This window comes from Sminthopsis crassicaudata, chromosome 1 (assembly GCF_048593235.1).
Source record: "Sminthopsis crassicaudata isolate SCR6 chromosome 1, ASM4859323v1, whole genome shotgun sequence".
In the NCBI taxonomy this organism is placed as follows: domain Eukaryota; kingdom Metazoa; phylum Chordata; class Mammalia; order Dasyuromorphia; family Dasyuridae; genus Sminthopsis; species Sminthopsis crassicaudata.
The window spans coordinates 109,872,007-110,016,185 of NC_133617.1; the positions used below are offsets into that span (position 1 = coordinate 109,872,007).

Sequence of the window (144,179 nt, forward strand, 5' to 3'; positions counted from 1 at the left end):
TTGAGTTTCTTCTCATGTGGTTACTATCTCCTTCAAAAACTGTCTATTCATATGACTTGACCACATAAATCAATTGTTTCTGAAGGAAGAGAACAGCTGATGAGACAAAAGTATATTAGGCAAAGTCACCATCATCACAACCTTAAGTATTCATTAAAATTAGGTACATGAAAAACCAAATTAGAAAAAAACTGAGAGAATGTGCAGGGTGATTTGATGTCATTTGATGTCAAGATGATTTGAAATCATATTGTTGTGTTATGTTTCTGTTACTAAGGGTTTGGAAGCTTAATAATTCAGCTGTTCTATCAGCTGTGAGCTACTCACATTTCATAATTTTCCTTGTTAGTAACAGTACATTAAACATAGTTACTTTCCAGAAATACATATGATAGGAGTTATGGTACCTTAACAGCCCAGAAGTGTCCCCTACTCAGAGCAAGCTTCAGCTGATTTTTCAGAAAGGAAAATGCCTTCCTTTGTAACTTGGAGAAGATTCAGGAAGATAAACAGGCCTCTATTCATGTCATAGGGGCTCTGTTGGCTGTCATCCCTCCCAAGGTGACTGATTCATGAAGTTCATTACATGCCATGAATTTGCATAGCTTAAAAGAGATTAAGTTTAGGAAAATCTGCAGGAAATGCCATGGGACAACAAATTTACAGAACTTCTGGTAACCATTAGTCAATAAACATTTATTAAGCACTTATTTTGTGCCAGGCACTATGCTAAGCACTGAGTATATTTAAAAAAAAAAAAAAAAGGCAATCCCTAATATCAAAGAGTTTACAATCTAATGGAGGACAACAAAATACAATAAGAAACTAACATCTCATGTTGAATCTTAAGTTCTAAATCTGGAAAGAGGAGTTGGGGGACCTTGAGTCTAACTCCCTCAGACTTGGAAATCAAGATCAGAGAACCAAGTTTATTTGATTCACTTACAAGTGGCTAATGTTGTTGTTTAGTAGTCATTTCATCTGCCTGACTCTACATGATCCCATTCGGACTTTTTCTTGGCAGAGATACTGGAATGGTTTGCCATTTCCTTTTCCAGTTCATTTTACAGATGAGGGAACTGAGGCAAACAGGGGTTAAATAACTTGCCCATGGCAATACAGCTAGTTAAGTGTCTGAGACTAGATTTGAACTCCTCTCTTCATGATTTCAGGCCCATCACTCTATCCTCACCTAGCCGTCCTGTAACTGGCTAAGTTGTAGTTCAATACAGATCCTCTGATTCTAAAAACAGTACATTCTCCACTGTGCCACATGACTAAAAGTAAGTGATTAGAATGTAAATATGAGACTCAGCTGACTTGGAATCAAAAAACTGGATTCAGAAGATATTTATGCTCCTATTTCCTATCTGTGTGACCTAGGACTAAGTGGTTTAATCTCTCTCAGTGTTTAATCTCACACATTTGTTTGTGTGTTTGTTTTTTAATGGATATCATGAACTCAAGTCTGTTCTGACATTTGCCACATATCTCTATGACTTGAATGCTCTTCCTCCTGACTTCCTTCAAGACTCAATTCAAATCCCACTTTCTGTGGGAGGCTTTCCCTGGTTCCTTTTTTCCTCCACCCATAATACCTTCTCTCTGAGATCACCTTGCATTTACACTATATATATTTTGTATATATCTAGCTATTACCTGCTGTCTCCTCCATGTAAGTATAATCTCCCTAAAAGCAAGAATAGTGTTTTTGCAACTATATTCACACAATGCCTAACATATATATTAATTTATTAATATTGTCCATAGATTACTTAATTTCCACCAAATCATAGCTTGCTTCCAAAAAAAAGAAAATACTCTAGAAATATAGCCTAGCTTGTTACTGTAATGATTTCTTAGGTTCCTGTGTACCACTATCATGGTGTTTTGTGAAGTGGATACTGAGTAGATCTCTCCCAGCTAAAATATAATTTCCATATTTTTAATAGAACCTCAAAAGACATTTCAATGCAATGCAATCTAGTTTAATTCAGTAAACACTCACTGAATAAATAACATATTGTGTTGAATGTGATGATATATATTTGAAAAACAAAGTAATCTCTGCCCTCCAAGAATTTATGGGTTAATAATAGAGGAATGGTTACACAGATGTATATCCTTCTTTTGCTCTTATAACTTTCTGTCTTGCATCATAAGGATATGTGTATATCTTTTGCTGTTCTTCCAGTATTAGCCCATAAGCTCTCTAGAGAATAATGACCAATTTATACTTTTGTACTTTTTATATGCAGTACCAGGCATAGTACTTTCCTTATGCTGAATTGAATTAAATTGTATAGTGCTGAAATGTCTTTTCAGGTCTTCTTCAAAAATTTAAAAATAAAGATGTTCTCTGCTTAATGGTTATATAAGCCTTATGTTATTTTTTAAAAACTTTTCTGGTGTTTATGTCTTATCTTTCTAGCTAGAGGTAAGATGCTATCACAAGAGTAGGAAGATTGCAATCTCATAAGATTTTAGAGCTCTCCAAGCCTGTAGAAATTTAGTCAGTCATTTTCAATTGAGTCTGACTCTTTGTGACCCCATTTGGCAAAGATACTGGAATGATTTGCCATTTCCTTCTCCAGTTCATTTTATAAATAAGCAACAAAGGCAAACAGATTAAGTGACTTGCCCAGAGTCACATAGCCAAGAAATGTCTGAAGCCAGATATGAACTCGGGAAGATGGATCATCAGTCCAGGAGTTCTACTTACTGGACTATCTACCTGCCTTTTGGAAATTATCTACATTATCCTTTTATTGTACATATCTGTGTAGAACAGTAAACTAGGAGGTAGGAGACCTGGATTCAATTCACAACTCTATCACCATTTTACAATGTGGCCTGGGCAAATATTTAACTCTCTGGTTTCCTCTTTTCTCCATTGGAAAAATGGAAAAAATAATACTTCTGCAACATATCTAGTATGATGATCAAATAAAAAAAATTATAGAATAGTAATAAGTTATATTAATGAATTTAATAATGATGATGTAGATGGTGGTGGTGGTACTGGTGTAGTGATAGTAGTAATGGTGGTGATGGCAGCTAGGTAGAACAGTAAACAAAATATGGGGACTAGAGTCAGGAAGTCCTGTGTTCAAATCCAGCCTCTAATACTTGCCTAGGTAAGGCATCTGACCTCAGTCTGCCTCAGTTTCCTCATCTGTAAAATGAAGGTAATAAAGCACCAAAGTTGTTGTGAGGATCAAATAAGACACTAATTATACAATATTTAGCTCAGCCTTTGGCAAATAGTAAGCTTCATATAAATGTTAGTTATTATTATTATTGTTACTATATATGGCTTGCCTTACCAAGAGTGAAGCCGGCCTTGGAAATAGCACATTCAAATCTTTCCTCTGACACCTTCTGGCTCAATGACCTCAGTTAGGTCATAATTTCTCAATGTACTAGGACAATCTCTCATACTACAAGTTATAGAATAAGTGCCAACCTTAATTAAGAGAAATGGTTCCTCACCAGGCACTCTGTCTGCCAATAAAATCACAGTTCCATCCCCCATCATTATCCCTGCATTAGAGTCATTCTTTCTGTCATTCTAGGGGTATGGATCCAGAAGTGGAATGTGTAAGAAATGAATATTTCTCTTAGACATAATAACTAATTATTATATTGGGAACAAGGCTTTTCCCCTTTTTACTTCCTCATCCAGAAACCAACTAGTGTGGAAAATCTCTCTTCGAGATTTATCCAGGCCAAGATCTAATCTGACAGCAAAAATAATTTTAAGTTTGGGCATGTTCTTGCTCAATGTGTTTGCTTAGGCAGATGTGAGATAATGTTGATTTTTCTTATTTTCAAAGCAGATAACATGGAAATTAATGCTTCCTCGACCAAGATTTGAGTGACCTAAGTCACATACTCCAACACGGTCCATCTCTCACTGTGTTAACCAATGAGAGTTGAGTAGATACTTGGATATAAACTGTGAGCCCACCACCATGAGGAAACTTTGGTCTGACAGAGACAGCCAAATGACCATCCTTTTATTAAAAATATGCTGGCCTTGTTAATAAAATGACTAAATTACCCAGAAACTATGTCTCTTGAATGTTTTAATTGTCACAGTTGACTAGGTCAAAGGTAATAACTTTTCTCAGATAATTCCAAATGACTTTTCAGAATAAATGGACTAATTCACAACTCCACCAAGAGTGGACTCATTTGTCTTCCCTTAGTCCCACCAACATTAATTGTTTCAATTTTTTTAGTGTGTAGAAAACCTTAGATTGTGTTGATTTCCATCCAACTGTTGTATTTTTTTATTAATTTTATAATTATACATTTTTGACAGTATATATGCATGAGTAATTTTTTTATAACATTATCCCTTGTATTCATTTTTCCAGATTTTCCCCTCCCTCCCTCTACTCTCTCCCCTAGATGACAGGCAATCCCATACATTTTACATGTGTTACAGTATAACCTAGATATAATATATGTGTGTAAATTCAATTTTCTTGTTGCATGTTAAGTATTGAATTCCAAAGGTATAAGTAACCTGGGCAGATAGACAATAGTGCTAATATTTTACATTCAATTCCCAGTGTTCCTTCTCTGGGTATAGTTGTTTCTGACCATCATTGATCAGCTGGAAGTGAGTTGGATACCAACTGTTGTATTTTTTCAATGGGGAGACTAGAAACACAGAGAAAGTAGTGACAACCCCAAATGAAAGGTTTACAAAGTGAGAGCTGGAACCCAAGTTCCCTGAATACATATTCTGTGTTATCTGTTCAGACACCACAAGTTATAGAATTTCCACTTTTAGAAAACCCTGGTATTTATACCATGTCATTTATATCAGTAAGAGATAAAATAAAGAAGAATGGCCCCTGTAACGAAGTTTAAATATCTACAAACAGCCCTCAGCATTCCCCCACCTAATTCTTTTGTGTTCTGAATTCATTTCCCCTGGGCTAAGAATCAAGCTCTGCTCTGGATGAAAAAGACACTTTTAGAAATACAGCCTGAAACTAAGATCCTATCTTTAGGGAAAGTGGCTAAAGAACTTAAAAAGGTTTAGGCAAGATAAGTGTTAGCCATCTGTCCTCTCCCCAGGAAGACTACAGGTCCTGAAAGGAACCTGAGCTTTCCATCCCCCACTTCTGGAACTGATTCCCATCCCATTGCCCAATTCAGATGCCTTCTCCTCCAAGAAGCCTTCCCTGACCTCGAAAATGATCCCTCCCTCCTCAAATTTCTTGGAGTGCTTTGCTGGCCCTCCTTTGCCTCCATTAAATCCTATCTTGTGTCATACTCACTTATATTCAAGTTACACCCTTCCTCATATGCAATACTTTGCATATGACTTGCACATAATAAAATAAAATTTATTTACTGCATTATATTTACTGAATTATTTTTTGCCTTCATTTACTGCATTATTTACTGAATTAAACTGCAGTTAATTGGCAAGACACCCAACTACTTCAGAAAAATCTCATAAGGAAACTAGGAAATTTATTTGCTCAATTTTGGTTGGGGCAGAATTGGAAGAGAAACATCAATCTAATCATTGTGTTAAAAGATGAATAGGTATCTGCTAGTAAATGTTTAACAACTATCTTTTCCCAAAAAATGTACTGATATATCTGCTTTGTTAAAATTCTCATCACTTGTCCATCAGTTGGAGAATGGTTGGGTAAATTGTGGTATATGAAGGTTATGGAATATTATTGCTCGGTAAGAAATGACCAGCAGGAGGAATATAGAGAGGCCTGGAGAGACTTAAATCAACTGATGCTGAGTGAAATGAGCAGAACCAGAAGATCACTGTACACTTCAACAACAATACTGTATGAGGATGTATTCTGATGGAAGTGGAAATCTTCAACATAAAGAAGATCCAACTCACTTCCAGTTGATCAATGATGGACAGAGGTAGCTACACCCAGAGAAGAAACACTGGGAGGGGAATGAAAATTGTTAGCACTAATATCTGTCTGCCCAGGTTGCATGTACCTTCGGATTCTAATGTTTATTGTGCAACAAGAAAATGATATTCGCACACATGTATTGTACCTAGACTATATTGTAACACATGTAAAATGTATGGTATTGCCTGTCGTCCGGGGGAGGGAATAGAGGGAGGGGGGGCAATTTGGAAAAATGAATACAAGGGATAATATTATAAAATATATATATATATGTAATAAAAAAAATAAAAAAAATTCTCATCACTTTCATTACAGTATATCTAGTCTCTCTTTGTAGCACTTGTGGATTTTCAAAGTACAATCATGCTCATACTGAAATTTCAACTATTATCTCTAATTTAAGCTGGCTCCATCATATCCTTGTTTGAGTAGCAACATGATACAATGGAAAGAGAACTTTTGTTCTGTGTTTGAAGGATAGATTCATTCCCACCTTCGATGTGTTTGAGTTTGGGGAATTTTTTTAGACCTCAGTTTTCTCATGTGTAAACTAAGGAGTTTGGATTAGATCCGGACTTCTTAAACTCTTTCCATTCACAACCCCTTTTTGCCTGAGAAAATTTTCCATGACCTCAAGTATATAGGTTTATAAAATAGATATATACATATATAGATATATAAATATAAAATAGGTATATAAATCAAACTTTTACTGATAATTAATAATTTCACAACCCCCAAATTCAGTTGTGAAACCCCATATAAAGTCATGACTCATAGGGTTTTTTTTTTGTTTGTTTTGTTTTCTTTTGTTTTGTTTTTACATTTTCTTTTTTTTTAACTTTTATAATTATAACATTTTCTTTGGTAGTACATATGCATAGGTAATTTTTTTTTACAACATTATCCCTTGTACTCCCTTCTGTTCCAAGTTTTTCCCCTCCTTCCCTCCACCCCCTCTCCTGGATGGTGGACATTCCCATACATATTAAATATCTTATAGTATATCCTAGGTACAATATATATGTGCAGAACCGAATTTTGTTGTTGTTGTTGTTGCAAAGGAAGGATTGTATTCACAAGGTAAAAATAATCTGGGAAGAGAAACAAAACAAAACAAAACAAAACAAAAAAAACCAATGCTCACAGTTTACACTCATTTCCCAGTATTCCTTTTCTGGATGTAGCTGATTCTGTCCATCATTGATCAATTGGAATTGGATTAGCTCTTCTCCATGTTGAAGATATCCACTTCCATCAGAATACATCCTCATACAGTATCATTGTTGAAGTGTATAATGATCCCCTAGTTCTGCTCGTTTCACTTAGCATCAGTTGATGTACGTCTCTCCAAGCCTCTCTGTATTCCTCCTACTGGTCATTTCTTACAGAACAATAATATTCCATAACATTCATATACCATAATTTACCCAACTATTCTCCAATGGATGGACATCCATTCATTTTCCAGCTTCTAGCCACTATGAAAAGGGCTGCCACAAACATTTTGGCACATACAGGCATGACTCACAGTTTAAGAAACTAGGGGTTAGGAGGCCTCTAAAGGTCTATTCTAGCATTAAATCTATGATACTGTTTATTCCAAAATACTGTTTTTGCCCAACTTCTTCTTTTCCTCTCTTCTTTCCCTTCCTTTCATTTCTGGTTCTGGGCCAAGTGGTGGTGGTAGTGGTGATCAAGATTCATATCTGGGCAAAGTGAATGAAGTTAGGAAAAGAAAATCAGAGTAAATGGAAAATAGGAAAATTTTCACATACACATATCTTTTCAAAGATGGTTTGGAAAAACAGTGTGATGGATGCATTAGAAAAGGGATAGATTAGGGGCAGCTAGGTGGTGCAATGGATAGAGCACCAGCTCTGAAATCAGGAAGTGAGTTCAAATTTGACCTCAGACACTTAACACTTCCTAGTTGTGTGATCCTGGGCAAGTCACTTAACCCCAATTGCCTCAGCAAGAAAAAAAGAAAGAAACAAAAGAGATAGATTAGAAGCAGGAAGACTGGCTGGGAGGTTAATAGTAGGCATATCTTCTCCTTCGGAAAGAGATCTGGATTAGATTCTCACCTCTCACCCTTAATAGTTGAGTGGCTATGAGCAAATCATTCAATATTTCTGAAACTGTTTCTTATTCTGCAAAATTTATAGAGCCTGTAGAATCTACCTCATAAAGCTGTCATGAGATTCAAATAAGATATAAGTGTTTTACAAACCTTAAACATGCATTCTTTATTAAGTATTTACCATGTGCCAAGCACTGCTGGTCTCTGGAAGTACAAAGACCAAAAATATTAAATAGTTCCTGTCTTCAATGGGTGTACAATCTAAAAAGAAAAAAAAATGTATCCAGACAAGTAAATATCAAATATATTAAAAATAATATTAAAGATGGAGACAATATAGTTGTAATAAAATTACCATAAAATATTTCATTAGAACTAAAAAAAAATAATAAAATTCATCTGGAAGAACAAAAGATCAAGAATATCAAGAGAATCTATGAAAAAAATGTGAAGAAAGTTGGCTTAGCAATACCAGATTTCAAACTATATTAAGAAGCATTAATCATCAAGCATTTCTAAAAGCACCTACTGTGTTCTGGACACTGCAAAGCACTGAGAATACAAAGAAAAGCAAAAAATAATCCCAGTTCAAAAGGAATTCACAGTCTGATAAAAGAGACAATATGCAAACACTTACAGAGAAGTTATGTAAGGGATAAACTGGGGGTAGTAACAGAGGCACCAAAATTAGGGAGAACTAAGAAGACTGACTGGGAAAGGTGGTACTTTAACTGAGACTTGAAGGAAGTCAAAGATTTCAAAATGTAGAGGTTAGAAGGAGTACATTCCAGGCATGGAAGATAGTTTGTTCTAAGTAAGATATACATTGTGTATACAGAATATTAATAAATTGGAACATTGTACATACAGGGTATTCAAGTTTGGCTCAAAAGTCAAGTGGGTGAAGGGAAAAAATTTCTAATTAGCCTGGAAAGGTAATCAAAAGAGGAATTTTTATTTTAACCTTTGGGTTTTTTTCTTTTTCCTTAATTCCAGGACTAAAATTTTAGCTGAGACAAGGGATTGTTCTTGTAGAATCAAACTGTCGCTGGCTATAACCTCTTAGAACAGGAAAGAAAGGCTGGTTTATCCAGAGAGCTGTGTAGGTTATATTAAGGCAGGCAATGTCAAGGTCTTTCTCAGCTGTCCTTTATCTGTAACATTCAATTCAGAGAATCACAGCTACGCTCCTTGGGGATTGAAGCACTTAATTTTTGCCTGTCAGGCAACCCCAATGTACTCAAGAGATTTTAGAACTAGAAGAAATCTTAGTCATCTTTTTTTAAATTCCTTTTTTTATGCATGATTTCTGGGAACATGTAAAATGAGTGAATGGGAATGCAAATTGGACCAATGGGGGAAAAAGTTGTATTTAGAATTAGGGGATCTGGTTTGAAATCCCAATTCTTTATTTGCTACTCATGAGTCGTTAGGCAAGTCACTTAGAATTGTGAGCCTCAGTTTCCTTATCTACAAAATGAAAAGGATGGATTTGATCATCTTAAATCCCTTCCAGGTTTAAATGTATTATTTGAAAAATGGTATGAAGTAAGGCTGAACAGATAGATTGAATGAAGATTTGGGAGGGCCTTGAATTGACAGGATTCAGAGTTTTTGCTAAAGATTTTTAAATCAAGGAATGATATGCTAAAAGCAATGTATTAGGAAGATAATTTAAAAAGATAAAATAGAAATGTACTAGAGGCTGGGAAGTCAGTGAGGACTGAGATAGTCTAGGAAAGAAAGAAGCAAGTATTTATTAAGTACTTACTATATACCAGACTACAGACTCTTAATACAGGGGGGAAAAAAAGGCTGATTTATCCAAAAAACTATGTAGGCTAAATTAAGTCAGTCAAATCTTAGTTTTTTACAAATATCATCTCATTTTATCTTTACCACAACCACAGGAGGTAATTACAATTATAATCCTCATTTTACAAATAAGAAAATTGGGACAAATAAGTTAAGTGACTTGAACCTGGGCATATATCTAGTAAGTCTCTGAGGCAGAATTTGAACTCAGGTCAACCTGATTTCAGGTCCAATGCTCTATTTACCATGTTAGCCAACAAAGAAGAGATGAAGGCCTGAAATAAGGTCATTGAAATAAGATTGGAGAAGAAGAGCCAATGGAATGCTACAGACATTGAAGTTTCTTTGTCTCCCTGTTCAATATTGTTTATCTTTTAAGATATCCTTTAGAAGGGCAGCATTAAGTCCTTTTCATACCTTGCTGTGGACTGATTTGCTTCAAGCTGAGCGGAATAGTCACCTCACCATCTCTTTAATATTTTGTTTCCTAATTGGTAAAAGGAATAGACGAAATAATGACCTCTAAAGGTCCAAACCATTCCTCGGTTTGGGGTTGGAATTTTGAACTGGATTTATTTATTTGATCCTTAGAATGGGATAATGGGCCTGGACCATTTTTCTCCCAATTCTCAGATTCCGTGTGGAAAAAGACAGCATGGTATTGTGGAAAGAATCCTGGCTTTGCTATCCGAGGAACTAGGGTCAAAGGCTGGTTCTGCTGTAGATTAACATCAATTTTTGAGTTATAGAAGCCCTCGGAAGACCACTCAACCAAAATGAACCTGAATTAATAGTTTTCCTGAACTATCTACCGAAGAATCTTCCAGCCTTTACTTGGAGACTTCCCATACTAGGGGAACTCACTACTTCCCAAGGGAGCCCTTTCTACTCTTAGATAATTCTAATTCTTAGAGCATTGTTATTAATAATCAAATCTAAATCTCTTTCTCCGGAACTCACCTATACTGCCTCTCATTCTTTCTTCTATAGCCAAGCAGAAGCAATCTAGCCTCTGTTCTACAATGACAGTTCTTCAAATACTTGAAGATAATTTTCATGTTTCTCCCAAGATTTCACTTCATCAGACTAAATATTCTTAGTTCCCAATATAGCAGTCAATAAATAAAATATAGCATTTCTGGCATAATGTAGGGTACAAGCTTCCCACCATCCCAATCCCTAGAAGAGAACATTGGACTAGAGAATCCCTAAACTTCCTTATAGCTCCATATTGTATGGTGTAGTACGTTTGGAGGAGGGAGAGAGGACCTGGCTCCTCACTGACTTAAAAGGGTAGACAAGGTGAAATTGCATATAATGGGATAACACTGGCATCCAGGGAGATGAGAGAGAAAGCATCAGAGAGAGAAGGATCCAGCACTGGTGGGGGGAAGAGGGTTAGTAAAGGGAAGAGAGAATTCCTCAGCCAATTTCACAATTTTGCCCAGAGCCATGGAGCTGCAGGCTACTTTTTTTTCAGGACCTCCAAATACTTCTTCCAAAGGGAAGATTTCCAAAGACCACTGCTGCTCTCCTAGGCTGGCCTTTTGCCAGGAGCCTGGGGGCAGCTTCCTAAAAACTATGGAAAGTGCCAACAACTCTTGAGCAAGCTTAATTTTATGTTGTCTCCCCAAACAGCACCTCGTCCTCCCCCTTTCCTTCTCTACAAAGGACCCACGTAAGGAAGGTGACATTTCTCAGCGTCTCTTTGCTTACAGAGTCATGGAAAGGAACCTCTTAAAAGCAAAGATCCTGGTCCATAAATATGTCATAAATTCATAATCAAGTTCTCTGCGTTCTTTGTATTTTTATGTGGTGCATCAAATATTGCCCTGACCATTCCTTTGAATTCAAATGTTCTTAGTACACGATTATAGAAGAAGGGGTTGTTCGCCATGGGGATTTATGACTTTTGCTTTTATGGGAATGGGGGGGCAGGGCTGCTGTAAGAGAAAGGAGTGTGGAAGTCAAAGCTGGACTTTTCTATAGTGTCTTCCCTCCCACCCCCACCTAAACATTTATTTCCTGGTCCATTCAAATGTGACACGTCAGGTTGTTTCCTTCTGCTCCAGAGCCCTGCTGTGCTTCTGATAACAAATTGCCAGTCCTCATCTCCTGACTGCCAGATTGACTTAACAGCTTGACTGCGGTGGCCTGTGTGTGGGAACAGTTATCTCCTTCTCTCTGAATGAATGTGCTCAAGACAAAAGCCACCTGATGCCTGGCAGGTCTTGCCTCTAAATACACATACAAGATAAAAAGAGAACAGGGAAAAAAATAATACATCAACCCAAACTTAACGAATCTCCAATTAACCAGAAATCAACCTCACACTTGACTATTAAGGGAAAATGGAAATGAGCATGAAGCCAGTTGACACCAAGGGCAGCCCTCTGCGGTAGTTCAGTCATTTGTCATTTGTGTCCAACTTTTCATGACACTATTGAGGGTTTTCTTGGCAAAGACAGAGGAGTAATTGGCCACTTCCTTCTCCAGCTCATTTTGCAGCTAAGGAAACTGAGGCAAACAGGGTTAAGTGACTTATCCAGATCATACAATTAGTAAATGACAGGCCAGATTTGAACTAGGGAAAATAAGTCTTCTTGACTACAGGTCGGGCATTATATCTACTACACTACCCAACTGCCCAGAAAACAAAATCTTTTCTGTACTTTCTCGCACTATAGCTTCAGAGGAGCAAGAGTATTTTTTTAAGGGAGACTACTGTTTTAAGAAAAAGCAAAAAAACACTTAGCACAATGGCTGGCCCATAGTAGGCTCTATATAAATGCTTATTCCTTTCTTTTCAGAAGTACAACATGGCAGCTCTCTTAAGGGCTAATATGATCTGAGGCCACATTTTATCACTGTATCCCAACCTGATCAGATTGCATATCCAGAGATTCATTATTATATATATCCAGTATTTATTATTTCTGAGTGCCAACTTATAGGAAAAGCATTGACCAGCTAGAGAATGATCAGAGGAAGACAACCACCCAGTGATGATGAAACCATGCTCTTCAAGGATCTATAGGCTTGAAGAAGAGGAGATTTTTGACTACAGCCTCCAGATAATTTTTTGGCTAAAGTAATTGAGGTTGAGTGACTTGTCCAGGGTCACACAACTAGGAAGTGTTAAATATCTGAGACCAGATTTGAACTCAGGTCCTCCTGACTTTAGGGCTCGTGCTCTATCCACTTCACCCTAGTTGCCCCTAACTTCCAAATATTTTAAGGTTTGCCATATGGAAAAGGAATTAAGTGTGGTGGCTTGTTCCCATAGGTCACAACGGACATGAGTGGCTAAAAGTTCTGGTGAAGTAGATTTAAGCTCAATATAAGAAAAAGCTTCTTGTCGGTCAGGGTGGTCCAGAAGTTCTCCCTCTATGGAGGTTTTTCTAGCAGAAGGATAATCATTAATGACAGAGAAGAGGGATAATAGATTATGCACTAGACCTGGAATCAGGAAAATGAATGTAACACCTGCTTCAGACATTTGTTAGCTAAATAACTGTGGGTAAGTCATTTCACTCCTTTCAGCCTCAGTTCCCTCATCTATAAAATGGGAATAATAATAGCACCCTCCTTACAAGACTAGCATAAGAATCAAATGTAAAGTGTTTTGCAAATCTTAAAGTACTACTACATCATTATTATTAAATATTATTAATTATGTTATTATAGTTTGAACTTATAGTATTAATATATGATGTCTGATATATTATATGTTCTATATATATAGTAGATTACATGATATGGTATGCAATAGTTAAAATTATAATAGGCATATCTTAAAGTACTATATCATTATTTAAAAATATTACTAATTATATTATTTTAGTTTAAACTTATAGTATTAGATAGTATATCTGATATATGTTCTATAGTATATTACATTATATATAGTATATGATAGTTTAAATTATATTATATTATTAAAGTACAATATAGTCTTATTGTATAATAGAAGTATATTTTAGTATGATATTGTCATATATAATATATCATATAATCACAGTATATTATCATTGTATATTATTATATATTATAAAGGATAGAATATTATGGGATAGTATAATATATCTATATTATAATCATATATTGTATATTATTGCATGAGCATATTATAAAATAGCATACTCATAATTTTACCACACTAAATAATTAACTGTACTAATTAATAGTATTAGTTAATATTCATTTCAGATGATGTCATGCTTCAGGAAAGAATTGGGCTAGAAAACTTCTAAGGCCCCACCTTAACTCAAGGATCCTGATGAGGGAAAGTACTTTATTACTTTCCAAAGATCTCTTCTACACATAGATCTTTTTTATGAGCACCTAAGAAAACAGACTGGTTGCATCAGAAGAATGCTCATACTGAATTAGGCACTGTTTGATTAGATCAGTATAAAAATGTACCCACTCACCTTAGCCTTTGGGCATAGGGGTAATTAAGTTGCAAAATTATCTACAACTAATGAAGACCAACCTTCCTACTATATTTAAGCCAACAGGAGAAGGAAATTCCAAAACACTGGGCATCCATTGAGTCAGAGGGTGTTTGAGCTAGAAGAGCTCTAGGGCAATTAGCTCTTCAGTTGTTTCAGCTGGTCCAGACTACAGATGTATTCTCCTTGACCTATACCCATATCCTTCCTCCTTCCCTTCAGCATCTGTGCTTCTAGATCACAGCTTTTTTCTTTCTTTTTTTTTTTTTTTTTTTTGAGATCATCTACACTAGAGGCTCTTAACCATTTTTGCATTTTTAGTCTGATATTTTAGTGAAGGCCATCTAAAAATAAGGTTAAAATACATAAATTAAATATATAGGAATATAAAAGTATAAATACAAAGAAAAAAAATTAATTTGAAAGAGGGAATAGAAAGGTATAAGTATTTGTTAATGCTACGTGCCAGAGACTATGCTAAGTACATTACAAATATCTCATTTGAACCACTCTGGGAGGTAAGATATACTCTGTGTGTGTGTGTGTGTGTTTATATGTGTCTATATGTTTATATACATACAGTATATATGTTCACATATACACACATAGAATGCATAGTAATATGTTAGTATATATAGTCATTGTATATATTATATATGTATTATATATAATATACTGAAGTATGTTTTATATATAGTATACATATACATATAATATATATTGTGATATGTATTAGTATGTATATGATATATAATCTATTTTATATGCTATATTGTATATATGCATGTATATGTGTTTGTATAATATACAATATATAATCTATAATATATCTATAATATTAATATATTAATATTAATATGTAATATGTTAGTGTTTATGCTGTATAGTATATTATATATGTATGTGTTTGTGTATATATAGTCTATATATATATTTATATGCACATATATGATATATATTAGTTTATATGTGGAATAGTATATATAATATATGGCAGATATTATGTGTGTGTGTGTGTGTGTGTGTGTGTGTGTGTGTGTGTGTGTGTACTACAATCCCCATTTTGCAGTCAAGAAAACTAAGGCAGACAAAAGTCAAGGAATTAGCCCAGAGTAGTGAATGTCAGAGGAAATATTTAGTCTTTCTGACCCCTGCTCTCTCTGATGCCATCTAACTGCCTTGTGTTCAGCTTAATATACTGATGATTTCTTTTCACATATGATTCACAGATCACAGGAAATCGGTCCACAGACTCCAGGTAAAGAACCCTGGATCTAATTAAGTCCACTCATCTTATAGCAGAGAAAACTGAGGACTCAAGAGGTATGATAGCCAGCTCAGAGCTGCAGAGTGGACACAAAGCTGTGAGGTAACCCAAGGTTCTCTGCCTCCAATTCCAGCAGTCTCTCCATAGCCCCATTGTAGGAAGAGCCGGGTGCTAAATCCCAGGTCTCCTGACTCTCAGAGCCTTTTTTTCCAATCCAGCATACCACCCCCTAAGAAAACTCCCTGCTTTTGGCTTTCCTGCCAAGTTCCAAACCTGAGACTCATCAATGTCAGTGAAAAGCCTGCTGGAGTTCTTCAGGGCAGCACGCCTCTGTTTCTCATAAGCTATCTTACTGTTTAGTAACACAAGTACAATAAATACTGGTTAATGCTAACTGTTCCTTCTCAATCCACATAAAACTTATAAACAGGTATTTTAATAGTTTCTTGATTTCATCTAGGTAAACTATGCTAATATAAAATATCCGTTAGGGTCCGTTGTCTCATCTGATGACCTGAAAAGGGTTCTTCTTCCTCCAGCCTTTTTTTTCCCCAATTGGCAATTAGAATAGTAGGAGAACTTCATAGCATTTAGAGCTGGAATAGACTTCAAACATCATCTAAATCAACTCCCTCATTTTATAGGATAATGAAAATGAGGTCCAGATTGATTAAGACCTAGATGTAACTTCTGTAACATCCAATTAATGGAGAGTCAGGGGAGGAACTTGTGCTTCAGAATAAGAAATAAAGTGCTGCCTTTGGAGTTTCAAAGGTATGTCTACTCACCTAGACACTTATTCTTGCAAGAATGTAAAACAAATCTTTTCCTACATTAAAAAAAATCAAAAAAAAATCTAGGACAAAAAAGGGATTTAAACAGCTAGTTTAATTTTTTTTTCATGTTACAGTTAAGGAATGAAGGCTCATAGTACCTAATTATGTTCTCAAAAGTCCTTAGGACAAAATTTCAATCATATACTTCAAGGCTCCAAATCAAATGATTTTTCCATGAAATGTCATTGCAACTAATCACCCAGCTAGAAATGGAACCAGGCTCCCAATTCCTTTCACAGAGTATCACACAGTTGTCAGAGTTGGAAAGAATTTCCATGACTAACAAACCCCATGATCAAGCCATAGTTGAACAAAAAAACTGGCTTTGCAGTATACCATCCAAGTGACTGTCCAGTTTTTACTTCACTAAGAGGGAGTGCACTACTTTCACACTTTTGCTGTTCAATTATTTCAGCTGTATCTTCTGGTGTTTTCTTGGAGTGGTTTCCCATTTCCTTTTCCAACTCATTGTTCAGATGAGGAAACTGAGGTAAACATGGTTAAGTGACTTGCCCAGGGTCACACAACTAGGAAGTGTTAAGTATCTGAGATCAGATTTGAACTCAGATCCTCCCAACTTCAGGGCTGGTGCTCTATCCACTGAACACCTAACTGCTCCCATCCACTTTTGAATAATTCCAAAAATTTTTGTTGATATCTTTTGTTTGTATATCATATACCTTTCCTACCCATCCCCCCAGAACAAACCTTTAAAATTAAGAATAAAAAAGGGGAAAAACAGTTCAGCAAAATGCACCAACCCATTAAAAAAAGTCTGATATTACATGCTGTGGTCCACAATTATAGTCCCACACCTCTCCAAAAAAGCAGAGGAGCTGTTTTCTCATATTTTTTCTTTGGGGCCAGGCTTTGTCATTATAATTTTACAGCAAACAATTTTGGTTATAGATTGTTCTTTCCATTTTCATTCATTCCATTATAGGCATTGTTTTCCTGGTTCTTCATTTGACATCAAGTCATAGAAATCCTTCTAGTCTTATCTGTTTCTAAATATTCATTATCTTCAAAACAGACAAAACTAGAAATATTTATTAGTACATTTAAATACCATTTTATTTGTGTTCTATAACCTGTTTAGCCATTTCCCCAATTGTTGAACATCTATTTTTTTTCCTCCCTCAGGAGAGCTTTAATTGATAGGAAATTTTTGTTACATTAAATCCAAATGCTCCTCTTTGCAACTACTGTTCCTAATGCTTCCCTATGAGGCCAAACAAAACGAGCCTATACCCTCTATTCACATAATCTTCACATATTTAAACACACTCATCCTACCTTTTCCCAAAATCTTCTATTCTTTGGTTAAACATTCCAAGTTGCTTCAATTAATCAATTCAATGATAGAAGAACTATGTAACATTAACAGTCTGATAAAGTCTATGAAACCCATAACAAAATCATTTTAATTCCTAAATTAAAATATAAGATTTCTACTGAAATAGGTATCAAAATACATTTTGTAAACCCAAATTCATAGACCTCAGGTTGAAAACCCATACTCTAGAATTTATCAGCATTCTTCTAAAAATGTGGCACCTATAACCAAGCACAATACTTCAAATATGGCAAGACCAGGGCAGAATACAATAGCAAGAGCTGGGTTCAGATATCAACTGTCTGATCTGGGAAAAATCACTTCACCAATCTCAGTTTCCCCATCTGTAAAATGAGGGAGCTGGACAAAATGACCTAAAGGTTCCAAGATTGTGATGCTATGACTGTCTTCCCAGAAACTCTCCTACCAGTGCCAGGATCTAGCATTCTGAAAAGCACAGGAATAAAATGATCAAGTAAGGCAAGGCAAGTCTCACAAATCACAGAATTTGAAAAATCAGAAAAGTCCTTCAAACTTATAGAAGTCACTTCTTTTGCCTATTGCAAGTTTTCTCAAACTTTTTCCACATGTGACCCCTTTTTTCCAAGAAATTTTTACACAACTCCAGATATATAGGTATGTAAAAGAGGTGTACAATTCAAATATCTACTGATAATAAATTATAAGAAATTTATTTTAAAATGATTCCCTAGTATGCATATAATCATACTATTTATTAAAGACAAAAGCAAATTTGCACATTAATGAGATTGGTATGCTTGTTTATTTTTATTTAAAGAATTAAAACTTGGCCATATATTTTATGTCTTTTACTGTTGCCAAATTTTTTGGGACCCTCACATTCAATTATGTGATCCTATAAGGGGTCAGGATACACTGTTTAATAAGCTTTGGGCTATTGGATCTCTTACAAAAGAAAAACACAAAAACAAATTCATTCCAATAAATATTTGTTAAGTGCTGTTGCACTGAAGGATTTTAACATCTAATACATTATTACTTGAGAAGGGCAATGATAAATAAGATGATGATAGTTAATATTTATATAGCCCTTTAAGATTTGCAAAGTGCTTTATATATGTTATTTCACATCAACCCTGGGAGGTACAGATGAGGAAACTGAAAGGGCTTGCTTAAGTTTATACAACTAATAAGTGTTTGAGGCCAGATTTGAAATTAAGCTATGATTCCACAAACTTTTTGCAGGAAAAGGATTTTGTGGGACATAACAGAGATAAAGCTCTCTCTTCACCCTGCTTTCTAGCTGCCCTGTATTGTCTTCCTGTATTAGAATACAGTTCCCTGCAGGCAGAACTGTTTTGCTTGCTACCTGTCACATAGTATTTATTTATGAAATACTTTCTCTTTCTATCCACTATTTATCTCTGTGTCTATCTGAATTGATCTGTACATAATATGAACATGAATATTCTATCAGGCATCATTTCCTATCTTCTAATTTCTACAGCATTCTACATTCAATTTACATGAAAAATGCTTGTAACTCAGCTTTGTCCTTTAAAAGTCTAATGTCAGATTTCTGAAAAACCCAGGAAGACTTACATGAACTGATGCTGAGTGAAGTGAACAGAACCAGGAGAACATTGTATACAGTTATAGTCACATTTTGCAATAATCTGCTATGACTGACTTAATCCTTTTCATCAATAAAATGATATAAGTCCAAAAGTCTCATTATGGAAAAGGCTATCCACCTCCAAAGAAAGAAATGAAAGCGTTTCAATGCAGATCAAAACATACTACTTTCACTTTCTTTATTTTTTTTCATAATTTGTTCTTTTTTTGCTTCTTTCACAAAATATGTTTTACATGATTTCACATATATAACCTACATGAAATTGCTAAATGTCTTGGGAAGAAGGAAGAGCAAGGAGAAAGGAAGGGGAAGAAATTGGAACTCAAAATCTTGTATAAGAAATAAATGAATGAAATAAAATGGTGATAACTACAGGAAACATGGCAGCCCCAACATTCCTCAAAGATAAGGGGGGGAAATAATAAATATAGGCAGATACTTGTTTCTATAATTCCCAAAGTATTGGACATATCAACACACTCTGGAAAATGTCCCAATACTAGGGGAGCGTGAACATGCCTAGAAATAAATTTTAATCCTGGCTCTGTTACTGCCTACCTATGTGATTTTGGTCAATTGCTTAATCTCTTTAACTGAATTTCACCCATAAATTGAGGAGACTAGATGAAATTATCTCTAAATTAACTTTTAGCTTCAAGACTCTATGGTGACTTGTTCTTACAAGTTCCTATTAATAATTATAACCCCCAAAAACAGTCTTCAATGACAGGGAAGGAGAGAAAAGGCAGTTAATGTTAAAGTCTTATGTAAAAGTCAGTGACATAAAATTTAACTATACATCTCTAAAAATAAATCTTATCTTAAAAATGAAAATGGTGCAGGTTCCAAATAACAGCTAAAATTAAATTCAAATCTGTATAATCCTAAGCAAGTAGCTAATCTCTCTTTCAGTTTCTTCATCTGTAAAATGGGGATAGTCATCACCCCTACTTCCCAGGGTTGATGTGAAATAACATGTAAAGTATTTTACAAATCTTAAAGGCCTAAATAAATATTAACTATCATTATCCTATTTATCATTACCCTCCTCAAGTAATCATGTATAGTTGTCTTTTTAGCTGTTAAAATTCTTCAATGGAAAATCATAACCTTCTTTAAGGATTATTTTACAGTGCGTAGCACATAGTAGGCTCTTAACAAATATTTATTCGACTGAATTTGGTTTATTTTTGAAGTCAGTTTCTTTTTGCAGGAGAACCAATAGATTAAAGCTTCTTACTCATATGGAATCACATAATTGAAAGTGAGAGTCGCAAAAAAATTGACAGCAATAAAAGGATGTGGATAAACAGATGAGCTTGGAGTCAAGTCCAGCTTCAGATATTACTAGTTTTGTGACTTTGGGCAAGACATTATACCTCTATCATACTCAGTTTCCTTACCTGTAAAATGGGGATAATAGCACCTACATCTCAGTGTTGTTGTAAGGATAAAATGAGAATATTTGTACAGCAATTTGTAAATGTCAAAGTATAAATGCCAGCTATCATTATTATTATTATTTATTGACCTTGCTATACAAAAAAAAATGCACCTACAAAACAACTACATTTTAGTTCACAGATTTGCAGATTTAAACCCACAAAGACTCTTAGAAACCACCTGGTTCAACCCTCTTGTTTTACAGAGAAGGGAATTGAGGCAATTTTCCTGAGGTCACACAGGTAATAAATACCAGAGCCTAATTTAAACTCATGCCTTTATGACTCCAAATTCAGTATTCTTTCCATGCTGCCTCTTGGGTAATGTGATTAATATGGTAACCTAAAATTAAAAGTGGCCACAATCCAGGTCATCAAGACTAAGTCTTCCAATTCTGTCATCAGCTCCTGAGGTTAATGTGCTCTCCAAGACTTCTCCCCACTCTTCCCCAAAAACCAACTCTATGCCCCCTTCTTAACCCCCACCAAAAAAGGACCTTGAGTATTAATGTCAAGATATTTTAAAAAATCCTGAGCTCTGCCAAGCCAAGTTAGGGAGACAGCCAAATCAAGAACCAAAAGCATTTCACTCAGGATTCACTTAGTTCATATGTACATGGGACATTCATTTCACAAGACACTGTAACTACTTGACCTTGTGCAAATCATTTAACTGAATTTCTATACCTTCATCTGTAAAAGTAAGATAATAATATTTGTACTACCTATCTCACAAGGTTATTGGAAAGGTCAAATAAGATAATAATAATGCATGTAATACATAGTATAACATGAATAAATTGCTGATGTCACCTATGTAATTATTGTTGTATTACTATTTTTTTAATCTTATTAATTTCCTTGTGTAATTTTTATCAGGAAAATAAAGTACTTATATAATATTATATCAGATTAATAAAGCTCATAAATCATTCATCTCTGAAGTATTCCCAGCTCTATTTTAAAATGACTTCTCGTCCCTATTCAGAGCTACCTGGTACAAAACAAGGGATCATCCATTCGTTCATTCATTTCATTCACTAAATAATAAATATAAAACAGCAAAAAAAAGTTGAGAGTGGGGGTGGAGAGAAGAATGCAGATAATGAATTCAAGTCTTTTACCCCTATATCACAATCTAGTAGAGGCAATGGGAGGAGGGGGAAATCAATTTGTAACATTACTCAATCAATATCAATCAATTAATCAATAAAGATTTATGAAGCACTTACTATGTTCCAGACATTGTGCTAAGCAATAATCTGTTTAGGAAGCTGCTTTCCCCCCATCACCACCACCACCTTAATAAGGCAGAACTGTTCTGCCATTTATAATCCTAAAGTTTTGTGTGGAGGATTGAAAGGTTAACTGATTGGTTCAGGGGCATCCAACCAGTGTTTGTCAGTGAGCCCTTTCCATTATCTACTATACTAAGATGTTTCTCAAAAAAAAGAGCTGTAATATTATATTTAATATTTTACTACAATGCAACATAGACTATGACTTCTTTTTCAGTCATTTTTCAATAGGGTCTGACTCTTTGTGACCCATTTTGGGATTTTCTTAGCAAAGATACTGGAGTGGTTTGCCATTTCTTCTCTATCACATTTTACAGATGGGGAAACTGAGGCAAATAGGGTTAAGTGACTTGCTCAGAGTCACACAGTTAGTCCGTGTCCGAGGTTAAATTTGAATTCAGGAAGATGAGTCCTCCAGACTCTGGGCACAGTGCCTCATAGTTGTCTCTAAACTATGGTAGGAATATTTAAAAGGTATAAAAATCCTATGTAATAGTCAAAGAGGGAAAGATAATTTCCAACTGGTCGGGGTGAGGGGGAATCAAGGAAGTTGTCATGGAGTTGTCAAAGAACTATGGAGACAAGAGCAAGCCAAAAACACACCCTTGAAATTTAAAAATCCAGGATTTACACTCTTCTTTTCTAGAAAGAATGTCAAGTAGAAAGCATCCCGGGTTTACAAGAAATAGCCACAGGGAGTCCTTGTGAAATAATGGAAATAACACTGGGCTTGATGTCAGAAGACCCAGTTCAACCCTTATTAATTGTGTGACCCCACTCTAAGGTTTAGTTTCCTTTTATTTAAAATGGGCATTATAATATATGTATGTATGTGTGTATATATATATATATATATATATATACACAAATAACATGTATGTTTATATGTATATATATTACCTCCATAGGATTATTGGGAGGAAAAGTAATTTGTTATATATAAACATACTTAAATGCATATATATATATATATATATATACATACATATATATGTGTGTGTGTGTGTGTGCACGTGTGTGTACATATATATATATGAGTTGTTACTTTTATGTGTTCAAGCCTATAGCTGCCATTGCTATTAGTTGAACATGGAACCATAAAGAGAGATTGTCTGGGACTGATTCTTTGTAGGAAGCAAATACCCATTGTTCCATGCACAGCAGTGGAGAATCTCTGACCCTAAACTCAAAACATATTTTTCTGCCTTATATATGAGTTCTGGTTGTCCCTTTCCATTGGCTTGTGAGTTGTTCATTTACTGCAAAGTAAAATTTCCCTGAATTCTCAACAGGATCTTGTATGGTTGGGTCCTCAAGAAATACTGGTTTCTATACAGCAAGAAGAAAGGAACTGTTCCTTATTGGTTCATAAGCACAATTCCCAAATTTCAAGAGGTTCATTTTTTTATGATGGCCCTCATCTATTCTTTTGAACAACTTTGGGCAACTCTGACCCACTCCCAGATAACACCTTGGACAGCTATATTGAAACAATCTACTCTTTGAAAGAATTAAGTACTTTTTTTGAATGTGTGAATTAGATTAGATAATTTCTAAGATCCTTTTTAGTCTTTATATTCTGTGTTCTATGCTCTAAGCTGTCTTCTAAGACTAGAAAGTCATGAAAGGCCTTTCCAGTTCTTATGTTCTATGTTCTCAGATTACTTTCAGATTATACAATTTTTAAAGTTCCTTCCAATTCTTATATTCTATGTTCTATGTTCAAAGGTGTCTCCCAGCTCTGCTATTCATTATTCAGGGTTCCCTAAATTCTTCTAGCTCATTTTTTAAAATAATTCTATGATTTTGGAGAGAAAAGCATAATAAACAACACTACAGTGTTGTCTTTTCAAAACTTCAAAACTTCTCACATAAATGATATATTGTGCCTCGTGGCACAATAGGATACTAACTGGAATAAATTTTAGCAATAGAATGATCTTTGTTGCATATTTATTCTAAAAGTCTTTTATAAGGATCCTTCCTATAAGCACACTTTTAGAGTATCTGTGAATTGATCTAACCATTCAGGAAAACAATTTAGAATTATACAAAGAAAAAAAATGTCATCAATCTGTTCATACCCTTAATTCCACAGATTCCATGGCTATTCTTGTACTCCAAGGAAATTTTAAAAAAAGAATGTTCCAATACATACAAGGTTCAATTACTGAAGGCAGGATATATATAGAAATGACATAATACAAAAACAAAAGACAATAATTAAATTTATTTAACAAAAAAAAGTTCTTCAAGTTGTACCATGAAATAGGATTACATCAATTTCATAGTTAAAGAAGTTGAGACTGGAGTGGGGATACAGGGTAGTCTTCTGGTTGCACTTCTACTGTTGAGGAAGAAATTTTTCTTCATTGTGGGTGTCAATTCCCCATCCTATCCAGCCACCCTGCCATCATACCCACACCATCTTCTAACTGATTATCCCTCCAAGGCACCACAATTTCAGAAATTAAAATATTTGCCTCTTTTCTTTCATAGGCTGTTAGAACTAGATGGGGCCTTGCAGACTATTTATTCATTTTAAAATAGTATTTACCCTTTGTAGACCTCTGTACTAGATTCTAAGGACAATAGAAAACATAGATAAGAATTTTCTGACCTCATGGACCTTACAATCTAGTAGGAACTAATATCTATAATATAGGCAGCAGTACATCGTAATGGACAGAGAGCAGGTCTCAGAGTCAAGGAGACCCAGGTAAGTCTCATTTCTACACATAGTGGCTGTGTAATCTGAGACAACTCTCTTTACACCTTCTTGTCCCAAGCAACTCTCTAAGACCATATAGTTGCTTAAAAATAGTTATCTACCTGCATTACTACATTACCCTCCAACTGGTAGATAAGTCACTCACTGTGTCACATCTCAGACCTGGATCTCCTCCTTTAAAGCAAAATAAAGCTATGATATCCAATCTTTCATAGTAGGTATATGGGGAAAATTCTTTCTGATACCCTGTTCTTTGATCCAAGGGGGAAAAAACAGAAAAGGCTTTATGAAAAAGTAATATTTAATATGAGTTTTAAAGTTCAGGATAAAACTCAAGGAAGAGATGGAAGAAAAAGACATTCCAAACATAAGCTAATACTCCCTGCCCCCATTTTATAAAAAGGAAATTGAAGGGACAAAAACTCAAGTTATGTTAGTTATGGCAAAGGCAGGACTCGAACTCAGGTTTTTAAGACTCTAGCCTAATGTTCTTTCCATCCCACTTCATTGCCTCCCACTCATTTTCACCTTAGAGTAAATTTAGAAAAATTTTAACCAGATAAAAATTGTCTAAGTTCAAACTGACCATCTCTCTACACGTGCCACCGATTTGTAGAAAAGACCTATGTTTCAAACCATATTAATTACATCATCCTTCATCCTAGAAGAAGCTGACAATTTGACAGTACCCCAGCATTTGAATTCAATCTTCATTCTTGCTTTCTTTTCTAGTGTTCCAACATCTGTCACTTTTGCACAAACTTAAAATCCCATTTCTAGGCTGGAGTCCAGTTGGTTCAGAAGATGATTTTTCTTTAGGGGACGGAGGACTGGAAGGGAGGAGGAACAAGCCTTAATAGTTACAAATCATCCTAACAGATCTAATTCCATAGCTGGCTACCCACCAAAGACTTTCTTTTTCTTTTTCTGGAGTCACGAAGCCACTCTTATACATAAAACTTCAGTGGCCTCCTTGTCAGCAATTGTTAGAACTGGAAGGGACATTAGAGGTCAGCTAGTCTAATCCTCTTATTTATGGAAAGAAAAGAAAGACTCAGATGTGAAGTTAGATGACCAATATCAGGCAACTAATAAGAGGCAGGATTTGGAGCCTTGCCTTCTAATATAGTTATACCACAGTTCTAACTAGCAAGAAATGATCAAAACCTACCAAGTCATGTAAAAAAATAACATACCCACAAAATCATACCCTGATTATTCTAGAAAAGCTGGCAAAGCAGTAAATAAAGTAGCTCCGTTGGGAGACAGGGCACAAGACAGAAGACGCTAAGGTGAAAAGCAACCATTTAAATATCTTCGAATATGATTGAACCATGACCACAGTATACACTCAGAGCCTATAGATACATAGAGTCTCTCCCATTTATTTGGTTTATTCAGAAATCAAAGATGAAAACATTAATTATATCCCCATACAATATTTAAAAAAAAACAGAAAAGCCATCACCAGTCTAGCTTTCTCCAAAATAAGTTGGGTTCTTACTTTTCTAGCAATACAAATAGGAATAGAAGGGTCCTAAGTCATATAATTTTCTCCCTTCTGTCCAAAAACTTCTGCCCTAAGATCTTCCCTAGAAAACCAACCATCATCTCCTTAAAATGTCTACCTAAGATCAATTTTAGTGGCATATTTCAAAATTTCACAACCTTCTGATATACAAATAATTCTTCCTACGATCTGACCTAAATCCCTCTCCCATAAGAGATCACATAAGAGATTCGCTACCTCCTTATATGTCCTCATTTCAGACTGAATGAATAGAAAATTAATAAATGGGAAAAAAACACTTAAGTGCTTACTAAACACTGCAGATCAATCAGCAAACACTCAATAAGTAACTACTATGTACTAGATTCTGTGGTAAATGCTAAGAATACAGAGAGAAAAGTGAATCTGCCTTTGCCCTCAAAAAGCATCCATTCTAATGGAGGAGACAATATGGACATGTATGGGTAGATTCAGAATATAGAAACAGAAAGAATACAAAGTAGTCTGAGGAGAGAGGACTTTTTGTGTTTTCCTTTCGTACTCAAAGAAAACTGAAATGGCATCACGATATTGGGGTCAATGGATGTGGTGTCTGACTATGGCTGATCATACCAGTATTAGCTAGGAAGATCCTACCAAATAGTTGAATAGTAAAATAATAAAATTGTAAAAGTATTGAATAGTAAAATAATGAAATAGTAAAATGTTATGAGTTATCCTTTTTGACTTGTGCATAAATTGAATTTAAGTGAGATAGAATTATTCAAAGTCATCAGCTTCACTCTTTCTTCCACAGTCATTGGAGCCCAGTGGTAAGGCACTGGTAAGATGGTGGTAAGCCCAGTGGTAAGATGACTAGTAATGGCCCTGGATGTAGTGGATGATATGGCATCTTCAAGGTCTTACCAACCTCCAAGCACTCCAAAGTACCTGCTTCTGCCTCTCTCTTGGCTCATTGAAACAAAATGTTCTCATCTACCTATTCAGCCAGGGAAGTTTTTACATGCTTGGGATAAATACCCTCCCTTGGGGGGAAGGAAAAAGATAATGTAATCACAACCTATCCAAGCCATACATCTTGGGCTTCTTGCTCTTTCCTACCAAAAAAAAAGGTGAGGGAGATTCAGGGTGCTTACTCAACTTACTTATTGCCAATACGGAGGCCACTGCTATGATGATGGGGGGACAGAAAGGGAATTTAAGGAACAGCAGAGTAGGGGAAATTTTCAAGGAAGTTGAATAGTTCCATTGCAAATAAGACTACAAGGTAGATTTGACCCACCTTAAATCCTCAGACTGGCTGATCACATAGCCTTTGGAGTGAAAATCAGGAAGATCAAACACCAAGATGGCACCCTCAAGCTCATTCCACAGATGACACTTTGGATACCACTGTGGAAGGGAGGTGACAAATCCAGACTCTAGGAAAATCACTTCAATAACTACGTGAAGGAAAGATTGGAATGGGGAGAGATTTAAAGCAGAGAAAATAATCAGGAAACTGTTACAATGGTCTAGAGAGAGGTAAGGTGAACCTGGTGATAGCTGCAAGAAAAGATACACAAGGTTGAATGTGAAAGATTTTGTGGAAGTTATGTATTCCAACCCCTGCTTGAGGAGGAATTAAATCCCCTTCACTGCATCTCCAGCATATGAGTATCTAACATGTGCTTGAAGACTTCATGTGATGGAGAATTCACTACCTTTAAAGACAGCCCATTCTACAATGGGAAAGCCTTAGTTGTTAGGAAGATTTTTTTTCTAACAAGCAGAAATCTACTTCTCTATGACTCAGCTTATCGTGTCGTGGTTGTTCAGGCATTTTCAGCTGGGTCCAATCTTTATGACTGCATTTTCTTGGCAAAGATACTAATTTGTCATTTCTTTCTCCAGCTCATTTAACAGATGCAGGAACTGAGGCAAACAGGGTTAAGTGACTTGTCCAAGGTAGTCCATCTGGTAAGTATGTCAAATCTTCACTTCACTTAAGATAATGTGGGGACTTTCTACTATTACTTCCTCTTAACCATCCAGTTCTTTGTCAGAAGTAAGAACAAAATTCAGCTCCCCTTATGTACCCTGAACTGTACCCAAAATAAGCCAGAAAGTTATATAAAAAACCTCTGCTTTTAACAATCTGAGAATTCGAGAAAATATCTAAATAGCAAAAAATATTTCCCCCTGTTTCCATGCCATTCATACTGACTTTGTTTGGGGTTCAGATCCATTCTAGACTTTGACTGTCATGGATTATACTGTGCTTATTAAAGCTAGCCCAGTTTGAGGAAGTAGAACAATGACACAACTGGGAAGTCCCTGAGCATATAAGAGCCTGAAATGTCATGTGAGCAAACTACCACCACAATAACCACCTTCATTTTTCTCCACAGCAACAGCTGCCTTGAAATAGTAATAGACACCATCATGGCTTTTTGAATAGGACTAGAAAAATGTGAGCAACATCCACTTCAACCAGGATGCAAAGGCCTACCCAACAAGGAATCTGAAAGCTTGCAGCATAACCAAGAGGTTCTGAGCAAGAAACATTTGATGCAAGCTTTCAGTGCTCTGTTTGGCATAATATTTTCAAAGCATTCTAATCTCACCCTGTCAATATACTGGGAATTACAATACCTTCTACTTAATCAATAACCCAATAATTAAATATTATTACTAGTGACAACTAAAATTTATTATAATATGTAAATATACATATATAACACCAAGGTTTACAAACTACTTTACATATACTATCTTACTTGATATAATAACACTAATGATGATGATAACATTTATGTAGTACTTACTATGTTCCAAGCACTGTGCTAAGCACTTTACAACTATTTCATTTGATTCTCAAAATAATCCTTAGAGTAAGTGCTATCATTATCTCCATTTTACAGATGAAGAAACTGAGCCAAACAGAGATTTGCTCAGGATCACAACAGATTCATGAGCAGGCTTTCAATCAAATGCCAACTAGTAACAACAATAATTATTAGTATTAAGAGCTAGAAGGGGACATTAGAGATCAAGCATAACCTCCTCATTCTGGTGATAAGGAAACTGAGGCAAAAAGGCATGAAAGGACTTAGACCTAACATAGTCAGTAGTCAAACCAAGGTCTTCTGGTGCTAAACCTAGCATTCTTTAAGCTATATCCCACTGCCTCTGGTACGAACCCAGGACTCAAACTAAAATACCATTTTAAAAAGGTTTTTTGTTGTTGTTGTTGTTGTTCCTTAATCACATGGGGGGGAAATCCAAAATGTGGGGTTTTTATAAAGTACTTTATTTGAAGGTGTTTGGCAAAGGCTTTTTATAGAACAGCATTTCCAGTGGAACAGATGTTTAAAAGACCAAAGTATTCCTTAAATTACGATCAACAATAAAGCCTGGTTGAAAAATAATATGTCCCTCAAGGGGCTAAGTTTCTTATTCTGTACTTGATGGAATGGGAAGGAAGACGAACATTCTGTACTTCTTTGCAAAATTAGTTTCTTCCTACTGAATTGACTGAATTGTTTTGTTTTTGCTGGAAAGGCCTTAAGCGTGGCACTGCATGTTATTCATGGAGAAGACTGACAAAAATCCAGCTCTGGTGTAAAAACTGATGAACCACAATGACCTGGTGGGGAAATCAAGAGAGGCACAGTCACTTGAACCACCTAACCACCTGGAGCCCTCTACACTTCTTCCTCCCCCAGTTGTTAGTGCCTTCCCTTCTGAAGTTACCTTCCATCTACTTTTTCTCCAGCTTGTATATATCTAAAGTATATCTCCTTTATTTATACTGTGAGCTCCTTGAGAACAAAGGCTGTTTTTTTGCCCTTTTTGTATCCCCAGTGTTTAACACTATCCCTAGAATATCCATAGTAGATACTTGATACCTGACTATTGACTTTTGACTTTTTTGTTGGTATTAAGATTTCTTCCACAAAGCTGTCTATAATGTACAGGCTTAAAACACTACGTGACACTCACAAAATGTTAAATGATTGCTGTTGATCGCTCAAGTCTCCTTGATTTCAGGCACTAGCAGTTTAGGGAGATAAGGAAAGGCTTTAAGTAGAAAGTTCCATGAGAGTTGAATTTTGAAAAAAAACTAAGGGCAGCTATGCAGTTCAGTGGGTTGATTTTGGGGCCTAGAGTCAGAAAAATTCACCTGAGTTCAAATCTGGCCTAAGATATTTACAAGCTGTGTGATTCTGAGCAAGTCACTTCACCCTATTTGCCTCAGTTATCTCATGTGTAAAATGAGTTGGAAAAGGAAATGGCAAACCATTCCAATATCTTTGCCAAGAAAATCTCAAATGGAGTCACAGAGTCAGGCATAACTGATAGAACTAACAACAAGGAGTATTCTAAAAAATAGAGATAAGGAAGGAGAGTATATCAGGCAAGAGGGACAGATAGACAAAGATATAAAAACCAGAGCTGGTATGTCATGTGTGTGCAGTTCTTCCAAACATATTTCCATATTCTCATGCTGTGTGAATAAAAAGAAGGAGAAAGATGCAAAATAAGATTGACAAGTTTTGGCAATAAATTGGATGTGTGAGGTGAGTGACAGTTAGGAATCAATGATGATACCAAGATTGGGAAACTGGATGAGAGACCTTGACTGAAATAGAGATGTTTACTGTGTTTGAGCAAAAAGATAGTAAGTTTTGTTTGTATTTGTTGAATTTAATAAGGCCATATGCTAGAAATCCAGTTTAAAGTATCCAATAGACAATAGGTGATTCTGGGAGAGGGGCTTGGGAGATAGATTAGGCTGGAGATTGAGACATGGAAGCCACCAAGAGAAATTATAATTAAACCAATGATAATTAATGAGGTTGGTAAGAAAGTGTATAGAGAAAGGAAAAAAGGCCAAGAGTCCTGGAGTGTTTTCACAATTAGGAGGAATGATATAGGTGATTATTCAGTAACGGAATCTAAGAAGGAGAATTCAAACAGATAGGAAAATATCCAAAAGAGAACAAAAACCTTGAAAAGAGAGAATCCAGAGGAGGTGAGATGATAAACAGTATCAATATCTATAAAGATATTTAAGAAGGATGAGACATAAGAAAAGAGCATCATATTTGGAAATTATGAAATCACTACTTATTTTGAAGGAAGTAATTTTAACTGGGTGATAAGAACAAAAGCCAAATTGTAAAAGGTGAAGAAATAAGTGGGGAAATAGAAGTGGAATACAATGAGTGTAGACAATTTTTTCTAGGGAGTTGCCTTAGAAAAGGATGAGAGATATAGAATAATATCTTGAGGGAAAGGTAGGGTCTAATGAGCATTTCTTAGAGATTGAGAAGAACAGGGTATGTTTGTGAGAAACAGGGAATGTAGATAGTAAGAGAATGAAGATTAGAGATAATAAGGTGATGGTGAAGGCAATTTTCTAGAGAAGGCTGGAGAAGATAAAATCAATAGTATCTGAAGAGGGATTGTATACATGCCAAGAGAAAGACAAGCCATGTCTTCATCAAAGACTGTAGTAAGAAGAAGAAAATGAGGGATGATATCAAAGGGTTTTGAGATGGAGAAAAGAGAAAATGAGAACCTCATGGCAAATAGCCTCTATTTTCTCAGAACGGTATGAGGCAAGGACCTCAACAAAGAAGAGGGCAAGAAGAAAGGGTTGTGTGTGAAAGACTTGAGCAGAGAAGAGAAGATCTGACAACAGTTGAGATCGATAAGAAGGATTAAAAGGGTTAGCTAAGCACTGGCTGAGACAACATAAATCTGTTGTGAACAGGGTCAGCCCAGTTAGGAGACTCTTCCAAGCCTGTTGAGTAACATCTACTGAAAAGTAAAGAAAGATAACAAAAGTAATCAAGGGCTAGAATTTGGCAAGGTATGAGTGACAATAGGACTAAATAACAAAGTATTTAAGAAGAGAGAACAGTGTCGAATTTTATTGGTTTCTCCTTTTATTTCTTCTGGATATTTTATGCTGAATTTTCCATTGAGTTCTGGTCTTTTTTCTACAAATACTTGAAAGTCCTTCAGTTCGTCAAATGTTATTTTTTTTTGGGGGGGGGGGAATAAAGCAGGAGCAAGGGTGACAAAAAGGGAAAGAGCTTGGGGAGAGGAGAGAAGTAGATAAGGAATGTAGAAGGGAAGGAAAGAAAGTAATGATAGAATTAGTGAGAAAGAATAGTTTTAGGAGGAGTAAGGTATAGGAGGAGTTGGAATGATAGGTTATAATGTGTAGAGAAATTCAAAATTTGTGGTTGAAGTGAACATGTATGAGACATGGAAGATCAAGGGAATGTCTTCCCAGACTGCAGCTGGAGTGGAGTAGAGGAGGGGTAGATCGTGGAAGATGAGGAGACTAACAAAAATGAGACGTCAGGAGATTTGAGAAAACAGTAAACAATCACCACCAGGATCTGAAATAGGTGACAAATTTAGCTAGAACAAGCAAACCTCAAAAGAGAAAAGATTTCTGAGTGATGATGGCAGAGGAAATGTATGGAGGTGGTATGGGAAGCAAGAAGTATTCTGACTCCCCTTATCCCACCTATAAATTTGTGATCTGAGGTATAAAAAACCATAAATAGTCCTAAAAAGGATGGCTAGCGATGCAGTATCTTGTGAAAGCCCAGACTGAATGCCAAAGAAGAATCAAGAAAAGAAGTGGTCTAGTGTAACCCCAATCCCAAAGCTCATTGGTACAAAACTCTCACTATTGGTAGAGATGAAAGCCCTTGTGAGGGGCAAGACACACTTAATGAGGGGCAGGAGCTCCAACCTTTGCCAGTCCCCTTTGAAACTCTATAAACCCCCAGTCAAGTGGCTTTGGCATTTATCCGACTTCCAACTTGGAGAGAGAAGAAGAAAGAGGCCAGCTTCACCTCAGGTTGCTGAAGGAAAAGATTATGAAAAGATGAGAGGAGTTAGAAGTCTCCAGTTTATCCCTGTGCCCAGCTTCCTACTCCAGAGACTTTGGGGAGTTTCCTCTTGGGTGAGACGCAGAACACTCTGTCAGTTGAACTGAGTTCTCTCCGTCCCAGTGAGGAAGTTCCTCTACTCAGCATTGTCCATTATATATTCTCTGATTTCTGTTTTACTGTGACTTGGATAAATGGATTTCTTTGATGTTCTCTATGTCTATTCATCATGGAACCAGTGTTTGTTGGGGAAAGCATTAATTAATCTTGGGTCCTTCTTCCCTTTCCAAAAATGACAAATCAGAAGTTAGAGTGAACCCAATCACATCACATAGAGACATGTTTTGCTTCCCTTTGTGCCACAAAATGACATTTTTCAGCACAGATGGATCCCTTTACACATGGAATCTCTTTCCCTACACATAGGGGCTCATCCAGGAACCAGAATGAAACAAAATGTCTTAGCTATACAGTGGGAGGTTGAAAAGACACAGGGCAAAGGGTGGGCAGTTCTACAACGGTTTATTTGGGGGGCAATGGCTGAAGCAGATGAGAATGTGAAATACATCTGGGATTGGAGGTAAGGGGGTGTCTTTTGGCAATTGAAAGGTCAATATCACTGGAATGGAGAAAATAAGACAAGAACTCAGCCTGAGAAATGGAGCGTAGATGTACACATCTCCACTGATGATAGCAGAAGTGTAGAGCACTTACTATCTCTTTCTTGCCTTGGGAAATGCCCTCCCAGAATTTTCTGAGGTCCTTCCTGGTGCTAAATACTGTCTTGTGTGTATCAAGTTTAGATAAATCATAATCCTTCACTTATGAAGGGAGGATATATCAGCTGGCATTACCATAGAAACTTAAAAGTTTGCAAAGCACTTTATATGCAAGAGCCCATTTGAGCCTCATAGCGAATGTGTGTGAGATGGGTACTGGAGGTTTTAATTATCCCAGTTTATAGATGAAGCAAAAAAGCTAAAGAGATCTCAGGCTTCATGAAGAGAAGAACAACTTTCAAGAAGAGGGAGGGGGTAGCTCCAATGTATTCTGTCCTCCTCAGACCTCATCTGATGCATTCAGTGCTAGTACCACAGTTTACAAAGCATGTCAATAAACTTACAGTAGTAAGCACATTAGTAGCTATTTGGCATGGTGGATAGATCACGGGGAATGGAATCAGGAAGATCTGAGTTCAAATGTGGTCTCAGACACTCAATAGCTGTGAGATCCTGAGAAAACCATTTAACCTCTCTTTCTCTAATCCACTGGAGAAGGAAATGGTAAGCCACTCCGGTGTCTTTATCAAGAAAACCCCGCATGGGGTCACAAAGAGTCAGACATGAGTGAACAACAATGCTGGCAGATCATTGGCTCAGGAAGACCTGAATTCAAATCTAAGCTCAGATATTTGCCCTGGGCATGAAGGGAAGGGAAGTGTGATCTTGCAAATGTATTTCACTTCTGTTTGCCTCGATTTCTTCATCTGTAAAATAGGAACAAAAATGATATCTACCTCCCAGAGTTATTGTGAGAATAAAATGAAACAATATTTGTAAAGTACTTTGAAAACCTAAAGTGTTATATAAAGAGAGCTTATTGTCATTAGTTTTATTAGTTATTTTGAGCTGAAAAGCATCAGAAAGAGTAAAACCAAGAGGGTAAAGGACTGAGTCCATGTCATATGAGGATTAGTTGAAAGTACTAGAAATGGAAAGCTTGTATGAGAGAAGTAGAGGAGAATAATATCTGTATTCAACTATTTGAACTTCTTCTGAACCTTAACCAGGAACAATAAGCACAAGTTTCAGAGTCAAATTTAGGCTGGATATCACAAAAAAACATCATAAAAACTGTCAATGTCATTGTCATGTAGAACTTTAGGTGTCTGTATGACTTTTGTGACCGTATTTGGGGTTTTCTTAGGCAAAGATGCTGGAGTGATTTGCCGTATCCTTCTTCAGCTCATTTTACTGATGAGGAAACTGAGGCAAACAATGAAATGGCTTGCCCAGAGTCACATAGCTTATAAGTGTCTGAGGCCAGACTTGTACTCAGGAAAGTGAGTCTTCCTGACTCCTATTAACTCCTGCTTACTGAGCTATCTAACTACCACTGGAGATAATGGAATAAGAAAAAAAAATGGGCCAAAAGTCTTATAAGTGGGAAGATTCTGAGATGAGAGCGACAGAGACAAGAGACAGAGAGAGATAATGGGTAGGCAGATATGATAGATACCTAAATTATAGAATGATAGAAACCTGCATGGAGAAATAGACTTAAACATTTCTAAAGCATTTATAAAACACATATGAGGCACCAAGTACTATGCTAAGTTCTAGGGATACAAATAAAGCTGGTAAGAGCATCCCTGACCTCAAGAGCTTATATTCTCAAGGCAGAAGACAACACATAAAGAGGAGCTACCAAGCAAGGGGAAGGGTACAGAAGGAAGAGGTGGGAGGAGGGAGGAGGGAGACAAGGAATTTGCATTTGAGTCTAGGAGGGATTGAGGCAAAAGTATGTCTGGGCTGCTTCCTAAAACTGGAGAGAAGGTGGTGATAGTCCAGTTTAGCTGGAATGTAGAATAGATGAGAGAGGGACTAGTGTAAGATAAAGTATCAGGATCCCATGACCTCTGACCCAGGACCTGGGAAGTGTTGTCCCAGACAACAGGGACTCAGCTGTCACTGTGTGACATAGTCATAGCCCAACCATTCAGTATTGTTCACACCCAAAATGTGGGGAGGAAGGTCACAGTGTACTACACTGGACTTTACCTGGAACACATAACACAGGAGAATACAGAGAGAAAAGGCAAAGTAACCCAGAAATACCAGCCCCCTCCCCTTATCCCACTGCCCTGTCTCATTTGTTTTGCTGCTTTCTGGTTTATAGCATCTCCAACTTTGGTGAATAATGTGTCAACCTACAATAGACACTAGCACAAAGCTTCTCTCTCTCCAGCTTTTATCTGGGTCCTATAGCCATCCTCAGAGTAGGAGAGAAGCTATGAGTAATAGTCCGTGCCTTTCTGCCACCACAACTGCTCTGTTTCCATGATTCTGGTCATGTAAGGCTTAAAAAGGGAGATAGTTTCAGATAAGAAATGGCATCAAATGTCACTCTGAGAAGTCTGAAGCATTGATAATGCTATAGGGAGTCACTGAGGGATTTGAGGCAAGGGGTAAGAGGGGACAGATGGGGTGGAGGGAGGAGGGGAAAGGGGAGGAAAGGAAAAAGAAGGGAGAGGGAGAAGGGGAAGAACAGGGAGGAGAGAGAGGGAGGGAAAGGGAAAGGGATAGGGAGAGGGACAAAGATAGAGAGAGGGAAAGGGAAAGGAATAGGGAGAGGGACAAAGATAGAGAAAGAGGGAGGGAAAGGGAAAGGGATAGGGAGAGTGGGAGGGAGAAGGAGGGGGGAGTGGAAGTGAGAGAGACAGACAGACAGAGAGAAAAGAGAAAGGGGAGGGAGGAAAGGGAGAGGCAGGCAGAGAGAGAGAGAGAGAGAGAGAGAGAGAGAGAGAGAGAGAGAGAGAGAGAGAGAGAGAGAGAGAGAGAGAGAGAGAGAGAGAGAGAGCTTAAAGTCAATCACTATGAAGATGTAGAGAGAAGATTGGAAACAATACAAAATTGGAGAGGAAAAGAGGGAAAGATTGATTAACAGGCTCGATCAACAATCCACTGTCTATATTTAGATAGTGACACATAGCTGGCACATAGTAGGCATTTGATAAATGTTAATTGAATGAATGAATAGGGAGGAATAAGAGTTTGATCTGAAGAAAAAAAGGCGGCTTAATTTGTGCCTGACATTTCAAATTTATTATTCTAACTTTATTTTTAAAGAAAAATTTCTACAGAAACTCAACGTCTATAGACAGCAGCATTGTTCATATCTTTTCTTTACATCCTTCTTTGCTCTATTCAATTCCATGATTATATACCTGTGCATTAGAAACGGCCCTGAACTGCAAATCAGGAGACCTAACTCTGTGTGAACAAGACATATCTATCACATAACCTCTAAAGACAGAACCTCAGTTTCCCCATTTATAATAGAAAAGGGTTAGATTCTAGGATTTTTAAGATCCCCTCAACCTCTGAAATTCCATGAATAGGCCAAATTTCAAATCCAGATTTATAGAGAAATTAGAATTTTAACATTTTTCATTGAAGTTACAATTACTTCGATCGGATTAATCTTATCTGAATAATGAATGATCCAATTAATAGAGCTATGCCACACTTTTAACAATACCATGTAAACATTTGGATTTGCATAAAAATAAATTGGTGAATAATTTTGCAAAAGGATTTTTCCCACATGCTTTCTCCCTTTAAATAATATAAGCTCCCTAGGGATGGGAAATGTTTTAATTTTATTCTTGTATCCTCTAAAATTAGCACAGGGCCTGACACATAGTAGGCCTTAATAAATGCTTGTTGATTGTCAAAAGGGTGCACAATAGAATGCTTTAAATAGCTCTATCAGACGGCTTTGCAAGGGTCAATATTGAAAAATTACCCATGCATATGTTTTGTACATAAAAAGCTTTAATAAAATAAATAAATAAATAGCTCTCTTAGTGTTCTTTAAATGTGATTTGAGTTACAAGATTTTAAGAACATGTAGGTCAAGGAATTTTAATCTAGGGCCTCAACCCATGAACTTGGGCTTTTTAAAAAATATTTGAATAATTATATTTTAATTTTAAAAAGTTGTTGTTTTGCAATCCCATATATTTTATTTCATCCATTTAAAAATTATTTTAAGGAGGAGTCCATAAGCTTCACCAGACTGTCAAAGGAGTGTCCTGGCTACACACAAAATGGTAAAAACAATTACTGCCATAAATCATACAGTAGTTTTTATATATGGAAGGGAACTTCCTATACTCAGATGAGGAAGCTGAGACCCAGAGAACTTAAATGATTTGTCCAAAGTCACACAAAAAGATCTAGACAGAGACATGCTTAGAATCCAGATATATCAGTTCCAAAGCCTACCCTCTTTCCATTGCACCCCAATGAATAAGGCAACTTTCTCCTCCAGGGATACCTTTTATTTTCTCCCAAGCGATTTTTAAATCCTGGAACACAACATGTGAAAATGCTCAAATCTATAATTAGCCCATCCCAAGTACAGAGAGTAGCCACTAGGTCTGTCTTAATGACCTACACACAAAGTTTTAAACTAAACTAAACCCATAAGCTTCAACAACACAAAAAATGCAACAGACTCAAATTTTGAAATCTTTAGTAAAAGGACTGACGGGAATGTGAAGCATTGATGTCAGCTTTTGTGGGTTTTCTCTGCTCTTCTCCTTCATGCAAAAGTTTACAAACTTGTGTCAGATGAACACTGTCCATTCGGTACATGCAAAGGCCACGGAGGGAAGAATTTTCTTGCAAACTGAGTGATTCCTTCTAGAAATAAGGAGGATTATAACAAAATGCCCTTGGCCCTCTCTAGAGAACAGATCAGACCCACACGTCAGGAATGCCAAATGATTCTCATTAAAAGAATGAGCAGATTTTCAGTGACATGTGTCTGACCAACTTTAATTTAGTTGGCGGGACTTGGAGCCAAAGTTCCAAAAATAACACTCAGCTGGCAGGCTCTGCTCACCCACACCTAGCAAACACCCTGGCCACTAGTTCCAGGATGCCCCGCCCAGGACAGGGGAGAAGGTCAGATGCAAATTGTTGTGACATTAAACATACATTCCCTGTAAGTGCTCTGAAGTGGCTGGACGTAATCTATTTACTCACTTCAGTTCCTCCCTTCTCAAATGCAGCCTGTGTGAACAGAGGGAGATGATGGATTTGGTCCGCTGCCCTTCCCCCTCCCCCCTTCCCCCCACAAACTCATGCTAAAGCTATTTTTAACCTACTACTACCACCATTAAATATTTTCATAATAAAATACCCTTTGGAAATAAAAAAAAGAAACCCAGTAAAGTAACATAATACTGCATTTCAGTGAAGAATGTCTGCACTTCAACTTGACTATACATAAAAGACCCACAAAGTGACTCCAGAATAAAATATAAAATGTTCCTTTTGGCATTTAAAGCCCTTTGTCAACTGGTCCCTTGCTACCTCTCCAGTCTTTTTATACTTTCCTTCCTTCCATGTGCTCTGTGATCTACATGGGACTATTTGTTGTTCCTCGATTGCAGCCCCTCCGGACTCCAAGGTTGACCTGGCCTGCTCTCCCCCCTCACCTCTGCTTCCTGGCTTTCCTGGCTTCCTTCAAGGCCCAGCTCATATCACACCTTCGGCAGGCCCCATCCCCCTCCTCTCTACTGCTGGTGCTTCTCTGAGATTATAGATCATGCATGGATCAAATGAGATAATCCTTGTAAAATACTTAGCACAGGGCCTGGCACATGGTCACCGCTATATAAATGTCAGCTTTTTTTTTTTTTTTTAACTGTAATAGCACAATGTCTCACATATAGCAAGTACTTAATAAATACTAGTTATTATTTTATGCACCATATATTTTTATCTGTTATCTCTTTCATTAGAATACAAACTCCTTTAGGTTCAAGAATTATGTTTATGCTTTACTTATATCTCCAGAACATAGCACAGTACCTGGAAAGTAAGTAAATGCTTCTTTTTTTTTTTTTTTAAACTACTCATACCCCTTCATACTTACCAAGTATAGCACAATTAGGGGAGATTAGAGGAATATCTTATTTATTAAAGCAGAGAGCCTCCCATGAAATTGGATATGGGCTATGGTGCCTTGCTAAAGGACATAGATCATGCTTACACACAGTCAGATTTGAATGATTGAGAGTAAATGATAAAGAAAAAAGTGGTTTGAGGAAGAAGTCACAGATTTAGAGGCAGAAAGGATCCACCTGAGAGGCTACTTAGCCAATTCCTTATTGTACAAATAGGGGAACTATGGCCCGAAAAAGGCCTGTCTTAAGTGACATGGATAATAATTGACAGGCAGGATTTCAGTCAAGGTCCTCTGAAGCTGAATTGCACCACTGCATCAGGTTGACTTGAAGTTTAAGAAACAGGAATAAGTACTCACCTTGTTCTCTAATAAACACAGCTCCCAATTATACTTCTTCAAAGATAAATAGTGTTATCTCCCACAAAGACTAACTTAACAGGGTCTCATTTGTTATCTTGTCTACAGCATTTAGAACTTTTTAATCTTTGCAAATTGCTTTCAAGAGCTATTTTTACTCTCCCTACACAATTATCTTTTTTATGGTGGGAAAGCTGGGTCAAGAAAACTGTGGCTATTTGAAACAGTCTGCATCTAAAAGGCTGCATGAAAAGAATTGGGGCTTCCTGGAATAAGGTCAGAACGCAGCTGAACTTTGTTCTGCTCCAAACACATCTGGAAGGCTGGGTTCAGTCTTGAGCATCAGAGTTTAGGGGCATTGAAAGAAGGAGAATGAGGGTCCCCAAATTCAAGCCAGAGAGAAACCACTTGAAAAAAATTAAATATGTTTAGCCTAGATAAATGCCTTTACAATACTGTCCTGTGAATAAATTGAGATTACTTTCAAATTTTTAGATTTTCTTCTCATGATACACTGTTTCTGTGAGAATGTATTTAAGATCTTTATATTATTTGCTAATTCTACCCTTCTAAAAGAAAGTTTTAAAGAAAAAGATAAGACATTCAACCATGCAAAGTAAATATATATATATGAAAAAAGGCAACATGGTATTTTTTTCTATTTAATTTACATTTCTTATTTCCCAGCTAGATGTTTGTTTGTTTTTTTTTCTTTTTAAATTAAAATACTGTGTTAATTGACATGATTCAGGAAGTAAATAACAAAGATTAGAAACCTGGATTGAAGCAATGGGCATAGATTTTTATATCTTACACTAATTTTTTTTAATTAAAAAAAAAAAACATGTCTTGTACTAAGCCCTCTAAAAACAAAGAGAGAGAGAGAGAGAGAGAGAGAGAGAGAGAGTGAGAGAGAGAGAGAGAGAGAGAGAGAGAGAGAGAGAGAGGGAGACAGAGAGAAAGAGACAGAGAGAGAGACAGAGAGAGAGAGAGAGAGAGAGAGAGAGAGAGAAATGCCTTAGGGAAGGAAGAGCACACATTGTCCTTTTTGAAAAGCTGTCATGTGCAAAAGGGATTAGACATATATTCTAATTCTATCCAAAGACGGAGAGTAAGAAACAATATGTGGAAAATGAGAAAAGAAAAATCTAATCTTTACGTAAGGAAAAATTGCTTAATGGTTAGAGCTATGTAAAAGTGGATTGGGCTACCTTTGGGGAGGTGGTCAGTTATCCCTCTCTTTGGAGGATTTAATGTAAAGGCTCTGCTCCAGAGAAACTGGCCCTGAAATTAGAGTTTTATCTTCTGTATCACAAGTCTTGGAATGTACTCTATTCCCTGCCATTCATTTGCCTTTTGGAATCCATAGCTTCCTTCAAAGCTCAGCTCAGGTGCTACTTCTTACATGAAGCCTTTCCTGATCCTATTGGTTATGAATGTTTTCTCTCTTCTCAAATTGACTTGTATTTACTTATCTGTTTACTTGTTTGTATGCCCCAATAGGATACAAGCTCTAGGATAGTGCCATTGTCTTTTGTTTCTGTCTTTGAATCCCTAACACCAAGCACAATGCCAAAGACATTCTTTACTTGTTATTGTCTATACTTATTATTTTGTTGGCATAGGGAATGCCTGGTATGGAAACTCCCTTTACCAGTGCAGATCAGCAACTTGAATGAAACATTCTTAAAAGAGTTACAAAGTGCAAAGAATGTTGGTTTTGGAGTCATCAGATCCTGTGTCTGTCACTTAATCTTACTAAATCCCAGTTCCCTCATGTGTAGAATGACTGTTGGACTAAATGGCCTCTAAAGCTCCTTGCCAATTCTAAATATGCAATCCTAAAGGGTTACCTGACCACTGTGAAACTAAGAGCCTAGTCACACAGGTGACCGTGAATAGGACCATAACTAAGAATGATTTCATCTGGGGAAAGGAAACTGTGGTGAGTGTGGCAGCAGTCACTCTAATTACCTATGTGGTTATAATAGGAGAAAGGGTACTTTAGTCCTCTTCCTTGGTAAGTGTTCTATAAAAAGTGCAGGAAGCCTCAAAGAAAAAAAAAAAAAAAAAAAAAAAAAAAAAAAAAAAAAAAAGTGCCTGAAGGAAGTTTGAGCTCTGAAGGTGTGAGTAAATTGCCCCTCCAATAGCACAACCCAGGGATAAATTGCCTGTAGCCCCATGCTAGTTAAGGTTCTGAAGAGAAGTAGGACTTGAAGCTAATTGGAAGCCACTTCTCTCCTCCTCTCTCTCTGCTCTCCCCCTATATACGGCCCCCACAAAAAAAGTCATGCCCCGGATGACTAGGAAATCTGGATCTCATGAGTTTCTCTAACAGGGCAGTCTGAGGTAAATATGAAAGGTCTGTTCAGTGATGGCACAAAGTTATCTTTACCACTGGAGGAGTATAATGAATATCAGGCATGATTTGAGTATTGTATGTTTTCTGTATTTGTTCTTTTTTTAAAATAATAATAGCTTTTTATTTTTCAAAATACACGCAAAGATAATTTTCAACATTCACTCTTGCAAAAACTTGTGTTCCAAATTTTTTCTCCCTCCCTCTCTCCCTCCCCTCTCCCTTAGACAGCAAGTAATCCAATATATGGTAAACATGTGCAATTCTTCTAAACATATTTCCACATTTATCATGCTGCACAAGAAAAATCAGATCAAAAAGGGGGAAAGTGAGAAAGAAAAAAAAAAGCAAGCTAACAAAAAAAAAAAAAAAAAAAAAGAGGTAAAAATACCATCTTGTAATCCACATGCGGTTCCTATAGTCCCCTCTCTGGGGATGGTTCTATCCATCATAAGACAATTGGAATTGCCCTGAATCACCTCATTGTTGAGAAGAGCCAAGTCCATCATTCTGTATTTGTTCTTGATGGTTCTGAGTCTTTCCGGGTGTTGAGCAGCTTCTATAGTAGAGGGGAAAAAAATCCTGTCCCATTCACAGAAAAGAAAAAAAAAAGAAAGAAAGAAATTAGAATGATGTTTATACATACCCTGGAAAGGAAGGGGTTCAGAAGTGCTAAAGTAGATAACAAGTCTCTGGTTATGTTACTTCCTCAAGAGATTCAGTTGAACAAATTAGCAAAGGGCATAAGCCTTCCCCACTCCACTCCCATTTAAAGGGGCTTGAAGACTTGCTATGATTGCTCCAAAGGGAATGAGAGGAAGAAAAGGACACTCTTCCTTATAGCTGCTAAGGGGCAGCAGAGGATTTTTCCTGATTCAATTTCTCCTCCTCTTTTGTTTCATTTTTCTGGTACTGTGTTCACCTCCCAGACAAGTAAGGGAGAGACAAAATAATCCAGTGTCCCCTGAGATCCCTTCCAACTCTGGAAAATTCAAATCAATTAAATTTATTGATTAACTAAATCAAGCTAATTAAATTATGGACTTCTCCAATATCTGATGTGAGTATAGAGTGTTCATATTATGCCCATCCGTCGGAGAATGGTCATGCAATACTATTGTGCTGTAAGAAATGAAGAGGGGGTGGTTTCAGAAAAACCTGGAAAGACCTGATATGAGCTAATGCAAAGTGAACTGAGCAGATCTAGAACCAATTGTGAAACACTTAACTACTCTGATCAATATGGTGATCCAAGATGATTCCAAAGGACTCAGGATGAAAACCGTCATCCTCCCTCCAGAGAGAGAACTGATGAATTCTGACGCACATTGTTTTCCACTTTATTTTTCTAGCTTTTTTCCCCAAAAACGGTTAATATAGAAATATGTTTTGCATGACTTCATATGTTTAATGAATATCATATTGCTAACCTTCTCAATGGCTGGGGGAGGGACTGAAGACCTAGAGCAAGCCAAGGAATGGAGAACAAGAATAGAGAACTAAAAATAAAAAATAAAAACACCATAGGGTATTAGTTCCTGACCAAACTGAAACTCTCCCTAGTTAAAGGTGAACCTTCAGAGAACGGGGACTGCTTGAAGTGGAATGTAGATCATGAATGGGGGTGGCTGAACTTGCCTTTGCCATCACTAACGGTTCCCTGTATTCTTACCGTGGACTTCAAACATTGTCCCCCTCAAAAAAAAAAATCTTGGCAATTCGGGAACGTTATTTAGATAGACCTTTAACTGGGGAGAGAAGAGAAGACAGGGAGAAGGGAGAAGTGTAGAAGGAGGAGAGGAGAGGGACGCAGGTAAGGGGCCCAGGAGGAGGACGGGGAGAGACCAGTTTCATAGAGACCATAGGTGCAGTTGCCTCTCTTGTAGCTGCTCCTTGAAGGGCCGAAGAAAAGGAGAAGAAACCTGGGGGTGGAAAACGGGAGAGAAGCGATGTTTCTTCCTGGTTTAAAGTTTCCACTGCTACGAGGTTGAGCAACAGCGAAGGGTGCAGTAGCAGTGGCAGCCACCAAAACAAGCCGAGCCCATAAACAAAGCCACGTGTCCTCCCGGGCCGGGAGGCAGGGCTAAAAGGCAGCAGCTCTTCCGGCAACAAAGAGCCGCCGCCAGCGGGCCCAGGATAAATACTGCGGCCCCAGCGTCCGAGCCAGACTCCCTGGAAGGAGCAACGGACACCAAAGCGCCCCATCTCCTTCTTCGCCCCCCGCTGCCCCGATCTTCCGAGAGCCCACCAGGCCGAGAGCATACAGCTTTCCCTGGACCCCAGCCCCGGCATACACCGCATACTTTTCCTTCTTCCTTCTACGCCCCCTCCACCCCGTCCAGCCCGAACCAACGCATCCCCTAGCGCCCAGGTCTGCAGCATCCTCCGGGTGCCCCCGGCCCGAGGAGTGTCCCAGCGCCGCGCGCTCTGCAGGCCGCCGGGCAAGTCCAGGTGCATCCCCGTCCCGTTTGTGGCGTCTAGTCCGGTCCAGTCCTCCCAGCCGCCGCTCACTGGCACAATGCCATTCCTCGGCCAGGACTGGCGGTCCCCGGGACAGAACTGGGTGAAGACCGCGGATGGCTGGAAGCGGTTCCTGGATGAGAAAAGTAGTGGCTTCGTGAGCGACATCAACAGGTGAGGGGAATTCCTCTTCTCCAGCTCCTCGCTTCTTCCTCGTATCCTACCCCATCCCGTCCCGTCCTGTTTGGTCCCTCCTGTGCCGTGCTGGGCAGACGGGGCTCAGAACCGAGCTGCTCCAAGTGCTCTTGTTTTCCCCGGGCTGTTCCTCTCCGGAATCCAAACCCGGATTAGAGCTGGGGGGAGGAAGGTAACGAACCTGATAGGAAAAATCTGCAGGTGGAGCCGGGAGCGCGGGGCCGGGACGCGAAAACTTAGCTGAGCCGAGCTCTGGACAAGCTTTTGCTAGGAACTTAGAATGTTGGAGAGGAGCAGGGTGTTTTGAGAGTCATCTGTATCCAAGAAAGACACGAGAGAATCTTAAAGACGTTATTTTTGCTTAAAGGGCTTGGCTCTCATGGTCTGAGAAGCTGGTTTAGATGAAGCGCAGCTTTTGTCTGATTGGAGGTTGCAAGGATTAGAGAGGCTTGGCGGTGCTCTGAGGTCTAAAGTTCTCACATCCCCACAGACGCTGAGACTCCTCGGCCAGGTACCCTGGGCTGGCCTGTGCGGAGGGCGCCGGAGTTCTCCAAACCTTTCTGCTCTTGGGTGCGAAGTAGGAGACGGGGAGTGGGAGGGGAGCGGGAAGCCGGGAAGCAGCCTCCAGCCTCGAGGATGAGATTTGAGATGGCCAGCTGGTCCTACGGGAAGGGATGTTCTTAACGGGCCTTGCTTGTAAAGCAGGGAGTGATTGGAGGGAGGGGGCAGCATTTGCACCTGCTTCCTCAGTTTCCACCTTCTATTTGTTTAATGTCTCGATTAAAAAAAAAATCATTTCAAAATGAGCCCATTTGAAAGGGTGAAAAAGCCCACCAATCTTCTGTAAACTTTGTCTCATTCTAAGTTGACACCTCATTTTCTTTGAGAAAAATCAGCCACCTGTCTTCTGCTTGTTATATGACCTTGTTTTACTAGTAACCAGAAGTCATATTCAAATAGCAGCTTTTCCTCACCACGTGTGAAGTGTAGGTAGTGAAGGCCCCCATCTTACAGATGAGGAAATGGGTGCACAGAGCAGTGAAGTGACTTTTCTCAGGGTCACACAGCTAGTGAGAACTAGGACTTAATCCCAGATAGTCACACTCTGAAGTCCTGCTGCGGTTACAGTTAATAAAAAAGCTCATAAGAGCGTAGACTTCCAGCAGGAAAGGATTTTAGAAACCATTCTATCTCTCTGAAGGAGTGAGACCCTGGATCTATGATGTCACCAGGTGGGGAATTGCCAGTGTGTATATTCCCAACATCAATGACTATCTGCCATTCATCAACCATTTTATAGTCTTGGAGAGTTCCTGCTTCACTAGAAGGTTTAAGTGACTTGCCCACAATCACAAAGACAGTATATGTCACAGGCAAATCTTCAATTCAAGGCAGACCTGATTTCAAGGCTGGTCCTTCCTCCAAGGATTGCCATGTAGAGGAAACTAAGCCCCAGAGAAGGAATGATTTAGCCTTAGATCATACAGGTGGTAATGTGGTCTGAAAGCCCTGAAGCTCAGTAGAATTTTCTCATAATCCATCCCATTGAAATGAAGGGGAAAAGAGGGTTGGAATTGGGTCTGTTGCCTGTGAAGAAGTGTGGACACATGATTTCCAAGGAACTCTGCAACTTAAATTCTTTGATTCTTTTTTCACCTTCCTTTCAGGTTGGTTGTGGGGATAAAATGAGATATTTGCAAAATGATCTTAAATTGATACATAGATATTATCATTATTATTGTCATTTCTGTTTGCACTTATGTTCAGCATCTTCAGTCCCTTGCATCAGTGGAGATGGGGAGTTTTGTCTCTGAGCCAGATTTCTAATTATCCAAGCCTTTGAAATGGTTGTTTTGGATGAGTGCTTGGCACCCAATCCTAAGAAAACTATCAGGAAAATGTGGTTATTTTGAAGGCTTAACCTCCAGAGCCCCTCATCTGTTTGTTGTTTGTAACAGATCAACCTTTCTTTGTCTTTCAATAAAGAAGGACAAGTTATTTAATCTCTGGGGTTATTCTAAGAGAGTGAGAGGCACAAACTATATTGATTTTTTTATTTTAAGAAAATACATGGGAGCAGTCACAAAGGGAGTCTACTTGGGAGTACTATTAAGAAATCTCTTGTTTATAAAAGATCGGATAACAATTTAATTACAAGGAAAACTATCCTATCTGGTATCCTCTTTCTCTGATGTCAAAGTCCATCTTATAGGAACTCAAGTTACAAAATGTGTGTTCTGTCTTTTTTTTCCTAATTAGATGCTTCTCTCTGGCCCAGGGAATTTTCTCTTTGTCCACTATTTTAACACTTGCTACATTTCTGAGCCATGTGTAAATTGACTTTTTCTAGAAGAGTAGAACATTCTTCAAGTGGTACCCTCTGGGTTCCTCATCTCTCTAAACAGACTTCTCTGCACATCTCTATCCTTCAGCAAGGAGAAGGCTATTAAGTTCACCTGTATTTGTATTAGTGTATTAGGTAGGTTTCTAGTCTCTGATTGAATTGCCCCTGAGTGAAACCTCTCCAGTTTTCCTCCACCTCCACCCCCTGTGGTTCTTGTGAATGCTCTTACTGTGTCTCATCTGGAAGATAAGTTGGTATCAGTCTCCCTTAGAAAACAGGTGCCTCTCTCCTATTGGGGTGGAAGAGCCTGAAGGGAGTTTCAGTTTACCAGAAAAGCTCAGATCCAGGCCAGGATCAAATGGTCCTTTGGTCACCTTAAGCCCACTTTGTTCTTACCCATCCCTTCCATGAATGTCACCTTTCCTTGGCCTGTAGGAGCCTGATTATGACAGCAGAAGATGATCCAGTGACCCTGCTGAATGTCCTTGTATGAGTCAGAGCCTGGGATCTTTTTGGTAGCCCTAAAGCAGCTGGCTGTTAGCACTTTGGTGTTTGTTTTTAGTTCTTTTTTTATTTTCCATCTGTAAACAACTCCAGTCCTCCCTGTTCAGAATGCAAAGACTGCCAGCCTCTTAAAGGCATATTTGGCCTTCAGGGGCTGGGCTTTGGAATCTCAAATGTCCCCACTGTTTTCAGGGCACTACTGACTGAGTTATCTATGATGTCAGATTTGGGCTGGGTGCCTGGGCAGGTGATAGCTGCCTCCAGCTCCTGTAGAGAGGAAACAGAAGGTAATCCCTTAAAAAAAAAAAAAAACTATTTGTGGGTTGAAGGTGACACAAAAGCCCTGCATACTTCCCTAATTCCACTTAAATTTTTGATGAGCAGCTGAAGCAAGAGGCCATGCACAGTTGATTGGTAACAGTGCAGATTTTTTGGACTCCGGTCAAACATTCTGACACCGTTCCAGGGGCCCAGTTTCATTCCAACAGCCAAATGCCAGTCAGTCAACTTACAAGCAGTTTGGTGTGGTGGAAAGCACACTGAATTTGGAGTCAGAGGACTTGGGAGATAGTTGTACTGACTTATAGGGTGGTCTTGAGGAATAGATGAGTCAGTGGACCAGAAGAACCCTCTTACCAGGAATAAAAAGGGATTTGACCCCTTTCTGGACATGTGACATTATTTGAACATAGAGAAGGAAAATTAGAGGGCATTGGAACCAACCATCTCAATTTACAGTCAAGGAAGCTGGATCTCAGAGGGGTGAAGTCACATGCCTGAAGTAATACAGGTAGAAAATGCCAGTCTGTTTTCAAATATAGATTCCTTGACTCCAAATACAGTGGTTTTTCCCCTTACTAAAATGCTTTACATCACTAAACAAATCTGTGCCTCAGTTTCCTCACCTGTGATATGGGGGTAATAATACTGGATGAACGTACCTCATAAAGTTGTTGAGAGAAGCACATTTTATAAATGTGAGTTACTATCACATCTGTGTGTCAGTTATGTTCCCGATACTGTATCGGGTCTTAGTGAGAGGTATATAAGAGATGCAAGTAGCATGGTTCTTTGCCTACACTGCCCATGCTAGTGTAGATAACCAAGTGACTTTTATCTCTTTCCATTTCTTCAGTTTAATAATTGTTAGATTGATTAAATTAAATTCTCCTGTGATCTTTGCCTTGTTTTTTTGTTTGTTTGTTTTTGTTTTTTGTTTTTTGGTTTTGTTTTGTTTTGGTTTGGGGTTTTTTGGCTTTTAAGAGTCAACTGGGCAGCACAGTGGGATTTGTATAAATTTGTCAATAGTTTTAGATTGCTTAGTGGAGTTAAATCTCATTAGTTATAGCCCGACCTGAACAATTACATATCTATGTACATTTTAAAATCACACTGGGAGTTTCTAAAATGGCAGAGCAAATAGACAAAGAAGAAATAGGGCTTTCACAGTTTTTCCCCCCTCTTACTGAGCTCCCTTTGCCCTTATAGCCATAATAAACTCATCTTGACATCTTTCCTACTTTTTTTCCCAAGTCTCTTTAAAGTATTCCATCATGTTGAAAAAAATTGCCCTTATTCTAGGTCACTGCCCACAAAGATTGGGATTAACTAGTGCCCACTGCTAGCAGTAAAATAGCCACCAAGTCTGCCGTGCCTTCATTTGCAGTTTATGGAGAAAGAAGCGTTAGACAATAGTTCTGCTGATTTTAGATTTTGGAAAGACAAATAAAAATACTGTGGTTCTGTAAGCATGGTGGCTTTTCTTGGGGTGGGGAGGGAAATCCTTTTGTAATTTTCCATTGGCTTTCAATTTGCCTGAAACGGACATAATTGAACTCTTAAAATAGAATGGAGCTGAATATATTATTGCTTAAAATATAAGCAGGCAAGACAAATAAACCTCATCGCTTTTCCCATCGTCCCTACCCCCTGGAGTCGGAAAGCTAATACTGAGTGAAAATTGCAGGGTTAGTTCCATCTCTTCTATGCTTTGCAAAGGAAGATCATAATCGATTGTATTCTTAAACTTGCTTTTGTAATGAGTCACTCTCTCTTACAGCAGGTTATTGTATTTTCTGTGAGGGAGAAGACTCAAATTCCTTTGGGGGCTGTTTTAAATTAGTAAGGAATAAAATGAAATATAAATATTTAAAATTTCCAAAGAATAGTAACAAGCTATGTCCTAAGCTTATGAAATGCTTTGTTAGGCCTTAGCTGGGTGTTTCTGTGATGGAGAAGATGACAGCTTAGTTTTATGGTGTTCTTCACAGGGGTGGAATGTGCACTGGATTTGTTATCGAATAATAGGACTTGGTGGAGTGTCTTTGCATACGCAGCATTCTTAGCTTTCAAAAGCAATCCATGGACCATGCTTGGGACAGTACAGACAGCCAAGTGACCTTCCATCTCTTTCCATTTTCTTAGCTTTATATGGGTGCTCCAGGTTACTGCCTAGGACGAAGAGTTCTGATTGCTCCCCCTCTCAGGCTCCAATTCCTCCACTCTCTTAGTCTTTCTTTTTGCTTTATTTTCAGTTTTATTTATTCACTTGTTTATTGGTCTAGATGGAGAGTTTTGAAATCAGGAAGACCTGATTTCAGATCCTGTTTGAGACTGGCCAAACACCAGTCATTTAACCTCTCCAAGCCTCTGTTTTCTCATCTATAAAATGGGGATAATAGCATGAAATTTACTTAGGTGTTTGTAGAAATCAAATAGCATAATGTTATATAAAGCATTAGATCGAATGAGCTATTATGGATTAATCTATAACTCCAGTTCTAAAGAATTTATAGTCATGGGTAGTTGACTTGGTCACACAGCTAGAGAAAACTTGAATCCAACTCTTCCTGGCCCCAAACCTAATCTTCTACCTACTATGCCATATTGACTGGCTAGAAAAAAAAACAAGGGACAAGATGGTATAGTTAAGATAGAATTATGGATTTGGAAACAAGACCTGGGTTTAAATCACAGTTCTCTCATTATCTGTGTAACTTTGGGCAAGTTATTTCTCCCCTCAGTTTATTCCTCAATAAAATAAGAAGAGTTGGATTAAATAATCTCCAAGGTCCTTTTCTGTTCTAAATCTATAAATCTGTGAGGTATTCAATTCCATTTCTGAGCTGCTAATATTGTTCCTATGAGAACAGAGTCAATATTAATGCAGGAAACAAATTTATACCCAATTCACTTGATAAATCTTACTTACAGCAAAGCAATCTGAAGGAATAGGTTGTGCTGCTATCCACCTGTAACCTAAAAATAACCTCCCCATCCTATGTGAAAGCAAAAGGGCTGAAAATATTAGGAGGTTTGATAAAAGTATATTTGAATGGCCTCACAAAAAGATTATAGTCAAACCTAGCTCTTGCAGGTACAAAAAAAAAAGTATCAGCTGATAGGGCCAGTAGCAAGAATCCTGTTATATTAAACTGATATGGTTGAAAGGACTGGATCATTTATTTTGAAATTTCTTTTTTCTGAACTATAAAATAGTATATAGGAATGGATTTGCTGGAAGCAGCTTGTAATTAAAAAGGAGCCAATTATTAAATGTTCATTGTAATCATTTACACCTCAGAAATTAGTAATTATTACAAATCTGGATGAAATTTATTTTGTTAATTTCTAGGCTAAAGAAAGTGTTAATGATACAAATTAAACTTCTTAAAAGTATATCACATGTACATTTTCCCCCCAGAAGACTGGCTTTTAACAATTATCAGCAAACTCAGTCTGAGGGGCCCTTCACAGGATATACGTATACCATGTGTAACCCAGTGAATGAGCTGATAAGTTCTCTCTAAATCACATTATATTTTAAATACTTTTGGTAAAGTCACAGACTCACAGAATCTGAGTTGTAAAAGGCCTCAATAGCTACCTAATTTTAGTCATATTAACTAAAAAAATAAATTCCTGTTCAATACATCCAGCAAATTTTGTTTATAGATCTCCAGTGAGGAGGACCCAACCTCCCAAGAGATCCCCTTCCACTTTTGAAGAACTCTAATCATTTGAAGAACTCTATATAAGCTGGCCTCAAATCCTAGAAGACTACTTTAAGCCTGCTTCTAATACATATTGGCAAACCAACCTCTCAATTCCCTAGACATTTCTCTGAGACACTATGTTGCAGAGAAGATGCTGACCTGCATTGATGGAGAAAGTTTCCTCACCTGGCAGTTCCCTACACCCATAAAATCACAGGTCCTGCCTCTATCTCTGTTCCTCCTTCAATCCTAGTTTTCAGGCCTTTGCTTTTTAGTTCTGCTCTCTTGGATCAGAAAGAAAATTTTGAATTCTCTTTCTTGATGACTGAACTTTAAATACTTCAAACAACTAAAGGTCGGTCCCCTGAGTCTACTCTTTGTGCTAAAAATCCCCAGATCCTTTAGGGAAAATCAAATGAGTCATTATGGAAATAGGAGGGAGCCTTCTGTCTAGGTTGCCCCACTTTGGAAGTCCTCTAGCCTATGGGTGCCTCTTACCCTGTGGTACCTTGAGCTAAACCCAACACTCCAAATGGGCTCCAACCAGGACATAGTATAAGTTGAACTACTCTCCTTATTTAAGAGTTAAGGATTTCTAAATGGATAATGAAATAATGATGTCTAAAGCTGCTGTTGACTGTAATTGGGCTTAAGGACCACTAAAATCCCCAGATCTTTTTCAGGTTGGTGACCCAAGAGTCCAAGTTCTGTCAGGACCTGCCAAGCTGGATGGTCTTTAAAAACAGGATTGGTGATAGGTAGTATTTTAGCTGTCCAAAGATCAGTCTCGTTAATAAATTCAGACTTCTTATCAAAAGACTGGCCAGACACCAATGAAGATTTTGGGGGGAGTGACTGGAGAAAGACCAGAGCCATAATTTTAAATATTTTTTAAAATCCTAATTTATACAACAAAGATTAGCAAAAAGTTTTTCCCCTCAAAACAACCCTATGAGGCAAGCAGTGTGAATATAATTATCGCCATTGCATAGATGAAGAAAGTAAACTGTGTGAGGATTGACTTACACCCATTTATGTAATAATTGTGTCTCCAGGCTCCCAAGATTACTCTATCTACTATGATACTGTCCCTCTCAAGGCTTGAGGCTAAATGATGGACAAAATCCACAAATCTTTTTAAATATTGGAAGTATTTCAAATTCATTTGGGGAACTTGAACAGTAAGGAACTCTGTAGAATACTTTTGTAACTTTACCAGACACGTTCCAATTCATCTTTTATGCAAGTTTATATATATTCTGTTTTATTGTGGAACATATTGACAACAATAAGTCATTATGTCTTCCTCTGCCTTTCTGGAAGCAATGTGCTAGAGTGGAATGAGTAGTGGACTTGCACTTAGGAAGATCTGGATTGGAATCCTGCTACTATTGTAGAAACCTTCTTGAAACTCAGTTTCTTCACCTGTAAAATGGAAATTACAATACATGTAGGGATCAGTTTATATAATAACAATAACACTGTAAAAACAATTTTGAAATACATAAGAACTCTGAATCATCTGATGATCAACCATGATTTCAGAGGAATAGTGATAAATTTTGCTGCCTCCCTTCTGACAGAGAGATGATGGATTCAGGGTGCAGAATGAGAGAAAAATGTAGATAAACTGATTGATCAGTTGATCAATCAATAGATTTTTTTGGTACATGCCCAATTTAGGAATCTTTAATATGAAGATGCATATCTGCTAACAAAGATTTTGTTTTCATTTTTTCTAGTGGTGTTACGAGGGAGGTTGAAGAGAGAACAAGATTTTTGTTAAATTTTTAAAAATTAAACTTTAAAAAAATAAATTCTTAAAATATTTATGTAAATGAGAGAAGTGTACAAAATGAGATAAAATGCACAAACACAGCAAAACTTGAAGCACTGTGTAAATGCTATCCACTATTATCTTGTTTCATTTGTCAAAGCTGCCCTGTGACTGACTTACTATACAATAAATCTGTCTTGTTTCTGGAAATAGAATAATATCTAGTCACCAGACAATGGCTAACCCTATTAAGAGACATCCATGAATATGGCTGAGCTGCACCTGCCATATGAGTGATATATATGATAGGGCAGAATGTTCTTTCTCTTCCTAGTCCTTATTGGAATTATCTTGTCAACATGCATCAAGATCCTGAACTGACACCTGCTCCTCATGTTTAATAATGGAATGCCCCTTCCCCTTTAGAGACCTCACTCCCTTACTGTATTCTACAGTTTTATTACTCAAAAATTGTGAACAAATCAAATTTTTGCAAATTAAGTCATCCTTTAGATGAGTGCCAAGAAAACCATTTAAGGGCTTTTTATAAAGTAAAGCCATTTTGCCTTGTCTTGTGAGAAGTGGAGTAGAATTATGAATAGAGAGCTACTCTTGGAATGGGAAGACAGGTTCATGTCTTGCCACTGACGTGTATGTGGTAGCTGTGTGGCCATAGGTATATCACTTAACCTCTCAGTACTCTAAGACAAGCCTTCCTAAACTTTTTCCACTCATGACCTGTTTTCTCCTGAGATTTTTACATGACTCTGGATATATAGGGATAAAAAAGGGGTATACAAACCACACACATTTACTGATAATAAATCATAATTTCCCAACCCTCGCATTCAATCACAAGACCCCATGTGGAATTATGCCCCACAGTTTAAGAAGCTGGACTCTATGGCTCTTTAAAGCTATAAATTACAATGAGTTGCAATCCTCACAGAACTGTTTCATACACTGTCAGACAAGGTAGTCACTATTGGTTTTGCTTCAGTGTTTCTTTATTAACTAGGTCAAGGATGAATAAATTCTAAAAGGCTTCTGATATAAAAATAAAATGCATCATTGCATTTTATTTTAATTAAAGTCAAAACTTTAATTAAAAAAGAAGCTCTAGACTGTTTTCTGCCCAGATATAAATATTCTAAAAAGAGATTAGTTTATGAACGTATGGAATTCAAGGGTGGGGAGAAAAGGACAATTTGCCTTTTTTCTAAGGAAGATTGTTTACACTGCCCCGAAATCATACTTTCTCATCTTTCATTATTCATAGTTACTGCCCCAAAGACGTGCACAACAAGGAGAATCTTTTCAACAGTCTGAACTATGATGTTGTGGCCAAGAAAAGAAAGAAGGACCTGATGAACAGCAAAACCAAAATTCAGTGTAAGGCATTATTTTTGAACTTGGGAAATGGGTGCTAAAAGTTAGAAAAAGGGGAACTCATCACAAAGAGAGCATAATAGCCCTCTCCATATTTATTAATGAGTAATTTACTAACACATTGATATCTCCATCATTGTTAGTGTTTTCCCCCCAACTCCAGAAAATTATTTTTAATTTACTTATCTTTATACATTTCCAGGTATGGCTAGATGGCACAGAGGATAGAGCACTAACCCTGGAATCAAATGTGGCCTTAGACACTTACTAGTTTTCGTGACCCTGGGCAAGTCATTTAACGCTGTTTGCCTCAGTTTCTCTTCTGTAAAATGAGCTAGAGAAGGAAATGGCAAAAACACTGCAATACTTTGCCCACTATAAATAGGGTCACAAAAACTCAGACATACCTGAAATGACTGCAATATGCATTCCCCCCTCATCTTCCTCCCCTAAAAGAATATAAGTTTCTTGTGGGCAGAGAAAATACTTTGTTATTACCTTTGTATGTGGGACACCATGCAAAGTGCTTGGAACATAGCTGGCACTTAATATTTGGTTATTGAAATGAATTTAGTTTCACCTTTATATTTATTTGCATGCTGTTAAGAGATCATGTGTGCCCTTTGTATTGAGGCTTAACCTAAGTGAGGAATCTGATAAAGATCTGTAGGCCCATTTTTGTTAGTCATTTCTAATAGCATTCCTGCTCCCTGTGTTGTTTTATTCCTTTTTTTTTTTTTTTTTTTTTTTTTTTTTTTTTTTTTTGTCCTCCATGTCATTTGTATTTGGCAGAACTCAAATCATTTTTTTCTAGGGAACATTCAATAAAGACCACTCCATTGTTTTTGTTTTGAGTTGTAGTTTGAAAAGTTTTGAAAAAATATATTCTCTTCTATCCGTTTCTTGTGAAATTGCTATTTACATTCCTAGATGTTATATATAAATATGAGAAAGGGTTTTGTGTCTCTGATCCTAAACAAAAAATATAAAATCTCTAGTTTAATCTGTACTGTGAGGTTTTGAACTTCATAGTCTCATCTGTTTTATATCTTCTTCCTTGTGGCTTTGGAAAAGCTTCACATTTGGCATTTAATACAAACACCCTACCTAGTATAAGAGGTGTTTCGTTTTGTTTTTAATTCAATAACAGTCCTACTCTTTAGTATACTAAAGCTGGCTATCAGCCATACTTGGTGCCTGTGACCCAAGTAAATTGAAATTTTTCACTGTATTTATACATTGTAGAGAGTAAACATTTACATAATCGTGGACTGAGTCATGTCACTGCTTAGATCCCTGGCTTTTCTTTCAAAACTTTTGTTAAACCTGGGAACAGATGCAAAAGAAATACACCTAAGCTGTTGGGCAATTCTATTAGTTATTAATGATGTGTCCCTTTTTCAGATTTCCACCAGGAAAAATGGATCTATGTTCACAAAGGAAGCACTAAGGAAGTAAGTGCCCCTTGACAAATCTGATTAAATCTGCTCAGTTAACTTGGCAGAATTGGACAATTGGCTTTTTCCCTTCAAAGAGCTGAGTAAAAACAGAATGGGCTGCTCTGGGGGGGTACAGGTCTCCCCTTTATGAGGATCTTCAGGGAGAGGTTGGATGGCCACTTGCTAGGTGGATTGTAGTTGGGATCCTTTTTAGGATATAGGCTGGACTAGATAGTTGACTGAGTATACTTCTAATTCAAATTCAGTGACTTGGGGTTGATAGAAAGGAAAGCAAATTAGAGCCCTTTCAGGTTACGTTCTGGTGAGTGAATATCCATCTTTCATGGGACAATCCAGCTAATATTTGAGGGTGGCTAGCTGTCACACCTCTTAGCTGTAGATCTCTTCCAGAGACAGAGGAGCAGGGTGGTCCGCAGGCTAGCTGAAGATCAACCAGAACTTGATTCTGAGTGGATTGCTGGTCAGAATAAGCTCTGCCTAACCAAAAAATGACTCCACTCTCCTCTCTCACTCTTAGCGCCATGGATATTGCACCTTGGGGGAAGCTTTCAACCGGCTTGACTTCTCAACTGCTATCCTGGATTCCAGAAGGTTCAACTACGTTGTACGGGTAGGCATACAGGGACAAAAGGCCTTTCAATTTGTTGAGGTTCAGTCACTTTTCAGACATGTCTGATGATTCTTCATGACCCTATTCTGGGATTTTTCTTGGCAAAGATGCTTGATTGGATGAAAAAACTGAAACAAACAAGGTTAAATAATATACCTGGGGTCACACAGCTTGTGTCTGAAGACGGATTTGAGCTCAGAAAAGAATTTTCTTGACTACTGGCCTAGCTCTTTAACCACTGTGCCAGCTTCCCCAGCCTATTAGTGTTAAAATGTTCTAACTGGCTGTGAATGTGTATGGCATATAAACCAATATCATGTTTTTTATATCTCTCTGATAGAACGTTGCTTAAGTCAGGTCCAGAAGGCCAGGTCCAGTACAAAACTTACCCAGGCTACTCTTTTTGATGAGAGGTAAAATATTTTTCCTTGCTAAATCTGTCACATGGATAAATAGAAAATATAAATCAGGTAGCCCAAAACTCATAGCATCAGGTCCTAAGTCAAAACACTTAGAAAAAGGGGAGAGGCAAAGGACTCTGTAGCACAAATAAACCAATCTCCCCAAAGATAGTCTTTCAGCAAGGTTTACAAGCTAATCTTAGAATCAAAAACCTGAGTTCAAATCTCTCCTTAAAAACTTTCTAGCTAAGTGACCTGGTCAAAGTCACTTAATTCCTTTCACCTCAGCATTTCCTAATCTCTCAAATGGGAGATAAACAGAGCATCTATTTGATTGTGAGATCAAATAGCACTTTGCAAATCTTAAAGTGCTATGTAAATGGAAATTAGTATTTTTCCAGAGTTATGCAATAATATTAAATAATATCTAGTCTTTTAAAATTTAATTTCCCTACTACCACTATTTGAATGTAGTCAATGATGAGCTAGGTAACAAAATGGTTAGATAATTAAACTTACGTTCAAGACCACAGTGACTGAAAACACACAGCTTGGTATAAAGTGTGAAGACTGTAGTCTAGTCACTTTTCTTCCACTAACTATATGACATTACACAGGTCATTTGACATCCCTGAGTCCCAGTTTCCTCAGTTGAAAAATGAGAAAGCTGATCTAGATGGTCCTTCAGGTCTCTCCCAAGTGCAATGTTCTATGAAGCTAAGCTAAGAGGAGATTCAAGGATAACCAAGTTAAAACCTTTTACATCTCAGTGACTTTCTCTGCCCTCGCTTTTCATTCTGCATTCTCAGCTGGTCTACATACATTCTTGGCTGGGGCAGAAGAATTATATCAGAGTCCAACAAATCATATGAGTGTTTCTTCACTGCCCCCTCCATCCATGTGATACTATATCCAATACTAGGTTTACTTAATGCTGCAATTACCTGTTTTCATCTGCTGCTTTCCATTTCAAACTCCCATTATGAATAAGACAGAATACAAGAACTCATTTGCCCAAAATGAAGTGAATGATAAGTGGAAGAAAGCAAGAACATTTCACTGAGCTCTGCCCAAGTTAGGTTGTTTCTGTTGGTGGCATTTTATGTTTTTTGTTTGGGTCTTCCCCCTCCCAATCCCTTTTGCATTTTTGTCAGTGCTTCAACCTGGGAAGCTGCAGCTGTTTGGGTTTTAGGTTCTGGGAGGATTTTTTGGCCAGCTCATCATGCCTCTCAGGGCAAGCTCATTGAGTCAAATGATTCCAAACAGCCAGCCAAAGAGATGACATTCGAGAGTTCAGCTTTGGATCACTCACCTGTTGTCTAAACAGATGCAAGCCAGGCCTCCTGCACAAATCTGATCAAACCTGGCTTTCCACTTTAGGTACAGGCTCTTTACTAAGGCCTCATAGTTTGGCCAAATAATTCTCTTTGTTTGACTCACTGAGACATCATTCTCCCAATACAAGTGATTAACACAAGACATGCTTTTGGGCAAATAATTCTCTGTATGAGTCATCAAGTTGTTGTTTTCTAAGTACAGGTGATTAACACAAGGCACCTTCTCAAACCATGAATATCTTAGGTCCAGTCACAGGACACTGAGGGAGGTGTGGCCACAGTACTCCGGGTACTCTGGTGTCTAGCCTAGAAGACTGGTTTGGATCATTTTGACGTTCTAATGTCCCTTGTGGTTTAGGGGGTGATAGTAGTTCCTTCTGGTTATTATATGAGGACATCCAACCACAAAAAAACCCTTCTTTATAATATTGGAAGTGTGGCTGTCAAAGAATCAAACAGAAGCAGCTCACATCCTACTGAGGGAGATATAACATTACACAGATAAGTATGGGTATTGATAATTTGAAGGAGAAAGGCTTTGAGTGGATGGGTAGCATATGAATTCAGACTTAAAGGAAGTTAAGGATCCTAATAGAAGAGGCTATGCCTTCCTGGGCATGGGGGAGATAGGCATTTTTCCTTAAGTCCTCAGTCCTTTCAAATGAAGTTACTGTAAAAGACACGAACAAACTATCAGTGACTTTAGATGCATTCACTAGCATGAAAAAAAAAAAATTTTCATTCCCTCCAGAATTCAATAAAAGGAGTGTTTGATTCTTTTACTCCAGTCAAAGGAGTTTGTAAAACCAGTGGCAATCTGGGTGCAATATGCCAGGTTATCTGCCCTCAAATATTTTTGAGATCAAAAAAGAAAAAATGCCTTGGTCTCACAAAGGTGTTTTCTTTCAGGGATGTTGAAAGAATATTCTTATTTGGAAAAGATTTTTTTTCTTCTGCCTAAAAGTCCCTCAGCAACTTTTAGAATAAATTCTTATTTGATTATGACCTTTAAAATACTTTCACAATAAGAGGCACTCTTTTGTTTCTGTTTTGAGGTTTGTTTTTTTCCTTTGGGGAATTAAAAGCATTTTACAGATGGCCTCTTTTTAATCATCAAACTAATCCTATAAGATATTTATGACAGTTAAATTTCTTGAAGTCAGCTTCTCCCCCCAGACTTCCTAATTTTTTAAGGCTAACTAGTTGTATGACCTTGGCAAGCCACTTAATCCTGTTTACCTCAGTTCCTCACCTGTAAAATGAGCTGGAGAAGGAAATGAGAAACCACTCCAGTATTTGTCAAGGAAATCCCAAATGGGGTGACAAGAGTTAGATTCAGCTCAATGTATGACCACCCTTAACACATTAGCCAATAGATGGTGACCCAGCGGTCTACAGTCAGGAGTTCAAATGTGAACTCGAACACAAGTTGGGTGTAATTGGGTATTTCCTCATCTGGTGATAATAGTAGCAGCTCCCGTGTCATTGTAGGATCAAATGAGATAATATTTGTAAGTCACTTAGTAGAATGCCTTGAATATAGTAAGTGCTATGTAAATGCTTATTTCCCTTCCCCACCACAGGCTATTGTTTGTCCTTCATTCTTGAAGAGCATCAAGGAGGTAACGCCATGCAAGCGAAATGGATGGAAGGGCTGTGCAAAGTCACTAGCCATCAGGCTCTCCTCAGGAGCCATCTGAGTCCAGTGGCAAGATACAGAGCAGGATGACTGGAGATTGCTATAGAAGCAGTGGGAGTATAGCATAGTAGAAAGAGCATTAGAGTTGGAATTGGGTTCAAATCCTGCCTTAGAGACTTATACTTATATCATTCTGAAAAGGTCATCTCTCAGAGCCTCAGTTTCTTTATCTGTAATATTTTACTACCCATCTATAAAGATAGGTCGCTTTTTTAAACATTTAAGACTATAGATCTGTGAGCTTTTTATTATTCCTAGGGTATCACAATCAGTTTTCTGAGTTAAGGATGCTGAGATACACTAAATCAGGCAATGGAGAGGCTAATTGGAGATGTGAACAGGCTGAAGCATATTACACAGGAAAACTCCATGGTAGGAGGACAGTCAAGAATGTCATCAGAGAAATGTATGACTGGGAAAAAATGATGGGGCCAGTTAGAGATTCTTTTGTTAGAAGGCATGGTTCAAATCCCTCATGTGACACTGAGTACCTGTATGATCTTGGGCAAGAAATTTAACCTTCTGGTTCTCAGTGGTTTATCTGTAAAATGGGGGTATTAGTAAATACATGGCTTCTAAAGTCCCTTGTCACTCTAGGATCCAGGACCCTCTGGCAACCAACAGACATCTTACAAAGAGTAAGAATACTTGACTAGGTCCTCAGTATGTGGGATAGGCTCTTGTTATGAATAAGGCCAGATAGCTGTTCAACTAGATGGACAAGCAGGAATGCGTTGAGATCTTCATCACTGGAAGGAAAAGCTGCATCAGAGATCCCATATCTCTTAGAGTATTGGAGACTGAATAGTCTTCCCTGCCAGTTATCCTAATCTAATCCATCAGTTTTTAATCCTCTAAAATTTTCTACTACAGTTAATCCTTAACTAAACAATTATAAGTCCCTCTTATAAAGGGACTCTTAAGTTCATTTAAAAGAGAAGAGTTTGTGCCTCTAAACATATATTTTAAAAAATCTGTTTCCATTCCAGAAACTTATTTAGGAAGCATGATAAATTTTGTAGCTTTTAAATGTTTCCTTTTTTTTTTTTTCCAAAATCCATTATGTAACAAAGGTGTCACATAGAAAAGGCACATGAAAAGGAAAGTATTTCAGAGTTACAGACTATATTTAGTACATATGTGGTTATCTGCATGTTGTCTCACCCATTAGAATGAGAAATCCTAGAGGGTAAGGACCATATTTTGGCCTTTCTTTGTTTCCTTAGTACTTAGCACAGTGCTTGGCAGACAGTATGCATGTAATAAAGGTTTGACTGATTTGACTGAGATGGAGACTTTAATTACCATCTCAGTCTATCTAATCTGTCCAAATCCTTCATAGTTAACTCTTGTGATCTTAGACAACCTATTAAACCTCCTGGGCCTCATCAAGCTTATGGACAAAATGAGGAACATGGAATAAATGGCCTCAGATCTTTCAGAGGGAGAATAACAATCCCTTTAATATCCATAGAGGCAAGGTGGTCATCTGATAGTGCCTTTAAGACTTAAGAATATTTTGCAAACCTTCATAAGATCATTTTATTGTGTTTAAGAAATATTGTCGAGGGCTTGGCCCCAGCATTATTTGGCCTCTGAATGTGCTCACATTCTTTTAAATTCTTTAAAAATGAATGGTCTTTAACCATGAATTTCCCAGGTCATTTGAAAACTATTTAGAAAGCTAAGAAAAAGGAGAAAGTCTACTCATTGGTGTAACAGTCTGAAAAGATCTGGCTTGCACTATGATCTGAAGGTCAACATATTTGTGTTCTGCCATTCAAGAAATGGAGAAGAAAATTTAAAGGCTAGGATCCTTCCTGGAGTTGGAATGTTGTTGCCATTAGGAGTAGTTCCCTGAGACATCCCAGCTGTCATAAGGGCACATAGGAGTCACATTATCTCAAAGGTAACTACGATTGCACTGCCTTCCTCATAGGGTTGCCGTGAACAGCAAAAGAGATTAATGTTCATAAAGAGCTTTGTAATCCACAATTATCTGTCCATAAAGATCAGTGAATCAACAAGCATTTATTAAGCATCTATTATGTGCCAGACACTGTGGTAAGCACTGGGAATAGAACGAAAGGCAAAAGAGATAGCCTCTGTTCTGAAGAAGCTCACATTCTAAGGGGGAAGAAAACATGCAAACAAGATAGCAGTCATCATTTATTAATCATTTACTATGTGCCAGGCATTATACTAAGTGCTTGGGATGCAAAAAGAAGCAAAAGACAGTACCTACCCTCTGAGAATTTACAAGCAATATGCAACCAAGAGACAGAATTAGAGGGAAGGTACTATTCTTAGGGAGGATCAGGAAAGGTTTCTTGCAGAAGGTAATATTTTATCTGGGAATTAATGGAGGCCAGAAAATCCAGGAAGCAGAGATGAAGAGGCAAAACATTCCAAGAAGGAGAATGGTCAGAGAAAATACCAAAAATCTATTTTTGAGTTGGAGTGGTCAGGAGATCAGTGTCAATGTATTGAAGAGTATGTAGAGGGGAATACGATGTAGATGAGTGGGAAGGCTCTAGGTTATAAAATACTTGAAAAGTCAAACACAGGATTTTATATTTGATCCTGAACAATAAACACTAGGGTTTATTTTTTCTAATCACACTTATGCTTTAGGAAGAGTAGTTTGATAGCTGTAGTTAAATCATATCATTCTGCTGCTAGCTGAGACTTCGTTAACTAACTGCTCTGTGACTAATAATTAGTCACATTTATGTGGAGCCTTTAATTAGGGGGGGGAGAGGGAGAAGGAATTGTAAAATACTTTCCCAGAGTTAAGCAGCACAAGTATTATTTTGCAAAAGAGGGAGATTAGGCTATGAGACTTGTTCATCCTCCCAAAACTGGTCAGTATCTGAGGTGGGATTTGAATCCAAGTCTCATGACTGCTTATTCTGTACCTGCTATTTGGAAGGCATGGGACTAGAAGGGGATACAAAGATGGGGAGCAGAGTTGGGGAAGAAAATAAGACAGGTATTTCAGTGGCCAGTATGCAGTAAGGATAAACAGGAATTCCTGTTAAGAAGGAAGGGATTCCAATGCACTATAATAGAGAAATCTTCCCAGAGGTGAGGCTCACTGAGCTAGTTCTTTGAAAAAGAGCAGGATTCAACAAAAGGAAGAGATGGAAGAGCAGCCCAAGGCAGGGGAACCACCTGTGCAAACATAAAAAGGCAGAAATGTACAGGGTGTATTCAGGAATGACAAACCAGGCTGCGGTCTGACTCAAGAGAATGTACCAGAGTAGTGTGATAGAAGATCAGACCTTATGTAGAGGCTTGAATGCCAAGCCAATTAATTGGACTTTATCCTGCAGACAATGAGGAGTTATAGGACTTTTTTGAGCAAGGGAGTGATCAGATGAAAGCAATAATGTAAGGAAAAAAACTGGTAGAGATCTATCTGCAGGGTTGACTGTTGGCCCCTTATGATACTGAAGCCTAGAGTTGTTCTTTTTTGTTTTTGGTTCCCATGACTTACCTGTTAAGGAAAGGGAAATACTTGTCTCAATTTTACTTCAAAGCTCTGTTATTTCTTCACTGTGGGTCCTTCTTCTACTGAAACAAATCCCAGCCCCTTCATGCTTTAATGGGTGGTTTCAGAAAAAAAAAATTGCCTGGTGGCCATCCCTATGATGATAAAACTCTCTGAGTTTAGCTGGGCTGGTCCTTGGACATCAGACCCAGAGCCCTTTGCCAGGCCTGAACTTGAAGTCTTTCCAGCTCAAAAGAAACTGCCAAAGCTTGTGTTTCTCTGGCAAAGTCTTTGAGCACCCAGGGTCACTTCCATGCCCTGGAAGGCACTAGAGGAGGGCTTCCGGGGAGGAACAGGAAATAATGCAAGGATCCTGGAATGTACACACCCCAACGGCAGACTTTACAGGCTTGTGGGGTCTGGGTTTTTTGACCCAAATTACCACCCTGCCCCACCCATTGTTCCCTGTGGAACGAGAATGAGGCTACTGTTTTACAGCTGCATCCACAACCATCCAAGTTATTATCGGAGGCCTTTGCACCAGTCATGGCCAAACATATTGATGGATCAAGTCAGACAAGTAGGGAAGCTTGTCCATATGCTGCCAGTACCCTGAAGCTGAGCTTTCTGGAACTATAACCACTGAATATTCTTGAGGTGTTTTTTTTCCCTAAATTGCCACCCTCGTATTCTTTTTCCCCCCTAATTCTTCCAACAAGTTGCTGCATTCCTCTTCCTAAGAATGCATTTCTCAAAACAAATGTTTTAGCTTAAATTGACCAGTGGTTTGGCAAATGAATTGCTGAAATATGGTCCTGTGATCCAAAATTTAAACCCGATGCCTTCAATTAAAGCCACTCACAGGCCAAGTTTTTGGTAGGTAATAGTGGCCAACGTACATTTGCCACCCTGAGGCAGGTACTTACCCTACAATGACCTTGAATGATTTGGGCATTTTTCCCAGTGTAGTGCCTATCCACCTTCACTTTAGGATGGTCCTATCCTTTTCTATTTGGGGGGTAGGGAAAGGGGGAAAGGGTCAGGGTTAAGTGACTTGCCCAGGGTCACACAGTGTCAAGTTTCTGGAGGCAGATTAGAACTCAGGTCCTACTGATTTCAGAGTGATAGTAATAGATAGTGAGCTGCTCCTCAGTCCTTTTCTGTTGTGTGTGGGAAGAATGTATCTCCAAGAAGCTCTTCTTCTCCACTACAAATAGGTGCAGCCTTTTTCCTAGGAACTCACATAGTGTTTTTTAAAGCACCTCTTGTTATTTTGTATTTCTGTGTCATATTCCACACTAGAGTAGAAGCTTCAGAAGGGCAGGAACTTTGTCTCATCTAAATTTTGTATCTCTCCCAGTATCCAGAACAATGTTCTACACAGGAAGGTGCTTCATAACTGTTAAGTGAAATTGAAACCAAGTGAAAGAAATTATGGAGGGCCTTGAAAACCAACTGGAGGAATGAGATTTTCAGTATTTGATCAAAAACAACCATTTTTTAGGCTGGTATGTGGAAGGATGGAAATATGTTTTCATCTGTAGCAGCATGCAAGATGAATCAAAGGGGGTAGGGTTAACTTTGGCTATGATGAAAGTACAATTCTTCTAGTTTTGACTATTCTTTAAAAAAAAAAAAAAAAGGAAGAAAAAGTCAAAGGGATATTTTACTTGCAAATAATATTTACCCAATCTTGACATGCCCTAAGATTATTAATGTGGTTCAAAGTGATTCTCATCCAACCTGTCAGTGTTCGGACTCAAAATCAGCTCAGAACTTTCCATGGTTTTAATTTGTGTCATCCATTAAGTAAATAAGGGTTTTGAAAGAACAGAGTCTGATGGAGAGAGAACAAAGCAAAATAAAAGTTGAGGGGAGGGGTATTTTTTAAAAGACAAAAGCTTCTTAAGGGTGTTGACTACTAGTATTAACAGAAGAAACAGGAGTGTGAGAAATTACATACAAGTGAAGTTTCTCAAAACTGGGATGATGTCAAGCCTTTGCTATCATTATGAAATATTATCTAATCAACCACATACATAATAGAGACTAGAAAAATCTTATTGTCACTTGAGAGGAATTTATGAATTTATTCTAGTTTTTAAAAATATGTCTTGAGTATAAAACATGCTTGGGGAAACGACTTCTAGGGTTACTGTTGGATAAAGAGTACTGGATTTGGATTTCGATACAGCCTTTGGTTCAAGTGACTGTCACTTACTAGGGTATAATTTTAGGTAAGTCACTTCCCATGTGAGCTTCATTTTCATAATCTGTAAAATGAAGAAATTCAATTAGATGATTTTAAAGTTCCTTCTAGTTCTATCAGTTTAGCTGACTGGAGAGAGCAATGGCCTAAAGTCAGGAGTACCTGAGTTTATAACTGACCTCACTCATTTACTAGATCTGTGACCCTGGAAAAGTTAATTAATTTCCCCTGCCTCAGTTTCCTCAGCTGTAAAATGAGAATAATAATTACATCTATCTCCCAGATAATCAAATGGGGTAATATATTTGTAATGTATTTAGCAAGGTACTTAATCAGTGTTTGTGCCCCCCTCTTTTTTTAAGATCCTGTGAGCTTTTCAATGACTCTTTAAACGATACACACACACACAGCTCTAGCATCTCTAGACTTGGGTCTGCTTTTCCTACCTGAATTTGTCATACCTTGAATTACAAATAATTAGGTACCAGTATAGCCATGTAATACTGTAATAATGGCTACAGGAGTCTGTTAACTAAATTCTTTTAAAAGGGTTTTCCATGGGGAGCATCACCTCACAGAAAGAGCACCTTCTTGTGAGTAAGAAAACCGAAGCTTGAATCCCAGTTCTATCACTGATTGTGATTGTACCATTTCCTCAATGCCCTTGAACCTCTTTCTTCCTTTATAAAATGAAAGAGTTGGACTCTGTTTCTTTTAATACATCCTTCCAGATCTAATATTCCACCATGAGAAAAGACAAATGATGACATTGTTTTTAGCCTATATACTAACGGTGGCCACACCAATTCATTTCTAAAGGGACAACACTTCCCTCTTATCCATTAATCCTGGAATCCATTTCAAACCCTGGTGGTCTCTTTGCTGAGATTTGTGACAAATCTCCAATGGCAGAGCAGTAGCAACACCCCCAGCTGAAGGGCAGGATGTGGTTTTAGTCTGTGGTAACTATCATTCCTTCAGCCTGTTTCTCAGAATCATTTATCTTACTGGAAAAAAAAATAGTCACTGTTGATTATGATGAATATACAGTAAGGGCAGGTGCTAATTGCAGTATAGGATTCAGGAGTTGTGACCATACCTATTTCTCTCCTTCCTCACTTTCCCTCATTCCTATTTTTCCTTTTTCCTCTCTCTCCTATATCCTCTTTCTTTCTCTCTTTCCTCCCTTTCTCCTTCCCTTCCTCTCCTATTTTCTCTCCTTCCTTCTCACTTTTCTCCTTTTTCTCCCTTTATTCCTCACTCTCTCAATGTCCATTTCCCTCCTTACTCCTCTCTTTCTTCTTCTCAAATCTCTCCACCTTTTTAATTCCAATTTCCTAACCTCCTTCCTTCTTTCCTCCCTGTTCCATCTTCTTCCCTCTTTTATTCTCCTCCCCTCTTTTTTCTACCTTTCCCCTCAATCTTCCTTTTATTTCCCCTCTCTTTTGTTTCTCCCTCCTTCCTTCCCCCCCCCATGGGTATCTTAAACATAATAATTATTACAATTTGTTTAGTAAAAAATATTTGTTCCACTTGTTTTTGTCTTCAGAGTGATTGCTCAATCATTACTGGTAAATTCTCCTAGCTCCTTAACATGACAAATTCTCTTCTGTTCACCTTTACCCCCTCAAAGATGGGAGGAGGGAAACACATTGTCTCATACTAAATCAGCTTGGTAAGCAATTGTTTACCAAATTAACATTCACCCTGTGTATTCAGGCACATACACAGCCAGAGTTATATAGAGAGTAAAAATGAAAGTTGTATCTCTTTTCAACTGGTCCTCAATAAAATAATCTTACTTGCTTATGGATGTGCAGGAAAAGTAGAGCTAAACAGTTTTTGCCAGCACAATAGTCTCGGGATGGATGTTTCCTGACACTTTTTTTTTCTTAATATTAAAACCTGTATTAAAGTTCTTCTCTGATGCCTCCTTTTCTCATGGAAAGGATCCTGAGCTTTAGGAGAGAAACACAAAGAGGCAGAATCACCCATGTAGGAAGAACCCAGCGGCTCCAGACCTATGCCATCAAGGGACAGCCTAGTTCAATTCAGAGTGGCTTATTTCCAGAGGGTTAGCCGTCAAGTAAAGGCTTGTGGGGTTGTTTTTGGCTATTGTTGTTTCAGTGTCGGAGACAGGAATGGGTAATAACTGAAATTTATTTAGTGCTTTAAAGTTTTCAAAGGAGTTTACATATGTGATCTCATTTGAGACACACAACAAGCATTAGTAGTTGCCTTTTACAGAAGAAGAAACAGATACACATTATTATCAAAGGAAGGATTTTTTTTTTTAAGCAAGTCTAGTTCTCTGTTCACTCCATATATCCTGTGGTCTATGCTGGCCAAGTACCAATACTGATGAAATTATATTGCTTTTGAAGAATTGCTATCCAAAGCAATCAGACATTTTGGCTTATTTTATCTCTCATTCACCATTTTAAAAAAGGTACCCACAGTACCTTCCTTTCCTTCCTTCCTATTTTCCTTCCTTCATTCATTCCACAGACATTTAACAGTAAGGACATATGTGCACAGGTCTGTAAGAATAATGAGCAGACCAAGCCTCTGCAACTATTGTCCTGTGGTGCCATGAAATCCGATAACCCCAAAGGCTGCTATTCACAGCATATTGTTAATATAAGCTTTCAAACTCTGTTTTTCCTCAAAGCATCAATACATAATTAGCCTTCTTACTATTTTCAGAGTGTAAATCGATCCTGGATAATGAAAGGGAAAAGGCGTGACCCATATTTCTTCCTATCAAATTCCGTGTTGATGAGACTGTATTGGATTGTCATATCTTTAAGATATGTCATGGCAAGATACTTGGGCAAACAGTTTCCACTCTGTAAAATGAGAAAACAGTTTGAACCAGCTCAAGTAACAAGCCAAGTCAACACTAATAGATCGCAGGTCACAGGATTTATCACTGGAAAGGAGCCTTAGAGATTACCTGCTATTTCCAATACCTTAAATGTAGTTTTTCCCACTTCTTAGTTTTCTGATGAGGAAACTAGGGCATAAAAATGTTCACTATCGTGCCAAAAGTCACACAGAGTGTAAGCAACAGAACCAGGATAGAAACCTGGTTCTTTTTTCTTATAGTAATAACAACATTTATAGCACTTTGCAAAGCCTTTTTAAGTTTGCAAAGCACTTCATATGTGTTGTCTCATTTGCTTCTACAAGTGTGAGAGGGAGATAATATTGTCCCCATTTTACAGATGAGGGAAATTTTGATAAGGAGAAATTCAAAGATTTGTGTGGGATCACCCAGCTAGAAAATGTCTGAGATCTTAACTCATCTTGTCTTCAAGTCATCATTCTCTTCTCTCTACTGTACCTGGTAGCTAAAGAACTATAAAGAGCTATAAGTCTGTAATATGCTTGACAATGACAATATAGGAAAATAGCAACTATACAAGACCTAAATCATATTCATTTTAGTTTCCTTCCACTCTGCTCATTCCTTAGAAACTTCATGATTTCACTAGCATGAACACTACCTCTAAGAATGCATCTCATAAACTATACACAGTTTAATTAAAATTCTTTCTGAGTTGTTGTACAATAATGCTCTGCCCCTCTACCCCCAAAGCAAAAAAAGATCATCCGAAAACCAACTTTCTGGTAATGAGTCTGTCCTGAACTTCGCTAGGAACTGGTTCTCAGATGACAGTAACAAAACTCATCACCAGGCTGGGGCTGGAAACCTTACAGACTGGTAGGTCCTGCCAGAACTTGAGCTCCCCTGGCATTGCTTTTGAGAATCCTCCATGCCATGAGGAAGAGAATCTGGGATGGGACTTCAGCGGGATTTTTTTCAATGGTCCTCTTCAAAACCAGAAAGATCTGATCAGAAGAAGAAGCATAGGCTATATATATACTAAGACATAAGGTCATAGCAAATGGCAAAAGGTTCATTAAATTTTGCTAGAATTTAAACATCCAACTTAAAGATGCTAGTAGACAAATGGCCCTAGTAATGTACTCTTTAGAGAAGAGGAAAATTCTTCCAGGCCATTAAGACTTAACAAGATCATTATCATTTTCTGTAAGGTGATCTGTAAATGACGCCACCTAAAAGTAAGAGAGGCCACTCAAGGGCATTAATTTTTTGCACAAATAGGTGACATATTGTTACAGGAGGCTATTAGTGCTATAAGAGCCTTGTTCAAAATGAAACGGTAAGCTGATTATATGATTTGCACTTTCAACCAAAATTTATCAGTGTTCAGTGTGTGTGTGTGTGTGTATGTGTGTGTGTGTGTATGTGTGTGTACACATGTGCTTAAATTTATACATATTTTAGTCCATATTAATATCCTTATTTTGTAGGTTGGGAAGCTGAAGTATAGAAAATTACTTTGCATAGGAATGGTTAGGATTAAAATACAGAACTGGTGAATCCTAAAACAGTAGGATTAATAGGGTCCTTAAAGTTCATCTAGCTCAAGGCCTCTTAAGCTTTTTTCATTTGTGACCTCTTTTTAACTCAAATTTTAAACATAACCCTGGTTATATAGGTATTTATAAGTATGTAAATAAAATATTTGCTGATGATAAATCATATTTCTCAACTCCATTCAGGTATGCAACCCCATATGAGGTTTAAGAAGCTGGGATCTAACTTAACCTCCTACCTGATACATAATCTCTGAATATCTCCAATGATAGGGAAATCACTACTCATTCCATTATTGGGAAACTTTGATAATTATATTGAACCAAAATCTTCCTCCTGCAATTTCTATCTATTAGTGAGTCATTAAGAAATATTTTTAAAGCAACTACTATGTGCAAAGTATTATATTGGGAAAGAGATAAAAGAATAGATACAAAGATATGTAAAACATGGAGTGAAGTAAATTAACATGGTGAAAAGAGAATTAAATTTAGCATCAGAAGACCTAAGTTTTTCAATTTTGTAAAGAGTAGCTGCTTAATAAATGTTGAGTGAGTGAATGAGTGAATGAATGAATAAATTAACTATATCACACTATTTCTGTGATCTTGCTTAAATCACTTCAGCTATCTAAGCCTCAAGTGTACTGTCTATAAAATCAGAGGTTGGATCTGATGATCTCTTAAGTCCTTTCTGGTCCTAGATCCTAAGGTCCTACCCCCAAAGTATGTTTTTATTTATCAGTCAGCTGCTTTGGCCACCAAATACTTTTTCATTCTATTGTTCCACCTACCTGAGGACAAAACTCCTTCCTTGATTACACGGTCCCCACACCTCATACCCACCTGCACCTTGTGACATGAAATATTTTTAGACAAGATTTAAAATAACGTATTACTCTTAAGTGGCTGGTGGTTATAATGAATCTTGGATTTGGGATGGGCTTGTCCGTCAGAATTCTTCTTGGTGTTAGGGTTTGGGGGTTGTTTTTTTCTCTTAATGATGAGTCATGGTACAAGGCAGCCTGCCTTCTGAGCAATGATCTAGGTTTTTGTTTTCTTTCATCTTACTTTTTGAGGGTCATATGAGTTACAGGATATTAATAGAATATCAGCCTTCTGGTTCAGGGTGTTGGCTCAGCCAATGAACAGAAGAGTTGATCAGTCACTTTTAACCACTCCAACTCCCCAGTTGACAGTCTCATGCCTAGGGAAGAGTACTGAGTAAAATAGCACACAGGCATGTTTATATATGCTGGCCATTCTTTGTTGCATGCAAAACCTATAACTTTAGTGGTGATCCAGACCAGCGATTCCTAACGTCAAGCCCATGAACTGTTTCTTGAGCATATATATTTATGGCTGATTGCTTTCTTTGTAATCATGTGTATTTTTCTTTTTGCATTTAAATTTATTATTCTGAGAAGAGGGCCACAAGCTTTACAAAATTGTCAGGCACTAAAAAAGATTTATGAGCTTTTGCTTTAGGTAAATCAGATATTACAAAAATTGACAGCATGGTCTGGTTAAAAGAGCAGCAAACAAGGAAATGAGAGATCTGGGTATGAGTACTGCTTTTGCCAACAATTTGTTGCATGATTTTGGGCAAGTTGTTTAAAGTTTTTCAGCCCTTTCCTTCCCTTATCTGTAAGAGAGAAAAAAAATTACAGGGATTGAACTAAATGATTTCTAAAGTCCATTCTAGTTTTCAAAATTATTAAAAATTTCTGTCATAAACTTTACTCCTCTATTTCCAGAAACACATTACATTAGGTGCCTTGGACTTAGAGAAAGGAAAATATTCATTAGTACCTTTTATTCTTCCAATCCCAAATGCAATTATATTCAGACTCCATTGAGAAAGTATGCCTACTTTGGTAAGCTCTAAAGACTCAATAAAGACTTAAATTAAATAATGAATATATAATTCACTTGGTTATTCGAGGCTAGTTATCCTGAAACCTTGATTCTCCCCCATCATCTTCCTCTTTTCCTATTTTCAACCTTTCAGTGTTCATTGCCAAATCTTTACAAGATTAGGGCTGGGACAAAGAGAAAAGGCAAAATTCAAGTCTGTTTCCTTTACTACTTGGGAGGTGATTATGCAGAATTAAAGCATTAGCAGCAGGTCACAGCAAGCTTGTCTCTTTTCAAAAAGCATGAACTTCATAGGGTACAACAAAAGGAGGACAAATAGGATGGGGTGGTCCCAACTTAAGCCAAAATTCTTTATTTTTTCAAAGAAAAGCATCTGATTCTTCAGTCTGCTTCCTCTGCTACGGATTTTTAATTATTCCCATTTATCTTTTATTTTGAGAATCTGCCCTGCCTGCCATTTATCTTTTTAGCCGTCCTTGTGAGTCTGTATTGTGTCACATGACTCAAAGCACAGATTAGAGGGGGTGGAGGGGGAAAAACTTCTGTATTCTAACCCTGGCAACTTCTATTTTTATCTACAGCTGTTGGAACTGATAGCAAAATCACAGCTCACTTCCCTGAGTGGCATTGCCCAAAAGAACTTCATGAATATTCTGGAAAAAGTTGTGCTGAAAGGTAAACCTCTTTTAACATATATGTATTATTGTGTACACACGCATGTAATGTTGTGTTATGTATATATGTGTACACTTATACACAGAGATATAGAATGCATGTGTACACATGTATGCATCTATACATTTATGCATGCATTTATGCATACGTATTTTTAGGAGGAGGTACCAATGAAGCATTCAGATCATTTAGTTTTTTAGAGATGGATGAATGGAAAAATAATATCCTACTGAAAAGCTCAGAGTATTACCATTACCTGGAACTTATCAGGGCCCAGTTCACTGATCATGCTCTGTTCCATAAGGAATCATCTCCTTTCAACACCACCGCCCAGTTTGTTCTCAGTGCCAGCATATATCACCACCTTAGTTTGTGAACAGCCTTTCCATCCTTTTTGTAAGCTCCCTGAGAGCAGGAAAGGGTTCCCATTGTTTCCATATCTCCAGCACTTAACAAAGTATCTAGCACCTAATCTATTTAATAATTCCTTATTTTGATTGCCTGAAAGCAGAGCTTCCCAGAAAAACAAAACTTCAAGGGCCAAGCAAAATATAGAAAGTGGGAAGAAATACTAAATAGGTAATAATTGTTTCTTTCTTTTTTTTCCCCTTCCAAGTCCTCGAAGACCAACAAAATATCAGATTGATAAGAGAGCTGCTGCAGACTCTCTACACATCCTTATGTACCCTGGTCCAAAGGGTAGGCAAGTCTGTTCTGGTTGGGAACATTAACATGTGGGTGTACCGAATGGAGACCATTCTACATTGGCAGCAGCAGCTGAACAACATCCAAATCACCAGGGTGAGCAGGAAGGCTAAGCCGGGAAAGTGTATTGTAATTCCTACACAGCAGTGCCTGAGCACAGCTGGGGCTGAGGGTGGGGGCCACACTAGGGCATCAGAAGCCTCTAGTTATGGCAGGATCTCCATTGTTATGACTTCCTATGTTAACAGGACCCTCAACAAGAAAAAGAAAAAGGCCAAAAACATTCTCTGATAGAGCAGCAGGCTAGGGAGGAAGAGCCAAGAAAACAGAAGTGGTGGGAGGGTGGGAGACTAGCGAAGGGAAACGACAAGAGAAACATGAGAAAACTGAAATATCTCCCAAGTTTGTAATGATTGAAATCCTTGAGAAAGCTTTAGGATGGGCTCCTCTTTTCCCAGTCCCTTTTCTAATAAACTTCGAACTATTAGCTTCAAGATACTGTCAATTCAAAAGAGCTGAGATTCTACTTTTTTTTTTTTTTCCTGAAGTAGGGTTTGGGGGTGGTACTGACCTGCAAATTACAATTCTATTTATTCATCATAAAAACAAAAGAACTTTTCAGAACAGATTTTGGACACAAATGTAAATCAGAGAGGGAACAGAGGAACTCAGTTTACATCTAAGTTCATTTTTTAAATTTTAAGATAAAACTTTGTCACAATATCTCTGAGACTTAATTTCTAAATCATTTGAAAGTTGAAAGAATAATTAAATCACTTACAAAGTCAATGAGAATGGAGATTATTCAGGTAATTTTAAAAAGCGTTTTGCTTAATTGTCTGAGTTTTTAGGAGTTTTGGGGGGGTTTTATCAGTTTGGTGTGAATTGCCTTTTTGATTTTTTTTCCCTTTCCCTGCTCATGCAAGTTGGGTTCTCTCCCCAGCATCCTCTGGAGCTTGGGAGCTCTTTGGGGATGCCAGCTGGGGGGAACTGTCAGGTTGTTCTCAAAGCAGCCTAGGTGCATGCTTGAAGAAGCTAGAATTCCCTGTTGACATCACCTGATAACGTTTACCATAGATGTGATCTTATGTGAACTTTATAACAACCTTGTGAGGTTGTTGGTATCATTATTTCCCTTTTACAGAAAAGGAAAATGAGGCTTATGGTGATCAACCCTTTACCTACTAAATGACCTTTGAGGTCCTTCCTAGCTTTAAATGTATACAATCATCATTAATATTAATAGCTCTAATTCATTAACAATAATAACAAAAGAAAGACTAATAACCATGGAAAGAGTACTTGGTTTGAGGTAAGACAATCTCATTTCAAATCTTAGCTCTGTGACCATCCTATGTGACCATAGGCAAATATATCCCTTAACCACTCTGGGCCTCAATTCCTCGTCTATAAAACAAGAGTTGGACCAGATGATCTCTAAGCTCCCTTTCAGCTCTGGATTTACGATCCTAACAATTGCATAGTTCTGTTAAATATTGAAGGACTGTGAAGCATCTTCCTTCCAACAACTCTCTGAGTTGGGGAGTAAAAAAATTATCATTCCCATTTTACGGGTGGAGAAAAAATAAGACTCAGAGGATTTGAATAACTTGCTCAGAATTAAACAACTCATACATCAGAGCTGCAATTCTAACTCATATCAGTTCTTGACTTCAAGTCCTATTATCCCATGAGTTTTCCATTATGTCCATGGTGCCTGTGATTTAGTACCTGAACCCAAAGCTTTTAATGCTACTTTATCATGCTTCCTCCTCATCATAATCCTTCCTGTACTTCACCTTATCCCTCTGCAGCTCTAAAGTAAATCTCTTTGAGAGCAACATCGCAGTGTACCCAGCTCGTATCCCCACCACCCCCAAGCCCCAGAGGATGCTGGGGAGGGAGGGGAGTACTTCATTCTGAACCAGACTAGGAAAGCTAGGTTTGTCATATGAGTGAGTGCCCATGCAAAGTAAGAATGCTTGGCCAGTGTTTCCTTAGCATCCTTGAATTTCCATTCCTTTTTGAACTCAGCTCTTCCCCAGTACACAGGCACATACACACACACACACACACACACACACACACACACACCTACACACCTACACACACACACCTACACACCTACACACACACCTACACACACACACACATACACACCTACACACACACACCTACACACACACATACACACCTACACACACACACCTACACACACACCTACACACACACATACACACCTACACACACACATACACACACACACACACACCCTTTTATAGTCCAGTAAACTTTCAAATCAAATTCCATGGAGCCAAGCTGAGATAAGCAATATTTAGAAATGATAAAGAAAAAGCTAGGATGATTGAAAGGGTTTGTTACTTTTATTTTGGGGAAGAAAAAATCTGAGGCATTTGGGATGTATACAGTAAGGCAGAGTTCTGCCCCATACTGCCACATACTGCCACGGGCAGAATTACATTGGGAGGGGGAGAAGAGGAGAGGGGCCAAGGACTGAGCCAGAATGGCTTCTAGCCAGGCACTGGCTTGAAAAAGGAAAAGAGGGGTTCTTGTTCCCTTGGTGCATGTTTATATTCAGCTAAAGATGATGAGCATGTGAGCTGTTAACTGTTGATAAGGAGGCAGGGCTCTTCAGGGGATTGAGGCAAAGATCTGGTGAAAAGGTCAGGTTTGAAAAGCTGAGAATACTCACTCTGCCTGCCTGCTATGCCCGACTCCTAACAGGAGCAAATGTCATAACTGGCCAGAGGGTTTTATCCAAAAAAAAAAAAAAAAAGATACTTTGAAACTCACTTGGAAATTAAAAAAAAAAAAAAAAAAAAATCCTTGGGCAGTTTTATAAGCTCATTCGATCCATTGCAGATGATAAATGAAAAAATGGATTTAGGACCTTCTACAGGCTTACAAAACCCTTACTGTGGTAAACACCTAAATGTGTTTCTCTACACACTGAGGGGAAACAGATTGTCCAGTCAATCTACAAACTTTGGTTAATGTCTTCTGTTTGCAGAGCGCCAGGATAATCAAGGAGACCCAAAGCTTAGAATATAGTCTCAATGTAATGAAAAGAGTTAGGAATGGAAGTTGAGTTAGGAATCAATGGGGTGTCATGGAAAGAGCTCTGGTACGGAGCCACTTTGGTTCTATCAGTTAATTTCTATGTAACCTTGGGCAAGTTATATCAACATCAGTACCAGCACCATTATCATCACCATCTTCAAGCTAGTATTTACTCAGATTTACAACTTGTTATTCCATATGGTCCTTTACAACAATCCTGGGAAATAGATGCTATTAATATCTCCATTTCAGAAATAAGGGAATTGAAATAGATGAATGACTTGCTTTTAGGGTATCTTAATGTAGGATTTGAACTCAGGTCTTCCTGATTCCAAGTCTAGCACTCTACCCATTGTGTCATTTGGATAACCTGTTTCTATAAGGAAAAAGGAAAAAATTTAGCTGGAAATGTATTTATTTAGATTTGTCTAGACTTGCGATTTCAGTGGTATAGGAGCGATCCCTGGTGCTCCTCTCCCCTGCCTGCCCCACTTTCTCACTACTAACCCTTATATTCTAAGAAAATTGCCTACCTTACTGAAAAGTTGATGAAGTGACTTACCCAGATTCCTTACAGCAACTATGTGTGAGGAGGGGTGGAGAAAAGGTGCACTTAAATCAATGCAGTCCTGATTCTGAGGCCTATTCTTAACCCAGCACACTGCCTCCTATATATTCACATATTACTGTAATCAAAGAGTCTTGTGAGATAAGGTAGTGCACATCTTATTTCTGTTTTTCAGATGAGAAAAACTATATCTCACACTTGCCCAAGGTCACACAATCTTTGATTAAAGGGAAAGATATTGCACTAAGGGCACCTAATTTTCCCAAATCCAAAAGACTAATTATAAAACCTCATGGGCTGTGGCAGATTTTTCTGACTCTTAACTATTCTTAGGCAATAGATACTAAAAATTATAGACTCTAAAAATTGTATGGAATTCCCCAAATTGAGATGCTCTGAGACACCCTTTCCTTATCCCAGTGTGTGCTTCCTGAAATATGTAACACATCTCAACAACACAAAGGGCAAGTTTTGTAAAATTGAGTAAAACGTCATAGTCACTAATCTGTTCAAGGTGGTCCATACTATTCTCACTTGGCTTCCACAGCTGGGGCCAATTTAAGGGTTTAGAATGAAAAGAATAGTTGATTCACTCTGTAAAATAAACCAGCTTGAGAGTACAGGATGGTTGGTAATCAAGTGATGCCTTTACCTCTTAATTGGTTGGTTGGTTTTCCTTTCATCTCCGTGTAATTGAATCTTCCTTGGTTCCAGCCTGCTTTCAAAGGCCTCACCTTCACGGACCTGCCTTTGTGTTTACAACTGAACATCATGCAGAGGCTAACAGATGGAAGGGACCTTGTCAGCTTGGGCCAGGTGGCCCCAGATCTGCACCTGCTCAGTGAAGACCGGTTGCTATGGAAGAAACTCTGCCAATATCATTTCACAGAGCGACAGGTAGCTAAACAGCAGGTTTTCTTTTCCTTTATTTTCACATCCCTACTTCTACCTCATCTGTAAAAAGGAAATAATGTCTATAATACTAAGAATTAAATTAAATTAAGCATGTAAAGCTATTTTCAAACTTCACAGCTCTAGAGAAATGCCAACTGTTATTATTACTTTTACATAGCATGGTTTCCAGTCCCCTGTTCCATCCCACTTGCCCTCCGTGCACAAGATCCTTGGATCTTGTTTTTCAATGCCTTCCTTATTTCAAGCCAGCTAAAACTCAACATAATCTTGGAGGTACAGCCTAAAAGAGGAAGTTTTCTAGATTGAAGTGTTTTTTTGGGGGGGAATTGGATCACAAGGATGGGGTGGCATGGAAAAGTTGGAGAAAGTATTTAGTATTTCCAGAATATCTCAGCACATAATCCCAGGCTCCTACTTATCCCATTGTAAATACTTTAATTTTAGATTCGCAAGCGATTAATTTTGTCTGATAAGGGACAACTGGATTGGAAGAAGATGTATTTTAAGCTTATCCGATGTTACCCAAGGAAAGAACAATATGGAGACACCTTACAGCTCTGCAAACATTGCCACATCCTTTCTTGGAAGGTGCGTTAAAAAAGACCTTCACAGAGGCCTAGGAAAGTTCTGTCCTCTCACAGAGACTGTGCAAATAATATTTTTAGTCACATGCTTGACATAAAGCTAAGGCTTTTTTACTTTGGCAATAACCTGAAATGTAATGGTATGGAAATGAAATCACAGATAGGTGCTTCTTAGCACAAATAAAGAATTCCCTGAAATAGTCGCATGTATTTGAATTTGTACTATTTGAAGTTATGATCATGCAAAAGTTCATCATTGCTTCAAACCCAGTATATAAATGGTTGAGTTCAAATAATGTAACCATTTCAGGGGATTCATTATACTCTATACAGCTCCTTTCCATTGTGTGCTAATGGAGACTTTCTTTCCTTTTCCTTTTTATTTATGCTTTCCAACATGTACACATACTTTTCTTTCTTTTTCTTCCCTGCCTTGTTTCTTTCTCCTTTTTTTCCTTTTTTTTCTTCCTCTTTTTTTTTTTTTTAATTTTTTGGTTTAGACCTGTAGTTTCATCATCATAGTAAATTACCAGGTATGAAAACTCCCTTCACCAGTGGAGTTGTGCAACTCCTCTGTCACATGGGTTTGTGTTGGAGCTTAGATAGTCCCAGGATCTAAGACTCTAGTTTGGAATAAAAGACTTGTCAGAGGCACTGAAAGATTAAGTGAGTTTCCTATGATTACAGATCTGGGATTTATCCCTTGAATCTAGCTAGGTCCTCCTGGTTCTAAGACTGACACACTATTAACTGGGCTTGCTGTTTTCCTATGTAGTTCCTTGCTTTTCCAGACCCATGTGGCACTGTCCATGGCATTCACTAGAGAGGATTATTGTTCCTATATTTGTCGATGCTTTGCAATGCTAAGAACAGAAGAGATATCTCTGGGAACGGAAACTAAACTTCTATGTTCTTTTTTCAGGGAACAGATCATCCGTGTACAGCCAATAATCCAGAGAGCTGCTCTGTCTCTCTGTCGCCTCAGGACTTTATCAACTTGTTCAAGTTCTGAGCCCCCACATGGGACGACCTTTGAGAATGTCCAGTTCTCATGGGATGCTTTGGAATACCCAATATGGACGCTTCCATTGTAAATAGTGTACATTTTAATGTTGTTTTGAAATTCCTGAATTGAGTAACTGACAGAACTCTGGAGGAGCAAAATGAAATTGCTGACTGGCTATTTAGGAACATGGACTTTCTTAATAGACCTAGTGTGGAAGAACAGTCAGACTGTAAATAAACTTTAAAAAAAAAATGATTAGCCAGCAAGGCTTTAGCAGCATCAATGCTATATTTCAGAAGTCACATAGAATTTGCCTTACGTGCTCTGAAATCCCTATTTGATTTCCAAAGATTGGGAAAGCAGCAAAGTTGAATTCACAATAGAACAACCTTGACCTGTTTACAAGATGAAAATTTGGGAAGATACAGAATATTGAGATGAAAAAGTCAAAGTTTGGTTTTCTAGTTTGGCTTGTGGTTCTTTGTTATTATTGTCATTAACTGTCATTGTCTTAAAGCAATGGAAAAACCCATGTAACAGATCTGAACGTTTCTTAAGCCTATATTGTATAAAAGGCCATATCCTTCAACGTGAAATACACCACACTATTTTCTACCTCTGACATCATAAAACGCTTTCTTTCAGCACACAATGTACATAGCACATTCTCTAGTGCCCAGCTTCTTAAACTGGTTTGTGACCCTATATGGGGTCTTATAAATAAATGGGGGAGGTCATGAGATTATGATTTATTATCAATAAATGTTTGATCTGTATACCCATTTTATATACCTATATATCCAGGGTCACATAAAAATTTCTTGAGAGAAAAGGGGTCACAAATGAAAAAAGTTTAAGAAGCCTTGTTCTAGTACACATTGTAAATTTTCATTGTCTATTTTTAATCACTGTAAAAGTCACTAAAAGAAGAAAATATTGGCCACAAAGTTTTTCTTATTTTGAGCTTATTTATCCAAAGGAGTAGTATAGTTTTTAGAGTTGTTTCCTGAATGGAAAACCCAAAATATTAGGTTCAAAATGCTTTTTTTTTTTTTCCCATGCCACTGACTATGGAAAAAATAGCAGGCAGAAATCCAGTTGTAAAAACTGGAGAATTACTGATAAAAAAAAATGAGGCTGAAAGAAATTAAAAGGGCCAAGTAATAACTTCTGTCCAGGAAAAGAGTTATTCCTGTTTTTCTTCAGAGTATTTTTATGCTTCTTCCATCCCAAGCAGCTTCACAAAATAGCACAGTTCAATTGATGAGCTTAATCTGGAGGGGTTTTGTGTTCCTGTGGCCTTACCAAGAAAGTCCCAAATATCTGTGGGCTGATTCAGAAATTTTACCAGTTCCCTTGCTCCTGGAAGTCCATAATTTCACCAACAAGTAAACATTTATCAAGTGCCTACTATGTACCAGGCACTATACTAAGTGCTGAGACTGTCATAAAGAAAGGCAAAAGCCAGACCCTGCTCTCAAGGAATTTACAATTTAATGGGGGAGACAACATGCAAGCAACAAACAATATATACAGGATAAGTTGGAAACAAAGAAAGGCACTAATGTTGAGACGGATCATTAGGAAAAGTTGGAAAAGGGTAGAGAAAAATACCGTATATCCTCATAACAAACACATACTTCACATTCAATGTTTTTCAATGCTAGGACACAAGGGGATTTTTGAAAGGCAAACAAGTGGGTATACAGTGAAGAATGAGGAAACTCAAGACTTCATGATTTGTGGACTTGGGAGTATATGTGCATGTTTTTACTTTTTATGAAATCTTCCTTTTTGACAGTAACTTGGTACTTCTGCTATTTGCCATTACATTTGTATTTTTGCAAATGCAAACACCATCTTGGGTGGCTTTGGTTAAAAAAAAAAAAAGGAGAAGAAAAATAGAAATAGTAGAATAGCAGTGTGGATTTGACATTTGTCTTACTGGACAATGCCCTATAAAGGTAAAACATTAGTTGTAGTTGAGATATATATAAAGATAACTACAGAGTAATGGATTCTTCCTCTTTCTCCTTTCTCCTTAGTAATATACAAGCCAAGCATCACTGTGTTATAAAATGGTGTATGTGCGTTTCCATCTATTATCTGACATTCATATCTGGATTCTTAAATTTCAATGCTGCCTTTGACTTTCTCAGGTTCCCTTAAAAATGGTCTTTCCAGTGACTTTTACAAATTGGATGTGCATTTTTAGGCGGGAAGCATATCCTTTCCTTTTTTTCCCCATCTATATAGTTTCCTACTTTGTCATATCTATGAAATGGATGAAATTCTCATGTTCCCTGTCAATTTGCAAACATTGCAAATATACTCCAATGCATTGCTCCTATCAGCAATTGGATATCTCATAAAACCACAGAATTGATAGCAAGGAAGGACCTTATGATTATTAAGCTCAACTTGTTCATTTGACAGAAGAATAAACTGAGGTCCAGAGAAAAATGACTTGACCAAGATCACTTAGGATAGAGCTGATTTTTTAACACAGATCTTCTAATTGCAAATCCAATGTGCATTTCCTTAGTCCATGCTATTTTAAAATCACCTCACCTCACAAATGGTAGTATGGGCAAATTTATATGGCCAAATTTTAATGTGATTGAGAAGTCTGATATGTTTAAACCCACCAAGAAATCTCAGAATTGAGTCTGAAATATTTGCCAAAATTTGGTGAAGGATCCCACTCTCTAGATCATTTTGGTCATCATAGTGTGCAAGAGTGGGAAGTGGAAAAGTCAGGAAGTGAATTATAAAAGAAAAAAAAATCGGGCAACTTTCTGATGGGAAAGGAGCAGGCAAAAGAATGGTAGATTGCTGGTGAGGGGGAAGTAGGAACTAAAGGGGCATTTTTTAAAATCTTGTATTAGATTTAGGAAATCAAGGGAAGAGAAGCACGAGTACAAGAATTCAAAAATTCAGCTTGATCAAAAAGGTGTTAAATTACTCAATGCTTGCAGCCCATATTCTGCAAGAATACAGAAGTGGATTTCAGCTCCCTTTGAGGAAGAACTTTCTAATAGAGCTATCAGTCTATTCTACTGAGGCAGATGTACCCCCTCTTCTATAAGGATTCACTCAGAGGCCAATGGCTTCTCATCAGAAATAGATGCCATGGGAAATTAATGCTTTAGGTAAAAGTTATACTAAATGACTTCCAAAGTTCCATCCTGCTCTGAGATTCTGTGAACTTACAATATTTTTTTTTCATTTTTACAAATCCATCAAAGAGCAGCTTTGGCCAAAAAACGTGTTGGAGACCTTCTGGCCTAGCAGCTAGAAGCTTTTTATCAGAGTGGGAAATAAAGGAGGGAATGGTACACATCTCTGCCTCAGCTCCAGCCCTCTTCCCCACCCTGAAAACTGCATAAAACTGAATTTAATAGTCCTATACTCAACAGAGACTAATGGGAAATGTCACCATGTCTTAGACACCATGAGCCTATGAACAAATCTAGCACAGTGTGTCAAATCCAAAGCTATAAACAGTATTAATACCTACCTCGCACAAGGGCATTGTGAGGAAAGGACTTCGTAAGTCTTAAAGCATCAAATAAATGCAAGATGTTTACAAGGTCATGTTTTCAAAACAGCTCTATGTGGAAGGTATTACAAGAGTTCTTGTCCTCACTTTGCAGTTGGGAAAACTGAGATTCAGAAATGAAATGATTTGACCAGAACCTTGCTCTCTATTAAGAGGAGGAGCTGGGACTCCTAGAGTTGTTTGACTCCTAAGTCCATTGCTCCTCCTCTATTAGCTGGGCTGCTGCATGAATAGATACCTACCCTTGATGATGCTGGCATTTTATCTTTGGGAGATCTGTCTAGTGAGATATACTATAGCTTGAGAGGAGATTTTAAAATGAGCTAGAGTGAATCCAAACTAACCTTTCCATAGGAGAATTTCACAACACCATTCTGGCTTTAATTAGATATAGCATTCCATTAGAACATCCCTGTACTCCATTTATATGGTAGGAAGAACTGGACAGATTCAACACAAGGTAATAATCTTTCACCCAAACTAGGAAAGCTCCACTAGGCTTTCTTATATTGGTTCCATTTGTCTGATGGGGATGCGTTTTCTATTGAGGTGGGTTGGCGTTAAAGCTGATCTTTTCAATAGATATAGTTTACTGAATAAACCATCCTAAAATAAGGATGTTTTTGGGTTTTTTTTGTTCCTCATGCTCATGTAATAACCCAGTGATTATTGTATCATTACTACAATTCTCAACTTCGTAGAGTTTGCAAGTACTCTATGTGTTAAAATTGTGTTTGTTTGTTTTTAACATGGGAAAACTTTTGTGTTTAATTGTCAAGGAAAGAGAGGATGATGATTTGTAGTGTTATAAATCATTCATTTCAAGGTAGATTTTGTTCAATAACATGTAATTTATAGTTGTTTCAGTATAACTATGCTTATTATAAAATGTGCACCAGAATTTATATTTTTCTGCCAAGCTTTAGGGAGATGACATCTTTGCTTTGTGCAAATGATTTCTTTTATGTGTGATTTTTTAATACACCCCATCATTGCCGTATACCCTGTCTTCTGATGTTGATTTCTCTTTTGGAGGATCTGCAACAGAGAACAAATCCCTCTACTCCAGCTTTTTGTCTAAAAAGACTGTCTGTTTTTAGATACTTCACAGAACTGTTCAAAATGCATAAGATTTTTTTGTTTTTCAATTTTGTTGTCTTTAACAAAAATTATCAGAAACACATTGGTAAACTTTCCATAGCTAACATTTTATTTTCTAAAATAAACTTGCATTTTAAAGAAAAGGGAAAGAGAAACTAGGTTTATTTCTTGCTACAAACATTTCCAGATATTTGTCACTCTTTCTTAATAAGGAGACTTAAGTAGTACAACCTCCTAAATGCTTTTATGTTTTGAACAGGGCTCTCTATCCTTACCCCCAGCATAATTTTCTATAAAATAAAGCAATGTTTATTTTTCCCTTAATTCTTCCAATTAGTTTGGAAAGCCTGTGTTATAAGGCAGGCCAGCTTCTCAAGCTATGATTCCCAAGTGCATTTTTCTTCCCAAACTGTATCTCAATTTATCAGTCTTTTATTTCCTTCCAAATAACTACTAGCTCTAAAATCCTGAGAACTTCACCCTAATTTTAAGACTCATCATTGGGGCTACTTGCCATATCATCTTTTTTCATTAAAGAGAATTAACTTCTAGGAACTTATTTGTTCTCTCATCTCAGGCAGTGATCCTCTTGAAAGTACTCAGTTCCTAGGTCCCTGAAAGTGTTAACTCGATTTGAAAACAGGAGTGAAGAATGGTTGAAGAAAGCTCTCAAAATCCAGTTTACACCTGAGACTGCCAATTTAAGGATATTTTGCCTTTTTTGGGACTTTTGATCTTTAGACTTCCTTGGAATTTTATTTTCCCTCCCTCCTCCCCCCCCTACACACAGACACACAAGGTCCTGAGTGGCTTAGATGAGATCATGGTCCTTTTTGTCTGTTCCCACTGTGTGATATGTAAGTCTTCTAAAGGGAGGATTCAAATCATTCCTCTAAACTTGGGAATCCTTGGACAGATAGCATTATTTTCCCCCAGAGTGCCAATCAGCCTCCTTGAAAGGTAATGTTTCTTGCAGCACATGTTCTAAGCATAGACAGCTTTTCTCCGAAGCAAAGACAATATAGAATGAGAAAACTTTTAGAATTGAAAATTATAAATAGAAGTGTGAGGTTAGACCAACCATGGACGATGCCTTCTCCTTAATACTATTGTGTGAGCTAAGTCTTTCTATGTAAGTTACTTGCACACCTTCCTAGCATGTAGAACTGATTTTTATAGCTGTTTGGTACAAACAGTGGAATATTTTTGTAAAAAATATTTTGACACTGAGCTACAATAAATGTTGTTTTAAGGACAAGCTTGCTGAGTTTTTTGTGAACTTCCAGTTAAGTTTTACATATGCTTGGGTTGGGGGTGTCTCTTTCTTTGATTGGGTCGGGAAGGTTTCTGTTTCTTCTTCCATGAACCTGTCACCATTATTTTATTTATAATTCATCTGCAAATGAATAGTCAGAGGAGGGCGTGTTCAGCTGTGCACAGATCTGGACCCAGAGACAAAGTTAAAATTTCCTTAGATCCAGTTAGATAGTGAGCAAGAAAATCAGAATTTGAATCTTAGTCTTTCAGCATTCTTTCCGCTTATTTTTGCAAAGAACCGAGACACCTCTTTAAATTAAAGGTTCTTAAAGCCTTTAAAGAGAATCAAAAAGGCGTTATGGCATATTGGAAAAAACATTGGTTCTAGAGTCAGATGATCTGAGTCAAGTTTCACTTCTGATGGTGACTACCTGTATAAGTTGGGCCTCAATTTTATTATATGTAAAATGGGAGGGATGGCTCTTTCCCAAGTTCTAGACCAAGGATACTAAGAATCTAAAGCACAGAAGAAAGGGAGGGAAAGGACTCTTGCCGGACTTCCTCACCGGGACTCCCACCTCTCCATGAGAATAGGCTCACACAGCTACATTTGGAAGGGGCCTTAGAAGTCTTTGGAGCCAACCCTCTCATTTGAGAATGAGGAAATGCAACCACAGAGAGACAAACTGACTTCCTGTGGTCACACAAGCAGTAAGAAGCAAAACCAGGATTCCATCCCTGCTCCCAGGACAACACAACACAGCCAAAGCTCTTTCCACTCTAAGGTCAAATTAGGCTGTCACCTGTGGGTGGTATAATCTGAAGAGTGTGCAAAGTCTATATAGCCCAAAAGTCTCTGTCTCTGTCTCTCTTCTCTCTCTAGATCTGTCTTTTTGTCTCTCTCCTTCCCCCTCTCCTTCTCCCTCCCCTTTCCCCTCTCCTTCCTCCTCTCCCTCCCTCCCTCCCTCTTTCTCCCTCTTTCTCCCTCTCTCTCCCTCCCTCCCTCTCTCCCTCTCTCTCCCTCTCTCTCTCTCTCTCTCTCTCTCTCTCTCTCTCTCTCTCTCTCTCTCTCTCTCTCTCTCTCTCTCTCTCTCTCTCTCTCTCTCTCTCTTCTTTCTTTGTCTCTCTGTCTCTGTGTCTCTCTTTGTTTCTGTCTCTGTCTCTCGTTTCTCTTTTCTCTCTCTCTTCTGTCTTTGTCTCTCTGTCTCTGTGTCTCGTTTCTCTTTTCTCTCTCTCTCCTTTCTCTGTCTCTGCTTTTCTCTCTCTTTCTCCCTCTCCTCTCTTTCTCCCTCCCTCCCTTCCCCTCCTCTTTCTCTCTCTTTCAGATATTTTACTCTAAGAAGTTATATCCCCGAAAAGCTATCTTCCCTCTTGAAATGATACAAAAATTCAGAACCAGTCTGATCACAAAATCTTTATGGTTTAATTCAACCACAGATGTCTAGAATTCAGAGAAGCTTGAGGGGACATCAGAGAACTCCAATGAGTCTATAATTGAGACTATGAGGGATTATAATTTGCCCAAGAAATAGCAGGGCATTTCCTATCAAATGTCTATTTGGCAAGTATTACCTCTAATGGATAATCAAGGAAGTAGGTCAGAGCAATAGAATTGGGAGAGCACTGGGAAGTAGTAGATGAACTAGGAGACTGTCAATAGCCAACTACATGCAAGTGTAAAAATTAACTAGTATCAGGAAATAGCTGTAAAATGAAGGGCTACTTTAAATGATCTCTAATATCCATTTCAGTTCTATATCCTGTGTATCTATGATTACATAAAATTCAATCAAATACATTAATAATATCAAATAGTCAATCAAATTCAAATATACTAATCAATTAACTATATTACCAATATATCAAATATATTAATATATTTAATCATATAATAATAATCAAATTTAACTAAATATATTAATAATAATAGGAATAAAAATAGCAGGTAGATGACATAGTGAATAGAGCAATGATCTGGAATCAGAAAGAGCTGAGTTTAAATCTAACCTCAAACATTTACTAACTGTGTGACCCAGAACAAGCCACTTTACTTCTCTTTGCCTCAATTTCCTCATCTGTAAAATGAGTATAATAATAATACATATCTCCAATGACTGTTGTAAGAAACAAATGAGAGCATATTAGTAAATTAGTAAATCATTTCACACTACTATTAAACACATTTATTATTAAACACAGATATTTAATAAATGCTTATTTCCTTCCTTCCTAATAGTTAGCATTTATAGAATGCTTTAACATTTACAATGCACTTTAGGCACTAGTGATACAAAACAATGAAGAATAGCCCAACCTTTAGGGAGTTAACATTCTAGAAGAGGAGACAATAGAGGAAACAACATCTATAAGTATATAGAGAACATGTGCAAAGTAGATATAAGGTAACCTCAGGGGAAGAAGGCAGGGGCAGCTGGAAGGAGGGTATAAGGACCAAGAAAGCCCTCCTGCTGACGGCAGCACTCAGTCTGAGTGTTATAAGAATTCCAAGTGGTAGAAATGAGAAGGATGGACATTCTAGACAGAGAAAGAGGAGAAGGAGCATCACATCTGAAGCTGGAAAGGTAGAACAGTCTGGTTGATGAAAAGTTTTAAATGACTAACAAGAGAGTTCATTTTTGATGTAAGAAGTTTACTAAGTAGGAGGAAATTAATACAGAATCACTGAATTTAAGAGTTGAAAAGCCTTCAATGGAGATCTAGTCCAACTCTTACATGAAAGTAATCTCCAAGGGAAGGGAACCTGCCGCCTCTCCAGAATGCCCATTCCCACTTTTAGACAGCTCTAATTGGTAGAAAATGTTTCCTGACATCAAGCCTAAGTGTCTTTTGGATACTCAGTTGCTCTTATTTCTATCCTCTGAATATACATGTCTCCCCTGAGTTCCTTCATGAATGTCAAATTTGTGTTTTAGGAAAACTACATTGATGGCTATTAATTAAAAGGAGATTATACTATTCCAGGTAAGAAGGGATGAGGTCCTACACCACAGTAGTTGCAGTGTCACAGGAAAGAAGAAGATGAAGATGAGAAAAGGTACAAACAGCTAGTAGAGTATGAAGGATGAGGGAGAGTCAGCAGTCAACCATGACACTAAAGTGACCCTGAAGGATTAGGAGAATTGTGTACTCCATGATAATAACAAAATTTGGAGAATTTGGGGGTAATATGGAGAGAAAAGATACAATTTTGAACAACCTAATTTTAAGATGTCTGTGGGACGTGCAGTTTAAGCTATCCAATAGCAGCTAAAATGTCAATATGGAAATCAGCAGAGAAGTGAGGGATGAACAAATAAATCTGAGAATTGACTGAATGAAGATAATAGTTGAATCCAGGGTAACTGATGAAATCACTAAGTAAAATAATATAGGGAAGAAAGAGAAGAGGGTCCAGAATAGAGCCTTGGGAAACACTCATAGTCATCATAGGTATGACCTGGATGAAGATACAGTGAAGGAAACTGAAAAGGAAAAGTTAGATAGGTAGGAAGAGAATTTTCAGTGTCACAAAAATACAGACAGAAAAAAATATTAAGGAGAAAAGGATGATAAAAAGTACGAAAAGCTGCAAAGAGGTGAAGGATGAGGACTGAGAGGAGGTCATTAGATTTGGCAATTAAGAGATCATCAGTAACTTTGGAGAGAACAGTTTGGGTTGAAGGATGAGATCAGAAGTCAGAATGCAGAGATTAGAAGGCGAGGAGGTATAATTGAAGCCAGTGCTGGGAAAGAGTGGCCAAAGAAATTTTGTCATCAGGAGAGAGTCAAAGTAAAAATAATAATAATAAGTCAGGTGAGCAAAAAAAAGAAGAAAACAGAAAGGGCAAGGCTGAAGATGTTAATTTTTTTTTAGCTATAAAGCAGGCATTCCAAAGAACACAGAGATAGGGAAACCTAGCTTCCCCAGAGCTTAGAGGGATCTCAGAATCCATTAATTTTAATCAGTCTCTAAGCAGGGATCCCTTCTATAATATCTTTGACAGGGGGCCATCAAGCTTTTGCTTGAAAACCTCTAAGGAATAGGAAAACTTCTGAGGCATTCTATCCTATTCTGAGCTCAGTCATTAGAAAGCTTTCCCTATACGGAACTGAAATCTGCCTTTCTGTAGCTTCCACTCATTGCTCTTAATCAAACTCCTCTTCTACTATTGAATCTTCTTCCCCTTCTTCTGGTCTCTTCTCCAGGCAAAACATACTTCAGTCCTTCAACTGATCCTATGGCAAGGTCTCCAATCCATCCTCTTCCATGTCCTTTGGACATGTCCGAACTTATCAGTATCCTTCCTTTTAAATAATTTTTGTTTTATTTTTTATGAACTAAAATAAGCATTTCATAACATAGTGGAATAAAAAAGGTGATTGAACATATCAATATCCTTCCTAAAATGCCAAGCCCAGAACTGAACATAATACTATAAATGTTACTTGACCAGGGACAAGTCCAAAGGGACTCATTCTTTCATTTGAAGCAAAGTAGTTTAAATCCAAACACATATTTTCAAATCTTTTACCAGGGTTAAAGGCAAGGGTTGCCTGAAATAATCAGATTTCATAATTGTAGCTGACATTTATATAATCCTTCACTGAATACTTCAGGTACATCACAGAATAAAGCAGCATGCTCTTTTCACAGTCTTGCAGGTTCTGATGCAAGTAGTTCTTATTTTTGAGCTAGAAACCAAGGACTAGGGTTTGGAGGCCAAAAATCTCACTACCACCAGCCCCTAACATACATTCAGTATTTCTGGAAAGAAATGATTTCTAGAAAATTGCACATTTCAAATCTTGGGTAGGTTGTAGACACAAGGCCATTAAGATACCAATTACAGGATCAAGTAGCCTTTTACAAACTAATCAGTGGCCCCAGTTTTCTCCTAATGCCATCCAGATATTCCCTGGGAAATGTAAAGTAGAGCAGAAGTCTTTAGGAGAAAAACAAAACAAAATAAAACTTCAAGACTAAACATTAACCAAGAACAAAGAAAAAAAGAAAAGAAAATCCAGAAGTAGACTGGTATCCAATGACTGCATGAGATCTTTGGCCAAGGATCACATTCTTGAAATTATACTTGGCAGAAGCATCAAAATACATATTCTTAACCATCCTGAGAATTTGTACCTTCCTCTCTATCGCCTCTCTATGCTTATTCTTTTTTATTTTGTTTTCCAAACAGCTCCTACTTTTTTTCTAAATCTATAGGATGTCAGAGCCAGAAGGGACCTTAGAAAGCACTGTGGATGATTCCTCATTTTAAAGATAGGAAAGCAAGTCTCAGAGAGAGAAAGTTATCTATCCAAGGTCCCGCAGCCAATTAGTAGCAAAATTCAGTTATCACCTCCCAAATCAATGCTTCTACCGCTATACTACACTGCTTCATGTTCTTTTTTAATCTTTTTTTTCTCCATTGACTTTAAGGAGGCGAAGCATATTACTTGATATAATGGGAAGAGTTCTGCCCTGGTCATCAGGAGAACTGAATTTCTATAACACAGTGCCAGCTCTTTGTATAGTACCTTGTGGATAATAGGGATAAAGACTAGACCTATGGTTTTATTGGTATAGGGAGCTTCCAGATGAGGAATCTCTTTCTACCAATGCAATTTGACACGTCCTTTTCATTTTATAGAGTTGCCTTGGGCACTGAGAAGCTAGGTAACTTGCCCATGGTCACATAATCAGTATATCAGTATGTATCAAAGGAAGAATTTGAACCCAGGTCTTTTGGTTCTCTATCCACTGCACTTAATATATTTCTTTTCTTTCCTTTTCTTTTTTTTTTTTTTTCCTGAGGCAACTGGTACTAAGTGACTTGCCCAGGGTCACATAGCTAGGAAGTATAAAATGTTAAGTGTCTGAAGTTGAATTTGAACTCGGGTCCTCCTGACTTCAGGGCTGGTGCTCTGTCCACTGCACTACCTAGCTGTCCCACTTAATAAATTTCTGATAAATTGAATAGAATCCTAACTTTGCCACCTACTAGCTATGTGACCTTAAACTATGTAAACATTTGTTTTCTCATCTACAAAATAGGGAGGCTTGCTCCATTGGCCTCATGGAGTAATTGAGGTGAAAGTGCTTGGTCAACTTTAAAGAGTTATGAAAATGTAAGTTGTGAAAAAAGTGTAAACTCAAAATCCATGACCCCAAAAATTATAATCTAAACTCTTTCCATTCATGTTTTAAACTATTGCCCCCATATTTAATAGAAGCATAAAATATTTTCCCAGATTGTGCTCACTTAAACCTTCTGGCTGTCTACCCTTTGTTCTACAGGGGAAGACATTTTTATAAATCAAAAGAAGAGATATGATGAGGCAGCCGGGTGTCATGGAAAGGGTTAGAGACTAAAAGTCCTGCATCCTGTTTCCAGTTCTGCCACCAGCTAGCTAAGTGACTTTGAGAAAGTCTGTCTCTGTGTCTCTGTGTCTTCCTCCATGTCTGTCTCTTTCTCTCTGTATGTCTCTCATTTTCTGTGTCTATATGCCTCTGTCTCTCTAGCTCCCTCCCTCCCTCCCTTCACCCTTTCCTGTTTCCCTTCTTTCTTCTTTTTCTCTCAGTCTCATTTTCTTCTTCTATCCATGAAGGGGTTAAATTACAAGATCTCTAAGTTCTCTCCCAGCTCTTATATTCTATAATTCCAGGAAGGGAGCTGTGTTATTGAGAGACAAAGGGACACAATAAACCGACAGATGGTCTTGATATAAGGAGGACCTATGTTCAAGTCTATCATATACTACCTATACATATGACCCTGAGCAAATCATAGGGTTATAAAATCTAAGGAGGACATTAGAGGCCTTCAAATCTAATTCTTCTAATTTTGCAGATTAGGAAACTGAGTAATAAGAGTTAAGTGATCTTCCCAAAGTTATATAACTAGCCAGTGTCAGAGTGAGATTTCAACTCAGCTTTTTTCTGACTCCAGGTTCTGAACTCTCATACCACATAACTTCTGAATCCCCTCCTCACTCCCACCCCTCTGAAAGTAAGTAATAGCTAAATAGACAGAGATATGTAGATATACTCACACATTATAGAAGGCAAAGGAACCAGTTTTAAAATCAAAATATGAAGAAAAACTAAGCCTAACTCTTTATGGAGGAAAAAATGAGCATTTAATGAAACAGAGGGCTTTCAAGCATTCCTGATAAAAAAGATCAGAGCTAAAGAGGAAATTTTACATTCAAGCATGAGTCAAGAGAAGCATAAAAAAGGTAAACATGAATGAGCAATCATGAGAAACTCAATAAAATTAAACTGTCTACATTCCTATGTGGGAATATGATACATACCCCTGAGAACTTTATAATTGTCAGAGTAGTTAGAAGGACTCTACATAGACAGAGGACATGAGTGCAAGTTGATTATTTTTGGATGATCTCAAAAATAAAATGAAAGGGCAAAAAAGAAGAATGTACTGGAGAAGGGAAAAAGGAGAGACAGGGGAGAATTTTTTCTCTCACATAAAAAGAGGGGCATAGGAAGAGTATTTATAGTGGAAAGGGAGATAGAGGTGATAAGCAATGCTTGAACCTCATTTTCATCAGAATTGACCCAAAGAGAGAAGAAGGCAAATACATACTCAATTGGGTATAGAAATCTATCTTACTCAACAGGAAAATAAAAGGGGAAGAGTATCCGATAAGAGATGTGGGGAGGGTAAATTAAGAGAGCCAAAGATCAGGAGCAAAACAGACTTTTGAAGAGGGGCAGGATAAAAAGAGAGACTGAAGAACAGATAAAAGAAAATAGGATACAGAGAAATATACATACCACAGGGATGCTTGGATATTCCGGGAGAAGATCTCAGACACTGAAACAAATTCCGGAAGGAGGTAGCAGCAGAAGTATAGTTTTGAGGTCCAGAAGTTAGGAACAAGACCGAGAGAAAAAAGGATTGTTTACTTTTTTAAAAGCATATATTCTAATTAGCTCTTCTGCCTCAATGAATGCATAATGAAAAAGGAAACTATTAATCACTTATTATGTGTCAAGCACTATGTAGAACTGGTGATATAAATACAAAAGTGAAATACTTCCTGACCCTAAGATGGGAAATTCTAATAAAGGAAGGAAAAAATAAAATTATATATATATATATATATACATATATATATATACATATATATATATGCATGTATATATACATATCCATATGCATATATATTGTATGTATGTGTATTTTATAGGAGAAAGGTGACCAAAAATGGGGTTTTGGAAAAGCACAGGGACAGTGAGTAATGGCAAAGATAAGTAGATAGATAATTCTCTTCCTTTTCCAACTTATCCTTCGCCTAACTGCCTAAGTGATATTTCTAAAGCACAAGGTTGACTGTCATTTCCCTGCTCAAAAAATGTCAGTGATTCCCTACTGTCTCTAGGATCAAAAACAGAAATTTTTTTGGCTTTTAAAGCTCTCAGAATTTGGCCATAGCTTACCTTTCCAGACTTATTACACATTACTACAATCTGAGGTCAGGCCAAATCAGGCTACTGGCTGACCTTCAAACACAACATCTCCCATCTCCAACCATGCTTTTATACAAGCTGCTAGAATATACTCCATCCTGAAATCACAAGTTTCTTCCAAAGCTCAGCACAAATAGCAACTCCCACATGGGAACCTTCTTGATTCTCCCAAGCTGCTAAAGGATTCCTCACACAGAGACAATCCAAAATCATCTTATATCTACTTTGCATATACCATGAGATATAGTGGATATAATGGATAAGGAGAATTTGATGTCTGTGCATCAAGAGAATTGGATAAGGGGGAAGGATTAGAAATGGGGAAACCAATTAGGAAGCTACTGCAATAGTCCAAGTAATAGGTGATGAAGGCCTAAACAGATGGAGGAAGGGGAGTGAAGAGTGAAAATTCCGGGATTATTCCAAGGTTCCAAATTTGGATAACTGGAAGGGTGCTGTTACTCCTGACAGAAACAGAGAAATTATAAAGAATATCAGTACCTAGTACTGTACCTGGCTGTCAGTCAACAAGCACTTATTATATGCCAGGCACATAAGTGTTGGGGATACAAAAAAAAAGGGGGTAAACTTTTAATCCAGCAGGAAACATTAAATACCTACCACATGTAAAGCATACTGGGGACCTTTCCACCTGATGTGCTACTGAAACTTTCCTCTCTGTGTGGTGTCCCCCATTAGAATGTGAGCTTCTAATTTGGAACTATGCCCAAAGGGGTATAAAACCGTGCATACTCTTCAATCCAACAGTGTCTGTACTGGGTCTGTATCCCAAAGAGATTATAAAAAAAGGAAAAGGATACACATGTGCAAAAATGTTTGTACGATTCCTTTTTGTAGTGGCAAAGAACTGGAAACTGAGTGGACACTTATCAGTTAGAGAATGGCTGAATAAATTGTGGTATATGAATGTTATGTAATATTATTTTTCTGTAAGAAATTGGATGACTACAGAGAGTCCCGGAGAGACTTACATGAACTGATGCTAAGTGAAGTGACCAGAACCAAGAAAACATTATACACAGCAACAGCAAGATTGTTTGATGATCAATTCTGATCAATATGGCTCTTTTCAACAGCAAGGTGATTCAGACCAGTTCCAATGATCTTGTGATGGAGAGAGCATCTTCACCCAGAAAAAGAGGTCTATGGGAACTCAGTTTGGATCACAACATGGTGTTTTCATTTTTGTTGTTGTTTGCTTGCATTTTGTTTTCTCATTTTTTTCCTTTTTGATCTGATTTTTCCTATGTAGCATGATAATTGTGGAAATATGTATAAAAGAATTGCACATGTTTAACACATATTGGATTACTTGTTTCTAGAGGAGGGGTGGGGGAAGGAAATGAAAAAAAATGGAACACAAGGTTTTGCAAGGATGAATATTGAAAATGATATATGCATATATTTTGAAAATAAAAAGCTTTAATTTTTTTAAAAATGCAAAAACAAACAAAACAAAACAAAACAAAAAAACCTCAGTCCCTGCTCTTCAGGGCAATAGCAGTTGTCAATTGCCTAATAAATGATTTCTGACTGATTTATTAATAATAGGTGATTAATAAATATTAGATGGATGATTGAGTTATTGAACCAGACTTCAACTTAAACATATTTTTCAAGCAAAAGGTTTTTTATTTTGGTCTGTGATAGTCTCATGACAGTTAAGATGAATGCAATGCCAATGAGTAATTGAAAAAGAATATTGAGTTGTTCTTTCTCATGGCCCTGACATTTGCAGAATGGCAATGGATTATACATAAAATGAGGTTTTGTTTTCATTCTTCTCATGCATAAAGACACAGTTCTAATTGTGTTGAGATTTGCCAGTCTTTCTCATTGTGATGTATTACAAAGTACAGTGGTAAACACATATGCATTTTTTGCTTCGAAAGGTCCAAAAAAGGTGGAAGAGAATACCCTCTTTTCTCATAGAGTATAAAATTTCAGATTTAGGGTCCTAGATTTCAAAAAAGGAAGGAAAATTGTGAGCTATGGCATTCCCTTAATCTATCAGTTTGATAACTCTTTCAAGAAAAAAGAAATGAAAGTGAAGTGAACAGAGCCAGGAGAACACTGTAAACAGTAATAGCAACATTATGTGATGATCAACTTTGATTAGTTTCCTCAATTGTAAAATGGGGACATAGTAGTACCTTCTTTGCATAAGGTTGTGAATCTGAAATGAGATATTTGCTTTTTTTTTTAAGTACTTAGCATAGTACCTGACACACACTAGGTATTATATAAATACTTATTCCTTGCCCCTCTTCCTTAATATTCCAGGAATAGAAGTTAAGCTCACAGGATCTATATAGTCTATATATTCTATTTTCTTCCCTTTTTGAAAATCGGAATATTTACCTTTGTCTAGGCCCTCTACCTCTCCTGGAAGTTCTCCAGGACTTTTCAACTGTCACTCAGTGATCACATGACAGTTCTTTCAGTTACCACAGTTCATTTGTGCTCAGTGGCTTGAACTCATCAAGAGCAGTTAGGTTCTCTCTGTTTTATTACTTATATTTGTTATCAACTCCCTATTACTCATTTTTTGTTCTTCCTTTTCCAGTTCAAAGATCATTTTCCTTGGCAGAAAAATTAAATGAAAATGAAAATTGATCACTCTTACTTTTTCTTCCATTATCATCACCCCATTCACATCCAAACAGTGGGCCTGTCTCTTCTCTGAACCTCCTTTTCCTGCCAATAAAACTAGATAAATAGATTTTTATTTTTGTCCTTAGCTTCTTTCACCAGCCTCAATTTCCCACCTTTAGCATTCTTGACACTATTTTTCAAGACCCTGCCCTTCTTCTGTAGTCATCCTTTGTTAGCTGATTCCTTTTTTTTTTCTTAATATGAAATGTGATGTATGAGCCACTCGTTATTTTACCCACATATATTTATGTGGGTTTTTCTAAATGATGTTCAAAGGTAGACATGAATAGATAGTGCTAGAGTTTCTTCCTCCCATTCTTCTCCAAGGAAGAGCTGGATTCCTATCAGGAGGAGGAGGGGGTTGGAGCAAGAGGCTCTCCTCAGAGAAATTAGAGTTATATTTTTCTGATTCTTTAAATATCATTAGTCTAGGGGAAATGAATTTTAGATTCCAGTTGCATTCCTTATTATTATCCATTAATGGGGAAGGCATACCCTAAGCAATATATTCAAGTGTTGACTCCATTCCCACCAGATAACCAGTTCCACAAGGAACACCTATAGCAAATAGCAATAAAACTATTTATACAAATTGATAGAAAACAGAATCAGAGAAAGTACGAAAAATATATGCAAGGCAATGGATACAGAGAATGAACTCTCCCATTGGGAATGAAAATATCTCAGTTTAACTAAGAAACATGGAATCTCAGATCTCATTCAGAAGGAAATTCCCCAAAGTCTCTAGTATAGCATGCTAGAGATAGGCACATGGTCAAAGTTGCCAGCTCCTCTACATTTCTGCTTCTTCCTAGATTCTTTCTCTGCTTTAAAAGATATGAAAAATCTGGAACTATATCTTTTCTCTAATGCTGAAAGTCAGAAGATCAAGATATTTTTCTCTCAAGTTCTCACCAATTCTACCCACAAATATTGAATGATCAGTCTTCTCCAAAAAGGGACAGTTCTGTGTAAATAACTTTTCAGGCCAAGGGTTACACTTATGAGTATATCTTCTTAATATGCTGTGCTATAGTACACCATCATTTACCTATCCTGTTTTGTTCTATTTTGTTTTTGAAATATAGCCTACCCATCCAGAATCATGATCTAAGCATAGCTCTTAATCCATCAAGTATCAATGATAACTGAGATGAAATGTGTTTATTTTGTCTGTTTGTTTAAACTTTCTATAATTCCATATATAAATCTTAAGCCAGAGATTGTACTGCTTCTTGATATATTTTATAACCAAACTAATATATAAGTGCTTAATAAATGCTTTATTCTATTTCTTTAGATTTCAGTGATATTCTTCTTCCTACATTATAGTTACACTCGATGGTATCTAACATAGTGTATATAATTAGATAGTTTTCTCCTTACCCCTATCTTTTTATTACTATTGTTTAAAGCCCTTTTTTTTTTTTAATTTTTTTTATTATATATATATATATATTTTATAATATTATCCCTTGTATTCATTTTTCCAAATTACGCCCCCTCCCTTATTCCCTCCCCCCGACGACAGGCAATACCATACATTTTACATGTGTTACAATATAGTCTAGGTACAATACATGTGTGTGAATATCATTTTCTTGTTGCACAATAAACATTAGAATCCGAAGGTACATGCAACCTGGGCAGACAGATATTAGTGCTAACAATTTACATTCCCCTCCCAGTGTTTCTTCTCTGGGTGTATCTACCTCTGTCCATCATTGATCAACTGGAAGTGAGTTGGATCTTCTTGTTTAAAGCCCTTTTGATTTGATTTGTAACACATCAGCCAAATATATTCCAAGGTACACTTCATTCCTAGTCAGGAGCCTGACATTCCTAATTAAGCAATGGTTTAGAAATCTATATCTTAGTTCAGATATCATCTTTTTAAGTTATTTGTTCACTAAACTTTAGACTACCCTGAAATTATGAGCTTAAGGTAGTTCTATGAGGTTCATCTTGTCCCTTCCAAATTTGATTTAGTTTAACATAGAACCTCTCAGTATATGGAGCTATAATAGTTAATTCTCTTGTGTGTTGTACAATCTATATTTATTGACTATTTTCTTAGAAAAGAAGTAAATGTTGACAGTCTCATAATTATGTCTACCTCAGAGACTAATGAAGAATACTCCCACCTGGTGGTAAAAAAGAAACTTTTTTTTTATTTGTCTTTACATGTAACTAAATATATATATATATATATATATATATATATATATATATATATATATATATATATATATATATATACTATTTTTAAAAAGACTGATAGATCTGGAATCTCACCTCTGGTAACACAACTATATTGTTCCTCTGACTCAAGTTTGTAGCTGAGCCCATAATCCTATAAGAAGGGTAGTACAAGTATTACTTTATTTAACAGAGAGAGAAACTTAAGCTCTGAATGACTTGTCCATGGTCATGTAGCTAGTAAATTTTAGAAGGAGAATCTGGACCAACATAGCTTAAGTCCAGTTCTTTATTTTTTTACTTTTTTACACTTGCTTTCTACTAAATCCTCTGAGCTTGTTGGAACTTGCCACAGTTTCTGCCTTCTTTGAATACTTAACATCACTTTTGTATTGAAGAGAGGTATGACAATGTTGGGGACAATGTTATGGGTAAACAATATTTGATATATATATATATCTGCATTATATGAAATAAAGGAACAGGTTTTACACGTATTTGAACTATGGCTATTCCCTATTAATAAAAGGAATTTGTGGTTTTGTAAGGTTTAAAAAAACTTCTGAGACTAATGAAAAGCTAGCCAGATGTTGTGATGCTAGTAAAAAGATAGAATTTGTGGTTAACCCATAGATGTTAATTCCAATGGACACTGAGAAAATGTAATCCCTTGAGGACTTGGCCTAATAGAATATCCTATTATGAAAAATAATTAAATAAATAGCTTTTTAAAGTTTATAAAGCTCCTTGTATTAGGTTGAGTCTCACAACAATTCTGTGTAATAGATGGTCTTATTAGCCTCATATTGAAAATTATTAACTAGGATATGGAGAGGGTATCCACAGCTAACATTATGTAAGCTGAGATTGAACTCTTGACTTTCTCATTCCAAGCTCAGAACATTATTTATCATATCATCCACTTGGAATAACCAATCATGACTGAGAAAACGAATGACCTCTTGGCAGAGAGATGAGGGACTAGATTTGCAGAATGAGACATACATTGACAATGTGTCCATTTATTTTGCTGGATTATATCTATTAATATTATTATTTATTTTTTTTTAATTTTGAGTCCAGATTTTCTTGCTCCCTCCTTTGAGGGTAAGCAATTTGATAATAGGTTATATGTGTGTAGTCATGTAAAACTCATTTCCATATTAGTCATGTTATAAAAGAAGAAATAGACCGAAAAAAAAAAAAAAAAAAACCTAAAGTGAAAATAGCATGTTTTGGTCTGCATTCAGACTCCATCAGTTCTTTCTCTGGATATGAATAGCATTTTTCCATCTTGAGTCCTTTGGAATTTTCTTGATTCATCAGTCTTTGAGAAAGTAGTTAAATAATTTGGAAATTACTGCCATCTACTTGATTTTTTCCACTTAATTCCATGATTTTTAAATTTTTGTTTTTATTTTCAACTTAATAAATATCAACAAACATGAACATTTCAATATACAAAGAAAAAAAAGGTCACACATAAAACTGAACTTCCATAGAGCTTTTTAAGGCATATATTAAATTTGACATAATACTAAAAAAACTGCCCTTCTTGTTCATATCCCCTTCTGAACATCCTGTTCAATTCTATGATTTTTAACTGCTTCATCTTATTCTGCAAATCTAGTCCCTCATCTCTCTGCCAAGAGGTCATTGGTCTTCTCAATCATGATTAATTATTCCAAGTGGATGATATGGTAAATAATGTTCTGGGCTTGGAATGAGAAAGTCAAGAGTTCAAATCTTAGCTTATATAACACTAGCTGTGGATGCCTTCTCCACACTTTTAATTAATCATCTTCACTATGAGGCTAATAAGACTATCTACTACACAGCATTGCTGTGAGACTCAACCTAATACAAGGAGCTTTATAAGCTTTAAAAAGCTATTTATTTAATTATTTTTCATAATAAGATCTTCCCAGTCTTCAAAGATCACTAATAATCATGGCCACAAGTTCTTTCTGCCTTCTGGATATAATTTATCTAGACCAAAAGAAATGAATTAAAGCATTCTTTTACTCTCATCATTTACCTTCTGTTTCATATCCCTCTCAAGAATTTATTCAGCTCTTTCTAATCTGAAGACCACTCTTGAAAGAGAAGACAGAAGTAAATCAAGAGTTAAGTTCTACTCTGTGATCTGTTAGCATTGCATCATCTGTCCCATCTTCCCTGTTCTTTCACTGAATATAGCTTAAAAGCCCCTTTCATCTTCTCATTGTCTTCATCTTTTACAAGCCTCACCTTATCTTGGGCTTTAACATTTGCAGTACCATTCATCCAGATTCATGCAATTCTTTTATGCTCTCTCCTCTTTGCATGTTTCTGCTTTCCAACTCTGAAAGTCTGTGATTCAATCTTTTGTACATGTTCTCTTTTAAGGACATGTCCATTTGAGAGCTTTAGTGTGATTTAAGCTCTTGCTATGTTTCTCCCTTCTCTTCCCAAAGAGGCAGTATAGCATTGTGGACAGAAGATGGATAAAACTGCAGTATAGCATTGTGGACAGAAGATGGATGAAACTGCCACAAGCTCTCACCTATCTACTGCCCTTCTCCTCGGTCTACTCCAAAGTGACTCTGGCTTGTCTTACTCCACCCCCTAATCTCTCCTACAATTTATCTGTATACACCAAAAGTTTGATCCAGCACAGAATAATGAGAAGGGCCATTTTCCAAGCATATGCTAATAGTGTATTGTCCAATAGATTAGCCTTAAGTGCTCAGTTGTCTCATTCCAGTGCATCAACTCAAAGTTTCAGCCCTTTACAACAAGGTCACACATAATAGAATCCTATAACACCTCCCAAGCATTTCTTTATTATCTCACAGACTCCTGTATCACAAGATGTAGTACTCATCTATATTCTCTTTCTGGGCAAGTAGCCAGTGGTATACTAATATAATGATATATTTTGTTTTTCTCTCTATTTTTATCCTTCCAATACTCTTTATCTCCCTCAAATTCAAACATTTTATAGAAATATAAATCTTTTTGACATAAAGTATTATCCTCTCTTGCTTATTATTAAGTCAATTTCTTTTGAAAACATCTTTCCATTTTAGTAATCTAATCTTGATTACCATAACATCAAGTTTCAATGATAATTATTAAATATTTAACTAATTAGAATTATTTCTTAGGTCCTAAGAAACAGAGAACAATGATGACAGAGTTATTCCAATATAAGCTAGAACAATTTGCTCTGTTTTATGATCACAGACTATATCTCCAATTCTGGTCAACTCTGATTACAAAAAAAATAAAAAAACATAAAAGTTATTAGCATTATAAATATATAGCTCTATCATCATGACTATTCAACTAAATTCAATTCACAAGGTATTTATGAGTATTAAATGTCTACCGTATGCCTTATAATGAAAGAGTCAATAGTATTAATTACATATCTGGGCAGCACTTGCATATTTGCATATGGATAGGTCCTTGGCAGAGGCCAAAGCTGTGGACTGAATACTTGATGGAAGAAAAACACAAACTTTCCACTGGAGATGAAGCTTGAGTTTGTGAAGAAATCTCTCAATACTAAGAAATTGGTGGACAGGACTACAGGTAGTAATGCATCAGAATCTAAATCATAAATTTACAACAAAATCAAAGAGAGCAGCCAACAAAAGTCAAAGTCTATATTTCAGACTATAAGTGAGTTGTACCAGGAAACAGATGGAGGGTGAACCAAACATAGAATGTAAATATAGTTTATTGCACCCAAAGGCTACTTGAACACATTTAAATTATAAACCTAGCCATGTATGATGAGTTGGTGCCATTCTTCCAACTATGTTTAATACCAATTATCTGGAGAATTTTTTCAGTCATATTCAAAGTTGTAGAAGTAATTGTAGTAGTACTGCTGCTACTGCTGCTGCTGGTAGTGGTGGCGATAATGGGAGTAAAGTAATTAATTTGTATATAGCACTTTAAAATTTGTAACAACAACAACCAAAAAAACTATGTTAGTTATGTCATTTAATTATCAGAACAACCTTAACCCTATGAAGGAGGAATGGGAAGAAGGAAGGGAGGGAGGGAAGACAATAGGAAAAGAAAGTGACAAGTAGTAGCATTTGGTCTGGCTTTTAATTCTTGTTCTGCTGCTCACTGTCTTCATGAGTTTGGGTAAACTGTTTCCCTTCTCTGAGCCTATTTATCTTTCAGATAAAGACATTAGACTAAATGATCTCTAAAGGTCCCAATGCACCATGAATCTATGATTCTATGAACTCATATATATATGACTCTTAAAGCTTTACAAACTGTTTTCTCTACAAGGCTTTTAAGAGGTATTCATCCCCACATACTTCTGATTCCAAAGTGAGCACTCTTTCTACACCAGGCTGCCTCTCTTTATAGCCTCATGTTCTAGTCCAACAATCTTAATGTTAGGTGACTATGTGACTACGCCTGTACTGAAATGCAAGAAGGATGAGCCTATCTCTCCAGATGGCTGTGTTTATACTAACTCTCCTCTCTCTCCCTCCCTCTTCCCTCCCCCATTCTCCTCCTCCTCCTCCTCCTCCTCCTCCTCCTCCTCCTCCTCCTCCTCCTCCTCCTCCTCCTCTTCCTCCTCTTCCTCCTCCTCCTCCTCCTCCTCCTCCTCCTCCTCCTCCTCTTCTTCTTCTTCTTCTTCTTGTTCTTCTTCTTCTTCTTCTTGTTCTTGTTCTTCTTCTTCTTCTTCTTCTTCTTCTTCTTCTTCTTCTTCTTCTTCTCCTCTTTCTCTCTCTCTCTCTCTCTCTCTCTCTCTCTCTCTCTCTCTCTCTCTCTCTCTCTCTCTCTCTCTCTCTCTCTCTCTCTCTCTCTCTCTCTCTCCTTTCCCCTCTCCTCCCCTCCCTTCCCTTCTCTCTCTGTCTCTCTCATACACACACACATGCAAAACCCATGTTTCCTTTACTTTTTTGTTAGTTATCTTTCTTCCCTGTGGAGGGCCTTTGTTGTTATAGTTCCTTAAAATCTCTGCAGTTCTCAAGAGGGAAGGAATGTTTTTTAAAGCAGGCACAGTCTGTAGCTAGAAGACAAAAGGTTAAATTCTCCTATCATACAACAAAGTAACTCATTTCCTGTTATGCTCAACTGTCTAGACACCAATCTAAGGAGCATTAGCCATGAATCTCACCATTGGGTTAAAAATAGAAGGTTTAAATATGAAATGTGGAGGCAAAAGAAAGATTGTAGGTTTCTACCTTCTACACAATGGCTATTTAAAATACAACCATTTTAGTGAAGCTTTCTATACTAACAGGAGCTTTATGAAGATGTTAAATCAACAACAGAACTGGAAAACATTAGGATGATCAAGGAAGATCTTTCCCATATGCTATATCTGATATAATGTTTAAAGCAGGAGATTGTAAAAGAGATGCTAGGAAATTCCTTGGTTCCTCTTAGCAACAGTAATATAACTACCCTGTACTTTAAGTTTCTAAGGTAGCCATTAAACTGCCAGACTAATAACCCAAGATGAGATGTTGATACAATAGTAACTATACAGTACTTGGATTCTTTTAAATTTTTTTCTCATCCTTTTTCTCCTGTTTTTATTAAGTTCCTTCATAAATACTAATTATGCTTTTTATTAAGTTATAACCTCTGTTTTGAATTTCTCAGTAAAAACTCCTGGTGGCAATCCATCTCTGACTTAGGCTCTAAGTCCTAACAATTTAAAAGAAAAATTAACAATTTCAGAATTAGAAGGGACTGTTTCGACCGTCTAATCCAACTCATTCCCTAAGAGAAACTCCATTGTAACATTCTTAATAAGTAGTCATCTGGGATCCAGCCATTCTGGAGAGCAATTTGGAACTATGCTCAAAAAGTTATCAAACTGTGCATACCCTTTGACCCAGCAGTGTTACTACTGGGCTGATATCCCAAAGAGATCTTAAAGAAGGGAAAGGGACCTGTATGTGCCAAAATGTTTGTGGCAGCCCTCTTTGTAGTGGCCAGAAATTGGAAATTGAATGGATGTCCATCAATTATAGAATGGTTGGGTAAATTATGGCATATGAATGTTATGGAATATTACTGTTCTGTAAGAAATGACCAGCAGGAGGAATACAGAGAGGCTTGGAGAGACTTACATCAATTGATGCTGAGTGAAACGAGCAGAACCAGGAGATCATTATACACTTCAACAATGATACTGTACGAGGATGTATTCTGATGGAAGTGGATATCTTCACCAAAGAAAAGATCAAACTGATGAATCTTTCCTCTCTACCCCCAACTTCCTGTACTGGGGACTCTTTTCCTTCTTCCTTTATGTCAGTTATTTGTTATTACATATATTTTACCAGCTTCTTCCAGCTTCCATCATCTAAGTAAATAATATCCAGATTTCTATATATGCAGTTTTAGTCCTTAGCTCTAGTCACAAACCTCCTTTTGAATATCTCAAACTTAATGTTTCATAGGTACTCAAACTCCATCAAATCCCCAAAAGAACTCATTATCATTCCCCCAAAAATATTTCCCTCTTCTAAATGTCCTCATTACTGTCAAAGACACCAACATCTTCCAGTATCCAGACTCCCAACCTCAATGTCATCCTCAATTCTTCATTTACATATACTTATCCCACACATCCAAACTATGATCATTTCTACCATTACAATATCTCTTACATATTTTTCCCTTTTCTCCACTGAGTCACAATCTTGGTACAAGCTCTTGTCACCTCTCATCTAGACTACTCTAATAAAGTTCTGATTGGTGTCTCTGACTCAAGTCTTTCCCCATTCCAATTTATCCTACTGCTGCCAAAATAATTTTTATAAAGTACATATTGTACCTCCCCACCATTCAAAAAAACTCCAGGGGCTCCCTATTACCAACAGGATCAAATGCAATGTCTGCCATTTAAAATCCTTCACATTCTGACCTTTCTTAACCTTTAAGTCTTCTTATATTTTATTCTCCTCCAGAAATTCCATAATCCAGTGACAGAAGCTTCTCTATTTGCATGTGACATTCCCATACCACTGGCTGTTCCCAATTTCTGGCATGCTCATCCCTGCTCATTCTGCCTCAACATACTCTAGGCTTAAACATTAGCTATATAACCCTGAGCAAGTCACTTAACCCTGTTTGACATAGTAGAGCCTGAGCTCTGAGCCTGAAGTCTGCAAACCATAAGTACAAATTTGAGTTCTGATACTGTGTGATCTTGGGCAAGTCATTTAACCTTTGTATGCTGCAAAATAGGGACATAAAAACACCTACTTCATAGGGCTGCTGTGAGGATATTCATCAAAGTGCTTAACACAGTACCTGGCACATAACAAGAGCCATATAAATGCCTATTCCTTTGCTCATTCTTTCCCCATTATTCCAGCATCAAATATGTAATTCTTTGTTTGGTGTTGATAATCTGATCCCACCTACTTTTTTAGTTTTCTTATATGTTACTCCCTACAACATCCTCTACACTCATGACACTGGCCTTTTGTTGTTTCTTGCACATGACAGTCCATCTCCCAACCCTGGGCCTTTTTACAGTCTGGACCTCATACCTAGAACTCTCTCCCTCTTCATCTCTGACTTCAGGCCTCCCTGGCTTGCTTCACCCAAGCTAATTTTCTGTAAGATACCTTTATCAATCTCCCTCAATATTACCACTCCCTTACATTGATTACCTCCAATTTACCATATATTTATATATGTATGTATGTATGTGTGTATACACACATTTATTTTCCCCATTGGACTGTGAGGTCCTTGAAAACATGGACTTCTTTTTGCCTTTCTAAGTTTTCCCTAGCACTCAGCATAGTGCCTCACAAATAGTATATTGATAATAATCATTATATTATATTCCACAGAGCCTGCTACAAGTGTCCCTCTGAAATTATTTTTGTTTACTTAATATATACATATGTTGCTTTCTCAGAATATAAATTCCTCAAAAGCAAGAGTTATGTTGCTTATGTCTTCATCTCTCCAATGCCTAGCATAATGCTTGGCACTCAGTAGATACTTGGTATTGATTTGGTATATGAGGGGAGACAACAGTAACAATTTCAAGATTCCTCTAAATATTTTCCTTCTTTATTTGCTCAAACCTATTCCATCTCTTATGTGTACCTCGCTATTTACAAATTGTCTCCCTATTAGATCAGGGCTGAAAGTAGGGCTTTTTTTTTTCACTTCTTTACATCCCCAGCACTTATCATAGTGCTAGACACACAGTAGGTACTTAATAAATGTTTCTTATTTGGGGGAAGGGAAAAACCCTTTCTACTACACCTCTTACCTCAATAATGACAGTCAATGATATGGCTGCTTACAAAACTAGGTCTTCATTTAGTCTTTAGTTTATTGCAATTTGATTGTTTTCTTTCTTTATTTTTTTTTTAAAAGCAAACAACTCCCAGAACACAGTCATAAAGATGGCAAATGGAGCATCACACAAAAAGAAGTTTTGGCAATCATGAGATCTTTCTCACTTTTCATAGTATCTAGTACTGGGGCCAAGAGAAATTTCATCTGTTTTATGATAATTAAAATGTGTAACAGTTCAATTTCAATAATTCAAAAGAAAATTTATTTATATTCCATCTTCAATCCATACATGAACATTATTTCATTGTAGCCTCAAAAGGAAATGTATTTTACTTTCACTCTTTTTTTTGGGGGGGACACCTTCATAATGCAATAAAATCTTATTCTATTGCTCTATTGCACAGGTTGGCAGGGAAAATATTTTTCTATGGAAAAATTATAACTTTTACTTTTTGGTTTTGGTTAACACAATTGTTTTATTTAGGATTTTAATAAAATTCCTAAGAGTTGTGAACTTATCCAGCCATTCTAGAGAGCAATTTGGAACTATGCCCAAAGGGCTATCAAACTGTCTAGCAGTCTCACTACTGAGTCTGTAACCCAAAGAGATCATAAAAGAAGGAAAAAGTCCCACATGTGCAAAAAATGTTTGTAGCAGCTCTCTTTGTAGTAGCAATGAATTAGAAATTGAATGGATGTCTATCAAATAGAGAATGGCTGAATAAGTTATAATATATGAATGTAATAGAATATTAGTTTTCTAGGAAATAATGGGCAGGGGACAGCTAGGTAGCACAGTGGATAGAGCACCAGCCCTGAAGTCAGGAGGACCCGAGTTCAAATCTGCCCTCAGATACTTAATACTTCCCAGCTGTGTGACCCTGGGCAAGTCACTTAACCCCAATTGCCTTAGGGGAAAAAATGATGAGTAAACTAATTTCAAAAAAGCCTGGAAAGACTTACATGAACTGATCACTGAGAAGTGATCAGAACCAGAACATTCTAAACAACACCAAGATTATATGTGATGATCAACTATAACAAAGTTCTTCTCAGCAATGCAGTGATCTAAGACAATTTCAACAGACCTGGGATGGAAAATGCCATTCACATCCAGAGGGAGAACTTTGGAGACTGAATACAGATCAAAAGCATACTATTTTCACCTAGCTGTTTGTCTTATTTTTCTTTCTCATGGTTTTAAGATTAATATGGAAATATGTTTTAAATGATTTACATGTATAAACCTAAATCAGATTGCTTACTGTCTTAGGGAAGGGTGAGGTAAATTTCAAAAAATTTGGAACTCAGAATCTTACAAAAATGAATGTTGAGGGGCAGCTAGGTAGATAAAGCACTAGCCTGAAGTCAGGAGAACCTGAGTTCAAATCTGGTCTCAGACACTTATCTCTTCCTAGTTATGTGACCCTGGGCAAGTCACTTAACCCCAATAGCCTCAGCGAAAGAAAGAAAGAAAGAAAGAAAGAAAGAAAGAAAGAAAGAAAGAAAGAAAGAAAGAAAGAAAGAAAGAAAGAAAGAAAGAAAGAAAGAAAGAAAGAAAGAAAGAAAGAAAGAAAGAAAGAAAGAAAGAAAGAAAGAAAGAAAGAAAGAAAGAAAGAAAGAAAGAAAGAAAGAAAGAAAGAAAGAAAGAAAGAAAGAAAGAAAGAAAGAAAGAAAGAAAGAAAGAAAGAAAGAAAGAAAGAAAGAAAGAAAGAGAAAGAGAGAGAGAAAGAGAGAAAGAAAGAAAGAAAGAAAGAAAGAAAGAAAGAGAGAGAGAAAGAGAGAGAGAAAGAGAGAAAGAGAGAAAGAGAGAAAGAGAGAAAGAAAGAGAGAAAGAAAGAGAGAAAGAAAGAAAGAAAGAAAGAAAGAAAGAAAGAAAGAAAGAAAGAGAGAAAGAGAGAAAGAAAGAAAGAAAGAGAGAGAGAAAGAGAGAAAGAGAGAAAGAGAGAAAGAAAGAAAGAGAGAGAGAGAGAGAGAAAGAAAGAAAGAAAGAAAGAAAGAAAGAAAGAAAGAAAGAAAGAAAGAAAGAAAGAAAGAGAAAAAGGAAAGAAAAGAAAAAAATTGAATGTTGAAAATTATCTTCAGATGTAATTAGAAAAATAAAATACAGGAAAAAAATCAGAAAGAATTTTTCTAAAAAACCCTAGGAAGCAGAATTACATAATCTATTTTTTAAAAATTCTTTGTTAAATACATGAAGACAAAAAAGACAAGATTTTCGTGTGCATAGCATAATCTAAAACATTTATTGTAAAACCATAAATTTACATTTCATATTGTTTATTTAAAAAATACTAAGGACTACTCATATTTTCAAAACTACTCTATCTATGCTTCCTTCTACATTTTCTTTTTTTTTGTTATGCACTTTTAATATTTCTTTCCTCCCTTCCCTCCAACTTTCCACTTACAAAAATGTAAGTCTTTACATTTGTCAATCAGAAAATTTGCTGCTATATATTGTATGACTACTCTTTTCCACAGATATACCTTTCTATTTCTTAGCTAGCTCCAGATACTGATAGTTTAAGATCTAATACTGTTAAAGATTCTTTCTTTACATTATTTTATTAGTTCCTTTAAAATTCTTGACCTTTTATTGTTCCAACTGAATTTTGTTATTTTTTTTTTAATTCAGTAAAATAGTTTTGGTCATTTAATTGGGATGGCATTGGATAAACAAATTTAGCAAAAATTATTTTTATTTTATTGTTCCTGCCTATCCATGGACAATTACTATTTCTTCAATTATTTAAATCTGATTTTATTTATATAAATAAAATACATATAACACATGTTTAATTTCTTTTTCTAAAATAGTTTTATTTTAGTCTAGTTCCTCTTCTGCTAATCTAGAAAATATATATTTTGGTAAATATTCTGCCATTTTGTTTAAATTTATTAACTTATTAGCATATAATTGAGCAAAAAAACTCCTTATAATTATTTTAATTTCATTTTCCTTAGTGATATAGTTACCCTTTTCATTTTGAATACTAGTGATTTAATTTTTTTCTTTTTAAATCTTATTAGCCAATGGTTTATTGTTTTTTTTTTATAAAACCAATTCCTAGTTTTATTAATCAATTCAATGTTTTTCTTAAACTCAATTTTATTAATCTCATTTTTTAATTTTTAGGATTTCCAATTTAGTGTTTAATTGAGGATTTTTAGTTTGTTCTTTTTCTACTATTTTCAAATTGCATACCCAGTTCATTGCTCTGTTCTCATTGATATAGGCACTTAGAGATCAAAATTTTCTTCCAACTATTATTTTGTTGTATTCTATAGGCTTTGATATGTTCACATTATTGTCATTCTCATTAAATTATTTCTATAATTTGTTATTTAACCCACTCAGCCTTGAAAATTAGCTTTAGTTTTCAATTAGTTTTTATTCTATTTTCATTGTTCCTTATAAAATATAATTTTATTTTATTATGGTAAAATGATACATTTAATGTTTATGCTTCCTTCTATAAAATATTTATGCCCTACAATAAGGCCAGTCTTTCTAAAGGTACCATGTGCCACTGAGAAAAAAGTATATTCCTTTCTATTCTCAATCAATTCTCTCTAGATTTCTGTCATATCCAATTTACTTCCTTGACTTCTTATTTTTATTAGATTTATCTAATTCTAATGAAGGAAGATTAAAGTCCCTCACTATTACAGAAACTACTATTTCCACTTGCAATTTCATCTATTTCAAAATTATAGATGCTATATTTGGTCCTATTATTTTAATAATGATATTGCTTCATTGTCTATGGTGCTTTTATCCTAATATAGTTCCCCTGTTTATATCTTTTAATTAAATCTATTTTAGCTTTAACTTTGCCTGAGATCATGATTGCTACTACTAGTTCTTTTTGCATCAGGTGAAGCATAATAAATCCTATTCCAACTCTTGATTTTAATTGTCTCTCTCATAGTCATCTCCCAGTGTTCTTTTGCTGGGTGTAACTGGTTCAATTCATTGCTGCTCTATTGGAACTGATTTGGTTCATCTCATTGTTGAAGAGGGCCATGTTCATCAGAATTAATCCTCATAGTATTGTTGTTGAAATATATAATGATCTCCTGGTTCTTCTCATTTCACTCAGCATCAGCTCATGTAAGTCTCTCCAGGCCTTCTGAAATCATCCTGCACAACTCAACTCTTAACAGTGATGTCACTTTGATCCTTTTCAAGAACGAAGAATAACAACCAGCATTGTAATCAGGCTGTAATCCTGAGGTGTGGAGAATGGTGTGAGAGGTCTCAGATCTTTCTAAGCTCAGTACAGGATCCAATCTCTACCACGCCTCTCCATTTCTACATCACAGCTAAGCCCCCTACCCAGCCAGCCACTTTGTCCCACAAACACTTTTGCTCCCTATGGTCCCTCTCACAGCTGCAAATTTCAGCTCTCCCCTCTGCCTTGGCACTGAAAGAAGGGACTTTGCCTTCCTGCAAGTATCTACAGCCAGCAAGGTCCCTGTCCCTTTGCTATTACACTTACCAAGCATGTGCTCATTCCTTGCCAATCATGGCAGCCCAGAATCAAGTATGATTATCACAGGTGGGTCTGGTATCCAGCAGAGAATGTTTCAAATTTCCTATACTCAGCAATTCAATCCCTACACTGCTCATGAGGAGAAAGTTCTTGCTGCCCCACACCCAGCTTCCCTCAGTTTTGTTTCTTGATTCACTGAGATCTGCCAGGTGTCTGCAATTCACTCAAGCCAAAACTCTCACTCTATAGGTTAAGTATAAAGGGTCAGAACTCTGGAGAAGTATACTTGAAACAAGGTGTTTACTCAGTGGAATTGGTGAGATGATGGTTCTTTAGTTCGCATATGTACTTAGTACTTAGAATGGTGATGTAATGGTTCTCTAGTTCACACATAATCAGTATGCTGTAATGATATAATTGTACTAAGATATATAAGGGCTGAGAGGACTGGAAATGAGACATTCCATGTTTGACCATACTCCTGGTGCCTCTCCTGCCTTCATCACTTCTCCACCTAAAGACCGAGGCCCAGCTGAAAGACCTCCAGAAAGGTAGCCCAAACATTTCAGTCAAGTTTTTCCTGAGGTGTCTTTAAGAGGACAACTGCTTCCCAACTTTTATTTTTGCTGCTTTAGCTTCACTTTGAGGAGCTTTTCTTTATTGTCTCCTTGCCTGGGGCCCCGTTAGCTTTCTTGGAGGCCTTCTGGAATCTTGGTTTCAGTGGAGAAGCTAAGGAGGAGAGCTCTGCCACCAAGATGGTATGAGATGGAGTGAATGAATCTGTCTCTTAAGTCCCAGGGCTTGTGCTTCAGCCTCCAGCCACCACAAAGGTGGACGATGGAATGAATGTCTCTCAGTCCCTGCTGGCTGTTATACACTCTATTATAATTACATCATTGTAGGTGTGTATCTTGTAGAATATATTAAGTACTAAGGACATGTACTGAACTAGAGATCTGTTAATCACTATACTAAATTAGATAACTGTAAAGTTCTGTTATCTCCAGAGACTGCCCATCACTCTCTGGGAGGTATCTGCTGTCTCAACTCAATCTCTCTGCCAGATTCTTCTTCCTACAGAGAGCTGCCAATTCTGACCTAGAGTAGAGAAGCCCCCCCTCCTCCAGAGTGCGGCCCTCTTTTATCCTCCCAGAGAATGGGCGTGGAATAACGCAAGGGCTTGTGGGAAGATTACTTCTACCAATGAACTTGCTCATTTTAAACATTAAGCTCCTCCCCAGAAGTTCAAAGTGGTTAAACTCCCCTAAAGACAGGAACTAGAGAATTGTTAAGTACCGACTTAGCACTTAGTAAGAACCTATCATCTCATTATCTCATTAGCACTTAGTAAGAACCTAACAGATGACTAGTGTCTTATTTAATTCCACTGAGTTAGTACCTTGTAAGAATCCTAGTTTTAAGTATAGAGTTTTGGCTCATAACAAGGTGCTATGGATACAAAGTTTAAAAAAAAAAAAAAAGTAATACCTATCCTCAAGAAATTATTGCATTATTAGAAATATGTTTTAAATGATTGTATGTGTATATAACCAGATTGCTTGCCATTGATAGGGGTTGAGGTCCCTTTAACATTCCTTTCTGATTTCCCAACCCCCATGGCTGACCTTGATTCACAAACCTTTTGAATATCCGGGCCCAGCCCCCACAGTTTCTAACTTATCTGAAAAGCCCGCCAGAACTTGGCACCGCCTACAAGCTCCTTTTAGGTATAAAAGAGCCAAGCTGGAGCTCTCTCTTGGCAGGAGCCCTTCCCCCAAATGTGGTATCCTTCCAGCCAGGTAAGGGTTCCTGCCCGCCCAGCAGCCACCTCTAGCCCGGGCTTCTTTCTAACTGAACTTTCTAAATTTCCAAATTTCTACAATAAACCTTTTATCAATCTAGGTTTTGGGGCCTGTAAATTCATTTACAAGGGACACTGCGCCTCATGGGATTATCTTACTATCTTTGCACCGACCAATGGGGTACCCCCTTTCCTATCTCTCATCACCATCTTGGGGAGGGGGGGAGAAAATAGAGAGAGGAAAAAAATATGGAATTCAAAATCTCATAAAAGTGAATGTTGAAAACTATCTTTACATATAATTCCAAAAAATACTATTTTAAGAGGGGAATTTACATTATACTGGAAAGAAAATAATATATACAGAGATAACATATATATATATATACACAAAATAAATACAAAAAATTTCAGGGATCAAGATTGTAGAAAATAATAACAAATGATTGTATCTTAAGCTGAACCCAAAAAATACTAGGGAGGGTCTAAGAGACATATATAATGACATTATTTCAGGTATAGGTGATAGCATATGTAAAGACATGGAAATAGGAGATGTAATGTTATATACAGATAACTGCAAGCAGGCCAGTTAGGCTAGAATATGGAGTAGTTGAAAGAGAATATTATGGAATAAGTTTGGAAAGGCTGTTTGAAGCCAGATTGTGAAGGTTTTAAATGTCAAACAAATGAGTTTATATTTCGCTCTGGAGGCAAAAGGGGGCCACTGAAATGGCTTTAACAGGAAAATGCTTAGGTATAGGACTAGTTAATATTGCTGTATGCAACACCTAAAAAAAGCCACTTAGAACAGAAAAGACAAAGTAGATAAATTTATTTCCATTTCTTTACTATTCCTACCCACTTCTGGATTACATCTTTATGGAATTGTTCTTAAAGGTTAGATTGTGCTGCTGAAGACTAAGAAAGTATCTTAGAAGTATTTTCTCTCCTTGGACTAGGAAGAGAGTTTACCTGTGCTCTCCAGAAGTCAAATATGACATAGAAACACATGCTGCATTAACATATAAATAGACTTATCAATGCTATATTATACTCTGAAGTATTCACCTTTACTCAGCTTAAAGCTGCAATTGTTAAAGAGCTAGATAATGAGAAAAATATTTTTTTCCTATTTTTTCCTCATTCTCCAAGGCCTTCCTCATTATTTGAGCAGGGGCATAACCTAACTAAATTCCTAATTTAAGTACATACTTAATTAGAACATAGCTAAATTCCACAAACAAGCCTCACATCATCTTTGTCTTATGCTAGTAAAACAAACGACAGGGTCTCAGGTTGTAGCTAGTTAATAGTTCATATTTCTATAATGTCAAGGTTTATAAAATGCTTTCCTCACAATAACCCTGTGAGATAAGCAGTCCTAATGTGTATTATTATCTCTTTTTTACAGATTCGTGAGGTAACTCAGACTCAAAGAGAGTTCTAGATTTAGAACGTTCAAACCTTGACCCTACTACATGCTTTCGACCTTAGGCAAATCATTAACGCTTTTCAGTCTTACCTTTAAAATGTGGAGACTGGACAATGTGACCTCTCAGGTCTAAATCTATGATCTGATAATTCTAGGTAAATAACTTCCCTATGAGAATACATAATTGATAGGCACCAAAGCCATACTTTAAACCTAAGTTTTCTAATTCAATCTCAACTACAGCTCCAAATACACATAATAATAAATGATGAGTTGAATTGACAAGTTGTATTTTGTGATGCCACGTTTCCAAGGTGGATTAGAGGAGACAGGCTCAGATTTAGACTCAGGCCGGCACAAAGCCACTTGAATGGTAGGGCAAAGACAAAAAGTATCACTTAATTCATATAAGGAGAGGTGGTATGGTAGAAAAAGAAGTGGAATGGAAGATAAATTCATTTCAAATGCCATTTCTGTTATGTACTAGTTGAAGGAACCAAGAATGTTTAGCTGGAGAAGAAAAGCCTTTAGAGAGCCAAGATAACTTTCATGTAGTATTTGAAGAGTTATCATAACATGGAAATGATTCACATATTTTGCCTGATCCAAGAAGGCGGAGCTAGGATAGATAAGCATTAGTTACAGGAAAGTAGATCCAGGTCTGACATAAGAAAAAACTTATTTAAAAAAAATTTACTAACAATTAGCCCTATCACAAAGTGAAACAAGCAATCTAATCCTGGCCCTCAAAGGGAGGCTGAACAACCACTGTTAGGAATATTGGATCTTACTCGATACAAGTTGTACTAAACACCCATCAAATTTAATCTAGGTTTTAAAATTCATGGTGATTATATGACCAGACTCAAGTCACAACCTCTTTGATCTTCAGTTTCCTTGACTATAAAGAAGAAGATGATCCCCAAAGTACCTTCCACACTAAGCACACTAAGTATTATTCGACCCTAAGAAAAATAAGGAAAAATGTGAAAATGTTAACCACTGGCAATAAGCATGTATGGGCATGTAACAAAAGAAGTCAAGGAATCATCATCACAGATAATATTTATAAAGTGCTTTAAGAGTCTGCAAAGGGCTTTATTTTTTTTTTTTCATTTGATCCTCATAGTAGCTATGAAATAGTACTATTGTTGCCTATATTTTAGGTAAGAGGTAAAGTGAAAGAGTCTCAAAACAAAAGAAAGGAACAAGGAAAATAAAATTACAAAATAGGAGGAAAAGTTAAGGGAGTCCATCTACAAGTAATGTTGATGACAAGTAATCATACAGTGGGTGAATCAGGAAATATGAACCTAGAACAGCAGAAACCCATATGCTCTGAAAAGTAACTTGCATCTATCTCTTTGGTATTGTCTATCTTATATAGGTTTCCGGCAAGTGTTATAAAGATAGATTCTAGGATCCCTAAATTCTTTCCTCATAGGAAAGTGTAAAGGGCTGAAACTCTGAATAGGTGCACTTGAATCAAACAACTGAGCATTTAAGGCTAATTACCTATATGAAATAAGACAATGACTCTATTAGCATATGTTTGGAATTGCTCTTCTCACAGTTGATGCTGGCTCAATGTTTGGGATAAAGAGAAATTGTAGGTAAGGATTGAGGGGTGAGGTGAGAGAGGCGAGAGAACTTCACTTTGTGGCAGGACCAGGAGAAGGGAGATTGGTGTCAAGCTTGTGGCAGTTTGTCTGTCTCCTTCACTTCTCCCCCTAAAGACCAAGGACTTTTGCTTACTTATCCTGACTCTGCCTGATTCTGAGGCTTCCAGGGAGTTTATCCGGACTTCACATTTTAGTGCCCAATGTGTGAACCAAGGACCCTAATTTCACTGGAGAAGTCCCCAGTGACCAAGAAATAGGGTGAGTATTTTAATATACAAACAGGGAACTTACTTTGCTAGTACTAGTAATCTTTTCTAGCTGAAATGGGGCAGATATTAGGAAAGATTCTCCCCCACCCCAAACCCCACCCTGAAGGAGATCTACAGGAAGCATACTCAGAAGGATAAAGAGACAGGGTTTTATTGTAACTTGGGAGCAGATTGGTGGACTCATGGATACATTAGAATGCATGTACCCTAGATTCTTCAAGGAAGAAGAAAAAGAGGCGCCTAATTGGAAACTAGTAGATCAATTATGTGAATATTACAATGATAAAGGTCCTAATTCAATTTCCAAGGAAACATTCTATATGTACAACTTAATACAATTAGCCTTAAAGAATCCTCCAAGCTATAGAAAAAAGAAAAATTTTAAGAACAGCCAGATGAGGAAGTGTGAGGAAAAAGAGGAAGACAAAGGACAGATTAATGGCAATATCGCCAGAGGGCATGGGGAGTTGAGTGAATTTGAAGGGTGTGGTGAAGCCTAGCTTCAGCTCCACCTACACCAGATCAATTCCCATCAACTTCACCTTCCTGGGTGGAGGGAGGATTGGTGAATCACCCCTTCCTATGACTAGATTAAAAAAGGCAGTACTTAAAGCCACAGAAGAAGGGCAGGATTTAGGTGATCTGAAAATAGGTATGTATCTGGTTTTTCAACAGTTTAACTTTTCAGGTCAAGAAAGTATACACTCCTTTTGATCTAGAAATCATCAAAGACCTGAAAAAGACTTGCACTCTTTATGGGGCTACATCATCTTATGTAAAGATGTTATTACAGAATTTGGCTTATGAAGTCTTAACCCCTAATGACTGAAAATCTATTGCAAGAACATGCTTAGAACCTGGACAAAACTTGTTGTGGCTTTCTGAATATAAATAGTCAAAGTGGAGTTAATATTTCAACCACCTGTGACCAGCTAACAGGTGTAGATTCTTATGCAGACATTTCAGTACAGATTAATTACCCCATAGCACCATATGAGCAAATTGCTTCTGCTGCTGCTATCAAAGCATGGGGTTTTATTCCAGGTAAACAAGACAAAGAAGAAGCCTTCACAAAAATTGCACAAGGCCCAAATGAACCCTTTGCTGATTTTGTGGGATATTTGCAGACAGATGTCATACGAATTATTTGTGAAAATGCAGTAACAGACATTATGATAATGCAATTTGTTAAAGAAAATGTTAATTAGGTTTGCAGAAGGATTATACTAGGACTACACAAGGATGCTCCTTTAGAGGAGATCATAAGACGCTGTGCCACAGTGGGCACAAATACCTTTTATAGTCAGGCTATGATGCAGACTTCTCAAGATGCGAACATGGGAAGACAGGGTCCCTTTTGGCAAGAGATTTCCAGAGAGACTCTTTAGTGCTTTCAATGTGGTAAAGTAGGGCAACTGAAAGCTCAATGTCAGCATAGAGACAGAGTGAGAAAACAGGGTGGTAGAACAAGACCTAATACCCCATGTCCAAAATGCAACAGAGGGTTGCATTGGGCATCAGAGTGTAGACTGATTCAGGGAAACGGGATGAGGGGCCCAGCCTCAGGGCCCCAGGCAAAAAATACTTGGGGCATGATGGCAGCCGATGCCATACCCAGAGAGTGCCTCCAAGTCCAATACTCAGACATGACCAATCAGCCAGGAAGCCATCTGATGGGAGAAAGGGATTATACAATCAGTCAGCCAGGAAGCAACATGATGAGAAAAAGGGACTACAATTAGGGAGGATAGATTTGTATGCAGCTGGGACAATCGAGATACCCCATGGAGAGGTGAAATCTGTTCCTCTCCAGCCTATGGATCCCTTGCCTCCAGGCACAATAGGCTTGACCATTTCACCTCCTGAGAGTGGTTACAAAACACTGTCCATCCATATATTGTTGTGGGAAACTGGGAAATGTGTAGATAATATCCCAGGCACTAATACAGGTAGACAATGCGTGACTTATCAACTAGGAGAAGTAGTGGCATCAGGTTTATTGATACAGACTTCTAATGGGCAATCTGGTGACAGTCACTCACATTCTGACTCCAAGGAATAGAATCCAGGAATATTTTAGATTGAAGCTGTGACAGCTGACCGACCTATGCTCACCATCTATATAAATGGCATACAATTAGAAGGATTGGTAGACACAGGTGCAGATTGCACAGTCATTAGAGGTGCCAACTGGCCCAGTCACTGGCCAAAGATTAAAGCAGACATCTACATGTCTGGTGTAGGAGGATCAATAGCAGCTGAAGTGAGTGCTACCCCTTTGAGATGGATATTTGAAGGTGAAACAGGAGTTTTTACTCCTTTTTTGTTGAAAAACTCCCTATCAATCTGTGGGGAAGAGACATTTTATAACAATTAGGATTACAAATGAGTACTTCAGTTTTTTAGGCAGGGCTGCTGTTGAAGGCCTGCCACCACTTTCACCTATTCCTATCCAATAGAAAACTGATACACCAATATGGATAGAACAGTGGCCCTTAGCTAGCGATAAAATTCAGGCCTTATTAGATAGTACAGAAGCAACTTGACCAAGAACACTTACAACCTTCTCTAAGTCCTTGGAATTCCCCTGTATTTGTCGTAAGAAAGAAATCTGGAAAATGGAGGATGCTGACTGATTTAGGAAAAGTAAATAAACAGATGGAAACTATGAGAACTCTTCAGCCTGGACTTCCATATCCTACTCAATTTCCTAGAGAATGGCCTCTTTGGGTTATACACATTAAGAATTGTTTCTATACTATCCCTCTAAATAAGGAGGATATGAAAAGATTTGCCTTTTCAGTGCCCAGCGTTAACATAGCTGAGCCTTATAAAAGATATGAATGGATAGTTTTGCCACAGGGAATGAAAAACAGCCCAACTATGTGTCAAATGTATATTGCTGCTGCTCTTACTCCAGTAAGAAAAGCATTTCCAAAAGTAATGTTATTATATTACTTGGATGATATATAGGGATGTGCACCTGAGGAACAAATGTTAGAAGCATGTCTACAAAAGACCATGAAAACACTAAGGAACTATAAATTGCACATAGCACCAGAAAAAAATTCAAAGACAGGCTCCTTTTCAATATTTAGGATATGAAGTATACCCTAAGGTGCTTACAGTATAAAAACTTTCCTTAAGAGCAGAGAAGCTAAACACCTTAAATGACTTCCAGAAATTGATAGGAGATATCCAAAGGATGCATCCAGTATTAGGCTTGACTACCTATCAATTGCAACCATTATATGACATTTTAAGGGGAGGGCAGTGCTTTAAACTCACCACAACAGCTTACAAAAGAAGCTCAAGAGGCTTTGAGAGAAGTTGAACTGGCTTTATCCAATGTCACTCAAAAACCCTTGGAAATATTAGTTTTTGCTACAAAAGAGGCCCCCACAGCAGTCCTTCATCAAGGAGACAGTGTGATAGAGTGGATGAACCTCCCAGCACAACCAGAACAAAGCCTTACTCCTTACCCAGTGCTTGTGGTTAGAATTTTATTAAAGGCCATTAAGTGATCAGTACAATTATCTTGGATAAGACCTGAGAAGATATACACCTTTTATACTAATGCACAAGTTAATGTGTGCTGTGAAACCATCCCAGAGTGGCAAATTTTATTGGCCAAAGCTCCAAATTTCACATACAGATCTCCATTAAAGATAACCAAATTGTTACATAATTGGCAATGGATTCTTGAACATAAGTTTCTAAAGTTCCTCTTAAATGACCAACTATCTTTACAGATGCATCCAAACATAATATTTGCTCTGTATACTCTTGTGACTTAACTATAAAGAGAGTAGTCAGAACTCCTTTTCAGTCCACTCAGCAGAATGAATTGTATGCAATCATTCTAGCTCTTACTAATTATCCAGGAGATATAAATATAATATCTGATCAGCCTATTCAGTAGGTGTAGTACAAAGAATTGCCACAGCCCAAATAAAATTTGTAACTTCCAATAGATATCAGCTCTTTAAGGGACTTCAAGAGCAAGTGAGAAAGCACCCAGGTAAGATTCATATTTTGCATGTCCACTCCCATAGTGGACTTCCAGGTCCTATTTTTGATGGTAATTAAAAGGCAGATAAGCCTTCTAACCATATTGGCCAATACTCCTTTATTTCAGGAAACCCAAGAATCTCAAATATTATCAGGCTGCTTAAGCTTTACATTTGCAATTTGGAATAACAAGAGAGGAAGCTAGGAGCATAGTAAAAGCCTGTACAGCTTGCCTTCCTTTCCATGCTCCTATACTCCCTCCAGGGAAGAACCCTCGTGGTTTGAGACCCAATGAAATTTGGCAAATGGATGTGACCCATTATAAATCTTTTGGTCGTCTGTCTTTTATCCATGTTGTGGTAGACACCTTTTCAGGATTTACTTTTGCAATACCAGCAGCAAAAGAGACAGCCCAAATGGTCACTGAATTCCTTATACAAGCATTTGCAATTATGGATGTGCCGCAAGCAATAAAAACAGACAATGGACCTGCATATACGTCTAAACATTTTATACACTTTTGTGCACAGTATAAGATTTTACATGCCACTGGCATACCTTTTAATCCTCAAGGTCAGGCAAGAGTAGAGAGAAGAAACAGAGACATTAAGACATTCCTCCAAAAACAAAAAAAAAAAAGGGGGGGAGTCATAGGTAACCCTAGAGAACTTCTAAATTTAGCTCTTTGTACTATTAACTTCTTGATTTTTGACAAAGATGCACTGGCTCTGGCAGACAGGTTTTATAACCCACCAGAAGGACAGTGTCCAGTGTGAGCAGCTCCACTGTCCTTAGATAATCGCCAGGTGATGTGGAGAGATCCAGAAAGTGGTGAATGGAAGGGACCAGATAGGTTAACTGCTTGGGGAAGAGGTTTGCTTGTATCTCTACAGATTGGAGAAGGAATCAGATGGGTGCCAATGAACCATATTCGCCTTGTCCATTAGAGAGAGATGGAGCAGACCCTTGAAACGAAGGAGAAGACCCAAGAAACACTGGGTGGTTCCGTTGCTGACTGTGCCCAACACTGAAAGAGCCTGGCAGTTATAGCGTTTGACTCATGGACATCAAAATCACCGAGACATGAAAAGATTGTTGTAGGATTTGAAAACCCTCAGGAATCATTGGAATCTCTGAGACACGTCAAGATTGTTGCAGGATTTCAAAAACTTGCAGGGATCATTGGATTCCCTGACACGTGAAGCAATGGCCAATAGATTAGTTTTGGACTATCTCTTGGCTGCTGAAGGAGGCGTATGTGTGACTGTTGTTTACATACCCTCTTTCTAGGACTTCTGGAAATCTTTTACAACTCCATGTTGATTTATATTATTTGTTATATCACTATTCCCATGCTGATGGGTTTGTGCATACCTGTTTTTAATAAAACCCTTCAGCCCAGAAACCCATTAACAATTTCTGGCTTGACTCCCTACTTCCCTTTGGTGTTTTTCATCTCTCTTCCTGAAAAATAGGTGGGGGGAGGGGGGCATGATCACCTCCTTTTTGGGGTTCTCACCTCCCTGGGAAGTTAGGGATAGTGTGACCACGTGTGTTCTAAAACAAAAGAAAGCGGGAGATGTAAAGGGTTGAAACTTTGAATAGGTTCACTTGAATCAGACAACTGAACTCTTAAGGCTAATTATTTATTCAAAATAAGACAGTGACTCTATTAGCATATGTTTGGAATTGCTCTTCTCTCAGTTGATGCTGGCTCAATATTTGGGGTTAAGACAATTCTAGATAAAGATTAAGGGGTGGGGTGAGAGAGGCGAGAGAACTTCACTTTGTGGCAGGACCAGGAGGAGGGGGAGGTTGGTGCAGAACTTGTGGCATTTTGTCTCTCTCCTTCACTTCTCCCCCAAAGACCAAGGACTTTTACCTATCTTGACTCTGATTGTTCCTGAGGCCTCCAGGGACCTAATCCAGACTTTACAGGAAAGTGTGAAATGTGTCTTGTCAAGTAGGTTTTTTCAGTTCTTTTATTGTATAATCAAAACGTATTTTACATGTGATACTTTATTTGCAAAATTCTTGAAGAGCTGAAGGCCTTTTCTGAAAGAACTAAATGAGCCAAATGATGATGCTCTGAGTTTTTCAGGATGGGATGAGTCAGAGATTTGGGAGGTGCCACAGACAATGAAATTGTGACAGTTCACAGATTTAGAACTACAACAGGCATTCAATGGTACCTACTGTCATTTTACAGATTAAGAAACTGAGGACCAAGTGACTTGTAAGAAACTACAACTAATAGGTAGCAGACCCAAAATTAAATTTAAACTGAGGTTTTTCAGCCTCTAAACTTAGTTTTCTTTACATTTCTTAGTTTCTCTAGCTGATAGGCAAGCTGAGATTTTTTTTTTTAAGAAATCTGTAAAAATTGTACTGAAGTCCACTTTATAAAGGCCCAAAATCCATTGATACTTGGGTTACTGAACACAGAAGTAGAAATGGTTTAAATCAAGTTCTATCTTCTCCTTTATTGCCATATTGCATTTCTAAATATATTTTCTCTGAGTTTCACTTAAAGACAAAAATTGGAGTACTTCCTGCAATGAGGTAATATAATTGTGGGAATCCAATTCCATAGTACTTCCCTGTATCTCTCAATCTAGGGAGAGATATTTGAAGTTTTAGAAATTTAGGATAGTATTTTCAGTAATGAGCTTTGAAAATGCTCAGCAATACTGTTTCTAACATTTTTAAAAATTAATTTTATAATTATAAATTTTTTGACAGTATATATGCTTGAATAATATTTTTATAACATTATCCCTTGTTTTCATTTTTCCAAATTTTTCTCTCCCTCCCTCTACTCCCTCCCCTAGATGACAGGCAATCCCATACATTTTACATGTGTTACAGTATAACCTAGATACAATATATGTGTGTAAATCCAATTTTCTTGTTGTAAGTTAAGTATTGGATTCCAAAGGTATAAGTAACCTGGGTAGATAGACAGTAGTGCTAACAATTTACATTCACTTCCCAGTGTTCCTTCTCTGGGTGTAGTTGTTTCTGTCCATCATTGATCAGCTGGAAGTGAGCTGGATCTTCTTTATGTTGAAGATATCCACTTCAATCAGAATACATCTTCATACAGTATTGTAGTTGAAGTGTATAGTGATCTTCTGGTTCTGCTCATTTCACTCAGCATCAGTTCATGCAAGTCTCTCCAAGCCTCTCTGTATTCCTCCTGTTGGTCATTTCTTACAGAGCAATAATATTCCATAACCTTCATATACCATAATTTACCCAACCATTCTCCAATTGATGGGCATCCATTCAACTTCCAGTTTCTAGCTACAACAAAAAGAGCTGCCACAAACATTTTGGCACATACAGGTCCCTTTCCGCTCTTTAGTATTTCTTTGGGATATAAGCCCAGTAGTAGCACTGCTGGATCAAAGGGTATGCACAGTTTGATAATTTGTTGGGCATAGTTCCAAATTGCTCTCCAGAATGGCTGGATTCTTTCACAACCCCACCAACAATGTATCAGTGTCCCAGTTTTCCCACAGCCTCTCCAACATTCATCATTATCTTTTCCTGTCATCTTAGCCAATCTGACAGGTGTGTAGTGGTATCTCAGAGTTGTCTTAATTTGCATTTCTCTGATCAGTAGTGATTTGGAACACTCTTTCATATGAGTGGATATAGTTTCAATTTCATCCTCTGAGAATTGTCTGTTCATATCCTTTGACCATTTATCAATCAATGGTTTGATTTCTTATAAATTAGGATCAATTCTCTGTATATTTTGGAAATGAGACCTTTATCAGAACCTTTAACTATAAAAATATTTTCCCAATTTGTTACTTCCCTTCTAATCTTGTTTGCATTAGTATTGTTTGTACAGAAACTTTTTAGTTTGATGTAATCAAAATCTTCTATTTTGTGATCAATAATGATCTCTAGTTCTCCTCTGGTCATAAATTCCTTCCTCCTCCACAGGTCTGAGAGGTAGACTATCCTCTGTCCTCTAATCTATTTATTATCTCCCTCTTTATGCCTAAATCATGGACCCATTTTGATCTTATCTTGGTATATGGTGTTAAGTGTGGATCCACATCTAATTTCTGGCATACTAATTTCCAGTTTTCCCAACAGTTTTTTTCCAAATAATGAATTTTTATCCCTAATGTTGGTATCTTTGGGTTTGTCAAAGATCAGATTGCTATAGTTGTACCTTTTTTTGTCCTTTGTACCTAATCTGTTCCACTGATCAACTGGTCTATTTCTTAGCCAGTACCAAATGGTTTTGGTGACTGCTGCTATGTAATATAGCTTTAGATCAGGTATACCTAGACCACCTTCATCTGACTTTTTTTTCATTAATTCCCTTGAAATTCTTGACCTTTTATTCTTCCATATGAATTTTGTTATTTTTTCTAGGTCACTAAAATAGTTTCTTGGGAGTCTGATTGGAATAGCACTAAATAAATAGATTAGTTTGGGGAGTATTGTCATCTTAATTATATTTGCTCGGCCTATCCACGAGCACTGGATGTCTTTTCAATTATTTAAATCTGACTTTATTTTTGTGGCAAGTGTTTTGTAATTTTGTTCATATAATTCCTGACTATTTTTGGTAGATGGATTCCCAAATACTTTATATTCTCAACATTTGTTTGGAATGGAATTTCTCTTTGTATCTCTTGCTGTTGCAATTTATTGGTGATGTATAAAAATGCTGAGGATTTATATGGATTTATTTTGTACCCAGCAACTTTGCTAAAGTTGTGAATTATTTCTAATAACTTTTTATTTGAATCTCTGGGGTTCTCTAAGTATACCATCATGTCATCTGCAAAGAGTGACAGTTTGATTTCCTCATTACCTACTCTTATTCCTTTAATCTCTTTCTCGACTCTTATTGCCGAGGCTAGCATTTCTAATACAATATTGAATGGTAATTGTGATAATGGACAACCTTGTTTCACTCCTGATGTTTCTAACATTAAGGAATCTCCACTCAATTGAGTCAAAAAGACTCAATTACTGACTAGACCTAGTGTAGTAAACTGATTCAGATTATATTAAGCCACTGCTGAGTGAAATGAGCAGAACCAGGAGATCATTATACACTTCAACAACAATACTATATGAGGATGTATTCTGATGGAAGTGGATATCTTCAACATAGAGAAGAGCTAATCCAATTCCAATTGATCAGTGATGGACAGAATTAGCTACACCAGAGAAGGAACACTGGGAAATGAGTGTAAACAGCATTTTTTGTTTTTCTCCCCAGGTTATTTTTACATTCCGAATCCAATTCTTCCTTTGCAATAACAACAACAACAACAAAATTTGGTTCTGCATATATATATTGTACCTAGGATATACTATAACATATTTAATATGCATGGGAATGCCTGCCATCTAGGGGAGGGGATGGAGGGAAGGAGGGGAAAAATTAGGAACAGAAGAGAGTACAAGGGATAATGTAAAGAATTACCTATGCATATGTACTGTCAACAAATGTTATAATTATAAAATTAATTAAAAAAAAAAAAAGAAATAAGCATTTTACCAAGAAGTCCATTGACTCACTGATAAGTCCATTGATAAATCTTGCAAGCACAGGTGCCCAAGTAGAGGGCACACCCTTGAGACACAGAAGCATAGCTGTTATTCCCTGTCCTGACACGCAAGTTCCTCCCATTTCCCCCATTAGATGGGCACTACAGGGGTTACAGCTTATCCAAAGTGCACAATTCCCACCCCTGATTACATCTCCCTTGGTGCTCACCTCATTTGGCCATAGCTCTCCACGAATGACTATACTTGCAGTCCCTCCCCTAATTACAACTCCCATTCTCCACATTTCAGGGAGCCCAGCCCTTATTTTCTTCTACCCTGAAATGGTTATGTATACACTCCTACATCTAACAATAGATGACTTCCCTCTATAAGTTTCATTTCCTTTCTTCCACAGGAACCTGATCATTAGATTTCTCTAATTTAAGTTTCATTTTTCTATTTTTGGGGTATTTTTTTACATAACAATAGAAATTAAATCCTCATCCAATTCTCACATTGTCTCATCTTGTATGTCTTATCACTCTGTTCTCTATACTGTGATCTACATTCTGGGTGTTAGATGGTTTAAAATCAGAGGGCCTAGTCCAAATCTTGCCATTTATTAGCAGGTGACTTTGGGTAATTCACTTGTCTGCTTTCCTGGGATCTATTTCTTCATCTTAAAATCAGGAATTGGAGTAAAGTCCATCTAAAGTCCTTTTTGGTTCTAGCTCTATGACTTAGATAGAGAGGGTAAAAGTAAATGCAGAGCAATAAGAGGAATATGAAAATATGTTTAGAAGAACTGTACATGCTTAACCTATAGAGGATTGCTTACAGTCTTGGGGAGAGGGACAAGGTAGGGGAGGAGAGGAAGAAAAATTTGGAAAACAAGTTTCTGCAAGAGTGAATGGTTGACCATCGTTGTAAGTATTGGGGAAAATAAAGTCCTATTAAGTACCAAAAAAAAAAAAAAAAGTAAATGAAGACTAATAAGCTAAGGCAACACAAGGCTAAGTTTTCTGATTTTCCCCCTGTATATATCTTATTTGTATAAAGTCGTTTTCATTTTGTCTTTCCTGAAAAAAGTCAAAGCCAAATATCCCATTTGTTGGTAATTGTTAGCCTTATGAATAAATTAAATGTGCTTAGAAAAAAAAAAAAAAAGATTAAGCCACAAAAAAAGTATAACCAGCTGTCAGATCATGAGATCTCATGAAAAAGCACTCAAGTGTTTGGGGTTTTGGCATTCCAACTAATATTTGATTGGATATGTACTGTCATAAGCCATTTTTTTAAAAGCAGAATAAAAAATGTGAAAGTCTTAAGAGACTTCCAAGACCATACAGTCCAACCAAGGGCCGGACAAAAAAACCCTCCACAAGATTTCTGTCCTAGACCGTCTACATTCTCTTTTTTTAATTTTTATTTTATTTTATAATTATAACATTTTTTTGACAGTCCATATGCATGGGTAATTTTTTACAACATTATCCCTTGCACTTACTTCTATTCAGATTTTTTCCCTTCCTCCCCCAACCCCCTCCCCCAGATGGCAGGCAGTCTTATACATGTTAAATATATTACAGTATATTCTAGATACAATATATGTGTGTAGAACCGAATTTTTTGTTGCACAGGAAGAATTGGATTCAGAAGGTAAAAATAACAGTTTACATTCATTTCCCAGTGTTCCTTTTCTGGATGTAGCTGGTTCTGTCCATCATTAATCAATTGGAATTGGATTAGCTCTTCTCTATGTTGAAGAAATCCACTTCCATCAGCATACATCCTTGTACAGTATCATTGTTGAAGTGTATAATGATCTTCTGGTTCTATTCATTTCACTCAGCATCAGTTGATGTCTCTCCAAGCCTCTCTGTATTCCTCCTGTTGGTCATTTCTTACAGAACAATAATATTCCATAACATTCATATACCATAATTTACCCAACCATTCTCCAATTGATGGACATCCATTCATCTTCCAGCTTCTAGCCACTATGAAAAGGGCTGCCACAAACATTTTGGCACATACAGGTCCCTTTCCCTTCTTTAGTAGTTCCTTGGAGTATAAGCCCAGTAGTAGTATGGCTGGGTCAAAGAGTATGCACATTTTGATAACTTTTTGGGCATAATTCCAGATTGCTCTCCAGAATGGTTGGATTCTTTCACAACTCCACCAACAATGCATCAGTGTCCCAATTTTCCCACAGCCCCTCCAACATTCATCGTTATTTGTTCCTGTCATCTTAGCCAATCTGGCAGGTGTGTAATGATACCTCAGAGTTGTCTTAATTTGCATTTCTCTGATCAATAGTGATTTGGAACACTCTTTCATATGAGTGAAAATAGTTTTAATTTCATCATCTGAAAATTGTCTGTTCATATCCTTTGACCATGTATCAATTGGAGAATGGCTTGATTTCTTATAAATTAAAGTCAATTCTCTGTATATTTTGGAGATGAGGCCTTTATCAGAACCTTTAACTGTAAAAATTTTTTCCCAATTTGTTACTTCCCTTCTAATCTTGTTTGCATTAGTTTTGTTTGTGCAGAAACTTTTTAATTTGGTGTAATCAAAATGTTCTATTTTGTGATCAATAATGGTCTCTAGTCCTCCCTTGGACACAAACTCCTTCCTCCTCCACAAGTCTGAGAGGTAAACCATCCCATGTTCCTCCAATTTATTTATGATTTCGTTCTTTATGCCTAAATCTTGGACCCATTTTGATCTAATCTTAGTATGTGGTGTTAACTGTGGGTCCATGCTTAGTTTCTGCCATACTAATTTCCAGGTTTCCCAGCAGTTTTTGTCAAATAATGAATTCTTATCCCAAAATTTGGGATCTTTGGGTTTGTCAAACACTAGATTGCTATTTTTATTCACTATCTTGCCCTGTGAACCTAACCTATGCCACTGATCAACTAGTCTATTTCTTAGCCAATACCAAATGGGACCGTCTACATTCTCAATAAAATGCATGAACCCAAATGGGTTAAATTAAACTATCATCTGCTAATATCTCACACATATAACTTATACACACATAATATATGCCTGTATGCATGTATGTATCACTAATCCACTGAACTTCAGTGGACATTATAATCTATTAGATATTTTAAACTAAATGTTTCAGAGACACTCAAACATCATACATACAAAACTGAATTCATTATCTTTTCCGCTCAAGCAAACTGTTCCAAAGTTTCCTATTTCTGTTGAAGGTACAGCCATTCATCTTTTTTTGTAATCTCAAAATTATCCTCACCTCCTTACTTTCCCTCATCCCACATAAACAATTGCCAAATTTTACCATTTCCACCTTTAGAAAATCTCTCACAACTGTGAGAAATTTCTTTTCAGTTTTCTTTTTCAGTTCTTTTGCAGTTACCATCTTAATTCAGGTTACCAGCCACTCTTACATAGAATATTTTAATAGTCTCTTAATGGTCCCATGTTTTTCACCCCTCCAATTTATCCTACACACTGCTGCCAAAGTAATTATCCTTAAACACAAATCTGATATATTCATTTACCCATTCAATCAAATCCAATGATTGGAGTTGTTTCTAGGATAAAATATAAACTCCTGAAATCAAAAAAATTGAAAGTAAAAAAAACTATTGAATTGATAAATAAAACCAAGAGTTGGTTTTATGAAAAAGCCAATAAAATAGATAAACCTTTGCTAAATCTGATCAGAAAAAAGAAAGAGGAAAATCAAATTGTTAGTCTTACAAATGAAAAGGGGGATCCTTCCACCAATGAAGAGGAAATTAGAGAAATAATGAGTTACTTTGCCCAACTTTATGCCAATAAATTTGATAACTTAAGTGAAATGGATGACTTCCTCCAAAAATATAGGCTTCCTAGATTAACAGAGGAGGAGATAAATTGCTTAAATAGTCCCATTTCAGAAATAAGAAATAGAACAAGCTATTAATCAACTCCCCAGGGAAAAAACCCCAGGACCAGATGGATTTACATGTGAATTCTACCAAACATTTAAAGAACAATTAGCCCCAATGCTATATAAACTATTTGAAAAAATAGGGGATGAAGGAGTCCTACACCAAACTACTTTTATGACACAGACATGGTACTGATACCTAAACCAGGTAGATCGAAAACTGAGAAAGAAAATTATAGACCAATTTCCTTAATGAATATTGATGCTAAAATCTTAAATAAGATATTAGCAAAAAGACTTCAGAAAATCATCCCCAGGATAATACACTATGATCAAGTAGGATTCATACCAGGAATGCAGGGCTGGTTTAATATTAGGAAAACTATTAGGATAATTGACCATATTAATAATCAAATTAATAAAAACCATATGATCATCTCAATAGATGCAGAAAAAGCATTTGACAAAATCCAACATCCATTCCTACTAAAAACTCTTGAGAGTATAGGAATAAATGGACTATTCCTTAGAATAATCAGGAGCATATATTTAAGACCGTCAGTAAGCATAATATGCAATAGAAATAAACTGCAACCTTTCCCAGTAAGATCAGGAGTGAAACAAGGTTGCCCACTATCACCATTACTATTCAATATAATACTAGAAACGCTAGCCTCGGCAATAAGAGCCGAGAAAGAGATTCAAGGAATTAGAGTAGGAAATGAGGAAATCAAACTATCACTCTTTGCAGATGACATGATGATATACTTAGAGAACCCCAAAGACTCTGCTAAAAAGCTATTAAAATAATTCAGAATTTTAGCAAAGTGGCAGGATACAAAATAAATCCACATAAATCCTCAGCATTTTTATATATCACCATCAAAATGCAACAGCAAGAGATACAAAGAGAAATTCCATTCCAAACAAATGTTGAGAATATAAAGTATTTGGGAATCCATCTACCAAAGAATAGTCAGGAATTATATGAGAAAAATTACAAAACACTTGCCACAAAAATAAAGTCAGATTTAAATAATTGGAAAGACATTCAGTGCTCTTGGATAGGCCGAGCGAATATAATAAAGATGACAATACTCCCCAAACTAATCTATTTATTTAGTGCTATACCAGACTCCCAAGAAACTATTTTAATGACCTAGAAAAAATAACAACAAAATTCATATGGAAGAATAAAAGGTCGAGAATTGCAAGGGAACTAATGAAAAAAAAAAAAAGTCAGAAGAAGGTGGTCTAAGTGTACCTGATCTAAAGCTATATTATATAGCAGCAGTCAGAAAAACCATTTGGTATTGGCTAAGAAATAGACCGGTAGATCAGTGGAACAGATTAGATGCAAAAGACAAAAAAGGGTACACCTATAGCAATCTAATCTTTGACAAACCCAAAGATACCAACATTAGGAATAAAAATTCATTATTTGGAAAAAAACTGTTGGGAAAACTGGAAATTAGTATGGCAGAAATTAGATATGGATCCACACTTAACACCATATACCAAGATAAGATCAAAATGGGTCCATGACTTAGGCAAAAAGAGTGAGATAATAAATAGATTAGAGGAACAGAGAATAGTCTACCTCTCAGACCTGTGGAGGAGGAAGGAATTTATGACCAGAGGAGAACTAGAGATCATTATTGATCACAAAATAGAAGATTTTGATTACATCAAACTAAAAAGTTTCTGTACAAACAATACTAATGCAAACAAGATTAGAAGGGAAGTAACAAATTGGGAAAATATTTTTAAAAGTAAAGGTTCTGACAAAGGTCTCATTTCCAAAATATATAGAGAACTGACCCTGATTTATAAGAAATCAAACCATTCTCCAATTGATAAATGGTCAAAGGATATGAACAGACAATTCTCAGAGGATGAAATTGAAACTATATCCACTCACATGAAAGAGTGTTCCAAATCACTACTAATCAGAGAAATGCAAATTAAGACAACTCTGAGATACCACTACACACCTGTCAGATTGGCTAAGATGACAGGAAAAGATAATGATGAATGTTGGAGGGGATGTGGGAAAACTGGGACACCGATACATTGTTGGTGGAGTTGTGAAAGAATCCAACCATTCTGGAGAGCAATTTGGAATTATGCCCAACAAGTTATCAAACTGTGCATACAACTTTGACCCAGCCATACTACTACTGGGCTTATATCCCAAAGAAATACTAAAGAAGGGAAAGGGACCTGTATGTGCCAAAATGTTTGTGGCAGCTCTTTTTGTTGTAGCTAGAAACTGGAAGTTGAATGGATGTCCATCAATTGGAGAATGGTTGGGTAAATTATGGTATATGAAGGTTATGGAATATTATTGCTCTGTAAGAAATGACCAGCAGAATGAATACAGAGAGGCCTGGAGAGACTTACATCAACTGATGCTGAGTGAAATGAGCAGAACCAGAAGATCGCTGTACACTTCAACAATACTGTATGAGGATGTATTCTGATGGAAGTGGAAATCTTCAACATAAAGAAGATCCAACTCACTTCCAGTTGATCAATGATGGACAGAAATAACTACACCCAGAGATGGAACACTGGGAAGTGAATGTAAATTGTTAGCACTACTGTCTATCTACCCAGGTTACTTATACCTTCGGAATCTAATACTTAATGTGCAACAAGAAAATGGTATTTACACACATATATTGTATCTAGGTTATACTGTAACACATGTAAAATGTATGGGATTGCCTGTCATGGGGGGAGGGAGTGCAGGGATGGGGGGATAATTTGGAAAAATGAATACAAGGGATAATATTATTTTTTAAAATTACTCATGCATACATACCGTGGGAAAAAAAATTCTAAATGAAAAAAATAAATAAACTCCTCTGTTCAGCTTTCAAAAAGTACTACACAACCTGGCCCCAACCTACGTTTCCAGACTCATTAGATATTGCCCCACCCCTTCCAGTACTCTGTGATCCAACTGATTTGGCCTTATTTCACAAAAGATACTTTCGTTTCCATCCCTTTTTCACTGTCTGTCCCACTCCTTCCTTCCTTCCATTTTAGTGTCCCTTTATAAGCAGCAGCTTAAACATCTTCTGCATGAAGTATTTTCTGATTCCCCCTAACTGCTAATGCCTTCTCTCCCCAACTATTTTATATTTATCTACTTATTTTTTATTTACAGATATACTTGTCATCTTCTTCATTAGAATGTTAAGCTCCTTGTAAGTAGGGATTATTTTATTCTTTGTACTTATATCCCCTAAATCTGGTGCAGTGCCTGGTATATGATACATGATGAATAAATACTTGTTATTTCTGACAAGCTGTCATCTAACAAATACTGAAAACCCAATGACACCTCAAGAAGCCTATTTAATTGCCTCTTTATTGACTTCTACTCATTGTTATTTTGCAGTCTAGAGCCAAGCAAAATAAGTCTAATCCCTTTCCCCATGTTTGCCTTTCAAATACTTGAAAACTATTATTATGTATCCCTCAGGGCCTTCCAAGTCTTTTCTTCTCTGAGCACCCTTGGTTCTTTTAATGCTACTTCTATAATATATTTTTCAGTCCTCTTCCCTCCTAGTCATCCTTTTCTAGTTAATCACTACCATCTAGATTCTCTTCTAAAATCTGACCTCTAGATCTGAACACAATACTCCAGGTAAATTCTAACTAGGATAATATTCAAATCATCATCTTCTGGACACTTACTGTAGCCAAAGACATTGCTATTTTTTTGAATGATAGATATTGCTGTTGGTTCATATTAAGGATATAGTCCACCAAAATCTCCAAATCTTTTATATAGAAACTGCTATCCAATCATGTAATTTTATGAAGTATGAAAGCATACAACTTTATCCTATTAAATTTCATATTCTCTAATTCAGAACATGGTTCTGGTCTGTCAAGACTTTTTAAATAAAGATCATCATCCAATGACTTAACTATCCTCCTAGCAACACATCATCTACATTTAACATGTTTTCTATGCCTTCATCTAATTTATTTGTTAAAATGATGGACAATAAAGAGTCAGACAGATTGCAGATATATCCCAGTACAGCTGGTCCTTCCCTATAACTTCAATCCATTAATGGCAATTCTTTGATTTGTGCGATTCATGCAACTCTAAATTCACCTAATTAGTCATTCTCTAACACACATCTCTCCAACTTATCTATAAGAATAACATAAAACACTTTGCTGAAATTTAAATACATTATTGTTACAGCATTTTCCTGACTTACCAGTCTAAGAACCTTATCAAAAAAATAAAAATAAAAATAAAAAAAGACATTAGTCAGGCATGAGTTCTCCTTTAAAAGTCATTTCTTTATTATATCATGGTCACCTCTCAAACTAATCCCTTCCTCCCTCCTCCCCCACAACGGATCTGCCTCATAACAAAGAAAAATAGTTAAACAGGAAAATCCACTGTATGATTGCATATGTGACATTTTGCTTCTCTACTTTTCTGTTAAAGTAGAATACTGCATGATGAGGGATAAGTTTTGATCTCTTAGGAGTATGCACATTTGAAGACCCTATTTCTAGAAAAGCCTAATAATTGATAATGGAGAAGCCCAGCTCTCCGATTCAGAGTATGTGAAGGAATTGTATAATTACTTCTTGGAAACTTACCATATGATAAAGCAAAGGCCTTTTGATTTGCTGCTGAGCTAAAATCGCATGTGCATATAAAAGATATCAACAAATTGTTTTTAATCTTCTACATTCATTCATTTTGGGGGATATATGTTAGAAACCAGAACTTTATCAAACATTTTTGATGCAAAAGGTTTTTTTCCTCTACTCAGTCATTTCTTCTTATTTCTGATAAATAACATGTCATACAAAAGCTTAATTTTATGCAATCAGTATTGTAATAGTTTCTCTTTTATGATCATCTCTAGCTTTAATACCTCACTTCCTTGCCATCGATTTAAATGGCATCTCCTGTTCTCTAATTTTTTAAAGATATGCCCTCATATATTTAGGTGATGAAAACACTAGTGTTTACTATGTCAGAAAATATAACATGTTAATTTTTTTTTTTTTTTTTGCCAAACTTTTTCAGTTTTACCAACAGTTCTTATCAAATAGGAAGTCATTCCTTCTGTAGTTTGTAATCTATTTAACACTGCGATACTGTGTGAAAGTGTTTCTAGATCTGGCTTATCTAGCCTGTTCCACTGATTGAGTTTTCTATTTTTTTATATAATAACTAACGAGTTGATAATTACTGCCTTATGATATGTTGGGGGTAAGGCAGTGATATGATTTCATTCCTACTTTTTTATTTCCTTATTCCCCTGAGATTCTAGACCTTTTGTCCTATAAATAAATTTCATTATTTTCTAGTCCCATAAAGTAACCACTTATTTGTTTGATAACACACTAGATCTATAAATGAAAGTAATATTTTTATCTTATTGACATAGTCCTGCCATGCACAATGACTTTCCAAAATTATTTAAGACTTCTTTTTTTTCTAAGCAGAGTAATAGGAAGGAATACAGTGATCTCTTGCCCTAAAATGTCTCCAAACAGATCTAGAAAACACATCAGAACAAGTTTATTTGTTTTTAATAATAGCTTTTTATTTTCAAAATGCAAAAATAGGTTTCAATATTCACCCTTACAAAACTTTGTATTCCAGATTTTTCTCCTTCCCCCCCACTCCCTCCCCCAGAAGTAATCCAATATTTGTTAAACATATGCGATTTTTCTTTACATGTTTCCATATTTATCATGCTCCAAAAGAAAAATCAGATCAGGGAAAAAAAATGAGAAACAAAAAGGCAAGCAAACAATAAAAAAATTGAAAATATATACTGTAATCCACATTAAGTCTCCACAGTCCCTTTTCTGGATGCAGATGGCTCTCTCCATCACAAGTCTATTAAAATTAACTTCAATCACCTCATTGTTGAAAAGAGCCACATCAAACAGAATTGATCATTGTATAATCTTATTATTGCTGTGTACAATGTGCTCTTGGTTGTACTTACTTCATCAGTTTATGTTTTATTTAGCATATATAGTTTATTTAACATCAGTTCATGTAAGTCTCTCCAGGTCTTTCTGAAATGATCCTGATGATCATTTTTTATGAAACAATATTTCATAATATTTATATAATAAACTTATTTAGCCATTCTCCAACTGATGGGCATCCATTCAATTTCTAGTTCTTTGCCACTATAAAAAGAGCTAATACAAATATTTTTGCACATGTTGTGGTCCCTTTCCCTCCTTTATGATCTCTTTGGGATATAAGCCCAGTAGAAATACTTCTGAGTCAAAGGGTATGCACAGTTTGATAGCCCTGTGGGCATATTTCCAAACTGCTCTCCAGAATGGTTAGAGCAATCAGAACAAATTTTGATGAGGAAATCTAAGAAAGGGTCACAGTGAATCATTTTCCCAGGATGGCAAAGGGAGACAAAGAAATCTGTAGACATTGATAATGGAGTCCTGGTAAGGAATGTGCCATAGTAAAGAATTCCAGTGTCCAGTGAGAGGCTATACAGCAGAGCAAGAAGAGATCCCAGTTACAAAGAGGGACAATGTTCAGAAAGAGGTATCAACTGGCAGCTTTGTTTCCTGCTACCCCGTTTTAGATTTCAGACCCATGGCAGAATGAAAGAGCACCTACAACCAGGGTAATGTTTCAGGGTAAGGAGAGGCTCAAGGCTCTAGATGATGTGGACCTAAGGGAGAAACAAGTTAAGAAGTAAACAGGTGCCATGTAACTCTGAAGTCAGAAGCAAAAACAAGGTCTTAGTTCAAACTTCTAGTTCAATCACAAGGAATAACAGGGGTAGGAATCTTGAGAACAAAGGCAAGCTTAAAGTTTGCTTAAAATCCATGGTCATTCTGAACCAAAAGAGTTTTCTAGCTGACTGATAATAACAGTAATTAGCCCCCTACTGTTGTTCAGACCCAAACTCAAGGCAAGAACTTGCAGAGCTCAGACCAGAATAAAAGGGTGGGAGATTGGAATGACCAAATTTGCCTTAGATTAGCCTATTGGAAGCACTGAAAGATTACAGTTCCCCAGACAGAACTGTTCCTAAGATCCTGAAAAAACATAACACTCAGTATCTTAAGAAAGTAGCAAAAGGATTCCCTCCAGAAGCATGTAGAACCCAGCCCTATTATTAAGTTCAATGTCAAGAAGCAGGTTAGAATGACCAAATCAAAAAAACCCACCATAAAAAGCTACTATGGTAAAAAGGATGCTCAAGACACAACCTGGAAGAAGAGAATGACTCCAAAATATCTAAAAAAAAGTCTCAAAGCAAAACGCAACTTGGGCACAAATTCAAAGAAAATTCCTAAAAGAGATTAAGCAAGAGTTTTGTTGTCATTGTTTTAAAAAGTTCTGAAAAGTGATTATGAAAAACAAATGAGAGTTACAAAGGAAAAAAAAATAGGAAAATAAGTGAAAGTTTTAGAAAAAAGAATTGGAAAGGGGATTAACAGCTTGTTAGACAAAAACCTTGTCTAAGGCACCAACTCCCTAGAAATTGGACTAGATCATTTAAAAGCCAAATGACTCTGTGAGACAATAAGAAATATTAAGGAAAAAAATTCAAAACTGAAAAAGCAAATGTAGATATCTCATAGCAAAAATACTTACCTGAATAATCCAATATTTTAGAAAGTAATTTGGAACTATGCCCAAAGGGCTATAAAAAACTATGCATTCTTCCCCACTTCTCTTTCTTTGGATAGATGTTCACTTATGCATCCTGTTTGAGATAATTTTTCCTAACCTTTCTTTCCTCCCTCTTCCCCTTCCTAAATTTTATTCTTTTTTCCCTTAAGATCATCAAGGACATAAGAGAATAATTTCCTAGGGCATTGTCTAATTAGACCTTTCCTTTTCTTTTTTTTTTTTTTTTTTTTTTTTTTTTTTTTTTTTTTTTTAAATTTTTTATTTTATTTTATAATTATAACATTTTTTGACAGTACATATGCATGGGTAATTTTTTACAACATTATCCCTTGCACTTACTTCTATTCAGATTTTTTTCCCTTCCTCCCCCAACCCCCTCCCCCTGATGGCAAGCAGTCTTATATATGTTTAAATATATTACAGTATAATTTAGATACAATATATGTGTGTAGAACCGAATTTTTTGTTGCACAGGAAGAATTGGATTCAGAAGGTAAAAATAACAGTTTACATTCATTTCCCAGTGTTCCTTTTCTGGATGTAGCTGGTTCTGTCCATCATTAATCAATTGGAATTGGATTAGCTCTTCTCTATGTTGAAGAAATCCACTTCCATCAGCATACATCCTCGTCAGTATCATTGTTGAAGTGTATAATGATCTTCTGGTTCTGCTCGTTTCACTCAGCATCAGTTGATGTAAGTCTCTCCAAGCCTCTCTGTATTTCTCCTGTTGGTCATTTCTTATAGAACAGTAATATTCCATAACATTCATATACCATAGTTTACCCAACCATTCTCCAATTGATGGACATCCATTCATCTTCCAGCTTCTAGCCACTATGAAAAGGGCTGCCACAAACATTTTGGCACATACAGGTCCCTTTCCCTTCTTTAGTAGTTCCTTGGAGTATAAGCCCAGTAGTAGTATGGCTGGGTCAAAGAGTATGCACATTTTGATAACTTTTGGGGCATAATTCCAGATTGCTCTCCAGAATGGTTGGATTCTTTCACAACTCCACCAACAATGCATCAGTGTCCCAGTTTTCCCACAGCCCCTCCAACATTCATCGTTATTTGTTCCTGTCATCTTAGCCAATCTGACAGGTGTGTAATGATACCTCAGAGTTGTCTTAATTTGCATTTCTCTGATCAATAGTGATTTGGAACACTCTTTCATATGAGTGGAAATAGTTTTAATTTCATCATCTGAAAATTGTCTGTTCATATCCTTTGACCATTTATCAATTGGAGAATGGCTTGATTTCTTATAGATTAAAGTCAATTCTTATAGATTAAAGTCAATTAAAGTCAATTATAGCCAAGAATAACTTACCCAGCAAGAATGAGCATCGTTTTCCAGGGAAGAAGATGGACATTTAACGAAATAAATGAATTCCATCTATTTTTGATGAAAAAACCAGACCTACATAAGAGGTTTGATCTTCAAATACAGAACTCAAGAGACTTCTAAAAAAGGTAAAAAGAAATCTTGAGAACTATACTTCTGTCAAAAAAATATGTAAAGAACATATGTACAATTTGTCTTAGAAAATAGAGGTGGAAAGGAGATTATATCATAAAAAAGTACAAAGTGGTGGTACTACATCTCATGAAGAGGCAAAGGTAACCTATTATATCTGAGAGAAAGAAAGGAGGGAGATGAACATAGCGTGTATCAATAGACATATTCGATTTATGGTGAAACTTCTTCCACTTCATTGAAAAGTGAAAGGGAAGGAGTAAGCTAAGGGGAAGGGAATACAGTAATTTCGAGGAAAAGGGGTAAAATAAGGGGAGGATCTTTAAGGTGGGGGAGGGATCCTAAAAAGGGAGGGCTGTGAAAAGCAAGTGGTGTTTACCAGTTTAATACTGGATAGGAGGGTAAAAGGGAAGGAAAGGGGAAAAGCATAAGCAGGGGTTAATAGGATGGCAAGCAATATAGAATTAGTCCTTCTAACCATAAATGTGAATGGGGCAAACTGCCTCATAAAGAGGAAGCAGTTAGCAGACTGGATTAAAAGTCAGAATCCTACTATATGTTGTTTACAGGAAACACACCTGAAACAGGATGAGACATTCAAACTAAAAGTAAAAGGGTGGAGCAGAATCTATTATGCTTCAGGCAAAACCAAAAAAGCAGGAGTAGCCATCCTCATCTCAGATCAAGCAAAAACAAAAATTGATCTAATTAAAAGAGATAAGGAAGGGCATTATATCCTGCTAAAGGGAAGCATCAATAGTGAAGCAGTATCAATATTAAACATGTATGCACCAAGTGGTGCAGCATCTAAATTCTTAAAAGAGAAATTAAGAGAGCTGCAAGAGGAAATAGATAGCAAAACTATAATAGCGGGAGATCTCAACCTTGCACTCTCAGAATTAGATAAATCAAACCACAAAATAAATAAGAAAGAAGTCAAAGAGGTAAATAAAATACTAGAAAAGTTTGATATGATAGATCTTTGGCGAAAGCTAAATGGAGACAGAAAGGAATATACTTTCTTCTCAGCAGTTCATGGAACCTATACAAAAATTGATCATATACTAGGGCATAAAAACCTCAAAATCAAATGCAGTAAGGCAGAAATAGTAAATGCATCCTTTTCAGACCATAATGCAATCAAAATAACATTTAATAAAAAGCCAGGGGAAAATAGACCAAAAAATAATTGGAAACTAAATAATCTTATACTAAAGAATGATTGGGTAAAACAGCAAATCATAGACATAATTAATAACTTCACCCAAGAAAATGACAATAATGAGACATCATACCAAAATGTGTGGGATACAGCCAAAGCAGTAATTAGGGGAAGTTTTATATCTCTACAGGCCTACCTGCATAAAATAGAGAAAGAGAGGGCCAACGAATTGGGTTTACAACTAAAATTGCTAGAAAAGGAACAAATTAAAAACCCCCAGACAAACACAAAACTTGAAATTCAAAAAATAAAAGGTGAGATTAATAAAATTGAAAGTAAAAAAACTATTGAATTAATTAATAAAACTAAGAGTTGGTTTTATGAAAAAACCAACAAAATAGACAAACCCTTAGTAAACCTGATTAAAAAAAGGAAAGAGAAAAAGCAAATTGATAGTCTTGAAAATGAAAAGGGTGAACTCACCACTAATGAAGAGGAAATTAGAACAATAGTTAGGAGCTACTTTGCTCAACTTTATGCCGATAAATTCGATAACTTAAATGAAATGGAAGAATACCTTCAAAAATATAGCTTGCCCAGATTAACAGAGGAAGAAGTAAGTAGTTTAAATAGTCCCATCTCAGAAAAAGAAATAGACCAAGCTATTAACCAACTTCCTAAGAAAAAGTCCCCAGGACCAGATGGATTTACAGGTGAATTCTACCAAACATTTAAAGAACAACTAACTCCAATGCTATGTAAACTATTTGAAAAAATAGGGATTGAAGGAGTCCTACCAAATTCCTTCTATGACACAGACATGGTACTGATACCTAAACCAGGTAGATCGAAAACTGAGAAAGAAAACTATAGACCAATTTCCTTAATGAATATTGATGCTAAAATCTTAAATAAGATATTAGCAAATAGACTTCAGAAAATCATCCCCAGGATAATACACTATGACCAAGTGGGATTTATACCAGGAATGCAGGGATGGTTTAATATTAGGAAAACTATTAGTATAATTGACCATATTAATAATCAAATTAATAAAAACCATATGATCATCTCAATAGATGCAGAAAAGGCATTTGATAAAATCCAACATCCATTCCTACTAAAAACGCTTGAGAGTATAGGAATAAATGGACTATTCCTTAAAATAATAAGGAGCATATATTTAAAACCTTCAGTAAACATCATATGTAATGGTGATAAACTAGAACCTTTCCCTGTAAGATCAGGAGTGAAACAAGGTTGCCCACTATCACCATTACTATTCAATATAGTACTAGAAACTCTAGCCTTGGCAATAAGAGCCGAGAAAGAGACTTCCTTTCTGACTCATAATAATGATAAGATTGAGAGCAGATATATGTATCATCTCTTTGTATTTGAATGTTATTGTTTATTCCATTATAATATTGTTCATTTGTGTCTACCTTTTTGTGTTTCTCTTAATTTCTGTATTTGAATTTCAAAGTTTCTGTACAGCTCTATTCTTTAGGAATGCTTAGTTCATTTTTTCCTTTGTAGAATTATATTTAGTTTTGTTGGGTAAATAATTTTGTCTATTATCTCTCACATCCTGGCAAATTTTATTTCCATTTCTCTACTCCTTTAAATCATACTCCTAAAATCATATGATCTTGGTGTGGTTCCTTGGCATTTGAATTCTTTATTTTTGGGGGTATTTTCCTTTGACTAAAAACTCTAGATTTTGTCAATCATAAGAACTTTTAGAAGTTCTTATTTTCAATGTTTTTTTCCAGTTGGTCTTTTTGTTTCTACTTTGTCCTCTGGTTCTGATAGAACTCAACAGTTTGTTTTAAGATTTCTTGACATATGTATTTAGGTTCATTTTTAATTATGGAATTCAGATGGTCTAATGACTCTTAAAATTTCTTCTTGATCGGTGGAAACAGCAGTGGTTTTTTTCTTTCATATTTGAGTAGTATTTTATTGATTCATTCATTCAACAATGCCATCAACACAGTAAATCCTTAAAAATTGAAATTGAATTTGAATTTTAAAATTTCTATGGCATTTACTATGACTCCAATATTGATTTAGACATTGTGACTAGACCCTTTTTAGAATATAGGCTTCTTTTGGGCAAAGATTATTCTTATTATTATTTGCCTTTCCTTTTAGCCCCAGAATTTAGTATAGTGCCTGGTATTTCTTTTTAGGACTCATTTAATTTTAATTATTAAGATGGCCATACCAGATTCTAAAGGTCAACAGTTACAAATACTTTGACATGAAAATATGGAACAGGGGTCAAGAATTGCTTATGAATTGAAAGACCTATATGTTCTTACCAGATTACTCTGCTGACCAAAAACACATATATGGACAAAATGGTTGATTTAGTCCAGTGTTCATTTAGTCTTTTTAAAAAATGTTAATAGTATTTTATAATAACAAAAACAACAATTTTACATTCACATGGCATCCATTATAGACTAGGCAGCATGCTAAGTACTTTATAAATATTATCTCATTAGATCCTCATAACAATCCTGGGAGGTAAATGCTATTATGATGCTCATTTTACAGACAAGAAAAATGAAATAAAAAGGTTAAATGACTTGCCCAGGGTCACAGAACTAATTATTATCTGAAGCCAAATTTGAACTCAGATATTCCTGACTCCACTACATAATCAAGCTGCTCCCAAGGACTTTTAAAAATAAAACTAGAAAAATAATAAGTAGATGAAAGATAGAAAAGATCTGCAAATATTTTTATAACAAAAACAAGAACAGTAAAATTTTCTCTTAGACACTGTATCCCAGTACTAGATCTACTTTTAGACTAAACAAATCACACAAGAGAACAAAGGTAGGAAAAGCAAGTGGAAC

General features: G+C 36.9%; 1 protein-coding gene across 1 annotated transcript; it reads left to right on the forward strand.

Annotated features, from left to right (window-relative positions):
* The first annotated feature begins 44,731 nt into the window (after positions 1-44,731).
* On the forward strand, positions 44,732-80,933 carry FBXO32 (F-box protein 32). The gene is made up of 9 exons (XM_074266066.1): positions 44,732-45,253; positions 55,174-55,286; positions 56,688-56,737; positions 57,261-57,353; positions 73,359-73,452; positions 74,069-74,253; positions 78,521-78,703; positions 79,166-79,309; positions 80,228-80,933. Exons 1-9 carry the CDS (start codon positions 45,138-45,140, stop codon positions 80,315-80,317), a joined length of 1,068 nt encoding a protein of 355 aa, XP_074122167.1. The 5' UTR covers positions 44,732-45,137; the 3' UTR covers positions 80,318-80,933.
* Positions 80,934-144,179: the final 63,246 nt, after the last annotated feature.

What these genes read in the sequence shown, in the direction of transcription:
- FBXO32 (XM_074266066.1), top strand. Translation starts at nt 45,138, where the DNA reads ATGCCATTCCTCGGCCAGGACTGGCGGTCCCCGGGACAGAACTGGGTG. An exon ending in ACAAAGGAAGCACTAAGGAA is followed by an intron (nt 56,738 to 57,260) that starts GTAAGTGCCCCT and finishes TCTCACTCTTAG; the next exon opens with CGCCATGGATATTGCACCTT. An exon ending in GGTTCAACTACGTTGTACGG is followed by an intron (nt 57,354 to 73,358) that starts GTAGGCATACAG and finishes TTTTATCTACAG; the next exon opens with CTGTTGGAACTGATAGCAAA.